Genomic DNA, 144,179 nt, shown 5'->3' with positions numbered 1-144,179 from the left:
GCCCTATGAGATTCATAGGGCAGCTGTAGTAGCTTTTGGAATTAGAGGACCTGGGTTCAAATCCTACCTCTGATTTTTGCTGTTTGTCTGACCTGGACCTCAGTTTCTTCATTTGTAAAATGATGGGGCTGGACTGGATGACCTAGGAGGTCCCTTCCAGCTCTAAATCTATGTGACCTAGAGAGAAAAAGTACCTTATCTCAGGTTGCACAGCTAGTTATTGGGAGGACCAGGATGAAAGTTGAGATCTTTTATACCTTGGCTAAACCAATCAATTAATCACAAAAATTTATTAGGTACTTACTATGTGCTGGGCGCTGTACTAACACAAGAGATATAAAGAAAAACCAAACCAGACCTTGTCCTTAAGGAGCTTACAATCTAATGGGGAAACAACACATAAATAGATAAGTATGTATAAGACACATACAGAGTAAATGGAAGAGCATCTTAGAGGATAAGGTTCTAGCAGACCAGGAAAGGCCTCCTTCAGGATTTGAGCTGAGTTTGGAAGAAAGCCAGGGCACTGTGAGAAGACAAGAAACAAACACAGACTTGCTCTGTGCTCATTGGGAGGGAGCATGGTGGACTCTTAACGCCACGTAAACCTGCAGAGGACGTCCTTCCTACATCTGACGGGAGCCAGCTTGCTTGTGTGCCTTCTACATTATTTGACTTTTGTTGTATTTTTCAAGGTCATGCTGCTGTGATTATCTTTGACGTCACCATAATGAGCGCATCATTGTTCTGATTTTGCTTCCTTCACTCTGCATCATTTTATATGGTCTTTCCTTATTTCATGGTGTTCTTCAAGTAGACCATTTCTTATGTTGCTAGTTGTTCATCCTTTGTTCCAGAGGACAAATGACACCCTAGAATGATGTGTGTGTGTATGTGTGTGTGTGTGTGTGTGTCTATGCGTGTGCATGTATACAATAGCAGGGCAGCATGAGTTCAAATTTAGCCTTAGACACTTACTAACTATGTGACCTTGGGCAACTCACTTTACCCTGTTTGCTTTGGTTTCCTCATCTGTAAAATAAATTGGAGAAGGAAATGGCAAACCATTCCAGTATCTTTGCCAAGAAAAATCCAAATGAGGTCATGGAGAGTTGGATACAGTTGAACAACAACAACAATATTCTGCGATGTCCCTAGACCATAGTTTTATCAGATATTTCCCCATCAACATGGGTTGCTTTCCATTTTTTTTGCTATTATTAATAAAGTTGCTAAGAGGTAGTATAGAATGCTGGATAGAATTGACTTCCCAGTACAAGGCCCTTCAGTACAAGGCCCTTCTCTGACTATATAGAGCCACACAGCATCTTGGATGTGTGGTCCTGAACAAGTCATTGAACTTCTTGGTGTCCCAGGCAACTCTTAGAGACTCTAAGTTGCAGAGCAGAGGCCAATTTTCATTGTTAGAGGGAATTGCCTCACTGTGTGGTCTCTATACCAGTGAGCTCAAAGTTTAGGAAAACAATAATAGAGAACATCCTGATGGAGTTACCAGTGCAGTTTGGTAGCTGAGAAAGCTCTTGACTTTTACAACATTAAGTAGCAACATCAGGTCAATGTAAGAAGACTTCATGAGCCAATTGTTACTGGAAGGCACTATGTTAGAAATAAATCAAAATGAAAAACAATTCTTCCCCTCAAGGAGCTTATGTTGTATTGGAATAAATGAAGACAGACCCAAGTGAGATAATATTTGTAAAGTGTTTAGCACAGTGCCCAACACATAGTTGGTGCTATATAATGCTAGCTATTATTATTATTATTAACTTGGGGTTTTAAAATCATTATATTAATGAAAACTCAGAAACTCAGAGGTTAGTATTTGAAGTCATCTAGTCATCTAGTCTAACTCAATGCAAGAACTGCTTCATTTTCTCTTAACAGGTGATCATCCAGTTTTTGCTTGAGTATTTCAAGTGATGGTGAAGATCACCACCGAAGAAAGCTTTCTAACTTCCTTCTATGAAGTTTTGTTCTGGTTTGAGATAATAGCAGCTGACATTAAAGTAATGACTTTTCTCTTGGTCCTTACAATAATCTTGTAGGTTCTCCTGTAGAGCACTACTTACAGATGGGGAAATTGATGTTCAGAAAGGTTAAGACCACACATCTGGGGCTTCTTCCAGTTCTGAATCAATGATCCTAAGTTGCAGAGTTGGGATTCAAATCCAATTCTTTTGACTCCAAGTCCAGCCCCTTTCCATTATACCACAGGGCTCCTCAGCATAGAATAGTCTGACAGAAGCATGGGGGAAAAGTTTTATTTTCACTCTGATTCTAGAAGATATGTTGGTATTCATTTCTAAGTCTGAAAATCAGAATCAGGATTGAAGAATCTTAATATTCTATCTAGTTATTCACATCTTTTGAAACATTATGCTCTCCTCTCCTTTCCAGATGAAGGATTAAGACATGGAGCATGTCAGTGATTAGCCTAATTTCCCCTTTTGGACAGTGTGAAGAGCCAAGATTTTCTACTTTCTATTTTCTGATGCTTTTGCTTCTCTGGAAAACAATATCTTAGGAGGCAGTTGTGATGTAGTGGAAATAGAACCAGATTTGGAGTTCAAAGATCTGGATTTGAATTCTAAGATTGTTCTTTGCTAGCTGTATGACTTTGGGCAAGTCACTTCACATTTCTGGCCTTGGTTTCCTCATGTATAAAATGGGATGGCGGACCTGAATGAGCTCTATAAGTCACATTCTAAATCCTATGTGTTTAGTAATGAGGAATGGAACCACATTCTTCTATGGAAGTCTAATGATGACGTCTCTATAGCCTCTCTGCTTCTAGTCTCATTGGTGTGGAGTCCCCAGTCAAACTGGTCAATTTGGTGTCCTCTGAGTCAGCATATCATCTTTTACTTCTGTGTCTTTGTAAAGCTAATCTATCCTCCATGCTGAAATGAACTCCCTTCTCATTTCTGCCTTTTAGAGTCTTTAGCTTCCTTTGAGGCTCAGATTGTGTATCATATTTTACATGAACCATATCTTTCTTGATCTCTATGGTCAATAAATTTGCATTCATTAAGCACCTACTATGTGCCATGCACATAGCAAGCCCTCTCTTCCTCTTCAAGTTATTTACCTAGTTTGTTGAATCTTGTACCTCAACCCTCAGTAGAGTGTAAGTTTCTTGAGGGCAGGAACTTTAAAAAAAATGCTTTGGTATCTCCAGTTCTCTGTATGGTGACTTGAACATAGAAGTTCAAGTAGCTTAAGAAGTTCAAGTTCAATAAGTATTTGTTGAATGAAAAAAGGAATGCTGTGTTAAGGATTTCCTTAATGGTGTGCTCTTGTGTATTCTAGCAGTTCCTGTTTCATGGATGGAAAAGAAAAATCTATCCAACTTGGAGGAATTTATTCTTCTGGGATTCCCAGGGACACAGAGTTTGCAGATATCCCTCTTCCTGTTGTTCTTTGTCATGTATGTGCTCACTGTAATGGGCAACATGGCCATCATCACCCTGGTATGGACCAATCAGCACCTTCAGACTCCCATGTACTTTTTCCTTTGTAATCTCTCCTTCCTGGAGATCTGGTTTACTACAGCCTGTGTCCCTAAGACCTTGGCTAACTTTGCATCTCAGAGCAAAGCCATCTCCTTCATCAGCTGTGCCACTCAAATGTACTTTGTCTTCTCCCTCGGGTGCACTGAGTATTTTCTCCTGGCTGTGATGGCATACGACCGCTATCTGGCCATCTGCTATCCTCTGAGATATAGCACCATCATGACCCACATTGTCTCAGCCCATCTTGCCTTGGGTTCCTGGGTGTGTGGCTTCTCAGCCATCGTTGTGCCCACTGTCCTTATCACTCGCCTCTCCTTTTGTGCCTCCAATGTCATCAACCATTTCTTCTGTGACATTGCCCCATGGATTGTGTTATCCTGCACTGACACACGGGTGGTAGAATTGGTGTCTTTTGGGATTGCCTTTTGTGTCATCTTGGGCTCTTGCATCATCACATTGGTCTCCTACATCTATATCATCTCCACCATTGTGAAGATCCCATCAGCCCAGGGGCGATATAAGGCCTTTTCCACATGTTCTTCCCACCTCACTGTGGTACTTATCTGGTATGGTTCAACCATTTTCTTGCATGTGAGAACCTCTGTTGAGAGCTCCCTGGACTTGACCAAGGCCATTACAGTCTTGAACACCATTGTAACCCCTGTACTCAACCCCTTTATATACACTCTTAGGAACAAAGATGTGAAAGAAGCCTTTTGGAAAACAGTCACTGGGAGGAGAAGCTACCCTAGAGTCAGGGTTTTCAGCACTCTGACTAGATAATTGGGGTTTGGGTTGTCTCCCTTGATTCAGTTGTTGCATATAGGCTTCCTATACTGTGTTTCTCTTGGTTAAAGATGATAAAAACAAAGTTTGGGGGCATGTTGACTAACTCCAGGACAGGGGTAGAATTGAGTCATGTACCAGGTAATGTAAATATCATCATCAATAACATTATTATTAACTTATTATTAACAACATTCAGTTCAATCCAACAAGCATTTATTAAGTGGTTTCTATATACTAAACACTATGCTAGTTGCTGGGCACACAAAGAAAAAAAAGGAATTAGTCCTTGCCCTTTTCTGGATCAGAATCTTCTTACTACTGGGTCTATAGACCTATAGAGTAATTTATACTTTTTCCTCCTTGATTTCTTTTTTTTTCAAATTAATAATTATTTTTTTCCTTTTCCCATCCCACCCATTGAGGAAGAAAACAACAAAAAAAGAAGGAATAAACCAAATCTTTGTAACAAATCTGCATAGTCAACCAAAAAAAAAAAAAGTCTCACCCATGGTCATATTTGAAAATATTTGTTTCATGTTGCATTCTTCATCTAGAGTTCATTACTTCTCTCTCAGGGGGTGAGTAGTAGTCTTCTAGTACTTTTTGTTTCTACAGGAAAGAAGAGGAGAGAACAGAAGCATCTGAGCACTACAGGGATTTACCCACAAGACATTCTGGCATTCCTTACTGGAAGTCATTTCCCCCCTGTTTTATAGACCTAGTATTTTAGGTGCTCAGGCCCCAAATAGCAGGGAATACATAACATAATCTTGGAGGAACATCATGGAGTGGAAAGAGGAGAAATCAAACACAGTTTTTTTCAGCACTTAGAACAAATCTTTCCTGTAGTAACTGAGCAGCAAGGCAGTGCAGTAGATAAAACTCTAGACCTGGAGTCAAGTAGAGCTGGGTTCAGATTGGGCCTCAGATACTAGCTGTATACAAGTATTTAGCTTCTGTCTACCTCAGTTTCCTTATCGATAACATGAGGATAATTTTACACTTGCCTCATAGAGTTGTTGTAAGGACAAAATGATGTCTTTATGAAGTCCTGTGTAAAACTTAAAATGCTACATAAATGTTAGCTATGATGATGGGGACAACGGCGATAATGACGATGACAACAATGATGATTTTATCCATCTTTTAAAGTTGGTTGACAAAATGCTCCCCAATCCTAACACTGTGAAAGAAAATATAGAATTGGGGTATCCTCACATTTTGCCCTTTCATTCTGGCTGCACGTTTCTAAGGATGTAATTCTTATTGGTAACAATAGTAGTCCATTCATTAGTGGGGGCACCCTCTTCACCAGCACAATTCCAGCTCCTTTTCAGCTGATGGGCTACATTTTGACAGAGTCAGTGACTCAGTAATACTTAGCTGAGCTCCTCACTACAGGCCTTTCCAATGCTGTGGACCCCATTCAATTCATGCCCCGCTGATAGCATAATTTTCAAAGACCCAGGATCACTTCCGCATTATGAGGGACTGAAGGACTTTTTGGAGTGGTATACATAATTCCTAGGATCACAGATATAGAGATGGAAGACACTTTAGAGATCACTCAGTCCAACCTCCTCATTTTTACAGTTGAGGAAACTGAGACCCAGAGAATTGGAATGACTTGTCCAAGGTCACAGGGCCATTATGCATCAGAAACAAGACTTGAACTGAGAATTTCCTTGCCGAGGCCAGCTCTCTATCCACCATGTCACATTGTTTCTCTTTTTTTATCATATTTATTAAAAACTCAAGAAAGAAGAACTAACCTCACATTTCATGGCATTAGCACAGGGGCCCTGGAGCCATGTCACACCAGTGACTCTAATACCTTCATGTTACTCCAATAAAGGAAGAAGGGAGGGGAAGTTTTTGTGAAATGTGAAGTGAGAAATAACAATCACTTCCCTCTCAGTTTTGGACTGTGGAGAAAGAGATAAGGCATTACCAGCTCATGTGCAAAGTGTCCCAAAAGTTTTAGTGTAGTTTTAGACTACTTTACAAGTAACAATGTAGCTCAACCTCATTCTTTCCTTCCAGCTCCATGGGATGTCATATTGTGACTGATAAGAGAGCAGAGGAAAGAGAATTCTTCCATTTGACTCATCTTTGGTCTTAATTCTCTTTATTATTACCTGGCTTCAAAACCTGAGCCCTTCCATTATGCCACACTGCCTCTCTGAAATCAGTTCAACAAACATTTTAAAATACTTACTATGTGTGAAAATAATACTAAAGTACTATGGGAGAAAATAATACTACATTGGTCCTCACAACAGATGCAAGAGGCCTATAGTAGAAATATCCTTACCTCTATATATCAGGAAAGGAAACTGGTTCAGAGAAGTAACATGCGTTGTCCAGGGTATCATAGCTAGGTTGACAGAAAACACTCAGACCCAAGTCTTCTGACTTCAAGTGCATTTCTAGGTATTCAATCATAGAGAAACAGCATGCATAAAAATAGTGAGCATAGTTTGATGTACCCAAGTCCTGAGCTGCCTACACAGATCACTTATCTGGGAACATTGTACCTAACTTTTTAAAAAGTGGGCCCTACAAAAGCAAGTGAACTTCACATGATCCTCTTCCATGTGCCATCTGGGCTGTAACTGGGCAGCTAGTTTAGGGTTCCTGAGCACTCATAAATAAGAACAGGGACAGGAGAGACATATAATAGGAACCTGACATTATTATTATTAACCTTTTTAAAGAATAAGCAGTGGGGGGAAAAGGAGAAAAGTTGGAGACCAGGTGCTTCTTTGCAGAAGGAGTTAGAATAATCCTCTTGCTTTTTAGCTGTCTCTATCTCCTGACACACCACACTGCCTCCTTTCCTGTCTAGATGAAATGATATAGGAGTCTTTCCAGTTGCTTTGTTCTCTCATTCTCAGGAGGCTATAGTTGTACAAGCTGATTGAATGGAAAAGTCTTTGCGTCTCCCTTCCTGCTTCCCTGACCCCCAAGTTTACATGGCTAGTCACCAGGTGATCATGGATTGAAGTGAAGCTCAAATTTGCACTCAGATATGGGATGTGAGAATGAAAGGGAAACAGCCAGTCGAAGGGAGGTATACTGACCCGATCAATGTTTCTGTCTTGAGTTATTCAGGTTCCTGCAGCATTGGATCTGATTTCCCAGAATGTTAAGTTCAACCTGAGGGTCCGCTAACCCTGAATAAGATGGGAAGAACTATTGTCCAACTCTTCTGCCACACCTTTACAAGGACAGAAGAGCACATAGACTCCATCTGGAATTGCCAGAATCTATCCCAGACCCTTGGCATGAGATCCAGTCATGGAGCCTCTTCTTTGATTCTGGGAGCACTTTAACCTTGAGAATGGTAGGCAGAGATACCCCATTCTTCAATATCTACAAAGTATGAGAATTAATTTCAGAAGTAATGAAATCATATAGGAATATTTAGAGAGTCAGAATTCCAGAAGCCCGTAGTCCTTTCATTAATAAAGTTCTCCGTGTTCTGTCCAACCATGACACGAATGATGCTTTGGAAGAAGCATTCTGGGAAGAACAAATGCTTCAACATATTCAAGATGACTTTGGCATGGACTGCATTAGATCTCTAGGATGTGTTGGTTGGTAATTTCTCATCAAATTGAGAGTGGCCAGAAAATGATGCTCTTTCATCCAGTCAATCAATCAATTATCCATCTATCTAGCATTTATTAAGCACCTGCTTATGATATGTCAGGCATAATACTGTGACCTAGAATAATTTCCAAGTAGCAGAAGCAAAGGTAGATATCTATAATGTGTGTGTGCATGCACATGTGTGTACACACAAATATGTATATAAATATGTATATATACTCATACAGAAATATATACATATATGTATATACATGTATATGCATACATACATACATTTGTATATGTATATTTTCATACTTATCTCAGAATTGTACACCCTTGTTTTCCATAAAATGATATCCATATACGCCCTTATGGGTTTTTTTGGCTTTTTTTTGAATATGACTAATTAAATGATATTTCTAAGTACTCACTGTTTTTATAAGTATTGTTGTTTGGAAAAAACTCAAACATTTCCCCATATTAATCCTCTTAATTTATAACAGGTTGCACTCTTCACATTCATTATTTGACTCAGTCAGCAAAAAAACCTGGGAGTTCGCTTAGTCATTCATTCAGTAAATAATACTCATCAGAGATGAAGATGGAGAGCATTCTAACAAGGGGAGACAGTTGGGAAAATGCCCAGAAAAGGAGAATTGGAAGAGAGTGGTATCCTGAAAACCTGGAGAGAAGAGAATATGAAGGAGATGTATGATAAGCAATGTCAAAGCTAGCAGAGAGGTTAAGAAGAATGAGGATTGAGAAAGGGCAAAGAAAAAATAATGGAAATAAAAAAATAATTATGTTAAGGAACACAATAATGAAATAAATATAGTGTGATGTAGGTGAAGTGATCATTAGAGATAAATGTATCTATTTGAACATGAGTATTCAACTAAAAACCCCTAAAACCAACCAACAAATTAGCAAATACTTCAAAAGGATAAAAGTATAAATTTTAGAATTAAGAAGTCAAATTAAAAACAGACAAATGGATAATACAAAGACATGGTTTTAAATTTGATTTGATTTGATTTCATTTGAGGCAATCCTTGGATAAAAAAGCAAGTATATTAATAATGTCCATCCAACAATTAACCCTCTCTGGCTGAAAAGCAACCATGTAACTAAAATTTTGGAAAAACAGTCACACCTCCGTGAATACATTTTAATCACTTGAAACCCGCAGTTACTGTTGGGGAAGGAGGAATGGAAACTTTTTTCAATTTGCCATTGTACACCTTCCTGAGCTAATCCCTAGGGACTCATTAGCTATCTACCAATGATAGGTAATGGCTACACACTTCTGAAGGAGGCTAAGAGGAAGCAGCATAACTGGTATGTCTCCCAGGGACATATTTAAGTAGAGAAATTGGGGGAGTCAAATGGCAGATCTAATGTGTATCCCAGTTGTGAGGCCACAGATTTGTTTTCCCCCTGGGGTATCCAGACTAGCCAGGCTCTAGAGGTACCTTGGACAGAGCTCATAATTGATTTACATTCTCATTTCCCTTAATATCCTCGGGATTTTAAATATGGTTTAACCAGACACATATCTCCAGATCTGGAATGCTCTGCACTCTGTTTAAGTATGATTTATTCAAGGTTCATAGAATTAGAATCTTAAGAGATGGAAGGTAACTTGGAGGTCATCTATTCCAACTTTCTATCCAATGCAGAAATCCTTTCTTCAATACCCTAGATAGTGCTCACGTGATTATTGCTTGACTACCTCGTTATAGGTAGTTATGGTAAAGATAGCAAAAATGTGAATTTTCATTTATTACTATAAGATAGAGGCAAGTCATCTTGAGGAAGAGACCCTGATTGGGCTAGTGGAGCAGAACAAAACTGTGCTGAGAGAACTAACCTGAGAGTTCATTAAAAAGTCTTTTCACTGACTATTCCTCATGCTTCTCTGCCTCCCCATTGATATTGTCTCCTATTTTCAGGGTATATTTCTTGTATGTACATAGTTGTTTGCATCTCATCTTTTCCATTAGAATGTGAGCTCCTCAAGGGAAGAGACTGTGCTTTTGATTTTATTTTAGAGGTAGCTAGATGCTGCAATGGATATTATGTCATGCAAATGTTATACTTGGTCTGAAGTCAGGAAGATCTGAATTCAAATATGGCCTCAGATTCTTACTAGCTTTGTTACCTCAGACAAATCAATTATATCTCTGTCTGCCTTGGTTTCCTCAGTGCTATAATGGAAATAGCTATTAGCAACTACCTAGGAATTATTGTGAGGGATCAAATGAGATAATATTTGTAAAGCACTTAACCTAATGCCTGGCACACAGTAAGTACTATCTATAAATAGTAATTCTCTTGCCTTTTCATTTGTATCCTTAGTACTTAGCACAGTACCTGGCACATTTTAAGTACTTAATAAATGTTTTTATGGATGATGATGAGAATTGAGAGCTCAGCAAGAGAAATATTTGATGCAGCTCTGTATTTACCTTTGATTGTCCAGCCTTGCTTCCATCATTTACGTTCCTCCAATACTTTAATATTGGGCTACTTCCACTTCTTAATAAATCACAAGTATTATACTTTGTGAAACATCTCTTACATATTTTGAAAAAATGCAAGGTGGACAGTGAGTTCCTTTTGGTTTTTAATAGATACCTCCCCTTTTTCTTCCTCATTAGAATTACTTGTGTTCTCAGAATTTCATTCTTAAGACTTTTCCGTGCTTCTTGGTCCATCCCTGTCTTATCCCTCTGAAGCTCTAAATTAACTTTCTTCTAATTCCTTTTCCTATGGACAGTTTTTCAAATATCTTTAAACTGTTCAAACCATAGTTCATTTTCCTCTCTTTGTGTAATTACTTTTATTAATCACACAGAAGATAATTCAGTTCAAAGCAAACACATTTAATGAAGTAGTATGGTGGTAATAGATAACAAATATCCTATTAACCTTGAACTTACTCCCATGCAAATACAGAAATGCTTATTCAGAAGAGTTGACATGAATAGGGATCAACAATGGGGTGTACACCTGCAGGCTTGAGTGGAAGAGTGCACATGCAGGTAATAGTAAGACAGTCAGATGAAGGGGCAACTCATACCTCTGGTCATGTAGAGCTGCTTAGAGCAAAGTATGCATGATGAGAAGAGTTTGAAGATAAGGGAGATTTTCCAATTCTATAGAGCACAGTGGAAGAGGGAGGGTAGAGATGGATAGAGACTTAGTAAGGGAAGGACTGAATGAGATGGGGATGTGAGTGCTGGGAATGATAGAAGGGGGAAAAGGCTTTTGTCTCAAACAAAGCAATTCATTCTCAAGGATTCAAGAAACTGGAGGTGGAAGTTTTCTAGCTATAGAACAGGGGAAATACCTCTGCATCAGAGTCTATACCATCCTGTGATGATAATGGAGACATAGATATCTATAATCCCTTTACAAACATGGAAGATCTAGGGAATAGGGGCAGTTGGATCAGGTTCCTGGGCCAATAAGTACCAGATGATCGGATAAGCTGAGGCAGCTAGGTCATGTGGTAGATAAATTGATGAACCTGATGTGAGAAAGACTTAAGTTCAAATTTAGTTCCAGATACTTATTAGCTGTGTGATCCTGAGCAAGTCACTTGGCCTCTGATTGCTTTGGTTTCCTCATCTGTAAAATGTACATAATAGTAGCATCTACCTTCCAGCATGGTTATGAGGATCAAAAGAGATAATATTTACAAAATGCTTTGCAAACTTTAAAGCCCTGTATGAATGTTACTACTGTAATAATGATAGCGATTATTAATGTTTCCTAAAGATATTAAAACAAACAAAACAACATAGGCCATACAAGAGTTCTTAACTTTGCAATAAGACTTCTTTGTTATAGGAGATCTAAAAATAAAGATTATTCCTCCAAGTCTCTGCTTTTCTAGTGGGTATCCGGGTTCTGCCTACTTTTAAGGAGTGACTATCATTCCTCTTAGTATTTCCTAGAGCATAAGCCTGATGGTCGGAAGACCCGAGTTCAAGTCTCAGCTGCCCTGTCACTTCCTTCAGGTCTGACATGCCTCACTGCCATTTGACTTACTGATGCAACCTAAGGACTTCTGGGCTTTGCCATCTGACATCCACTTAAATGTCCTTTTATGTGTTGTGAGCTTCTTGGGAATGAGGAGTGCCTAGATTTCCCCCAGCCCTCCCCTGCAACTTGGATCTCTATCATTTCTTAGCATATTACAGTGCTTAATAAATGCTTTTTGCCTTCATTCATTCATTTTCACCTATGCAAATTAAAATCTGTGTGACTTTGGGAAAATCAATTCCCATCTTGGGGCCTCACTTTACTTATCTGTATGTGGTGGGGGCTAGGTTCAATTCCAATGTTAATATTCTATGAATTTCTGAAGGGAGCATTTGAAAATATTTGAAGAGTATTCGGGGACCCATTGGACATTGCTCTTCATACAATGGTATCTCTTACAAATTGACTTACCTTGGAGGTGACAGACAACTTGTTCTTGGCTGTCTGTTCAAGGCCTTTGTCAAAACTATACTCTTACTGATATAAAAACAACATTGTCCCCCATGTACATTTAGGTTTAGGGAAAACTTAACCAACCCTCCAACTCTATGGAGAATTACTGTTTCTTTTCTGGCCACAATTAACTTTAGGCCAAAATACTAGTCCATTAATTGAAGACAAGGTGCCACTGCTTTCATCTCACTTTTTTCAAATGAAAACTTGATTATTCTTTATTAGAACCAATAGTCAGCCACATGTTCTTAGTGCTGAGAAATTAACTTCTCATGTCACCAGTCTGGAGTCTATCTTTCCCAAATAGAGACAATGTGATTTCTCCAAGTGCCATGTCTCTTCTAGTTAATCAGAGAGGTGGAATGACTGGAAGTCTGAGACTGGGTAGGAGATGCTCCCCATGTGCTTTAGGTACAATTAATCTTTTTTTAAAAAATGAATTTTCATTGAAATCTTTTGTACATCAACAGAATTTCTCTTAACAACCCTCTTTCACATCCTTCCAGAGAGTCATTCCTTATAACAAATAATTTTTTAGGAAAAAATAAAGAGAAAAAGGAAGAAAAGAAACATTTGGAAAATTGATCAATATACCCCCAAATTCTGAAAACAAATGCAATGTTTCTCACTCATGAACCTCTAACCTCTGCAAAGGAGTGGGCTGGCCATGCCTTTTCTTATTTATTTTTTGGAGTCATACTTATTCTTTGTAATATTGTGACATTTATTTTTAATGTTTTTTGCATGTTTATTCTTTTCTTTTTTTTTCTCTTTTTTTCTTTTTTTTTTGTAATGTTTAACAATCACTGCCATACAATTGCGATTTTATCCCTCCCCACCTACTCCCCACTACCCCCCTCCCTCCCCACGACTGCATACAATTCTGTATAGATTCTACATATACTTTCCTATTGAGTATATTTTCACTATAGTCATGCTATGTAGTCAGACTAAGATAAATGAAAGAAATCATATAACAAATCAGAACATGATACACAAACACATACACATACACAAACATGATCTGCTACAATATGTGAGTTACTTCCATATTTCTCTCTCTGAGTGTGGCAGGCATTTTGCCTTGAGATCCTCCATTGGGATTTTTTTTTTTTTTTGGTAAGAAGTTCTTGTGTTATTACAAAAATCTAAGTCTACCAGATGTTTATTCTTTTCATTGTCATTGTTGTAGTCACATTGTTGTTTCCTTGGCTCTGTCTCCTTTTCTACATTACATTCATTACATAGATTACATTTTTGTTATGTTTTAAAGCTTACAAAACTGAAAAATAATGACAAAATACCTTTATAAGATAGCAATTTGCTGTGAAAAGTTTTTGTTTTATATTTCTTTAATTTCAAATAAAGCCTTTTAATTCATTTTCATTATCTCTGCTCTCTTTATCTTCAGCATTTTTGGGGCCATGATTCTGTTCTTGGGTCCTGATCGGGTTTGGTACAAGCCAACTTTAAAGAAAAGAATTCTTGTCTATAGTCAGGTAAACTATACCTGATATTATTTGTCAATAATATCTTGCCTTTTAAAAGTTTACATATGTTATGTCATTTGAGGTCTTATAACAATCCAACCTGGTTGGTTATTACAGCTATTATTCTCATTTTGTGGAAGAGAAAACTGAGACTGAGAGATAGTCTCTTGCTTGAGGTCATACCAGCTAGTAAGTATCAGAGGTGGGATTTGAATCCAAATCTAGGCCTCTATTACCTTAGAAACATTTGATCCTGGATGCACTTCCTTTTTCTGGAGCCATTTGGTATGTTTAGAAAATAGCTCTGTTTCTGATATGGAGCAGAACCAGGGAAAGGCATTTAACCAATCCTTTTATTGGAATTTCTTTCACAAATAGGAGACCACCTGGGTTAGTTATCTGCTTGTTTTTTCCTGGATAAGGGTGGACTCACTTTGTCCATACTATATGGACAAAACATATGGAGCTTTGAAGCCAATTCCAGTGTTGTCAATTAGTTTTCCCTTCCTCATTCCTGCATTCCAATTAGCTACTGGCCCTCAAGTCCTAAGTTGGCCTGTAGGGCAATAGGATAGTTTAGGAAGAAGTGTAGGTAATGAGGTTTCCAAGTGAATAGGAGTAGTACTGGGCTTTATTATTACTCTCCAAATCTCATCTCATATACTTTGTACAGCCCTTTCTCAGGTCTTCCTTCCTTCAAGAGCTTCAAAGCACAGTTTCCTCTCTGGAGTATCTTAGGGGAAGGATTTATTTTACAGAGTCACTTATTCGATGAATCTCCCACAAGGAACCTCAGTGGGCATGAGGGGGATGGGCACTATGACTTCTCTTTCTTTTTTCGTCAAGGTTGGATAGAATAGAGAGCTTGGAGCTGGGAGAGAGAATGAGGCATACACAAAAGCTTCCATTCAGTTTCATATTCCTCTCTCCAATAGAGAGGCAGGTGAAGTCTCTCATGGAGTAAAGAATGTTGTGGGTTCATATTGGGAGTCCATGGAATAGAAATGGGCAAGTGAAAAGGTGGTGAGAAAGATCACTGGCAAAGCAAAGAGTAGGAGAGATTTTGAAAAGAATGTAAGGAATAATGAGGGAGAGAAATGTGGAGAGGGAGAAAGTAGTGTCTTTAGTGGCTAAAGGAGGAAAACTAGTAGGAATACTTTAGGTAGAGAGGTGAGGAAGGGAGTACTGTAGGTTGGGGATGGGAGAGAGGAGAGAATGGAAAGAGATAAGGAAAGGAATTACAATAAAGGACAGAAAAGGAGGGAGAGGTTGAAACAAAATGGAGAGGATGGAAGCTGGTATGATGGCAGAGAGGACAGGTAGGAGAGGAGGATAGAGGGGTTAACAATTAGGTGAAGATTCCAGAGGCTCAGGGAAGAATGGGATCTCTATTAGTATTTTTTTCTTCCCTCTTAAATACCTTTCCCTCAACCCTTCAACCCAGTCATTCATACACCCATCTCTGGACCTCTTCTGTTACTACCTACTCCCTTGTCTTCCATATCTGGGATTTCCCTTCAGTGCCCCATCTTTCAGTGTTACTGTCTGTGTTCCACCATCTTCACTTTGGCAACTCCAGTTCATCTCCATCTCCATTTCTTCTTTACCACTCTTCATCCCTTCCTTCCTTTGTCTAGCTTACCTCCTCCATCTCCAACCTTTTTGAACTTACTAGTGTAGGAAGTAGGGCAAAGCAACTAAAAAAGTAATTATAAACATATGATGATGCCTGAGGCTATGTAGTGTGGTGAGAAAAGACCTGAATTTTCAGTCTTCGAACGTGCTTGTCTGACTGGACAATCTCTTGGTGTTACTGGGCCTCAGTTTCCTCATCTATAGAATTATAGTCCTATCTATAGGACTAGACAATTTAAACTCCTTTTCAGGTATAAATCTCAGAATCTCTCTGCTCCTAGTTCCATCCCACCCCTTGTCCTAATCTTGACAGAATCTGTTTGCAGCCCAGGGTACCCATTTAACCCAGATAATAGGTTAGAGCAGGGGTCAGGAACCTGTGGCTTCAAGTCCACTTGTGACCTTCTAGGTCCTTGGATGTGACCTTTTCACTGAGTCCAAGCTTTACAGAATAAAACTTTTTATTAAGGGGATTTGTTCTGTGAAGTTTGGACTCAGTCAAAGGGTCACACTTGAGGACCTAGAGGGTCACATGTGGCCTCAAGGCTGCAGGTTCCCCAAGCCTGGATTAGAATCTCCCAAATAAGCTATTGCTATCCATTGCTATGGTGCTACTCTTGGACCTTGACCTTTGAAATGAAATAAGCCAATCTTGTAGCTTAACGTGAGGGATTCCTCTAAGGAGGAGGATGGCAGTAGGAGGTTTAGCCTTTTTAAAGCTTTGGTCAAGAACAGAGCTTGGAAGCTCACTTCTAGACACTTTTTCCCATTCGATACACAAGAACTTATTAGAGTGGCCAGCACATGGCATTATTCCTTGTACCGATTCAATGTAAACATGATGTTGGGAAGATGTCAGTTTGGAAGAACGACATGAATTCAATGAGGGAAGTGAGTTTGTTTCATGTCTTTTTATTCTCAAGGTTCAGTGAACTACAAGTTCAAGATGAGTTATCAGGGTGATCTGGAAGTTCCCAAACTGATATATTTCTTGTACTTGTATAATTATTTTTTGAGCACAAGTCCAAGACTTCACATCCAACCCTATCTTATTGGATTCAACACGTGGTTCTAGCCACATATTGGATGGACTTGAGAAGGAAGGCATGATGCAAATTAGGAGACCAGAATGGATCTGCAGTTTTTCATTTTGACCTTTCATCCACCAAATGATTTTCCCCTCTTTCCTGAGGAACAGAGGTAATATGAGCAATGAGACACACCTAAACTCAGGTGGATTTCCTTCTTATGGAGGACCTGAAGTGAGCAGCCACAGAGAGTCTTGAGATCCTGGTGAGTTTGGCCAAGGCCTCCCACACTTCCCGGTTCCTTAGGCAGTATATGATAGGGTTGATGAGTGGTGTCACCACTGAGTAGATTATAGACACCAGCTTGTTAAAGTCAAAGGTGCTGATGGCCCGGGGCCGGGCATACATAAATATAGTAGTAGTATAAAACACAGTGACCACTACCAAGTGGGAGGCACAAGTAGAGAAAGCTTTGTGGCGGCCTGTCCCAGATGGAATCCTAATGACAGTAGCCAGGATACAGATGTAGGAGAATGCTGTCACAAATAGGGAAGTCATGAGCACAGCCAGAGCTGCTACAAAGTCCAGAGTCTCTATAGCTTCTGTGTTTGAGCACGAGAGCTTCAACAGTGGAGAGATGTCACAGAAGAAATGGTTGAGTACATTGGGGCCACAGAAGCTCAGTTGGGAGATGAGTACAATTGACACAAAAGAAGCAAGGAAGCCACTCAGCCAGGCACTTAGGGCCAAACCCAAGCAGAGAGTTGGGTTCATGAGTGCTGGGTAGCGCAGAGGGAGACAGATGGCCAAATATCGGTCATAGGCCATGGCTGCCAGGAGGAAGCACTCAGAAGAGGCAAAGGAGAGAAAGAAAAAGAGTTGTGTGAAACATCCAGCAAAGGAGATGGTCTTCTTCTTAGTCAGGAAGTTTTCCAACATCTTGGGGATGGTGACTGAGGTGTAGAGGGCCTCTAGTACTGCTAGATTAGCCAGGAAGAAGTACATGGGAGTGTGGAGTTGCCGGTTGGCCCAGACAATTATAATAATGACCACATTCTCTATAAGGGTCATCACGTAGATGATACAGAACACCAGAAACAGCAGAGTTTGTAGGTGACTAAGGCTTGGGAAACCCAGTAAGACAAATTCTTTCACAGAGAAGGTACCATTAGTATCTTTCATATTCTTTTATTTTATATAGGTGGGTGATTGCTGAATGATAGATTTAAAGAAAAATGGACAAATGGTTATTATAGGGAGTATGGTGGAAAGTAATTTTCTATCTCCAGTGAGATGGTCACAGGGAGTGGGCATGGACTGAAGTTATAGGGAGAAGCGTTTAGTCTAGACATCAGAATGAACTTCTTGACAAGAAGAGTATCTACAACTCTAGATGGTGTATTGAACTAGGCACATTAAGGAAATATTTTTTGTTGGACATATTGAAAACTGAGGCGATACCACCTTGAACCAGAAATAAGATTGGATACCTTCTGAGGGCTTCTGATGCACACCAGTATGGTAGAAAGAGAACTGTATTAGGAGTCAAAGGTCCAGTTACTTATTTGGGCGCACAGGAGAATGTAAACAACTTTAGAGCAGCAACTGCTCTGCCTTTATACTCCCATCATATAACATACGATGTCTTCAATATGGTAGATGCTTAATAAATGTTGAATTGAATTGAACTCAATCCACCACTAAGTAGCTGAGTGATCTTGGCCAAATCACTTTGCTCTCTCAGAACCTCACTTTCCTAATTTGTATAATGAGAAGTATTAAAAATTGTCCTAATAACTTCAATCGAGGTGGCAAGTATGAAAATGCTTTTAAAAATGTGAAGCATTAGATGTATTATTACTACTGTGATTTTTTAACTCTCTATTTCAAGGGTTCTTAACCTTTTTTGGTATTAGGACCACTTTTGATAGTTTGACAAAACCTACTGATTCCTTTTCAGAATCATATTTTTAAATGTACAGAATAAAATATATAGGATTACAAAAGGAACTAATTATAAGATAAACTTCAATTTTAATCTACTTAAGCTTAAAATTTAACTATAGCTTAAAATAAAGACTTTACACTAAGACTTTTGGGACACATCATATTGAAATACAGTTATCAAAATACTTAGGTAGGGCTAAGAAACTCTACTTTCTAGTCTATTCAGAAAAAGAGGAGATAGTCAAGAATTTAATGTGAATCTCATTTCAATGCTTGGATGTTAATGTTGGAAGAAAGGTTTACACAAAATTAGCTTTTTAAAGAATGCCCAGTTAGGGAATATGAATAATATGACCACCAGCACCATAAGCAATTTTATCAGCGTTCACTATCTCCTAACCTTCTTGTTTTATCCAGGGAAGTACAAATTGTTTCCCATTCCTCGACTTCAGAGTTGTATCACATTTCCCAAGTGGACAGAGTCCACCTTAACTCCAACCAAATGCATTCAGTCCCAATTTCAACAGGGACAGGACCATTATATCCAATCTCATTGAGTAGTCACAACATATAATCCCACAGCTGCCATCTAGAATTATTGAACACATATGCACATAACCTCTCACCTTCAAGCCTCATTACCCAGGAAACTCAGTTCAGTGAAGAATTATTAAGAACTTAAGTTCAAAGGCTTTTGTGATATTTGGGGGATAAAAGGACAAAAAATAGAATAGTTCCTTCTTTGAAGGAGCTAGTGGTCTTGTGGGAATAGAGATAGGAGCTAGCAATGTCACAGATAAGTAAACACAAGATAATTTGGGGAGAAAGAGAACATTACCAGCTTGGAAAATTAGGGAAGAAAGACCACAGAGGTGATGACAGAACAGATGACCTGACCTGAGATTTGAAGGGAGAAAAGGATCCTGAGAGTCAGAGATTGGGAGGAAGTGAATTCCAGGTAGCTGGGATGACATGAGTAAATGCTTGGAGGTATAATGCTTGGAATATCAACTTTGTAGAACAGCTGGTGGCAAAGTTTGTCTGGAAGTGGTATAAATGGAAGTAATAGGAGGTAAGGTTAGGAAGATAGGTGGGAGACAGATTGTAGAAGTCCTTAAATGTGAGGCTGGGGAATTTGTGTCATTGAGACAATACAGAATTATTTAAGGCTTTTGAGGAGGGGAATAAAATGATCAACTCTGTACTTTAGAGAGATTATTTTCATAGATGTGTAGAGGATGGATTGGAAGAGGGAGGGAGACTGGATACAGACATTCTGAATTTTGAAAATATGCTTTCCTCCAATCCAGGGTGCACATACAATCATGGCTAACTTTCTTCTCTTTATCACACATTCTAGAAGGGAGTAGCCACTTCTCTCCACAACCTGTACCAAGGTTTCCATCATTTCCACCCCAGAAACCAGCTCCTCCCTTTTAGTGAGACTCAGATTCAATACATACTTTCCCCTTTGTCCATTCTCCTATCATTTGAAAGATGAAATTATTGTTAAGGCATGTCAAAAAATTATTTTGCTGCTCTGTTTTTGGGTGAAAGGCTCAGTAGATATCTGGATAATCAAAGTCTCCTATCACTACTAGTTTTGTACCTCTATGCTAGACTTATTATTTGTTTCTTGAGGTTCTCATTTGTTTCCTCCTTCTGTCCAGGTGCTCTGTAGTATACTTTGATGACAAAATCCTTTCTTTCTCCCTCCATTGATCTTCAAATGCTCTCCAAACTGCTGGTCATCATGATTTTAATTTTTTCTAACACAAATATACTTTTTTAAGATGCAATATTCTGAAGTCCCATTATTTATCCAGTTTCTTTTGAATGATACTTAGTCATCAAGAATTATATTCTAGTTACAAGTTTTATCCCATCAAGTCTCAGTAATATCTATGGGACTAACTTTGCCTCCTTGCATCAAGGCTTCTAGTTTTATTTCCTTGTAGCCTAAATTCCACTTGTATATAGACATATGAGGGTATGGGTTTTACAATGGCTTCTTTTCTAGGATTTTGTCCCCTTGAGGTATTTCAAGTGCTACTCTTCTTCCTCCATTGCAACTTCTCTCTATAGTTTTCTAGTTTTGTGGATACATACATACACCCTTTATATGTTAGGTTTGTAAGACCTCTGGTAAATACAGCCTTACTAGACTTTGTTAGGTATATTCCTTCCTTGGCTAGGAGCCCAACATCTCTATATTTTAAGCTGTTCAGAAACCCAAATCCTATGCACAGACATCTTCTTAATCAACTTTTTGCTTTCCAAAATATTGATCTTTTCATCCCTTTCTTTCAATGAGAAACAGTGGGAAAACACAACCAAGTTCTCTATGGTCTTTATTTTCTCTTCTAGACTTCATACTTTTTGGTAACACTTAAGAACTCAGATCAGTTTAATAAGCCATGAGTCAAGGGATGCTTGATGAAGCATGTTCCTAACAGTGATAAAAGACTTGGAGTGAAGAATGAGACAAATATACTTTTGGACATGGCCAATGTGAAAATTTGTTTTACTTGGTTATGCTAATTTGTTACAAGGTCCTTTCCATTGAGAGGGGGGACAGAAAAGGGAAAGTGGATTTTTGTTCATTAAGAAGAGCAAGTTTAGATAAGTTTCACCAGTATTGTTGTCTATAATTACTTCAAATTTCAACAGAATCTCCTAACTCCTTCCAATAGATTAACTGGGAGAGAGAATAGACTTGGTATTCTGGATCCTGGTAGGCAAAATTAGGGACAGTGAGTGAAAGAGAAAAACTTCAGCTCGATATAAGGAAAAACTTCTTAACACTTGTTCTTTTCTGTAGGTCTTCAAGCAAAACCTGAATGGTCACTTGCCGGGCATGTTGTAGAGAGATTTTTAATCAGATATGGGTTAAACCAGATAGCACTCAAGGTCTCTTCCATCTCTCAGATTCTGAAGTCATGGTAAAATTGTAAAACATTTTAGACATAGCATCATAGAATCATAGAATTGGGCCCTCCTCATTTGAGAGGTAAGGGAAATGAGTCCCATAGAAGCTTAGTAACTTGTTCAAGGTCACACAAGTAAGTAAGCATTATAGTCAGGTTTTGGATTCAGATCCTTTGGTTCCAGATCCAAAGGACCTGGATCGAAATCATATAACACTACACTGCCATCTAGTCCAAAAACATGTTTTAAGATGAGAGAGATGAAGATCTAGAGAGGGGAAGCTCCTTACTCATCTGAAATTGTAGCTTTGATCTAGGTTAGAGTAGGACCCTCAGAGGTGTGAGCGGTCTGAGGAGATATTGGTTTTTTCTGTGAAGCTATTCTCTGGGCATAGTCAAGGATGGATGGTGGAGGAAAAATATAATGATAAAAACATACCCTTAGGGAAGAAGCTAGTACTTACAGGGGCTTGATATCTCACAGGACTTCTGTTTAGGGGCTATAAGATTTAGTCTTTCCAGGGAAATGCTGTTTGCTGCTTAGGTAGTCCATTTATTTCTCAGTACTTCAGCTTACTGAGTTAAAAAACTGGGTAACAAAGCTAAAGATTTGTAAGAAAAAAGGTAGGGTACATTACTAATTATCTTTTCAAAGAGAAAAAGATATATTATGAATAGAGGATATCTATAGTTAAGCCACAAATATTCTTGTATCTGTGTTTTAACTTCATCTTATATTTATTTTTCAATCTTCCCCATTTCTTAGTCTACTTTTTAATTAAAGTATGATTAGAAATTCAAGAAATATGTCCAAATAAGTTTGCAAGGGGCATGAATAATTGACTACCCATATAATGAATTGTGGTTTGATGATCAACTAATTGTAGGAAATAGCCAACTCTTTGGAAATATAACATGCAATTTAATATTGGGAATTTGTGAAGATGAGACAGGATGGCACATACCTGAAGCCAGAGAAGTTAAGGCTGAGCTCATGGAGTTCTGAGCTGCAGTAGGGCTATGCCAATCGAAGGTCCACACTAAGTCTGGAGCCAATATGGTAAGCCTCCTTGAGAGGGGCCAGGGATTTCCTGATGTGGGAACTGGCAAGGGCTGGAGACAGAGTAGATCCAAGCTTCTCTGTTGAAAAGAAGTAGAATCAGCTTGTGAGTAGCGCCTCAACATCCAGCCTGGGAGAGATGGGGAGAATCATCTTTAAAAAATAGATGTGGCCAGATGTCAAATGACAGGCAGAATGGTAGAGTGGAGAAAGAGCATTACATCGAAAGAGAGAGCAGTCTTGGAGACTACTACCAGCCAGGGTCCTAATGAGCTTGGGCTAACTATTTTCCTCTTGGGATGTCAGTGTTCTCTGCAAAGGGAAGCAGTTAAATTAGATTATCTTCGAGGTCTCCAGGTCCAATGCTTGTGGCACTATACCATGCTCCAGATAATAAGGTCTTTTTAGGAAGTCAATCACCTTTGGACTTATCTTCTGTTCAATTCTACTCCACAAGAAACAACATCATAAAAAGTATACTGTAGTCTGTTTTTCAAATGGAGGAGTGAAGACAGGTAGTTGAAATGGCTGGCTCAGTGGTTGGAACCTGGATTAAAATACACCTTTGACTTCATGGAGTGAATGAGATGACAACATAGGATGGATTGTATTGAATGGTTTGGTATTATTCTTATATCAAAGGCTCCCAAAGAAGGGGGGGGGGATAGATTTTGTAGAATGTAACTTAAAGATCCTCACTAGTTAGCCTTTTCATCTTCACCACACTCTGAGATTTCATAAAACCATTTACATCGAATTCAGCTTGGAAAATAATTTGAGGCAACAAAATATATCTCATTGAGATATAAGTTTGTTTCCATGAAGTGCAAGTCATAGAGTTAACTCTTACATGACTTGGAAGTTTGTACTAAGTGACCACTGGCCCTTTCAATAACTCTGAAGTTCTTTGAAGGAAAATGGGCCAGGGTGGGGGTTGTGGGAAGCATTATGGATGGTCAAGGAAAATTAAAAAAATTGGTACCCAATTTTGAGAGAGCATGAATGGAGAATTATGTAATCAAGCCAAAAGAATCAGGAAGAATGAATATACACTTAATTCATTAGAGTTCATTCTGTAGAAAGTAGGGGTATCTCTGAAGGGTGGAAAGAGTTCATAGAATGATAATCTTAAAAGTGGAAAGGATCCAGGAAGTCATCTAGTTGAGCTACTCATTTTAAAGATGTGGAAACTGAGCCTGAGAGAGGTGTAAAAGACTTGTCCAAGTTCATATAGATAAATGGCAGAGCTGGGACTGGATCTTGGTAAATTTGAACTAGATAAAAGGAAGTATTTAAATGTTAGCTAGTAAATTGAAACTCACCATTTAAACAGTCCTATAAGCTAAAAATATAAATGAATTCCAAACAGATTTGGGAAATAACAACATAAGGAGATTTAGAGACACAGATACATTTCCAACCTTTGAAGCTGAGGTCAGGGAAGATATTCATGCCCTTTCTCAACAGTTTCCTGCTTGTCAGCATCCTAGACTGAATACTTGATCCAATCACTTAGAGGTTTGTCCTCTAGGTCTATCTTCACTCACCTTGAGGTCAAGGACATTCATGGGTGTTTTTGATGTTTCTGACTTGTGCTTTCTGAGCAGACTACATGATATCTGTGATTTACCTGGTCATGATTCGCAATCAAGAATTTTTCTCCACTATTCATAGATTTTCCAAGATGATGCTATTATATCTTAATGCAAACTGGATTCCTTCAGCCAAGGAAAGCACTAGGCTTCTGGTCATGTCCCTGTCCAAGGATCATTGGCAAAAGCATTCAGCCTCATTATTAATTCTTTTTTCTTTCTTGTCTCTGCAAAGAATTCTTATTGAGTTCATTAATGTTCTCTTTCCCTACTAACCTCTCTTGGAACCTGAGGGACTAAGATCCCAAAACTTCTCTAGGGTAAGGCTCTCAGAGCAAATTGTGTCTTTGTTACTATGAGAGCCACAGGGGAAGAGACCTGAATAAGCTAAGTCCTCAAATTCCATCCACTTTTGCCTCTCCTCACTTTTTGGGTTAATAAATAGTGTTGAAAAGGGCTCAAATCATATTTTGTGTAGACTTGGGAGCTATTATTCAGAAAGTCCTTTGGCAATTAGGACACTGACTAAGGGGATCTGAACCTTTGGGAGGAACTCCTAGAAAAATGTGTTATCTCTTGGGTCCTCAGGAAAGGAGTGAGTGGGCAAAGACTAAGGAAGATACTTGCTTTAATTCATTCAGCATTTTCTTCAGTGAATGCTGCTAAATGTGTTGGGATGAAAGAGGAAACTTAATCAGTAGCCAAGTGGTGGTACCATCTAGTTTTATTAATAATGGAAACTAACTACTGAACTTGGGAATGATATGCCCTTATAGACTTTAGAAGCCAATAAGGCAGTTGGTCATTATTAGGCAACTATTAGGTGCTACGTACCTCAAATTACCACACAGACTATGTAGCCCAACTCGTATCTATCTTTCCAGCTGTATGATGCAGACTGGCCATCAGATATCTTCCTTAACAGGTTTTTTTGGAAGGGAGGAAGGAGTAGGAAAACAAGGATTTGTTGAATACCAATTATATTCTAGGCACTATGATAATTATTGAGTTACAAATATTATCTCATTTGATCTTCGTAACAACCCTGTGAGGCAGGTGCTATTACGATCTCCATTTTACATTATATTTGGACCAATTTCTTTCCAGTGGTTGGGTATTATATTAAGGAAGTTGTGTAACTTCTCAGGACTTAATGCAGTTATTGGAATGTTGCTTGAGAATAAGAGAATTTGGGAAGCATCAGTTTTGATAGAGAATCTTATTCTAGTTTTGAATTGAATTGAGGGTTCCTTCTCAAGCAATTTGAATGTCAACAGCTATGCCACATCCACTGGAGCACTGTACAAACGTTCTGATGATGCCAGTGTCCTTTTCTCTCCAATGTATTTATAACTTCATCAAGGGGGAATGTGATCAACATTCATTCAACACATCAAGAAGTGATGTGTTCATTGTCATGATCATCAGTCTGAGCTTGGGCAAGCAATCAGCAGAATCTCCCCAGTTTCACCAGTAGATGGCACCAGAAGGCTTTTTGCTTTAACAAGTTCAGGAATTTTTCTCTTGTTTGTTGACTGCTAGTCCTAAGAGACACCAGACATGTTACTTTTTCTTGATTAACTATATTCTTCATAAAAGTATCAGCTTTATAAAAAATACAACAAATTCAGGCACAAATTATAATCAAAATAATAAGCAAATGATAAATTCATTTAAACAAATGTGCTACATTCTTAGCACAGGAGAACTAGTAGAAGCCGAGCATCTAAAATCAAAAAGAAAACACTTCCTGCATTCGAAGAACTTTCGTTGGAGAATACAACATGCATGCTGGTAATGAAATACAAAGTGTTTTTAGGAGGGAAGTAATACTAACAACAGTGAGCATCAGGGTAGACTTCACAGAGGAGGCAACAATTAAGCTAAAGCTAAAGAAAGATGAGGATATATGGAGAAAGGAGTGGGTATGAAGAAAGATAGAAATGATAAGACTTGCCAGCTGATTAGATTGATGGGTCAGGGAGAAGGAAGAGTCAGGAATGATTCTGAGGTTATCAATGAATCGTGGTGACTGGGAGGATAGTGGTGTCCTCCAGAGAAACAGAAAATTTTGGAGAACAGGTTTAGTGTAGTATATATAGTCCATTTAAGGCACTTATTTAGGGGCTCTGAGGGACCTTAGGGGCCATTAAGATCAATCCTCTGATTTTAACGTATGAGGAAAGTGAGGCCCAAAGTGGTTATGTGACTTCTCCAGGGTCACACCCTAAGTATGTGAAGTGTGATTTGAATCTAGGTCTTCCTGACTTTAAGTCTAGTGTATTAATTGCAGATAGTTTACAGTGGCTGGTCATAGTAAACTCCTAAGCAATTGCTGATTGACTGATAGCTGATATATGGGTGGAGAAGTCAAGCAGGAAGCTGGAGATTTAGGAGAGGATTTAACAAGAGAGACTATGAACTTAAGAAAAATAGAGAATTTTGATGGGGGACAGGTGAAAGATTTGGAATTTTTTTTTTGGATTGAAACTATGATTTTATCAATATTTAAGTAACTCCTGGTAAGGAAATGCCTTCCTACCGAAGCAGACAGGTATCTGCTCTTTCACTTATCATCTTATTGAATTACCTACAACCTTGGAAAGATAAGTGATTTGCCTAGACTCACAGAGGCAGTGTGTGTCAGAGGGTAGAAGCTAATAAATTTCATTCTGGACATGATTAGTTTAAGATGTCAATGGCACTTCTAGATGAAAAATTCCAGAAGGAAGCTGGAGATGCAGTACTATAGTTTAGGAGTGATTCTGAATCTGTAGATTGGGTTGTCATCTTCAATAGTAGTTTTATCCTTCAAAAGGTAGAAGAGATAAGGAGAACTGATCTGCTGCCCCTGATTCTGGCAAGCAAGTGGGAGCTATTGCTCAAATCAAAATGATGAGGACTGTGAAAGTGAAATAAGTTGACATATATCCCAGATTTTAGGAAAGCAGGTTTCAAAGTTTCCAGAAAATGAATGTAAAGGATCCCATGGTTTAAAATTCTAGAAGTAAAGTCAACTCTAGAGTGATGGGAAGCTCTGAAGAATGAAATCATGCTGGTGCATGCCTGTAATTGAGTTGTGAATTTTTGGCTGCAGTAGAGCTAATGCTCTCTGTGTATCTGCCCCAAGCATAACAGAAATATGATGAACTACTGAGACTGAGAGGCCCCCAGGCTATCTAAGGAGGGGTGAACCAGATCAGAAATGGAGCAGGCTTAAACTTCCATGCTGATCAAGGGTAGGATTGATGTTGTTTCAACCTGGATGAGATAGGGAGACCCAGTCTTAAAAATCAAACAATCCCTCAAAAAATGATTACAACAGCAGCAACAACAAATAAAGAATGGAATTGCAAAGGTACAAAGAGAAATAATTATAATGAGAAAGAAAAGTGGATTTTCCCAAGGAAATTGATGTAGATGTACAAGGAAATTGTGAATCAAATTAGATTTCTAATATATAATGTATGAATGGAAATGCGAATAACAGGATGTGTACAAAAGCCTGGAGAGATTGTATAAAAATGTATTGGAAACACTAGAGAGGAAGGAAAGCAACAAAAATGTGGGATTTTATTTCACTTGGAGAAAAGAGAAAGATCAAAGAAGAAATAGGATTAATGTTTGTTTGGCTGTATGAAAAAACGCTAACTAAGGACTAAGAGAAAGAAGAATTTCTCATTTTTTATTTTGCTTTTGTTTTTGAAGGGGAAAATAAGGAGCATTAAAAGCAGGAACATATTAGTATAGAAAAGAGTAAGGGGCAAGGGAAACTTATTTTTCACAATGGAGGTGTGTGAAAAGAACAACATATAAACATCATGGGGGCACTGTGGGAATGAACATCAAATGTAAATCTCATTCTTTTCTGAATGGATAAAGGAAGGTTGAACAGAAACAGTTTGGTATAGAAACACATCAAACTCAACAGGAAATAAACAGCAATGGGGAAGGAACAAAGGAAAAAGATAACATAGAAAGGCACTAGTCAAATGGAAAACAAACTTTCTAATGCTGAAGGAGGGATTAAAAAGGGGAAAAAGAAAAGCAAAGAACCCAGGGTACTTATTGGGCTAATTATTTTTCCTCTTGGGATGTCAGTGTTCTCTGCAAAAGGAAGCAGTTAAATTAGATTATCTTTGAGATCTATGGAATACCTTAGATTTGCTCCTAGACAGTTGGTGAATGACTGATGAATTGTGAAATGTGAATGTAATAGAATACAATTGTGCTATAAGAAATTGTGAAAGAGACAATTTCAGAAAATCCTACATGGTATGAACTGATGCTCACTGATCTCTGAAGTGAGCAGAAACAGAGGAACAAATTAGACAAGAGCACTGTAAAGAAAACAACTGTGAAAGATCTTAGAAATCTCATCAAAGCCATGATCAGTCTCGCTTTAGAGGATCTTTGATGAGTCATGCTACCCACTTTCTGGCAGAGAAGTGATGGAGAGAATGTGCAGAAAAATTTTTGGCCATGGCAACTGTTAGGATTCATTTTTTAAAGGTTTTTTCTTCTTTATTTTTCTCTATTTTTATTTGGGAGGGGATTGTCGGATGATGTTAAAAAAGAGGGTCATTGAAGCATTTTTAAAGATTCACAGAAGTGTATCTAGTTGCTAGATAGTATGGTGGATAGAGCACCAGGCCTGAAGTCAGGAAGTTCAAATCCAGCCTTAGACACTTATTAACTTTATCATCCATGGCAAGTCTCTTAAACCTCTCTTTGTCTTTCCTCAATTGTAAAATGGGGATAATGATAACACCTACCTCCCAGGGTTCTTATGAGGATCAAATAAAATAATACTTGTAAAACATGGCTTGCCACATAGTAGGTGATTTATAAATGCTAGTTAATATTATTATAACAGAAGGAAGTTCATAAAGAAGCACAGATAAGCTGAACTGACTCAAATGTAATGTAGAATTTGTAAGCTTTTTAAAGAAAAGCAAGTAATGGACTTCTGGATCACATGACAAACCAGGTGGAGGACTAGAAATTTATTCTGATTCCTACAACCTCTCATACTTTTCCAAAATAGAATTTATGTGCCAAAGTTAAAGTAACTGCAGCTGTTTCCATGGTCTAGGACACCTGGAATTTAAAAAAAAATATGAACTGACTCCTACTCAGAGCTCACTCAGCAGTCTCTCTTTCGCTTTCCTACCTACTAGTTCCTACCAGCAGTGAGACTATCCTAACTGACCCAAGGATCTAATAACATAAGCTTCCAACAAAACCCAGCCTAGCACCATAGTCTCTCCTTTTTCATTCCAGTGTCCTAGAGATTCCTGCTTCAGGCTGTGGAAGTTAAGCTCTTATTGACAACACCATGACAGCAGTATTCTGTACTTTAAAAGATATCTGCAGGAGAGCAGAGAAACTGAGGGAAAGGGCCAGGAGATGTATAGGGGTCTTGAAGCAGAACTACCCCGCCCCTCTTCCTGGATCCTCAGAGATCCAAACTTTAAATGGCAGAAATTACCCTGGGCATGGTAGAACCAAAGTGGCAGTGCTCTTAACTGCTGAACTAGAGAACAGAAAAATAAAGGAAATAGGACAGCACATTGTCTGCATGTGTGTGCATGCGCACGTGTGCATGCATGTGTGTGTGTGTGTGAGAGAGAGCGAGAGAGAGAGAGAGAGAGAGAGAAAGAGGGAGACAGAGAGAGTGAGAGAAAGAGAGAGAGAGCAGTGTGAGGTACTTCACTAAGCCTGAGGGAAAAAGCCCAACATCTTGTTGGGTCTAGTTCTGTTCCCCCAAAAGTTACTTGGGGAAGAAACCTAGGCCTGTGAACTATGAATTGATCAGTAGAGGAGGAGGCTGAGACTCTTTGAGATCCAGTTCACAGGAAAACCACCATAAGAAGGGAGAGATTTAGTAAGTGAACAATAAGAGAAAATAAAAAAAGGGGAGGGGAAAGAAAACATTAACAGCAGAAGGCAATATGATCTCTAGATATAGCAAATGAAATTTAATTTGTATGAATAAATAAATACTGCAAAAGAAAATGATCCAACTTGATGAGACAATGGGCCCTGTGGATTTAGAGAAAAATGTGGAGTCACAACATGTTGTTCCTGTGTGGTTTAGTTATATACTTTGTAAATTATATATATATATATACATACACACACACACACAATGTATATCATGTAAAAATTGTGAGCAGAATAGAAAAATTAGAATCCTCATTTGGTAAACTTTACCAAAGAAACAAAAAAGAACAATATACCAGAAATGAAAATGCACAAAAATAAAGGACAATCTGACCATAACATTATTTAAAACATGCTCAATATTCAAGCAAAATACACAGGATGTGTAGAGACAACCTAAGGTTCATAGATCTCTCTAAAGAACATGACAAGGAAAACAAAACAACTTTAGCATTATAATTAAGGAAATAATACCAGAGAACTGTCTGGAACTTCTGAATATGGAAAATGAAATACCAGTGGAACTAATTCATGGATTATCTCTAGAAAAAAAAACCCAAGACTTCTAACTCCAAGACACATAGTGGTTAAATTTAACAATTCATAAAAAGGAATTTTTATGAGAGAATCATGGTTTCATATACAATCTTCTTTTTGTTTTCTGCTGTGTGTACTGAAATATTCTTTTTTTTGGGGGGGGGTGGTAATGTTAAAAAAAATACAACCAGTAGTACCAGGTGGTTAGTACTGGATGCTAAACTCATTTTAATTTTCTGGTTCCCCTTTCAAAGTCTTTCCCCCAAAAGGAACAATATAACTTCCCCTAGCCCCACTAATTTATCAAATCAGTAAGAGGGACAAGAACAAGAATAGATCATCTTCATCTCCTTTTAATTCAATTAGCTTTAATCACAGGGGAAGCTAGATGGTATGGTAATGAGTTGCTTAGATTAGAATCAGAAAGACCTGAGTTCAAATCCAGTCATGTAACCCTGGACAAATCACTTAATCTCTCTCAGCCTCAATTTTCTCCTTTTTAAAAAAGTAGATAATGGTACCCACCTCACAGAGTTGTCATGAGGATATATATATATATATATATATATATATATATATATATATATATATATATATATATATATATATATAACACACATAAAAGACTGCAAACCTTAAAAGGCTAAAAGATCCTATCATCATCATCATTATCATCATCATCATCAGCACTACCACCACCATCATCATCAGACAATGAGTATTGGTATAATAAGTCAGTTTTCAGTCAATCCAACCATGTCAAACAATTTATCCTTTCTTCTTTTATATACATTCTCTAGATATTCCTATCTGAATTATCAAACAATATGACTTGCACAGTTATAAAAATTAGTAACAACAACATGTTTATAGCGCTTTTGGTTTTACAGATTATTTTATATATATTATCTCACCTCATTCTCACAACAACCCTGTTAAGTAGGTGCTATTATTATCTCCATTTTACAAATAAGGAAACTGAACCACAGGGAGGTTAAGTGACTTGCCCAGGACCACATAGCTAGTAATTGAGTCTGGATTCAAACTCAGGTCTTCTTGATTCCAAGTCCAGTACTCTATGCATTCCTTCACCTTACTCCTTTCTCCCAAGCAGGAATACAGTTTCCCTTTCTGTAATGAATCTCTCTTCTTCATATGGCAGGGCTCAATACTGTGCAGAGCCTAACTATAAAGTACATGGCTTGTGATCTTTTGTTTGCAAAACTTGTGTAAATCTCAGTGATTATAATCTCCTATTTCCTCATGTGGTTGAAGAAAGTCTGGTTTGAAGCCAACAGTTTCTTGGTCACACTTGGACTGGCCTGATGGGAGAGTTTGGTTTGTATTTGCAGGTGGTCTTTGCAGGCTGGGCCTGCAAAGAAGTTGTCATTGAACAATCTCAGGAAAGCAGGGTTCTTGGATTAGTGATCTTCCTTTGCTTCCCACTTTACTTTGCATTTACTTTGATTATATTTTGTATCTAGTGCTATACATGCTATTTTCCCCCTATAGAAGGTAAACTTCTTCAGGTCAAGGGTGGTTTCATTTTTGTCTTTAAAGTCTAGCACAGGGCTGGACACATGGTAAGTGCTTTAAAAGGACTTGTTGAATTGGATCAACTTGGGGGATATACCAGGGTCTCTTCTCTGTCCCTATCCAGGAGAGTACAACAGAGATCACCTCAAGGCTTCTGGGGGATGTAGCTTCTTTGTGAAAGGCCTGTCTTCCATCTGTGCAGGAATGCTGGAGAGTTGGAAGGAAATTGTGTTTCCACAAAAGTTTTCCAAGCCTTTACCAAGTCTCTGGGTCAGCTTCGGAATTGGCTTTTGACTAAAGGTGCAGCACAGATATTACAAGAGAAAGTACTGTTATAACTGCACAAGGGATAAGATGTGCTGCCCATGGATATGGAGGATGAGTCCATGGTGAAAAGTGTTCATTTCTTATCTGGCATCAAGAATAGAATAAGTGAGGGGGGATAGGGTGGAGAGGCAGGAGCACTGGAGTCAGAATTCTTAATTTCAAGTCTTAACTCTTCCACTCAGAAGCATCATCTTTAATGAGTTCAAATCTAGTCTCAGACGCTTCCTAGCTGTGTATCCTTGGGCAAGTCACTTAACCCTGTTTGCCTTAGTTTCTTCATCTCCAAAATGAGCTGGAGAAGAAAATGGCAAACCACTCTAGGATCTTTGCCAACAAAATCCCAAATGGGGTCGTGAAGAGTTGGACTGCACTGAAACCACTGAACAGCAGTAGTTCTTCCCCTTTCTCAACAACCTTTGGTGGGTCTCTTTATCTCTACAAAGCTTAGTTTTCTAAATCTTTTAAAGTAGAGATAACATTTTTTTAATGCTATCTGTCTCACAGAATTTTTGTAATAAAAGACCAAATGAAATAAAACAAAGGATAATAATGATCAACATTTCTGTAGCACTTAAAGGTTTACAAAACTCTTTTCATGTATTATCATTATATCCTCACAAAAGCCTTGTTATACTATTATTATCCCCATTTTACTTCTGAGTAAACTGAAGTTCAGAGAGTGGCTAAACAGTTTCTTCTGAGTCATACACCTGGTAGGTATCTGAAACAAGTTTTGAACCCTGGATTTCGTGACCCTACCTATAGCACTTAAAAAAGTTAATTTATTTTTTGTTTTCAATATTCAGTTCCACAAGATTTTGAGTTTCAAATTTTCTCCCCTTCTCTCTCCTCTGCCCACCCCAAGACAACCTTCATTCTGATTATCACTTCCCCCAATCTTCCCTCCCTTATATCACACCCCTCCTTTTTCTTATCCCCATCCCTTCTATTTTTTTGTAGGGCAAGATCCATTTCTATACCTCATTGCCTATATATCTTATTTCCCAGTTACATGTGAAAACAATTTTTAACATTCATTTTTAAAACTTTTAGTTCCAACTTCTCTCTTTTCCTCATTCCCCACCCATTCCCACTGAGAAGGTAAATAATTCAATATAGGTTATACATATGTAATAGTTTTGCAAAATACTTCCATAACAGTCATATTGTGAAAGACTAACTATATTTCTCTCCATCCTATCCTTCCCCTCCCCATTTATTCTATTCTCTCTTTTGACCCTATCCCTCCTCAAAAGTGTTTACTTCTAATTACCCCCTCCTCACATTTCCCCTCCCTTCTATCATCCTTCCCAACCCCACCCTCACTTATTCCCTTTCCTCCTACTTTACTGTAGTGTAAGATGGATCTTTCATACCAAATTGAGTGTGCATGTTATTCCCTCATTAAGCCAAATGTGATGAGAGTAAGATTCACTCTTTTCCTCTCACCTTCCCCCTCTTCCCCTCTATTGAAAAAGCTTTTCCTTTCCTCTTTTATGTGAGAGATAATTTGCCCTATTACATTTCTCCCTTTCTCCTCCCAATATATTCCTCTCTCACCCCTTAATTTTATTTTTTAAAAATATCATCCCCATTCAACTAACACTGTGCCCTCTGTCTATATGTACATAATCCCTTCAACTACCTTAATACTGAGGAGAAATCTCAAGACTTACAAATATGATCTTTCTATGTAAGAATGTAAACAGTTCAGCTTTAGTAAGTCCTTTATGATTTCTCTTTTCTGTTTACCTTTTCATGTTTCTCTTGATTCTTGTATTTGAAAGTCAAAATTTTCTATTCAGCTCTGGTCTTTTCAACAAGAATGCTTAGAAGTTCTCTATTTCATTGAAATTTCATTTTTTTCCCCTGAAGTATTATACTCAGTTTTGCTGGGTAGGTGATTCTTGGTTTTAATCCTAGCTCCTTTGACCTCTAGAATATCATATTCCAAGCCCTGAAATCCCTTAATGTAGAAGCTGCTAGATCTTGTGTTATCCTGATGGTATTTCCACAATACTCAAATTGTTTCTTTCTGGCTGCTTGCAATATTTTCTCCTTGATCTGGGAACTCTGGAATTTGGTTACAATATTTCTAGAAGTGTTTTATTTTTGGGATCTCTTTTGTGGGATGATTAATGGATTCTTTCAATATTGATTTTACCTTCTGGTTCTAGAATATCAGGGCAATTTTCCCTGATAATTTCTTGAAAGATGATGTCTAGACTCTTTTTATGATCATGGCTTTCAGGTTGTCCAACAATTTTAAAATTATTTCTCTTGGATCTATTTTCCAGGTCAGTTATTTTTCCAATGAGAAATTTCACATCATCTGCTATTTTTTCATTCCTTTGGTTTTGTTTTGTAATTTCTTGATTTTTTATAAAATCATTAGCTTCTATGTGCTCCATTCTAATCTTTAAGGAATTATTTTCTTCAGTCAGCTTTTGGACCTCCTTTTCCATTTGGCCAATTTTGCTTTTCAGGGCATTCCTCTCCTCGTTGGCTTTTTGGATCTTTTTTGCCATTTGGGTTAGTCTATTTTTTAAAGTGTTATTTTCTTCAGCATTTTTTGGGGTCTCCTTTAGCAAGCAGTTGACTCATTTTTCATGATTTTCTTGCATCACTCTCATTTCTCTTCCCAATTTTTGCTCTATTTCTCTTACTTGATTTTCAAAATATTTTTTGAGCTCTTCCATGGCCTGAGACCAATTCATATTTTTTCTTGGAGGCTTTAGATGTAGGAGCTTTGACTTTGCTGTCTTCTCTTTATGTATTTTGATCTTCCTTGTCACCAAAGTAGGATTCTATAGTATGATTCTTTTTCCAGTTTTTGCTAATTTCTCCAGCTATTTACTTGACTTTTGAGCTCTTTGTCGAGGTAGTTCTCTGCTTCCAGTGGGAGTAGGGGCTATACCATTAGCTGCTTGATTTCCCCCACAATTTGTGGGCCTACAGCTCCAGAAACAGTTGATGCTGCTGCCCCTGCTGCTGCTGTGGCTGCCGCAGGTTCCTCTGTCCCCTCTGCTGCCCTGGGGCTGGGGCTGAACCACTCTACTCTCTCACATAAGTCCCAGAGGTTTTTTCCACTGACCTTCTAATTTGTCCTTAGCATTTTGTGATCATGAAGTCGAAACCACCCCAGGTGCTAGAGATTCAGTCCCCCTGAGGCTTGCTCAGGTCCTGTCCATGCCAGTGTGGCCCACACTGGACTGCTCTCTTCTCCCAGACTGGCATGATAGAAGTTTCTTGTTGACATTCCAGGTTATTTTGGGCTGGAGATTGGCTTCACTCTATCATTCTGTGTGTTCTGCAGCTCCAGAATTGACTTAGAATCATTTTTTACAGGTATTTGAGTGGGTTTGGGGGGAGAGCTCTAGCAAGTCCATGCTGTTACTCCACCATCTTGGCTCTGCCCTTTTACATCTCTAAAACTTTCTCTACTTTATTACATTTTCTCATTAGCAATGAATGGCTCTAAAGCTCCGGATTTTGATCAGGAAAGCAACTTGTAATAGTATCAATAGTATGGGAAGCTTCTTACCAAGAAAGGGCGAGACTGTGATGTTGTTCTAGATCTGTACCTTCATCTATGTATGGACCTCTCTGTGTAGAAACTAACTGCACTCCTCTGATGCAGGTGATAATTTATTATCTCTGAATGTACTCTGGGACACCGAGACATTGAGTGATTTACACAAGGTTACAAGAGCATTATGTGTCAGAGACTTGAACCCAGGTCTTCTTGACTCCAAGGGTGGCCCTCTTTCTACCATGTTATACTTCTTGGTTAGCTTATTTCAGAGAAGGGACATAAAGCATTGCATTGTATTGGACCATAGTGCAATATAGGATCATAGATTTGGAGTAGGAAGGTGAACTTAAGGGGCGCCCAGACCAACCTCCTCATTTTATAGATGAAGAAACTGAGGTGAGAGAGATTAAGAATTGGGTTGAATATAGATCATGGACTTCCTTGAATGTGAGTATCACTCCTAAGATGTGGTCTCATTGACATTTCTTCAGTGTATATATACATATACATTGAAGAATAATTATACTTTTTCTATTAATGTATTTACTGTAAAAAGTTTTAATTTTTTTGATTTGTCAGTCAGTCAATAAGCATTATTAAGTACTTACTGTGTGCCTGGCTCTGTGCTAAGTGCTGGGGATAGAAAGAAAGACAAAAACATGATCCATGTCTTCAAAGAGCTTATATTCAAATCAAATAAAATATTTCATCTGTCTATCCATCCATCTATTCATCTATTTATCCATCCATCCATCCATCCATCCATCCATCCATCCATCCATCCATCCATCCATCCATCCATCTATCTATCTATCTATCTATCTATCTATCTATCTATCTATCTATCTATCTATCTATCTATCTATCTATCATCTACCTGTTTATCATCCTTGTTGTCTGATTTCTGTTGTAATTCTTTTCCTAACTAGGTGCACAATTATTCACACCATTCTGCCAGGTCTGGGGAAAATATTATATATATGTATATATATGTATATATATATATATACACACACACTTCTTTCTCTACATATACACACATATATAGACAATAATAGCTGACAGAGGTTGATTGTCATACCTTATACTTTGAACTTTACAAAGTGCTTTACATATATTGACCCACTAGGTTCTCATGATACCCTGCCCTGTGAGGTTGGCATTAGAGGTTGAGTGGCTTGTCCAGGATCACACAGGTAGTAAGCATCAAAGATGGCATTGAATGTGAGATAGTTCTTTGGATATAGGTCAAGAACTTTTTCTATTACATCATATTGCCCCTCAATATGTTAATAGAACAATTTCCATCATCATCATCATTATCACCATCATCATCATCACCATCATCATTACCGTTGCCATCATCATCATCATCATCATCATCTCATCCTCATCAGGAGACAGATATACCTTGGCTTAACATAATTACAGGACATGATCCCACATTGTCAGTAACTTTATGAAAGGGGACATCCTTGGAGACATGGACAGCTATAAAGATGGGCATCTGTGGCTTCAGACTTCAAAAGAAGCTTTTCCCCTAAAGGCATGACAAAGGGGTCATTGCTTAGCACAGTTTCTGGCACATAGTAGCCACTTAATAAATGTTTATTGATAGATTTCTTTGTTGTGACTCAACCCACTCTTTAATTCATCTCAGTGAGTCATGGTGTTTAACCCCCTTCTCTTCTCCTATCTTTGGGTGGGCAACCTGGCTCTTCACACTCAACTTCTAAGGCTCCATATTCTGAACTTTGCCATTAAGAAAACGTTTTAGTCTTTCAGGCTACCTGGGAATAACTCAGTATCCTTTCAACTCCCCTTGGAATTCATATTTTCAATGATTACTTTTAACTCCAGTTGGAGAATGAACCCTTCAATGGAAGTAATCTTTTTTCCTGTCCCAGAAGTGTGATTAAGAAGATGGCAAGAGGGGGTCTTGGGAGGCTGAGCCCTATTATCTAGAGAGATTGTCTCAGGCAGTGATGCGGGAGGCCCCTGAGTTCTTGGTTTGCTAACAAGTCAAATGCTTCGAGCCTCTTGTTGCTCATTAGTCTCAGTGACAAGTCATTCAGATATTTCTTTTGGGAAAAGGGTAAATGGACTAACCCAGAGCACTTCATTAACTGCAAAGTGAGTTGGATAGGACTTGACAAAACTTTGTTCTGGAACTTTGTCTGAATCTGCTAATTAATCAAAGTTTTTGCGAAGCCTCTGAAGAGCCAATTTATTTCAAATAAGCAATTAAATCTTCCTTTGTGGTACTGTACTGGGGATGGATCACCTATGGTGCTGAAAGTATCCAAGCAGTTGTAGATGGATTTTTAACAATGAATCTCCTTTACTGATGTACAATAATTTTAAATATAGTATATGTGCGACATGAGATTAACTTGAGAAGCTGGAAGGCAAGAGATACTTTGGTAGGGTGTAATAGATTCTGAGAGTTGGAAGGGACCTCAGTGGCCAACCCATAGCTAGCCAGGAATTTCCTTATAATATCCCCTAAGTCCAATCTCAGTGAAGGAATTCCAGTGATGGAACCTCATCAAGTACTCCCTTTCACCTTTGTCCATCTCTAATTGTTAGGGATTTTTCCCTCATGTGGCACCCAAACCTGACCCTCTGCAATTTTGGTCTATTGCTTCTAGTGCTGTCTTCCAGGGCCAGGCAGGATCAATTTGATCCATGTTCAATTAAAGCCTTTTGTATAAGGTATTTTAAGCATTTTGTTCCTTCCAAGGCTTCTCCAGACTAAACGTATGTATTTTCTTTAGTGGTCCCTCTAATATCACATTGTCCAGACCCCTAACAATCTGAGTCACCTTACTCTGTGTATTTGGTAGTCACGGTACTCTTTTAAAAATGGAGTTTGTGCTCTGAAATGAACACAATCCTCCAAATATGGTTTGACCAAAGAAAAATATAGTGGGACTATCACTACCTGCTGCCATTTAAATGCCTTTTCTCTTTTTCATTCTCTGACATTTTTTTTTCCTACTGAGCATCTTCTTTGGACCTCTGACAGGACTCAAGGCCTGCTTAGTTCAGTAGTTTATGGATTCTAAGTGCAGGCAAGGCAAATTAGCCTAGCCCCCTTTCAAAAACCTCATTAGGGAAATCCAACCATTAAATAGTCAGCTTTTTGGCTAAAAAGTTAGGTTAAGAATACAAAAATTCCTGAAACTTAGTATTTAATTCAGTAGAAAGAACTCTGATTTTGGAGTTCTAAGACCCAAGTTTGAATCCTGGTTCTACTGTGTGACTTTAGTAAGTCACTTCCTCATCCTAGGCCTTAGTTTCATTATCTGTAAAATGAGAAATGATGACCAGTGTGGGTCCTTTCTTTTTTATTATTTTTAAAAATTTTCCCCCAATTATACATAAAAACAATTTCAAAATTCTTTTTGTCTCCCAGATTTTGAATTCCAAATTCTCTCCCTTTCTCCTCCCCCGCCCCATTGAGATGGCAAGTAATTTGACATAGGTCATACATGTGTAGTGAGGCAAAATTTCTATGTAATTCATGCTGTGAAATAAAATGGCCAAAATAAATTTAAAAACCAACCCAAACCAAAAACAACTCATTGAGTGTCCTTTCAACTTAAGATCTTTGAAAGTTAATCAAAGTTTGATTGGGTGTTTTCTCCTAACAATTACACCTGAGGTCAGCTTCTTTAAGAAAATTCATGAGGTAAGAAAGAAGGCATCACTTAGAAGTGTGTCTGTAGAGTAGAAGTGGGTGTGAGTTGAGAGGGTTGTGAGATTCTGGCAAATGAGAGCAACTTGAGGGCATTGGTCACCAGGACTGGGGCAAGTTAAGACATTTATGCAACCAAGCAAAAGTTGGAAAAAATACTTAGTGTCAAGCCCAGTGTGAACATTTTATACCCTGCATCCACTGGAAGCTTTGAATCTTTTCTGTAACCCAGGTGATGACATCACAAAATCAATAGCTGCATGCCCTAGAAAGCCCCTTTTTCTGACTTCAAATCACGCACATTTATCCAAAATCACATTAAAATGATTCCACGTTCCATGCTCTCTCCCCAATATGTTGTTGTATGTCCTTCATGCTCAAAAAGGACCAATGATATCATGATGTTGGGGTCAAGGTACAGTATGTTTGATTATGGCTGATCAGTCTAATATGAAATCGGAAGACTGTGCACTGCAGGCACAAATAGTCCATTTGACCATTTAGGATGGAGATGTCTCTAGATTTCCACATGTTACATTTTCTTTGTGCTACTGCAATTCTACTTTGTTCATAGAGCACAGAGCCTTCTTTGATGAGGGCATGTCATGCTGGGTGGTCTTGTGCCAGCATCCCCCATGTCTCAGATCAATACCAAAGTTCTCTAGAAAGACCTTGAGAGTGTACTTGTACTGATTCTTCTGCCCTCCATGGGAGTGCTTGCCTTGTGTGAGTTCTCCATAAAATAGTCTTTCGGGTAAATGTATGTTTACCATTCAACCTCTGTGATCCCACTGGAGCTGTGCTTTCTTGACAATTGAGCCCAAGAAAGAACCTCGGTGTCTAGTACCTTATCTTGCCAAGTAATCTTCAGAATCTTCCTAAGGCAATTCAAATGGAAGTGGTTCAGTTTTCTGGTACTGTGCTGGCACAATGTCCGGGTTTTTCAGACACACAACAATGAAGTCAGCACCAACTATAGAACTTCAGTTTGGTAAGCAGCCTAATACCTCTTCTCTCTCACACTCATATCCTTTAATAGTAGCTGACATTTCTGTCATGATTTAAAGTTTGCAGAGCACTTTACTTACATTTTCTCATTTGAACCTCACAAAGATCCTTTGTGGTAGGCACCACAAAAAAGGATGGTGTTATCCTATCTAGATTATCTTGCCATCTATCCTTGCACTTGACCTCCAGAAACTGTGTCCTGGGAGACACCCACTTAGTTTTGGAACTCCCAGTCTGGGGCTGAGTTTCTCAATTAGTGAATGCCTTATATCTATTTGGCCTCAGTGAATCAATCAATCAATTACTCAATGAATCATTTAGCAGTTATTAAGTACCTACTATGTGCCAGAACTGTGTTAGGTAATGGCCATACAAAGGAAAAAAAAAAGAAATAGTCCTTGCTTTCAAAGAGACTTAGGTTCTATTAGGAGAGAAAACCCAAACGTGAATAAGCGTATAGAACACCCAAGGTTCATGGAGGGTACTAGCACATGAGAGGTTTGAGAAAGGCTTCCCACAGAAGGTTTTACTTGAAAAGAAGTTTTTTTTAAAAAAAAAATATATTCAAGGGTTCATTTTATTTACTATGACAAAAAAAAAACAAAAATTTCTGTGCTCATAATTAATTGAACAGAGTTTTGAAGGAAACAAGGGATTTTAAGAGGTAGAGAGTAATGAGAGTTAAAAATCTTCCCTGCCCATTAATAAGCCTCATGTGGAACCCATTAAGGGAAGCTTGATGTAGGAAGGCCCACACCTTTTGGTAATTGCTAATGAGGCACTGGGTCACAAGGGTCCTGATAACCTCTGACTCTGAATATATGCCCTGAGGTGAGGTTTTGCTTTGGGGCTTACTCATTGGAAGAAGGTTCATGTGCCAGATGAGACCCTGGGTAGCTGTTAAGAAGAACCCCTCTCCCTTTGAAAACTCAGATGTTGATACTTATGTCTCTGGTAACTATGTACATGTGTAATGGTCAGACAGCTGGAACTCTCTGTTGATCTGCGATGTATGCATCCCTTATGGTCAGACAGAAGTCCTATCTGTTGATCTTTATTTCTCTGCTTGTATTTTCTCTGTTGGTATATGTGATTAAAGAAGATTGTTGACCCCTCAAAAGTTGCTTTCCTTTTTAGAAAAGCAGACCTAAGAACCTGTGCTAGCAGGCTGTGCTGCTTGCTGCTACATGGAGGTAAAGTGGGAGTACATTCCAGGTGCCAGTCAGTGCAAAGGCTTGTGTGAAGAACAGCAATAGGTCAGTTTATCCAGAACCTGCAGTCCCAAATGGGGAACAAAATATAATAGAGTTTGGAATGGTAGATTGGGTCTAGACTAAGAAGGACTTTAAAAGTTAAGCAGATGAGCTCTTATTTAATATTAGAGGCAATAAGGAGTGACAGGATTTTCATGACTTGGGAAGGAATATAGTCAGACTTGAACTTCAGGTAAATCACTTTGGCATCCATTTCAAGGATGGATTAAAAATAGATTTGTCTCAGACCAGCCCATCTTTTATGAACTTTAATCCTATCAATGCTACAGATTGCATTTAGGAAGGGTATATCAATTGATTTTTCAATGCTTCCACTCACCAACTCTAGTTTCCCACAGCAAAATACCTTCCCTTCCCTGGCCACCACTCCTCTACATACCTTGCCTCCTACAATCTAGGTGACATAGTTGATAGTCCTGGACTTGACTCCAGGAAGTCCTGAGTTCAAATCCAGCCTCAGACACTTACTTGCTGTGTGACCTTGAATATAACAAAGACAAACCTTTGTTGACTTCAGGTTCAGCAACTGTAAAATGGAGATAATAATAACATTTATTTTCCAGGCTTATTGTGAGAATCAAATGAGATAATATTTGTAAAGTGCTGAGTATAGTGCCTGACACATAGTAGATGTTAATTAATGCTTATTCCCTTATTTTATTTTGTTAATATAACTTTTTTGAATTAAATTTTATTTTCAGTTCTAAATTCTCCCCCTCTCTTGTTTCCTCTCTCACCCACTGAGAGAACAAGGACAATACAACTCTTTACAAATACGTGTAGACATGTAAAACAAATTGACATTGGCCATGTTCCAAAAGAAAAGGAACAAAATGTTTCAATTTGCAGCCTGAATCCATTAGTTCTAGCCTTTATTATTTCTCAGATGGACTATTGTAATGATCTCTTAACAGGTTTCCTCATTTACATTTTCCCTTTCCTGAAATCCATTCTGCTCACTGTTGCAGATTCATCTTTCTAATATAATATTCTGATATTCTGTAAAGTCAAAATTCCTTAGAATGGCATTCAGGGTCCTCCACCTGCCTTTTTAATGTCTGACCTCTGGAGAAGCTAGTCTGTTCACTCACTGTACCTCAAATACAACCGGAATTTTCCTGCCTCTGTCCCAGCATTCATGTGGTTCTGTCCAGCTTAATAAACGTTTTCACCAGCTCCATTACTCTAAAGCTTATTCATCCTTCAAGATCCAGCTCAAATGTTTCATCATTTATGAAATCTCTGACAATCCCAGCTGTAAGCAATCTCTCCTCCCTCTACATTCCCATTGCATTTTGTTCTACCAACCTAATGACATTTATCCACTCTGTCCTGTAATAAAATCTTTTGTTTACTTGCCTTATACTCTCTTCCCAACTCCTGCTAGTTTGCAAACTCACTGTGGCCAGGAGCTATTTTATTTGTTCTTGTATGCTTTTCACCATCTAACATAAAAGTCTGAACAGAATAGATGCTCAGTCAAAGCTGTTGAATCAAATTGAATTTTACAGTTCATAAATTACACTAGAAAGGTTTTCTCAAAGGGAATATTTAGGGGGATTTTTAGGTGTAGTTCAAGGGCTATATCAAACAGGCAACAGAAAGTTGTGCTCTATAATCAGCATATTTGTTTTTCCTCGTTGAGGTCAACCAGTCACCAGGTCTATTATCCACACTTATGCAGTTCCCAAATCTTTCTCATTCTCTACTATACTTTATCCATATTTTCTCAATGTGACATTGCTGGTTAAATATAGTCAATGGCCACATCTGTTCAGCCTACGTTGTTGGAAACTAACAATCTCCACTACTACACAGAGGCATAATTGTTCCAGATTGTGAAGTTGGTAGATAAAGTTTGTCCTTCCCTTTTCTATGGAAATTTTTTTTTGTTTCTTGGTATCCTGTCTCTCCAACAAGTACCACTGGATATTGCAATTGCTGTAGAATGTGAAGGTGGCATCAGCAGGAACTCCTCGGCTAAGCTGAATTCAGAGGAAATGGTGGCAGGGAGAATCTTGGAATTGTTGAAAGTGTTAATCAACATCCCTAATGCAATACAGCTCATCCCTTCCTCCAGTTCAATGCTAAACCCTGCTCAAATATAGTGATACTCTAACTCATTCCTTTATCTGGGCAAAGGTCATTCAATGGGTAAATATATGACAAATGATATAATTTGACAACGTAATTATTAATGGTATATCCACATATATAAGATTTACTACAAAGGATGGTATTAGGTTACAAATCAATACCTCAGCTGGGTCCATTGGGCATATCTTGACTTGAGACTAATTAGTCTCTCCAGTATCAGAGAAAGAGTAAGAAATAAGAGCCTCTGTTTGCTAGTCTATCTGAGATGAGAGAGGGAGAAGAAAAAGGACAGGTGTTACTAATATCATCTCACTCATGGACCCATGGGCAGGGTGTTACCATAAGCATCTTTACATCTTTCCCACTACTTTCAATCCACTTGGTCCTGGGTAAAAACCTTTCTGAACCATAGACTATAGCTTGCTCTTCAGTTCCCTGAGAACTGGAAGCAAAATCACACCTTGTACTTTTTCAAACTCTAGACTAGGCAGGAGAGTCACAGGCAGTTTTTAGACAAGGAGTTCCACCCATGTTTATAGAAATCTGCCTTTTTAATCTGGTCACTTGGGCCACTCTACTCTTTTCCATCTTTCTAGGACTTATTACTTCTTACAGAAGCTGAGTGCAGAAGGCATAGTTTTTATGTCTCTAAATCTAGACAGCTAGAAGAAAGGGATATGTCAATCTACAATTGCTGTATTAGCATAATTGTTTGCAGTAGTATGTAGGTAGTTTTCTATTGTATCCATTTCCCTGGAGACTGACTGATCTGATTCAGAGGGTTTCAATATAAAAATAGAGGAGGAAGAGAAAGAAGCCAAGATGTAACAGCTAAATGATATTATAAAGGGCAGGACATATAATGCAGTCAGAAAAATTAAAGCAAAAGTCATAGGATGACCAATTAGAGCTGAAAGAGACTTCAGAAGTCAACTAGTCCAGCCCTCTTGTTTCATAGATGAGGAAAGTGAGACCCAGGGTGGTTAAATGACTTATCCAAAATCTTTAATACATAAGAAATAGTGATGAGAAACAAAGGTTGCATTAATCAATGCTTGTAGACTCAGATGTCTATGCATAGATTACAGATAGTAAGAAAACTGAATTAGAGATTTTAATATGGGGAAGTAAATATGACCTAAGTATATTTTAAGTTCTTGTTAAAAACAAAGCACCTGATATAATCTTGGTGGTAGTTTGACTTGGGAAACTAATCAGTAGTTTGGACTCCAATTTGACCAGTGCAAAGGAACTGATGAGTGGAGTTCGTAGGAAGGAACTTTATAGGCCACTCTCCTCATTTTTTAGATCAGGAGATTGGAGTCCAAAGAAGTTGAGTGATTTGTCCAAAGTCATTGTAGGTGGTAAGCATCAGAGGAAGGATTTGAACCCAGGCCCCCAGACTCTAAAGTCAAAGGTTTTTCTGCTTTACTATACTGGCAGTGTCTATGCTATCTTACAGTTTATGATAAGTAAGGAGGGGAATTATAGGAATAGTATGACAAGTGCCCTACATGTTAGAAGAACAGATTTAAAAAATAATAAAAATGGGATCATGTGGCCTAAGACTCTAAAGGGGGGATGGGAAGTTCTCAAGAGGGAACTTCTGATGATGGAGTGACAGAATTTTACTGAAGAAGTGTTTGGGGGATGTGTATGTCTAAAGTATCCTTATTTATTAACAGGGAGATTATGAATGAACTCAGATTAAGAAAGAATCATGATAAGAGTGCTGAGGTGTCATAGAAGCTAAGGGGAATAGACAGTAAACAGAAAGAGTGGATGGTTAAACATTTTGAATAATTAAACAAGGTGAAAGAGTATGAAGGCTGAGAAAAAAATATTGGGTTTAGTGTTTTAGGGACCAGTGATAACTTTTAGAGATGAGTTTCAGGTGAGTAGTGGAGTAGGAAGCCAGACTCCAAGAGACTGAGAAATATCTGGTGAAAAAGCAGAGGCTTGAAGGAGAGAACTTTTTTGGTAGTTTAGCATTAAATGGGAAAAAGATAATGGGTCAGCCTGAGGGTCAAGTGAAATTTTTTTAATGGTAGAAGAGATCTATGAGTGTTGGTAAGCTGTAGGAAGATGGAAAATAGGGAGATATTGAAGATAAAAGGCATAAACATGTATGATAAGCATAAAAGAGATATAAAGATAGAAAAGTATATATAAATATAAAGGCATATATGCACATATAGTATAAAAGATAAAAGAATGATCAAAGAGTCAAATATAACAAAAAGACAGGAAGTAGTGAGATTGAGGGCACAAGCAGAGGAGTTAAACTTGTCAAGGAGAAAGGCCACCTCAGATACTCAAGTAAAGGAGCAAGAGTTTGGTTGACAGTGTAGAAGGCTTACAGAAAACAAGAGAGCTCATGACAGGTAACTGTGATGTTCTTGGTAAAATAGGAAGTGAAATAATCTATTGAGAGAGAGGGGAAGGGGTGGATGTAGGGAGTCTGAGGAAAGATTTGAAACAGCCACTATTGGGATCATGTTAGGGAATCCATCATGGAATAAGATCAGTGAGGTACAGTTGGGATTAGTTAACTTGAATTTGTCATGGAACTAGTTGACATGGCTTTTTAGTTATATGATAGAAATAGAGAAGGCAAGTGGCAGGGGTTACCCAAGATTGATGAATGATAGGAACATAAAAGAGAAAGAGGTTAAAACATGAATAGTAGATACTTGAATTTGTCAACTGTCATTGGATCAAGACCGTAAAAAGAGAAAAGTGAGTTTAGGGCAGAAATGATGAACTGGGAGAACAAGTTAAGTATGGTGCTACTAGATATTATGGTGAGGAAGATACATAGAAGGAATGAGACATGGGGAGAGATATTAGTATTAAAGAGAAGAGTTGATCAGAGGAGTTCCAAAATCAATTTGATGAACCTACTGGGAATTGAAACTTGGTTTAGAAACTTTGATCGTCTATACTTTTCCCTAGAGAATATGGATTTACCCATAGGTACCTTGATAAGAGGATACAAGACAATTGTAATGAACTGAGATTACCCTAAGAAGAATTGGTTTGTTTTAACCACCCCTTCACTCCTCTTAGGGGATGAGTTTTAGTGAATAGAGCTGCTCCCAAGATAATTTGACTGATTTAGATTTTTAAAAAAATAATATTTTATTCTTCCCCAATTACATGTTAAAAATAATTTTTAACATTCATTTTTTCTTTAAAGTTTGCATTCCAAATTCCCTCTCTGAGATGGTAAGCAATATGATGTAGGTTATACATGTGCAATCATGCAAAACATTTCCATATTAGTCATTTTGTGGAAGAAAACTGGCTCAGACTCTCGTGTGATCAAGATTTGTCGGAAGACCCAGCCCTTTGTTCTAGCCTATAAAAGTGTACTGATGGACCCTGTCAGCCCTGCTCTCTCCCTCCCCCTTTTTGGCTTCTTGATCCTTTTTTCTTTATCCCTTTCCTTGTAGTGTAGAAAGTAGGTGGGGTAAGGAAGAGAATTTCTCCTTTCCAACAGTCATTAATTTTTGCCTTGGAGCAGAAGCACCTGGGCAATGCATATGCTCTCCTATGGTGCTCAGTCTGTCAATAAACATTAACTAAGTGCTTGCTGTGTGCCAGGCACTGTGCTAAGCACTGAATTTATAAAGGCAAATGATTTTGCCTGCCCTCAAGGAGTTTAGAGTCTAAGAGATGATATACTGAGAATGGACTTACTCAGCAGCCAGTGCTGTGGTGGAGAGTCAAGAGTTATTTCAAAAGCACATGGCAGTATGTTAAAGTAGGGGTTATGAGGGTACCTCTGCACTAGAGTAGATGGTCCCAAAGGTTGTGTTTTTCCAAGAGTATTGAGGACATAACTTGGTGTGGTATTAGGTAAATTAGGAAGTGCTACTTAAATGCTGGTTATTACTATTGCAGAAATGAATGAAAAGCATTTATGATATGCAGGCTCTGTGCTATGTTGTTATTATGTTCATCCTTTCTTTTCTTTTCTTTTTTTTTCTTACATATAATTTATTTATTTATTTTTAATTTAATTTTTCATTTTTAATGCAGTTTATAACTGATAAAACAATTCAAACTTTTGGTCAGGTGATACTTATTTTTAAAGCATTTACAATATGGACCACAAAAGATTTTTTTTCAAATATTAACCAATTGAGACACAAATAATATTTATGTTGCTAACTTCACAAGCTCTTGACCTAATTGTCTCCACAGTATTACTAAGAATTAAAGGATCCTAACTTAATGTTGTTGGTCTAAAGTCCTATGCCTAATAGCTTAATTTTATACTTAACCTCGGATGTTCCCCTACCAATAATCTATAATTTAATAGATCTGTTATTAAGCTTACAAACCTTTTGACTATAGGAAATAGCCACCAAGAGTAGGGACATTGCAAGGATACAATATCTCCCCATCTTCATGTCAGTTCCAGGCAGGAGTCGACTGTCAACTTGCATTCAGTGAGGCTTAGAGTCTACTAGGTGTCAGTGGAGAAACTGAGTCAGGAGAATCCTACCTCAGCCCAGGCTAAACAGCCGCTCACCCTCCCTTCCCATGAGATCACCTTTTGCAGTTCATACCAGCATCTCACAGGTTTATTGGCATTATGGATTGGAGGCTCAGACCACCTTCCTTGCTATCTATACCTGGAGTTATACTCAGAAGAATAGTCACTTAATAGTCCCATAGCATCTAAAAATGGCAAGTTCCAATAACCAGGTTTCAAATATGATTATAATTTCACTTTGGCTAAGCAACATCTTTTGAGGCAAGTCCCAAGTGGCTTACATGCCTTTCTATACATGTTCTTGTTCCTGATTAAATAGCAATCATAAAATCAAATTTGCCATTAAACCTTAACTTTTCCATCAATGCCAAATTTTACCTGGGGTTACCTTCCTCTAGGAAATTTAGACTAAAGTTCTTTTCCCCAAACTAAAGATGTCGTTGATTTATTTTCAGTAACTAATTCAGTCAATTGTTTTAATACTAATTGCTTTTACCTCACTTTGTAACATGTCCAATTTTTCTCCCCATCACTCCCCTCCTCCCCGCCTGCTTCCTAATATCTTGCATTCTGATTACTCCTTCCCTCAATGTACCCTCCCTTCTATCACACCCCACCCTTCTCTTATCCCCATCTTCTCTCTTTTCTTGTAGAGCAAGATAAATTTCTATACCCCATTCCCTGTATTTCTTATTTCCAGATTATATGCAATAAAAATTCTCAACATTCGTTGCTAAAAAATTTGAATTCCAACTTCCAACACTTTGAATTCCAACTTCTCTCTCTCCCCTCCCTCCCCAACCCTACTGAGAAGGCAAGCAATTCAATACAGACTAAATATGTGTTGTGTTGCAAAAGACTTCCATAATAATCATGTTGTGTAATACTAATTAAATTGCCCTCTGTCCTACTCTATTCCCCCTTATTTTTCCCCCCACAAATGACCTTGTCCCTTCTCAAAAGTGTTTATTTCTAGTAGCTCCCTTCTCCCATTTGCCCTCTCTTCCATCATTCCCCTCACCCCACTTGTCACCTCTTCTTCTTCTTTCCTGTGGTGTGATACATTGAACAAGATTTTTCTTATCTCTTATGAGTTATAGCCTGGCCCATTCCATTTCTCCCTTTCTCTTGCTGGTATTTTCCTCCTTCACTCCTTAATTTTTACTTTATTTTATTTTTTGTATGTATATCATCTCTTCTGATTCAACACACCCTGTACTCTCTGTCTGTATATGTGTGTGTGTGTGTGTATGTGTATGTATAATCTCTCCATTTACCCAAATACTGAGAAAAGATTCAAGAGTTATAAATATTTTCTTTCCATGTAATAGTAGAAACAGCTCAGCTTTAGAGAGTCTTTTATGACTTTTCTTTCCTGTTTACCTTCTTATGCTTCTCTTGATTCTTGTGTTTGAAAGTCAAATTTTCTATACAGATCTGGTCTTTTCCCTAATATGAATGGTTGAAAGTCCTCTATATCATTGAATGACCATTTACTCCCTTGAAGTGTTATACTCAGATTTGTTGGGTAGGTGATTCTTGGTTTCAATCCCAGTTCATTTGACCTCTGGAATATCACGTTCCAAGCCCTTCTATCCCTTAATGTTGAATCTGCCAGATCCTATATTATCCTGATTGTATTTCCACAGTACTCAAATTGTTTCTTTCTAGCTGCTTGCAATATTTTCTCCTTGATCTGGGAACTCTGAAATTTGGCCACAATATTCCTAAGGGTTTCTCTCTTTGGGTCTCTTTCAGGAGGTGATCAGTGGATTCTTTCAATATTTATTTTGCCCTCTGGTTCTAGAATATTAGGGCAGTTTTCCTTGATAATTTCATGGAAGATAATGTCTAGGATCTTTTTTTGATCATGGCTTTCAGGTAGCCCCATAATTTTTAAATTGTTTCTCCTGGATCTATTTTCCAGGTCAGTTGTTTTTCCAATGAGATGTTTCACATTATCTTCTGTTTTTTCAAACTTTTGGTTTTGTTTACTAACTGCTTGATTTATCTCATAGTCATTCATTTCCCTGAACTCAATTCTCTCTTTCAACGAATTATTTTGTTAAGTGAGCTTTTGATACTTTTCCTCCATTTGGCTAATTCTGCTTTTTAAAACCTCCTTTTACTCATTGGCTTTTTGGACCTCTTTTTCCAATTGAGTTAGGCTCTTTTTAAAGCTGTTATTTTCCTCAGCATTTTTTTGGTTCTCCTTTAGTAAGCTGCTAACTTGTTTTTCAAGTTCTTCTATTGCCTGAGCCCAGTTTAAGTTTCCTTTAGAGGCCCTGCAGGCAGAAGCCTTGACTTCCTCTGACAGTATACCTTGTTCTTCTTCATCCAAAAGAATGGGGGGAGATACCTGTTTCCCAAGAAAGTAACCTTCTACGGTCTTATTCCCCCCCCCCCCTTTTTTGGGCATTTTCCCAGTCAGTTACTTGACTTCTGAGTTTCCTCTTCACAACCACCTTGTCTCCAGTTCTGCCACACCAGCACAGGGGACTGAGATTCATATGAGCTGCTCCAAACCCTCAGGGACTTTAGGCAGAGGCAGGGCTGCTATTCAGTGTGAGATTAAGATCAGCTGCTCACGTGGGGGCAGGGCCTCCACACAGGGCTCAGTTCCCTCTAGGGCTTTACAGTGAGACCTTCAGCAATGGATGGGGGCTACTGCCTGCTTTGGGAGCCCCCATCCACTGCTGCCTCCATTGCTGCCACCTGAGGAGGCCTGAGTTATGAGGACACCCTGCTCCCTTCTTGGCCAGCTGAAAAGACCCTCTCACTGACCTTTGGCGCTTGTGGGTTGAGGGATCTGCGCTGCCCCTGGAGATTCTGTCCCTGAAGCCTGCTTGGTTCTGCTCCTCCCAGTGCCTTGTGGCCAAGGCTGGGCTGGGCTCTGCTCTGTGTTTGGTGTGACAGACCTTTCCTGTTGGTCTTTTAGGTCACTCTGGTCTAGAAATCTCCTCCACTCCATTGTTCTGTGACTTTTGCTGCTCTAGAATTTGTTGAGAGTTCTTCTTTACAGGTATTTTATGGGCTGTGGGGTAAGAGCTAGTGTATGTGCATCTTTCTGCTCCACCATCTTGGCTCCACCCCGCCCCCATCCTTCATTTTCAAAGAAGACCATGACATCAGAAAAATGATGACATGACTTGCACTTGACTTTGTTTTGAGTGAGTGAGGGTTGGTATGTGCACTGGATACAAATACAAAAAGCAAGACAGTTCTTTATCTCAAGGAACTTGCATTAAAATAGAGGAAGACAACTTACATAGGGAAATAGTGACCAGAGAGGGGTACTTTGTCTGGGAAGTCACAAAGATGCTGAGTGGAGCCATTGGACTAATTGATTGTTAGTGTTGACTTGATTATTGTTCCCAGAGCTAGGGGTAGAACTGGGGTAGGGTTGAAGTGGTGGGAGGAGAGGGAAAGATCTACCCAGCAGTGGAATGACATGAAGATGGTGAGAGGGTGTCCTGAAAGCTGTGGCTTGGGCTAGATGTGGATAACTCTCACTGACCAGAAGGTCAGTGCTGCTGTCACTGCTGCTGCTACTTCTCCTCTTCCTCCTCCTCCTCCTCCTCCTATCCCTATGCTTCTGGAGAGAGTCCTGCCAATGGTCTAATAGGTCAATTCTTGTTTCTTTCATGGACTCTACCATAGGTCTGTTGCAGTAAAGCTGCAGGGCTTGAAGTCTGCTATAGCAATAGTCAACTCTGAGTATACTTGAAAGTTATTCTGCTCCAGGACTTCCTCCTGGAAACCCTTCAACCTTCAGCTTAAAGCATCTCTAGGGAAGACATCATATTTAGGTGATTTCCATCATTGCTCACTGTGCCAAGAATATTCACAGGTGTTAAGGGGACTATGAGCTCTGAGTTTTCAAGGGAATTCTCCTTCCAGGACAAAGTTTCTATTTTACTATTTGGGGTGACCAAGTGGTAGGTTTCCATGAAGTGAAATCATTCAAAACAAGATCCCATGAGCTTAATGCAATTTTAGGGATTTTTTTTTTAGTGTAGGGAGAGTTTAAATGTCAATAGTTCATGGTCACAGGATTAGAGATAAAGAACTGAAAGGACTTTAGAGGTCATTTAGTCTAACGTCCCTTTATTTTTACAAATTAGGAAACTGAGACTCAGAGAGGTGACATGACTTGCCCAAGGTCACTTATCTATAACATAATAAGTAGGAAAGCTGGGATTAGAACTCAAGTCTTCTCATCCAGTGAAGGAGGATTGTGCAAAGTCATCAGTCTCACTTTCTCCTCTGGAACCATCTGGGATCAGTGGCAAGATATAGACAGGATGACTAGAGATGATCCTGGGTGCAGAGGGAGATCTTGGCCTTTTTAAACTAGGGTCTTTCCCAGATATCAGTTTGACTGAGGCAACACTCATTCAGTGAAAAAGGCTAAGTAAGAAATGAAGCAGCAAATAGCCTCTTTAGCTAGTTAAAAACAATCATCTGGGAGGAGCAGACTCTCAGAGTTTCTGACCAAAACAGAAACAATTGCTATTTACATTCACTCTGAGCCAATCAAGGACCTCTTGGGGGCTCTGTTGGAGGAACAGTTTAGCTGTGATGACAGTTGGAATCATTCACCTTTATTACCAATGAGTATGGGAGGTCAGGGTGAACCAAAAGAGCTGGAGATAAAAACCTTCTGCTAGGTGAAGCCTTCTTGGATGTCTAGAATACACTGAAAAAAAGCTTCTTTCTTTTATTTTCCAAATATATATTCATTCATTATTCTATCCATTTATTTATTCATGGTTCATTAACTAATTTGTTCATTTATGCATGTATATTTGTACATACACATATATGTATTTGAACACATATGTATATGTGCATTTATGTCTGTGTCAATGCATTTATACTCAGGGTCATTTTGAAAGAGAGTTACACAGTTCTGAGACAAAAATTAATAAAATGCTAGTAGAATAATAACAATGCCTGACAATTTTAGAGTACTTTATATTGTGAAAAGTGCTTCCACAAGTGCAATTTCGTTCAACCCTCAGAACAACGTTGAGTAACAGAGAAAGCAGAGATTACTGTTATCTTCAAAAGAAGTTCATGAACTTGACAAAATGCTATGAAGGTTTTTGATGACTGCCCTACATATCAGTCTCCTGTGATATTTCCATATTATCATCATCAATCTAGAAGACTTTGGGAGAATGGTGAGTTCCCAAGAGTGACTTAGCTGAAGTGACTTAGCTGAAGAGAAAGTGAATACCTTGATTAATACTTCTTTTTACTCCAGGGAAGTTGAAGCTAATTTGTGAGAAACCCTTAGTATATTCTATAATAGAATATACTTCCTGCTAAATTCCTACTTTGTCCTTAGGGTTCAGTCATCACCTTCTACTGAGGTAATGATGTTTTTCTTGGTGGCTTGAGAGTTGCTATCACTATGGGCACAGGAATTCTGGTCCGTTCAATGTTAGGAATGAAAACGAAGCATGTTTGTGGTTGATTGCATATCAGAGATGATTTGTAGGCACTATTTGCCTCTTGGTTGACAGAAAGAATATTTAAGTGGGCATAGTGCCGCTAATAGTTTGACATGCAGATGTCAAACCAATTGATTTCTGAGGATATATTCTCTATTATGTTAGAGAGCACAAGTGAACATTCAGGGGAGTCTGTGGGAACCTGTTAAGGACTTAGTTTCAAGGTCTGGTGCTCCTTCATGTGCCACTTCATTTTTGTCTCATGTAACCTTAATTGCTGTCTCTCTGGGACAGGGAGCCAGGAGTTTGTGGCATGTAGACACTCCGGATACAGATATTATCTGCATGTAAGTTTTTGGTTGGGCCCTATGTTACTCTGAGCATAGCACGCAGAAAATATCAAAAAAGGGATAATGACGTGTGGCAGATTACATAAAGACATATCTGAACCTTAATAACTGAGCTTAATATACTATCTTTGGGGGGAGAGGGGGTATGTGAGTACGTGATGCATTTTATAAATATTCATAGCTACATAGACATACCACATGAACTGAATGCTCTTCTGGAGCGTCATCTTCTGGGAAGAGGGGGTCAATATTTAGGGCTACATAAAAGAACAGCAAAGAGGAACACAAGGGAATACCAGACCACCACAGCTGCACAACGACAATGTTCCCAGAGATTTACTTACAATTGTCCATTCCCACACTTCTTTACTTGAGAGATTATATGATGTTCAAAATCACACATCTTGCTAGTGGTAGAGTTGGGACAGGAACATAGATCTCTTGACTCTACTTAATTCAGCAGTTTTAAAATTATTTGGTACCTTTAATACTCTCAAAAATTATTGAGAGAAGCAAAATAGACTTTTGAGGAGGGACAGGATTAAAAGAAAAAGAGACAGAGAGATACAAAAAGACAGAGAAAGAAAAAGAAGAAAATAGGATGGAAGGAAATATATAGTAACCATGCCTGTGAATATGAATGGGATGAGCTCACCCACAAACAGAAGTGGGTAGCAGAATGTATTAGAAACCAGAATGCAACAATATGTGGTTTAGAAGAAACATACTTGAAATAGAAAGACATGTACAAAGTTAAAATAAAGGGCTGGAGCAGAATTTATTATACTTCAGATGAAGTAAAAAGGCAAGGGTAGCAATCATGATCTTGGACAAAGAAAAAGCAAATGGACCTAATTAAAAGAAGTGATCAGGGAAACTATATTTTGCTAAAAGGTACCATAGGCACTGAAGTAATATAAAAAAAAATTAAGAGCAAGTGTCTCTGAAAAATACTTCATTTTTCATATATATACTCAGACTAGAAATGAGTCAAATTTATAAAAACAAGATCCATTCCCCAATTAATAAGTGGTCAAAGGATATAAACAGGTAGGTTTCAGAATAAGAAATCAAAGCTATCTATAGTTATATGAAAAAATGTTCTAACGTACTGATTAGAGAAATGCAAATTGAAACAACTCTGAGATACTATCACACAGCTATTAGAAATGACAAATGCTGGAGGGGATGAGGGAAAATAGGCACACTAATGAACTGCTAGTGGAGGCATCCGACTATTCTGGAGAACAATTGAAACTATGCTCAAAGGTCTATAAAATTGTGCATACCTTTTGACCTAGCAAAACCACTACTGGGTCTGTATTCCAAAGAGATCAAAGGAAAAGGACCTATGTGCATGAAAATATTTATAATAGCTCTTTTGTTGTGGCAAAGAATTGAAAATCAAGGAACTGCTCATCAATTGGGGAATAGCCAAATATGTTGTGTTGTATGATTGTGATGGGGTATTGCTGTACTGTAGGAAATGACACAGAAGAACAGTATATCAGTAAAACAGTAAGCATGGGAAATGGAAGTGGTTTTAGAGGAAAAAAAACACGTGACAAGACATATGTGAACTGATGCAAAATGAAGTCAGAAGAACCGAAGATCATTGTGCACAGTAAACAGCAATGATGTTATGATGATGGACTGTGAAAGACTAGTCTACTCTGATGGGTACAATGATCCAAGACAATTCCAAGGGACTCAATTAAAAAAAATTATCCACCTCCAAAGGGAGAATCGATGAACTCTGAGTATAAATTGAAGTATGATTTTCTCACTTTATTTTTCTTCCTTTTTTTGAAACATGGCTAACATAGAAGTATGTTTTGCATGAATTCACATGAATAATTGATATATCACTTGTTTTCTCAGTGGGTAAGGGATGGGGCTGAAGGTAAGGAGAGAATTTGGAGATTAAAATTGAAAAAGAATGTTAAAAATAATAAATTAAAATATCAAGAAATGGAAATGAGATATTAAGGCACTAACCTTTCAAAAATTATTGAGGACCCCAAAGAGCTTTTGTTATGTGGGTTATATCTTGATATTACCACGTTAAAAATTAAAATATCAGTATTATGATGAAAGTCGCTTTGACATCATGGACTTCCTGAAAGTGTTCCAGGGGTCCTTGGTCCATCCTTTCTGAACCTCTGATCTAGTTTATTCCATGCTGTACATAGTACAGCATGGAGCTGAATATGCTTCAAATGTGCTATATAAGAGTAAAGAAATCAGTAAAGGCAACTCAAAACTGTAGTATAGTTTAGAAAATAGAATTTTTTATGATACAGTAATAACTGACAATCTTAAAGTTCAAGGAAACAAGGAATAGTGATCAAGGGAAGAATATCTTCTGGATTCAACTGCAGAATTGCTAAAATGATTCTTAAGGCAATTTCTTCTGCATTCATTTGTATGTGAATGAGGCATCTTGCTCTCCCTCACAATCTCAGTCATACCTGGAAGGCATCCCTTCCGTCACCTCTGATTCTTAGAATCCTTAGTTTTCTTCAAAGCTTGAATCAATAATACTGCCTGTATGAGGCCCTCCCTGATCCTCTAGCTGCTAGTGCCCTCATCCCAATTATCTTCAATTTATTTTGTATATACTTAATTTGTACAAATTTAGATGGGGACAAGTTTTTGTCCTTGATAGAATGTAAACCCTTTGACACTTACTAGCTGTGTGACTCTGGTCAAGTCACTTATCCTTGTTTGCCTCAGTTTCCTCATCTGTAAAATGAGCTGAGAAAGGAATTAGCAAAACACTCTAATATCTCTGCTGAGAAAATCCCAGTGGGGTCACAAAGAGTCAGATGCAACTGAAATGACTGAACAACAGCAACAAATCCTTTGGAGGCAGAGACTGTTTCATTTTTATCTCTGCATCTCCAACATCCCACAAAATGATTGACAAAATGTTAAATAAAATCATGTTTATGCACTGATTGTCAGCTATTCTTTGCCAAATGACTCAGATAAAAGCAGCTGTTTCTGAAGTTCTACATGTAACTTTTATAAGCATAAGAAGAAAATAAAGTGAAAGATATTACTAAGAAATGGAAAGAACTTTGTTGTCAGCTGATGTCTATTTCTAGGGTCCTTATCCTAATCCTAAATGCCATTGATATGGCACTTCAAAGATGGCAAGGTTGTACTTGTATTATCTCACTGATCCTCACAACTACCAGTATTACTGTTTCTTCCATTTTGCAGATGAGCAAGCTGTAAGTCAAAGAGGTTAAGTGACTGGTTTATAGCCCCCAAATCAGTAAATATTAGACATGCCATTCAATCCATGTCTTTCTTACTCCAATTTAAAAGGCATATTTGATTCGTGTGTAATTGGATTTAAGTGAGGCAGAGTTGCACAGAGAGCCTCACTCTCTCCTCCAGAGTCATCATAGTCCAGTGTGCAGGATAGAATCAAGATGACTGGCCATGGCTCATGATGCGGTGGATGACCTTGGCGTCTTTGGTGCTCCACATTGCCTGCTTCAGCTGCCTTCATGGCCATTGGAACAAATTGTTCTCATCTGCCCATTCCACTAGGGTAAGTTTTTATATGCTTGGGGTAGACACCCCCTTAACTCATCAATGGACTTGAGACCCTTTGATTACCCTCAACCCAGTTTGGCCCATCTGCTGAAACGGTTTACCAGGGTATGGCTGCTGTGCATGCTGCAGGTTCTTGGAGCCACAGGTGAGAGGTGGGTGAAACAGGTGGACACCAAAGGTGGAAAGAGCCCTGAAAAGGGTTTGGCAGCCATTACACCAAAGGTACTGGTCCTTTCTGAACACACCCTACACCCCAAATTCCATTAGTTAATGTATTTCTAAATTTCTTTATCTGTCTATCTCTCTCCCTCTCCTTCTCCCCAACATCTCTCTGTCTCTCTGTCTCTGTTGCTCTCTCTCTCTCTCTCTCTCCCTCTCCCTCTTTCCCCCCCTCCCCCGCTCTGTCTTTCTGTCTCTGTTTCTCCATCTTTGTCTCTCCTCTCCTCTTTCTGACCTCTCACTGATTCTCCCTATCTAACTTGGAGTGGATGTCCAGCTGTTCACCTCCATAGTGGATCAGCCAGAAGTTTCACCTTCTCTGTTGGCCATTTAGTCCCTTCTTAGGCAGCCTAATGGTTGTGGCTCCCAGGAGCTCACCATAGCCATATCGGTGCCAGACTTGGTGTGAACTCAACATCAGTTTTAGCCCAACTGTAGCTCAGTCCTCTAGCTTCAATCTCCCTTAGTAGTAGGGACTGCAGGTATGAACCACCAAGTCTGGTTCATGCTTCTAATTTAAGATATGAAAGATAATGCTTGTATGAAGAAAGTTATCTGAATAACATTTTTATTTCTATAAAATGACAGATTTTAAATATGTAAAGATACTTTAAAATATAAATTTCTGCATATTTTTGTTTTCTATTAAAGATTCCACAAAGCAGCACTTCTGGAAAATTTATACATCTTCATATAAAATTTATAAAGAAGATTGATCAGAAGAGTCTCTGATAAATATTATTCACCCCTATTGACAGACAAGAGCCTCCATCTGTCATCCATAAAAACAAGTTTTTAAATGACTCCTCTTTTATTGCTCTTTTCTGAGAAGTTCACTTTTATGTAACTTACTTATATCTCCAAGATGTTGTGGAAGTGGGATATGACCACATCTGAGACATAAAAGGGTTTTATTAACTAGCATTTAGTCCACCTCCCTCATTCATGGATAAAGGGTCTGTAGAGGTGAAGTGTATAGTCACTATATCTCTCAGGAAATTCTGGACAGAGCCTAGCTGATGAGGCTTGGGATATAATGAATGCCAGGCCAGGGCTCTTTCCATTTAATTACCAGAGAGGGAACGTGTCGAAGGGGGAAAAGTGCTTGATATAGAGCCCCAGGACCTAGGTTTGAAATTTGGTTCCTCTGTTCTACTATTTGTGTGACATTGGGCAAGTCACAGCTTTTCTGGGATTGTTACATCATTTGTAAAATAGAATGGCATTAAGTTCTTATCTGACAATCCTACTAGCCTAACAAACGTGGGGCAGGACAAGAGGGGAGGGGACTATTCCAGAAGACTGATGCTGTTGCACAGGGACTACAGCCAAGGAAGGGACATAGTACCAATAGGGAACAATGTGGGGGCACCCCTTCATTGCTCCAAGGACAACCTGCCCATTCTGACCCTGTACCCTAAGTCACTTAGAGCTCAAATTAATATAGAATTTTAGATAAAGAGCTGAGGTGGCACTAAGAAAGAAACTGGCCCATCACTCATGGAGCAAGGCAGGTAGTCTGGACCACTTAAATCAGAGTATTTTCTGAATTGCATCATAAAGAATGAGGGACAGAAACCCAGGAAAATTTCCTGACTATATCACAGAAAGCAAGTAGCTGAGGAAGGGGGCAGTTGGAGCTTAGTACACATGCACACATTTTTTTAAAGTTTTGAGTTCCAAATTGTATCTCTCTTCCCCTGTATTTAAAATTATTTTTAAAATTAAGGTTTTCTTTAAGTGGGTCAACCTGGTATTATCCTTTTAATGGTCTTAGACAACAAAAGAGGATTTTAGTGCTTCTATTTTTTTCCATCTAAGAATACTGTTTCTTATCATGATCCAATTCACTTCCTTGACAGGACCTCCATGTTCCCAGCTAGGGAATACTTGTAAATTCACCTATTAAAGCCATTACCATTATCACCAATTCTAGGTGCAAAAGATTTTTTCTCATGAATGCCCTAAAACATACATGGTAATTTGTTAAATACCATGTATCTTATGGAGTCAGAGTGGTAAAATGGACTGAACCTGGGAAAGCTATTTCAATTCCCCTCAACCTCAGCTATGGGCACCTACGTGGCACAGTGGATAGAGTACTAGGCCTGGAGCCCAAGATCTGAGTTCAAATCTGGCCTCAGACATTTACTAGCTGTGTGACCCTGGGCAAGTCACTTAACCCTGTTTGCCTCAGTTTCCTTATCTGTAAAATGAGCTGGAGAAGGAAATGGCAAAATCACATCAAGAAAACCCCGGATGAGGTCATGAAGAGTCAGACACAACAGCAACAATAAAACTTCAGCCTTTTGTAAAATGAGGATTAAAAAAGACTCAATTTTTGCTTCTCAGGATTGCTGTGGGAATCAAATGAGATAAGGTCCATAAACGTGCTTTTGAAGAATAAAATGCTTTTCTTTTGCCTACACTGGAATATATAGAGTGGTGTAGTCCTGGGAGAGAACATCAGGGTTATCTATTACAACTCTTATTTAACAGTTGAGGAAACTGAGGCCTAGAGAAATGATGTGGCTTTCCTTTAGTCACGTAAGTAGGAAGCAGCAGAGCTGACACTTGAACCCAGATCCTCTCTCTCCCTCTCCCTCTCCCTCCCTCCCTCTCTCTCCCTCTCTCTCCCTCTCTCTCTCTCTCATACATACATACATACACACACACACACACACACACAAACACAAACACATACACACAGAGTTGAAGATCTCAGTACTGCCCTTGCCTCCTCTTCTTACCATCCATGTGACTTTCAACAGGTGATTCAAATTCTCTAGCTTTAGTTCCCTCATCTGTAAAAAGGGGATAATAATAAAGTGTTTCATATTATTGCTAACAAAAAAACCAAAGGATACAATGTATGTTCTTTAAAGGCAGAGACTTTGTTCAATGTATTTTTGTTCTGCCTTCAATTTCTAACTTTGATCCTGGCACACAATAGGCACTCTTTAAAAAGGTTTATTCAGTAGGTAAGGGAATGAATGGGAAAGATTCTTTGAAAACTGTAAGCATCTGCAAATACCACCACGACTAGGAGCACGTAGCCTGAGAGCTGGAAGGCACTTAAAAGCCAGCTAACTGAATTCCCTCATTTTGCAGATGAGGAAACTGAGGCCCATAGTAGTTGAGTTGACCATGGTCACACACTTAATTAGTGCCAAAGCCATAATTTGAACAAAGATCTTCTAATTCCAAATCTAACATTCCCTCCACTGCACTCTTTCTCTTCCTCCCTCTTTTCCTTACTCTCCTCTACCTTTTCTTCATCTTTCTCTTCTTTTTTCTTTTTTTCCTTCTCCTTCTCCTAGAAATTGTTCACCTGAGCCAAGTAGGCCCAGAAAACTGGCATGAAGTACTTTCTCAGTTGAGGGGAGCAGGGTGAGGGAGATGGGAGACACAGACACTTGTGTGAGATTGGACTGAAAGAGGTCATCTCATGGTGAAAGGAGAAGCAAGGTGGGATAGGAGAGTAGCTCATTCCCATCATGGATGGTAGTTTCTGATCATAACTAATTATCCTTGCTAACTTGGTGCTAGACTCAGTGTTGGCTAATTGATGAAGGACTCTGAGCACTGTATACCATGATATTTTGGCTTCACAACCACCCAGTGAAGTGGGAAATATAGATATTATGACCCCCAGTTCAGAAATAGGGAAAGTGAGGCTGTTAGAAGTTAATGTGTCACACAGCATAGCAGCTTTTTTTTTGTGCTGGCAAAGAACTGCAGACTGAGGGGATGGCCATAAATTGGGGAATGACTGAACAAGTTGTGGTATATGAATATTGTATTATAAGAAATGATGACTCAGCAGATTTCAGAAAAAACCTGGACTCACAGGAATTTGTGCTGAGTGAAGTGAGCAGAACCAGGAGAACATTGTACAGAGCAATAGCAACATTGTATGATTATCAACTATGATTGACTTAGCTCTTCTCAGTAATACAGTGATCTAAGACAATTCCAAAAGACTCATGATGGAAAATGCTATCTACATCCAGAGAAAGAATTAGTGAGTCTGAATATAGATTGAAGCATCCTACTTTCACATTTTGTTTGTTTTTTCTTTCTTGGGGTTTTCCCCTTTTCTTCTGATTCTTCTTTCACAACACGACTAATGTGGAAATATGTTTAACATGATTGTACATGTTTAACCTATATCAGATGGCTTGCTGTCTTGGGGAGAGGGAGGGAGAAAAATTTGAAGCTCAAAATCTTATAAAAATGAATGGTGAAAACTATCTTTACATGTAATTGGAAAAAAATATTAGTAAGTACAAAAAAGATCATACAGCTGCTAAGTGTGAGAGATAGGATTCAAACTCAGGTTATCTGGAAGAGGTACAAGAACTCTCTGAGTCCTCTTTAACCCTAGGAGACAGAGTCCATCTTCTGTGTCATCCTCTGCACCGTCTTCTTCAGGGCAACCTTCACCTCTGTGTTCCTCAGACAATAGATAATGGGGTTGAGAAGTGGGGTGAGTACAGTATAGACTACTGACACTAACTTATTATAGTCAAAAGAGTAGATGGCCCGGGGCCGGGCATAGATGAAGAGTGAAGCTGAGTAAAAGATGATCACTACCGCTAAGTGAGAGACACAAGTGGAGAAGGCCTTCTGTTGGCCTGAGACAGAGGGGATCTTCAGGACAGTGGAGATGATGGAGACATAGGAGAAGATGGTAACTAGGAGGGGAACGATCAGGATGAGCAATGCCAGGAGAAAATCGATGAGCTCAGCCATGGACATGTCAGTGCAGGCCAGATTCAGCAGTGGGGATACATCACAGAAGAAATGATTCATGATATTGGGTCCACAGTAGCCAAGGCGTGAGATGAAAAAAACTTTTCCCAGGGATATGGTAAAACCACTGAACCACGAACTGGTGGCCAGACGGAGACAGAGACCAGGGCCCATTATGGCTGGGTAGCGGAGTGGATTGCAGATAGCTACATAGCGATCATATGCCATGACACCAAGGAGTGCACACTCAGTGCAGGCCAGTCCTAGAAAGAAGTAGAGTTGGGCCATACAGCCCATGAAGGAGATACGCCCAAATTCAGGTGCCAGGAAGGTAAACAGCATTTTGGGCACAGTGACAGAGATGTACCATACCTCTAGGAAGGACAAGTTACTGAGGAAGAGGTACATAGGTTTGTGGAGAGAAGGGTTGACTCTAATCAGAGTGATGATAATGATATTTTCAATGACAGTCAGAGAGTAGACCAGCAGGAACAACAGAAAGAGGGACAGGTGGAGCCCCACGGAGCCAGGGAAGCCCAGGAGGATAAACTCAGTTACCTGCGTGTAGTTGTCCCATGTAAACATGACTGCCATGGAAATTTTCAATCTAAAAAAGGACCAAAGACAGTGAAAGCTAAATAAGTGGAATATCAAGAAAAAAGGAACAGTAATGACATCTCCCTGGCCCCCTGAAACCATGGGATTGGTACCATGTATAATCTGGCTCCCACTTGCGTTACCTCTTTCTCTTGGAATTGGAGAGCTGCTTTCGAGACCTACAGAACAACAGTGCTTCACACCTTTTGCTAGTAGAATAGAAACTTCTTGAGGGCAAGGGCTGTTTTATTTTTTAATTTATTCTTTCTAGCATCTAATCATGCTGCTGCTGTTGATAGGTGCTTATTAGATCTTTGCATAATTGAATTGAGAATGCTCTGGACAGAGAGTACTAATTGTCAACTGCTATTGTATTTCATGCATTCTGGCCTTCATGCCTTTCCTCAAACCTTTTCACAAACTTTCAAACACTTGAATCCCCCCTTCCTCCAGGCAATAATTGCAATTTTACCCTTACCCATTTGAGGCAGCTAAGTGGTACTGTGATAGAACACTGAATCTGTAGTCAGGAAGTCTGAGTTAAAATTGGACCTCAGACAATTACTAGATGCATGACCCTGCAAAAGTCACTTAACCTCTGTCTGTCTCAGTTTCCTTATCTATAAAAGAAATAGTATCTACCTCCCAGGGTTGTTTTGAGGATCAAATGTTTGTCATGTACTTTGTGAAAGTCTTAAAAGCTTCAGTTCTCCCTTACATCATGCAAAAATTATAGTCTGTGTGCTATTGTCTTAGACTTTCAGACTTTGATAGCATATATGTCTTGATTTATCACATATATATCTTGATTTATTCTGGAACCATACAATTGTAGACTTGGAAGAGACCTCGTAGGTCATCAAGTACAATCTATAACTGAACATTAATATCTCTCTGATAACTGTGACAAGTGGTTTTCTAGTCTCTAATTGAAGACCTCCAGCTCTGGACATAATCCAGTGTGTCAATCATAGTTTACCATTATTCTGAATTAGCCTCTGTCAACATTTAAACTCATGGATCTTCTTGAGTTTAAGCACAAAATAAGGAATTCTGAGCATCTGACTGCCGCAGGATGGAGGCTACTACTAGTACTCTATGAGGGCAGTAGCCTTATCTTATCTTGATTCTTCCCCACCACCCTGATCATGTACTGGACTTATCACAATATAGGTGCTTAATAAATGTTTTCAAATCAAATGAATAAATTTTATTATCCCTGTTCCCTTTGTCCACTAATTTTGCTCAAGTCCTCTTCATTCCCTTCCTACTTTCCTCTTCTTTTTGTATTAATAAATATTGAATGGAAGAAGGAATAGTGTTTTGTAATGAAGGATAGATTAAGGGTAGCTTCTTTAGGGACTCAGAGGAATTTTAAGGTCATTGAATGGCTCTTGCTCACATCTGTATACAAATGCATTTTGAAAGAACTTCTGTTTTTCCAGAAACTGTTACTGCTGAATGTGGGGCTAAAAGTAGGGTCTTGTATTTGGCTCTAGTACATGGGCAGAAGTTCCTCAGGAAGTTAACCCTCAGAAACCATTAGGATTCCTGATGCCCCAAGGTAATTTCACAAAGGGACTATTAAAGTAGGTAGTGGAATTTTATCTAGCAGACCCAGACCTACCACTACTCTCTCTTGTCATCTTCATTCCATATTACTCAATGGGACCTCTCCCTTCCCTTCCCTCTCAGCTTAGGGAAGAATAATTAAATCAACGCTGTCAGGGGTAGATTAATTACCCCATGACTTTTGTTTGCCACCCTTATGCCTTTCCAGACCTGAAACATTGTAAATACTTAATAAATGCTTTTTCATTCATTCATTCATTCATTCATTCATTCATTCATTCATTCATTCATTCATTCATTCATTCATTCTGTAATGAGCTAAATACTCATGGATATAGAAGAATTTAAGTTATCCTGCCTGAAGACCTGGGGATGAGCTGAATATCTTGGGACCTGTTTCTGCTGCCCTCCTAATTTTGATTAAAACATGATTTTATTCAAGTAAAGAACTGAAAGGCATGTCTGCATTTGTGGGGTTAGAAAACATCTTGAAATCTGAAACATACCCAATCTGCCTAATCTCTTGGCAGAACACCTGGCTTCTGATAAACAGTCACCTCATGGTACTTTGCCGCTATCCAACAGCCTGAAGCCAAAGGTCACAGAGCATATTGCCAGATTCATTTGTGAAGGGGAGATAAGAAGAATGAGAGCAGTCCCTTCGGGGTTATTGTTTTTAAAATGAATTTAGAAAATGAAATATTTCAGCTTATATCCACCAGTAGCACTTCATTGCTGTAGGGAAGGTGCAGAAACAATTGAGAAAAACACACTGAAATGCAGAGAACTTGCTATGATAACTTTAGTGCCAAGGATCAGTGGTTTCAGTTGCAGTAAGAGGCTAGAGGTGAAAGAGCATCCAACCAACGCGCTGGAAACCTTGCTTTATGTATGTTAGCATTACAAGGGTAACGTATTTCATGTAACATTCAGCTTGTCCATCTGTGATTCTTCATAATTGCTATATGACCTCTGGAAAGTTCACAGGTCCATTGATTTGTTTATGAAAAAGCACAGGACTTGGGACCAAGAGCTGGGTTCTAATGTCTCTCTTGCTTTTTACCTATGTACCAAGGGTAAGTCACTCAATCTCCCTGAGCCTCAGTGTCCTCAACTGGGATAAGGGATATAGGATAATAACAGCAAGGAAATGGGATAACAACAGTTATGGGCACTTCTTACAGGATTTTTTTTGTTTTATTTTTAGGATCAAAAGAAACAATGAATGGAAAAGTGCTTTATAAACCTCTAAGTGCCTATATAAATGTTGACTATTCTGCTTATTTCTGGTGTGGTCATTTATTAGCTGGGTGATCTTTTGCATCACCTAGCTTTTGGGGCATTGGTTTCTTCCTCTCTAAAATGGGGGCAATAATCCTTGCTCTGCCTTCCTTATAGGACTCTTTGGAAAGCAGACAAAATAATGGGTATGAAAATGCTCTGGAAACTGGGAAATGTGGAAATGAAAGAGGTAGCCACACACTAGGAAGTATTATCTAGAAAGGTCGCAGACTATCAGGAGATAGTTAACATCATAGAACCGCAGAATGTGAGAGCTTCAAGGTATCTCTGAGATCTGTCGACCATGCCGGAGAACCACGGTCACACTGTCGGAGAACTGTAAGGGACTTCAAAGCAAAATAGTATAACTCATATCTGGACACAATTTACTCTATAGCATCCTCTATCAGGAAGTCACCATCCTTTGCCTGAAGACCTTCAGGGACGGGAGATGATCTCTCGTTCCACTTTTAGACACTTCCAGTTTTAATAACTGGCCAATGTAACCCGCTACATCTTGGTAATGATAATTATAATTTCCTCATACTTATATAGTACTTTAAGGTTTGCAAGTGATTTACAAATATTATCTCATTTGATCCTCATAGCACCTCTGCAAGGCAGGGGGTATTATCATCCTCATTTTACAGAAGAGGAAACGTCTCTGTCTGTCCGTCCGTCTGTCTGTCTCTCTTGGTATCAGTCAACCAACTATGCTATGACACAGTATTTTGGCCAATGTATATAATAAATACAGAAGAAAATGCAGAATATTGGACTTTCCAAGTTTCTGTTAAGATAGCTGACAGGACATTAGGAGAGACAAAGACAAGATATCTTGGGGAATTTAACCCAATGCTACCTACCAATGCATATTGGTAAGAATAGTAAGAGTGGCATTTCCATAGTAATTTTAAGTTTGCAAAGCATTTTACACACTTTACATATGTTGTTTACTCCTTAGAACAGTCCTGTAAGTCATATTTCTTTTGTTATTTCCTTTTTCCAGATAAGGAAAGTGAGACCAAGAGAGGTTAAGTGGCTTGCCCATGGACACATGACTAATAAATGTCTGAGGCAGAATTTGGACTCAGGTCTTCCTGACTCAAGTCCAGTGCTCTACCTGCTATACTACCCAGACACGTCGTGTTAAAATGCTGGTACTTTTTCTTTATAGAGGACAATGTAAAATATGACCTCAGCTGAGAGAAGGAATTCAAAGATTATTTGTTCTCTGTTTCTTTCAAGTCCTCAGTTTCCCCAGTTATGAAATGAGTCAGCAATATTGAATCATGAGAAGTCTGGCATGGTAAGGAGATACTAATTCTATCTCTCATTCTTCTTTTCTCCCTTGCCACCATTGATGGGGACCAAGGTGGTCCATCTGCCAAGCTACATGGAGACATGTTGCTCACACTTTCTCCACACTGGCTCATGGTTCTAGTGATTGTATCATAATATACACGTTTTCTAGCTCTAGAAAAAAACTTGGGAAGTATTGGGAAGGGAGAGACTGAAGTAGCACATGAGAATATGTCACTGTCTTGCTCCTTTTGTCTCTTACCTTCCTCTTTCCATCCTGTTGCCCCTGAAATGCCTTTTCCATCTCTTGAAGTTCATGCTAGGAGGGTGGCTGCAGGAAGGCCTCAGTGGCTATGTGCCTCTGTATGGCTTACCACTGAGAACAATGAGGCCAGAGAGTAAGAGGCTCCCTCTTCAATACACAGGGAGGGACATGACTAGCACCTCCCCAATGCCACAAAGTTGGGAAAGAGACAAGAACCTCAGTGAATGGCTTTGAGTACCATTGTGAGAGAGACTCAATTGCCATTAAGTTCCATTATAGTAAATGACAATAAGACAGCAAAAAATGCATTTACGTAGTGCCTCATGTTTACCAAGCACTTCAGAAGCAGTGTCTGATTTGACTTTCGTTTGACTACACCATTGTTGGTATTACTCTCTTTATTTTATTCACAGGTAAACTGAGGTTCCACTTTGACCAAAGTACCATAGCGATTAAGCTAGTGATAGGATTGATCATGAACTCAGAGCTTTTTGTCTTTTCAATGTATTGTTCTTTTCTTGAACAGTAATCCTCAGATTATTATGGAGACAGTCTCTCAAAACCTTGACCATACTGCATGGAGTACTTGTCTTTAGTCAGTCATTTAAACTCAGCCTCAGTTTCCCATCTATAAAATGAGGATAATAATAACTTTAGTATATAACTCACAGGATTACTGTGAAATTAAAATTAGATAATGTATATTAATCATTTTGCCAACCTTAAAGTGCTACATAAATATTATCCTCTATTATTATGTAAATAACTATTATTATTATTATAGAGATGCCAATTAATGTCATTAATATCACTATTATTGCCTTCATGGCCTCTCCTATCTTTAATTTTCAAGATAACTCAACTATTTTCAATGACTCACATAGGCATTAATATTAGTAATATATGATCAATAATAACTGAATATATTACTGCTGATCATCTCCATTGATGAGTTAGTGAAGCACATTATCATATTTGTCAAATTAAGTATCCACTCATGTCCCCTGTCTGCCCCCAATAGATGGAGATATAAACTAGAAATTATAAGGGAACAGGAATGAGCTTTAAAAGCTCCCAAATAAGAGATGGGGTGAGAAAGGATCAGGTTACATGTCATAAAGACCACTCCACAAAGAGACATTCTAGAGGGATTTCTGGCTCACAGTGCAAAGGAGCTCTCCTGAATGTTTGATTTTCTAAGAAGATAGGGTTTAGTCACTGCATAATGGAATCGAAAGGAGACATCTCTTTTTAGTCAAAAGGGTTTCCTAAAAGGTTCAGGGTCCTTTCTAAGTCATTTCAAACCAAGAAGATGTCAGCAGATCTCTTCCTAAAACATAGCTGTTTTCAGTATTAAGAGACATGTTGGGCATTCCAGTTACTTACATGAGTGATGCAGAAAGAGAAGCTTTGTGATCAGTCCATAGTGTTTCTGTGTTCTAAGCATTTTCTAAGCAATTTCTAAGCATTTCATTTAGAGAGAGGGTTAAGAGGGGGTAAGAGAATGAGAGAGAGAGAGAAAAGAGAGAGACAGATCGAACCCTCAAAATACTGAAAAAAAATTACAGAAACTTATTTATTCACTCCTCAAATTAAAAAAAAAGGGAAGAAGAGAAAAGAACAGTTTTGCTGAGAAAATGTACATGAGAAAGAAAGCATAGATGGAGGAGGAGAGTCCTTAGTTACAAAATTCCCTCCCCTTAAGCTGGGGAGGAAAATGAGAGTTCCTTCACTTTCCCTTAGTCTTGAAGGCTAATTTATAGAGGGCAGTCTTAGTCACTCATATTTCTTGCCTTCCCAAAGGTGCTGAATGGGAGGAACGCAGGCATGGGTTTAGGGAGAGAATGTTGGAGGAAGACCCTAGAGACCTTCACACCTCTGTCTAGGAACTTACAATTCCTATGTTGCCTTATGGGTCAAAATGGAAGATGGATAAAAGAACCCCAAATTATAAACACAGCCCATATGAAAATGACCTTTGAAAATAATCCCCAATGGTTGGAGAAACTTAGGTGTGTTCCAAATACAGTGTGATGATGGAATGTGTCCCATGACCTGCTGAAAATGTAGGTTTCTGGAAGGCAGGTGAGGAATGTAAACAGATATTCTTGAGACAAGAGGGGAATAAAACTTCTATATTGGAAACCTGCTTGTAACTGCTCTTCCCTGGATACTTTCCTTAGTCATCAGCAAATACTTCCGTCACACCTATATGGCTCAAATGCTCTGTTCATTTTCTACTTAAGAAGTAAGGTGCCACCTCCATCAGAAAAGTCTTTCCTGATCTCTTTATTTGTTAGAGGGGCCGCTAAGTGGTGCAGTGGATAAAATGCTAGGCCTGGAATCAAGAAGACCTGAGTTCAAAGCTGGCTTTGGACATGATCTGTGCCATCCTGGGCAAGGCACTTAACCCTGTTTGCCTCAGTTTCCTCATCTGTAAAATGAGATGGAAAAGAAAATGTCAAACCACTTCATTATCTTTGTCAAGAAAATTCCAAAAGGGGTCACAAAGAGTCGGAAATGACTGAAAACAGGTAAACAATAAACTTGCTAGGGTATTTTTCTCTCTTCAAATCATCTTGAATTTACCTGCCTGTATAAATTCATCAATCAAGCAACAAGCATTTATCAAGTGCCTAGTATGTGCTAGATAGACACTGGGGAAACAAATAATAAATGTTATAGTTCTTGCCCCCAAGGAGCTTATATTCTACACACACACACACACACACACACACACACACACACACACACACACACACGCACACACACCTCAAAGCAATTTTTTTAATAGAATGGACAATATTTTCTGTTGGGGGCAGGGAGTGAAGAATCAGACTAGACTTTGTTTCTAGTGAACTGTAAGCTCCCTCAGGGCTGATTTTTTTTTGCTCTTTTTGTCTGGCATAGTGCCTTGCACATAGTAGGTGCTTAATAAATGCTTGCATTGAACTGAAATATAGAAAAGGACAGATAGAAAACAACATCTCTCCTAGGCCCAGACTTACTTAGCTGAGTTCTAGTCATACATTTTCCAACAAACCTGCCCTTTCTGATTTCTGAACCTTGGTCACCTTGTTTTCTCCTTTCTATTTTTTGTCTCCTAGACCTTCTAGTTTTCCTAGACACTGTGGTCTCTAGAATGCTGCTCCCCTAAATTCTTCTCCTTGATCTATTTGCTTGTGACATTGTGTATGAGTAAACTGCTTCCTGACTCACTTCTAGGTCCTGACCCTCACTGGACCAGATAGGTCCCATTCCCCTGAGATACTTTACCTGATGTCATTAAAATTCAGGGCAGCCCATGGATGTTGAGGTTTAGTGGGAATATGGCTGGGGGAGGGACCAGTCTGATCAGGCATAGAACACTAATAAGCCCCTCAGAAGTAGCTTGAGATCAGATTCTTGCCTGCTAAGCACTTTCTCCTTCTGCATCTGTTCAGGTTTTTGGGTTAGTCATGGTCCCATACCTCCTGAAGCTTATAATCTATCAGGATGGTCTAACTCACACAAGTAGCTCAAATATAAAACAACACATGATCAATGCATAAGAAGATACAGTGATATCTGAGGTCTGCCCAAGGTGGGAAAGGTTACTACTAACCTAGGGCTGGGGAGGCTTCCTATAGGAGGTAGCATTTGAATTGAGCTTTGGTGTGACCTAGTCAAAAGGATGCTGGTATTGGAGTTAGGAGAACTGGGTTAAAGTCCCAGGTCTGCCAGTAAGTAGCTATGTGACCATAGACAAGTCATTTAAGCTCATCTGGTTCCTCATCTGACATGACGAGATTGAATTAGATAACTTCTAAATCTCCTTTCAACAGTGACATTCTTTGAGTTGTTGAGTGAGCATGGATTGAACATCTGGAAGTGACTGAAGGGCCCTTCTGATATAAGGAACAACTTGAGAAGTCATGGAAATGAGACAAGATGTGTGCAGGGGGGAGTGAATCACCTAGTTTGGCCAGATGATAGAGTAACTTAAGAATAGCACCAGATGGAGATGAAGTACCAAAATGGTGGATTCACAATAAAGGTCAATGGAATTAAATTAAGGTGTTTGCTCAAGCATAATCCCTTCTCTTTCTATTTCAATAGAAAGAGAAGAATATTGTCTCTTGGCCTTGAAAGTCCCCGCTATCTCCTTGCACCTGTGATGATAGTGACTAGATTTTCAAAACTCCGAAGCAGAGGGGAAAACCACAGCTTGTGTGGTTCCTCTGCTTGGGGCCCCTAATCCCCATCATTCTTGCTGAGCAAGTAAGCAGGCTGTTTCCCTGCCCTACCTCTTTCCTCTCAATGACACTTTGCCCTCTCTTTAGGAGGCCTTCTTTTAAAAAGGGAAGTGGGCACATAGTAGTAGGGCCTACATCACTATGACCTACTTTTAGTTTTGCTAGTTTCCACTGCAGGCTATGGAACTATACTAAGAACTCCTTCTTTCTCCCAATTCCTTTCAGCTGTGATGAGTACAATCCTCCAATGTTAGAGCTGGAAGTAACCTGAGACTATCTAGTTAAAAGCTCATAGGTTTGTAGACATAAGGCTGATGAGAACTACAAAGATCATCTAATCATAAAACTATAGATTCCTATGATATTCAGAACTGAAAGGAACCTCATAGGACATTCAGCCCAAACTTTACCTGAATAAGAATTCTCTCCAGTATACTGCTGACATGTGATCATCAGACTGTTCTTTGAAGGATTCTAGTTGTGAGGGAATCTACAACCTCCCAGGGGTTTTTCCTGGTCAGGGATGGGCAACTTGCAACTTCAAGGGAAGTTTGGATTCAGTCAAATGGCTGCACTTGAGGACCTAGAGGACCACATGTGACCTCTAAGCTACAGGTTCTCCACCCCTGTCCTATCCTATTCCACTTTTGGATGGTTCTAAATGTTAGGAAGTTTTCCTTATTTTAAACCTAAATCTGCCTGTTAATTATTCCTAGTTCTGCTCTATGGGGCTAAGCATAACAATCTAATTTCTCTTCTACCAGATAGCTAGCTCTTCAAATACTTACAAATAGATATCATTTCCCTGTCCCATTCCTCTCTGCCCTAAGTATTCTTTTTTTTTCTCTTTCTATTCAAGCATTTTTTTCTCTTGGTTACATGTCTCTATTTCCTTTTGCTTTTGTGTCAGGCTCTTCAAACACTTAACGATCCATGAACACTCACTATCCATGTTTTTCCTAAAATATAGTTCCCAGAACTGCTCTTGATGTATAGTAACATTTTCTGTTCCCTAGTTCTGGAGATTAGCACAGACCAAGGACACAGTAGCTACTGTATCACCTTATTGGTTCTTATTGAATTTGTCTGTCAATAAAGCACTTTTTAAATATGAATTCAAGTTAGTCTTGTCCCATTTTACTGGTAGAGCAACTGAAGCCAAGAGAGGTGAAGTGATTTGTTCAAAGACAGAAGTAGTAATAAGTAGAAAACAGACTAAAATCTGGATCTTTTAACTTCAAATTTAGTGTTCTTCCTGTTAGCCAGGGTCAGCAGCTAGGTGGCCCAATGGGTAGTGCATTGGGATTGGAGTTAGGAAGACATCTTCATGAGTTCAAATTCAGCCTCAGACACTTACTAACTGTGTGATCCTGAGCAAGTCACTTTGGCTCATCTGTGAAATTCGCTGGAAAAGGAAGGGGCAAACCACTCTTGTATGTTTGCCCAGGAAACTCCAAATGGGGTCATGAAGAGTTGGACACAACAGAAATGATTGAACAACAGCTGCTAGCCAGGGGTTCTTAACCTAAATTTTTTTCATCAAAAAATACATTGGCAGTCTGGTGATGCCAATGAATCCTCATAATAGTGTTTTTAAATGCATAAAATAAAATACACAGGACTACAAAAGAAACAATTTACATTGAAATGTAGTTATTAACATAATAAAAAAGAAAAAAAAAGTTTCACAGATCCTAGGTTAAGGAACCTTGGGTCTAGACCAAACTGCTGTCTCCTTCAATCCTATTAGTTTTTAGATGAGGAAGATGAGATTCATAGAGATTATTTTCATCTCCCAGAATGCTGGAAAGGAAATTTAGGAAATGTCTTGCTTTGTTTTACAGATGAAGGACTTGAAGTCTTGAGAGGTTTGTCTAAGGTCATGTAGTTAATGATGGAACTCTAAGCAGACAACTGTTCTTCAGAATTTTATTAAGAAAATTTTTCTTGATGCATGTTGCTTTTCATATCACCATAATTTTCCCCAAAGTCCCTCCTTTTCCACCCTCTCAGAGAACCATTCCATGTAACAGAGATTTTTATGATAATATTTTATTTCCACAATTATATGTTAAAACAATTTTAACTTCTTTTTAAAGTTTTGAGTTCCAAATTCTCTCTTTCCTTCTCCCCCCAATATAATACAGGTCACACATATGCAATCATGCAAAATATTTCCATATTAGTCATTTTGTACAAGAAGACTTGAACAAGAAAAATCTGTATTCAGATAATATCAGTTCTTTCTCTGGAGGTGGATAACACATTTCATCATGAATCTTTTGGGATTTTCTTGGATCATTATTTTGCTGAGAATAGCTGTCATTCACAGTTCTTCATCGTATGATATTGCTGTTATTATGCATAATGTCCTCCTGGTTCTGCTCACTTCACTTTGCATTGGTTCTTGTAAGTCCAGGATTTTTTTTCTGAAATCATCCTGCTTGTCATTTCTTACAGCACAATAATGTATCATTATGATCATACAGTGCAACTCATTCAGCCATTACCCAGTTAATGGATATCCCATTGATTTCCAATTCTTAGCCACCACAAAAAGAGCTGCTATAACTATTTTTTTTTACAAGTATCTCTTTGGGATATAGATCTAGTAGTAGTATTGCTGAATCAAAGAGTATACAATTTTGTAGCCCTTTGGGCATAGTTCCAAATTGCTCTCCAGAATTGTTGAATTAATTCACAACTCCACCAACAGTGTATTAGTGTACCAGTTTTCTCACTTCCTCTTCAAAATTTTTCATTTTCCTTTTTTGTCATGGTAGCTCAACTGATAGGTTGACAAACAATAATTTTTAAAGGAAAAAAAGAGGAAGGGGAAGAAAGCAGCAACAGTTTTTGTTGTTCATTCCATTAGCACATATTATCTTTTTCTTCTCATTTTTTAATATAGTTCATATCTATCAAAGAGTTTTAGGATGAGACAATTTCCTGTTATTATTTTTATGTTTAATATTCCACAAATCAAATATTATGCAGGGAGATTCAATGGTTGCCTTTTTTGGGGAAATAAATAGATGTACTGGGATATCAGGTCCTCAAGGATAGCCTTTCGGTAAATTTTGTAACGAATGACTTTGTCTTGTATCTTCGTTATAATATCTCAGCATAGGAGACTGGAAAGGAGTTGTCATCCAGATAGGAGAATTGGGAGGAAAGAGTACCCAGGAGAAGAGGCTGATCAACAGCATCAGCCTGCAAAAAAAGTCAAGAAGAATGATGACTAAGAAGAGACCATCAGATTTGGCAATTAAGAGATCATTGGTAACTTTGGGGAATGTACTTTCCCTTGAGTGAAGAAGTCAGAAACTTAATGTTGCAGAGAGTTTAGAAAAGAGTGAAAGGAAAAGAATGGGAGGCAATGGATATAGAGGTCCTTCTCAAGGAATCTGAGAAAGTCATGAAATGTAGTATGAACCTTAGCTAATGTGCATTCTGGGGTTTTTAGGGGTCATGTTTGTAGTCAACAGTGAAGAAACCAGCAGACAATAAGATACTGAAGATAAGAAAGGAGGGTGAGGTGGGGATAATCTACTGAATAATGCAAGAGAAGATAGAATCCAGAGTGTATGTAGAAGAGATCATTTTAGTGAGTATAAGATTCACCTCTTTATTAGAGATTCGATTAAGGTAGGAGATAGTAGGAGGATTATGTGAAGTCATTAAATGAGAGAAGGGGGAGCTTGGAGAAAATGGCCTTGGTTTACTTGGTAAAGTATGAAATGAGATCTTCAGTTGAAAGGATAGGGGAAGGGAGTGCTTTGGGACATGAAGAAAAGACAGAAGGCTAGGAAAATAACCACGGTAGTAAGTTTACATGACTTCATCCAGTTTTGTTCAGTGTCTGTGAATAGAACTGAAAGAGGTGGGTTGAAGGAGAAATTCAGAGTTGGGTTTAGATGATATGTGAGTCATGTGTGGGTGATTACGGGCAATAATTTTGGTTGTAAGAACGCTATGGTTTCAAAAGTTTGCTGAATTCTCAAGGATATTTTGAACTTTGTATTTTTTTATATTAATTTTATTTATTTTTAATGTTCTACAATCACTACCATATAACTTAGATTTTTTTCCCCTCTACCTGTCCCATACCTCCCTCCCCCCTCCCTCCCCAAGATGGCATGCAATTCTGTGTAGGATCTACACATATATTCCTACTAAATATCTTTTCACTATAGTCATGCTGTGTAGAAGAACTAAAATGAATGGGAGAAATCATATAACAAACCAAAACGTAATACACACAAAAAAGTGATCTGCTACATTCTGTGATTGACTTCCATAGTTCTTTCTCTGGACATGGAGGGCATTTTGCCTTAGAAGACCATTGGGATTTTTTTTTAAGTCCTTGCATTGCTATGAAGTTCCAAGTCTCCCAGAAAAACTCTCCCACACTGTGGTCATGACTGTGCACGAAGTTCTCCTGGTTCTGCACCTTTTACTCAACATCAGGTCATATAAGTCTTTCCAGGCCTCTCTGAAGCCTTCTTGTTCATCATTTCTTATAGTGCAATAGTATTCCATTACATTCATATTCCATAATTTATTCAAGCAATTTCCCAATTGATGGGTATCACCTTGATTTCCAGTTTTTGGCACTACAAAGAGTGCTGCTATAAATATTTTTGTACATGTGGGACCTTTTCCCATTTTTATGATCTCTTGGGGATACAGTTCTAGAAGCAATATTACTGGGTCAAAGGGTATGCACATTTTTTGTAGCCCTTTGGACATAGTTCCAAACCACTCTCCAGAATGGTTGGATGAGCTCACAGCTCCACCAGCAATGAATTAGTGTTCCAACTCTCCCTATCCTCTCCAACATTTACCATTTTTCTGTTCTGTCATGTTTGCCAATCTTATAGGTGTGATGTGGTACCTCAGAGTTGTTTTGATTTGCATCTCTCTAATCAATAGTGATTTAGAGCATTTTGTCATATGATTATAGATAGCTTTAATTTCTTCCTCTGAAAATTGCCTGTTCATATCCTTTGACCATTTATCAATTGGGGAATGATTTGTATTGCTGTACATTTGACTCAGTTCTCTATATATTCTAGAAATGAGGCCTTTATCCCTGAGATTAGCTGTAAAAATTCTTTCCCAATATACTGCATTCCTCCAAATTTTATTTTTTATTTTTTAAAATTTATTTATTTAATTTTAACATTCATTTTCACAAAATTTTGGGTTCCAAATTTTCTCCCCATTTCTCCCCTCCCCCACCCCAAAATGTTGAGCATTCTAATTTCCCCTATCACCAGTCTGCCCTCTCTTCTAACATCCCTCCCTTCCCTTGTCCCCATCTTCTCTTTTATCCTGTAGGGCCAGATAACTTTCTATACCCCATTAACTGTATTTCTTATTTCCTAGTAGTAAGAACAACACTCGATAGTTGTTCCTGAAACTTTGACTTCCAACTGCTCTTCATCCCCCTCCCCACCCCCCCATTCCCTTTGGGAAGTAAGCAATTCAATATAGGCCATATTTCTGTAGTTTTGCAAATGACTTCCATAATAGTTGTGTTGTGTAAGACTAACTATATTTCCCCCCATCCTATCCCGCCCCCCATTGTTTCTATTCTCTCTTTTGATCCGGTCCCTCCCCAAGAGTGTTGACTTCAAATTGCTCCCTCCTCCCATTGCCCTCCCTTCCACCATCCCCCCCCCCGCTTATCCCCTTCTCCCCCACTTTCCTGTATTGTAAGATAGGTTTTCATACCAAAATGAGTGTACATTTTATTCCTTCCTTTAGTTGAATGTGATGAGAGTAAACTTCATGTTTTTCTCTCACCTCCCTTCTTTTCCCCTCCACTAAAAAGTCTTTTGCTTGCCTCTTTTATGAGAGATAATTTAGCCCATTCCATCTCTCCCTTTCTCCTCCCAATATATTTCTCACTGCTTAATTTCATTTTTTAAGATATGATCCCATCCTATTCAATTCACTCTGTGTTCTCTCTCTCTCTCTCTCTCTCTCTCTCTCTCTCTCTCTCTCTCTCTCTCTCTCTGTGTAATCCCACCAACTACCCAGATACTGAAAAGTTTCAAGAGTTACAAATATTGTCATTCCGTGTAGGAATGTAAACAGTTCAACTTTAGTAAGTCTCTTATGGCTTCTCTTTGCTGTTTACCTTTTTATGCTTCTCTTCATTCTTGTGTTTGAAAGTCAAATTTTCTTTTCAACTCTGGTCTTTTCATCAAGAATGCTTGAAAGAATGCTCAATTTCATTGAAAGACCACTTTTCCCCTGAAGTATTATATTCAGTTTTGCTGGGTAGGTGATTCTTGGTTTTAGTCCTAGTTCCTTTGACTTCTGGAATAGCCTATTCCATGCCCTTCAATCCCTTAATGTAGAAGCTGCTAGATCTTGTGTTATCCTGATTGTATTTCCACAATACTTGAATTGTTTCTTTCTAGCTGCTTGCAATATTTTCTCCTTGACCTGGGAACTCTGGAATTTGGCCACAATGTTCCTAGGAGTTTCTCTTTTTGGATCTCTTTCAAGAGGGGATCAGTGGATTCTTTCAGTATTTATTTTGCCGTCTGGTTCTAGAATCTCAGGGCAGTTTTCCTTGATAATTTCATGAAAGATGATGTCTAGGCTCTTTTTTTTGATCATGGCTCTCAGGTAGTCCCATAATTTTTAAATTGTCTCTCCTGGATCTATGTTCTAGGTCAGTTGTTTTTCCAATGAGATATTTCACATTATCTTCCATTTTTTCATTCTTTTGGCTTTGCTTTGTGATTTCTTGGTTTCTATAAAGTCATTAGCCTCCATCTGTTCCATTCTAATTTTTAAAGAACTATTTTCTTCATTGAGCTTTTGGACCTCCTTTTCTATTTGGATAATTCTGCTTTTGAAAGCATTCTTCTCCTCATTGGCTTTTTGAACCTCTTTGCCAATTGAGTTAGCCTATTTTTCAAGGTGTTATTTTCTTCAGCATTGTTTTGGGTATCCTTTAGCAAGGTGTTGACCTGCTTTTCATGCTTTACCTGCATGTCTCTCATTTCTCTTCCCAGTTTTTCCTCCACCTCTCTTACTTGATTTTCAAAATCCTTTTTGAGCTCTTCCATGGCCTGAGCCCACTGAATATTTATTTTGGATGTTTGGGATACAGAAGCCTTGACTTCTATGTCTTTCCCTGATGGTAAGCATTGTTCTTCCTCATCTGAAAGGATGGGAGGAGATATCTGTTCACCAAGAAAGTAACCTTCTATGGTCTTATTTTTTTTCCCTTTTCTGGGCATTTTCCCAGTCAATTACTTGACCTCTGAATTTCCTCTCCACATCCACCTGGCTTCCAGATCTGCCTAGCCAGTGCTTGGGGTCTGAGATTCAAATGCTGCTTCCCAGCCTTAGGGCTTTGGGTAGGGGCAGGGCTGCTATTCAGTGTGAGATTAAGTTCAGGTGCTCAGGTCGGGGCAGGGCTGCCTCACGGGGCTCAGTTCCCTCAGGGAGTTTATGCAGAGACCTTCAACAATGGATCCGGGCTCCTGCCTTCTTTGGGAGCCCCTGTCTGCTGCTGCCTCTGCTGCTGCCTCCCGAGGGGGCCTGAGTTATGGAGACACCCCTCTCCCCTCTCGGTGAGCCAAAAAGACTCTCTCACTGACTTTCGTTGCCTGTGGGTGGAGGGACCTGCAGTGCTGCTGGAGATGCTGTTCCTGATGGCTGCTCGGATTTGCTCCTCTTGGTGCCACTCAGCCAAGGCAGGGCTGGGCTCTGCTCTGGGTGTGGTGAGCGACAGACCTTTAGGGTCAGTTTTTCAGGTCTCTCTGGAACAGAAATCTCCTCCACTCTGTTGTTCTGTGGCTTCTGCTGCTCCAGATTTTGTTGGGAGTTCTTCTTTTAATGTATTTTATGGGCTGTGGGTTTGGAGCTAACATATGTGTATCTTTCTACTCTGCCATCTTGGCTTCTCCCCCCATAAACTGCTTTTAGTTATATTTGACAAATTCAGTGACATATTCCTGTTGTTAGTCTTTTCTATTCCTTTGGAATTAAAGTTTATTTGTTCTAACAGCATTTCTATACATTCTAATCTATTTATTATATCTTATGAAATACCTATGAATCATCTTTTTTTCTTTTCTGAGAAGCTGATAATCTTTCTGTAAATGTCTTAGAGTGATGAATTCCACATTTCATGAACATTGTGAACTTTTTTGTTTGGACACTTTCCACATTCATTTATTTATACGTTATTATACTAAAGTTACATATTAAGACTGGTATAAAAGAAATGTTAACTATTCTAAATGTTCATTATTCTTTAACTTCAAGATGCTAGTGAGTCATGCACAGCTTTGGCTTTCTTCTTGATAGACTTATGGTCAATGTGTCTTGCCTGGAAAGAACCAGGATACTTGTGAGTATTGCCATAAAGCATTGATTCAATTTGACCTTGTATTGTGATTTCAAAAGGGGTTCGGATTCGTCCAATTATGTATGATTAAGGAAATTTATGGTTCAGATTCGCACCTACAATAAGACACATTTGAGAAGAAGAAGCTGGATATTTTATTGATTTACAGAAAAGGCAAATGCATGAACAGTTTAGAGCTACAGCAGAAATAATTAATATAGCCTAGTATTAATATAATTATAGCAATATTAACATAGATATAAGAGGAAATAGAAAAACATCACCAATTCGAGGAGTACCAACACCTGAATTACATCAGCCGGGGAATCCCGGGATACAGCGTTCAGGGTCCGAATTGGGAGGAAAGAGGTCCCAGGCAGAGTGTCCTCTCCATGGGTGAGATTCCGAGGACTTGCACTAAGCGAGGGGAGTTTATAGGGACCTAGACAAAGAAGGCTTTTTGCCAACGGCTCCACACACTGTTCCAAGCTGGTCAGGCACATGGCCATGGGAATGCAGGTGTTTGTTCGTCAAGGACGTATCATATGGGGGCCACAAGATATAAGTTAATTAATCATATACTGGGAGGACTAGCCAGATCCTCCAAGTATTATCTATGTGTTCCGGGAGTGGCTAGTTCCCAAAACATTAAGGCATGGCCAACTCGTGCATGTTATGTTCCTTGAGAGGTCACCAAAAGGACAGAGTGAACTTACTTTATTCAAGGGATATGAAATATTCCTTCAGACCTCCACATTCAAGTTGAAAGCCTAATTTGCAACTCATTAAGGATTTTAAACTAATTGAGTCCAACTATAATTTTGGTAACTAGAGAGATGGAAAATTAAGATGTCAGGAGGCTGTGAGCTCCTTAAGAACAAGGACTTTTTTAAACTTCTCTGTGTCTCTAGAACTTAGAACTGGCACATAATTGGCATTTAATAAATATTTTTTGACATTGTGTCGCTGGAGAAAGTTTCCATGAGATAAATGTTTAATGTGTTGTCCAGTAGAACCATTTAACTTGAAATCACCCAGTGTTCATCAGATGATAAATATACTGTGTTAGTATCAGTCCCCTTTGACTTGGAAGCTATACTCATTCTATTCAGAACTTGACAATGACTTTAAAAGTAGCTAGAACCATGTCAGGCTTAAATGATTTTCTTGCAAGATCCCATGTTTTATATCAATTTTTCTTGATAATATTGTGTTGGTTGCATCTTTTAAATACAGAACAGTTTTGCATGTGATCATTAAATATTCATGCCATCATTTATTAACAATATTATTTAACCCTAAATTTATTAACATTAACATGGTGCCCACATTAAAATAGATTTTACTTTTTGGTTTATTGTGTATAATGAAAGTACAGGAAGATAAAAGCTGCTCAGATGATGAAGAGGGACTTTCTATATATCTACAGTAGGTGACTAAGCCATGAGTGTAGAACTGAATCAAAATCTTTGTGCTACTCAATAAAGGTAAAGAAATATTACAGTGCTATCAGGATTATTCAATAATTATCAAATCAACATTGAATTGCTCTTTGCATCCCAGGGACATTTTGGTAAATTCGTTTTACTCCTCAAACAATATATCACTTTCTTTTATTTTTGAGTAATAGAAATTGCAAATACTTTCTGTAAAGTACATAAACACCCAACTGGTCTATTTTTCAGGCATCAGTGCTGCTCTTGTATTCAGTAATTATAAGTATAAGTAAATTATAAGTATTCAGTAATACTTATGTGATGCTTTCAGTTAAAGAAGATGGAATCAAGTTTTTGGGACAAGAGACACTGGTAAAATGTTTTTTTAAGAAATTCATGCACTCTTGTGAGGCATCTGAGCCAGTAATTAAAGCATATTACCCAACTCTCCTATTTTCAGTATTTTTCCCAGAGAAGTTAGAGTTTTAGTCACCTCCTTTGATGTAACTTCTGCTGTTCATTAAATGTTCACAGTACACAAGCTTTCTGTTTAATGTTTGATCCGAATTATGATTTTGTTGTGAGGGACTTCTTTTAACTATATGGATAGCCAGAATTTTTTTTTATATGCTCATTCATAGGTTCTCTTTCTGCTCTACTTTCTCTTTGCTTTTTATGCTTCTATGACATAGTTTTTGAGGGTAAATTATTTTTTCTTTGTTCTGCTTTGACTATTCTTATTGCATTAAATTTTTTGTCTTTCATTTTAAATTATTGATGAAGACTATCAAAGGCTTATGCTATGCCTCATTTTCTGGATTGCATTCTACATTTTTCTTTCTCTGGTCTTTAATCAGGTGATATAATATTCAAGTTTTCTACTACATATAAGTTAGATATTAATGTCATCTCCCAATGCCTTTGTTCAGGTTTTCCCAAGTTGCTTCTCTGACAGTAGTGTTTGACTTTCATCCCTAGAAGTAATCCTGTATAACTTGAATGTGATCAGCCACGGCGATGGCTGCAGGATATTCTGTCATTTGCAGGTCATGAAATGATTTTACACTCTGTCAAATAAGTGTGGGAATGCATTCATTTCATGATGATTATAGTAGATAGAAATGCTCAAAATATTCCTTTTTTGGTATAGGTCAAATGTTAGTTGGATTTGTGTCATTAAACTTAAAAAGAACTCTTTACCATTGCATTCCAAATGTGTTAATATCTGTCTGACACCATTTGAAACCAAGATATTTTTGCCTTCTGTTTCATCATTAGGTATCACTTCTGGAGTTAGTATTAAGTAAAGATTTTCCATTTTCCATCCAGGTTCTTTAGTTTTTCCCTTTTTTAACTTTAAGAAACTCCTTGGTTCCTGTTCTTGTTCTATTTATATGAATTAGAAATGAAGTTACTTCTGTAATTGCCCTATGTTGATATGAAATGTGAAACTTAGAGCTTGATAAAAAAATATACATATATAGTTGGTAAAAATTGTATGAAGCTTTTGTCTATCAGTGGGAACAGCCATTTCTTTTGTTATAATATACTCTGGTATGTAATAAAAGCATTCAAATCTTCAATACATTTCACGCACACTCATGGTTTACTCAACAGAGTGGTCAATATCATATTTATCAAAATATCTCTGCAAAGTCAGGTATTGGTATTTCTCATTTGTTTGGGTGTATCTTACCTTCTTTGGACACTTAAACAAGAAAGAATATCACTTACTTTCATGTCTTCCACATTATGCTGATTATCATGATGGTTTCCAGTAGGACACCATACCATTTCATTCATTTAGATTCACAAGAACAGTTAAAGCAATAAAGGCAAGAACCAGAACTCAATCATCTTTCAAGGTTTCTTATGGTTCTTCACAACTACTACAGAGGTCCTGGGTCTTGGAGGACCTGCTATCAATTACTCTGTCTGATTTTTATATACTTTGATATTTTTCTTTCCCAAGACCTAAAATGGATTGGACTTAAAAGAGATTATTGTTGTTGTTATTGTTTCACTATCATCTTCTTTAATGGCAATCGGAAGGAATTGGCCTCAGGACAAATTGCTATCCTACTAGCGTTCTTTTTGTTGTTGAATATTCTACAGATATTTACACAGATAGATAGAATGCTTCTGTACCTGAATAAAATTTTTAGGCCATCATAAGCTCATCTGTTTCCATCAACAGATATGCCCAACCATCACTTTTTCCATGCTATTTTGCTGATTTAATGTTGGCTGAGCTCACTTAGTTGTCTCAAATTTGAGTTTTTTTCTTGGAGCTTAGCCATTTTTTGGAGGGTCCATCAGGAGATTAACAAATAGTATATTACCTGGCACACAGTAAGTATTTAATAAATGTTCATTGACTCTCTGATTATTTGTTCTCATTAATCAGCTTTTATGATTGCTTTGTAAAATGATATCTGTTTCAAAAGTATGTCCATAGTTTTTTAACCTGTTCTTCCTATTCTCTAAAAATGTCTGTCAATCTCCTTCTTTCTTATTCATCTTATTGTAGTTGTCTTAGAATAATAGACTCTATATTTGGTTAATATTGTATAAATTTTCTTTAGGATAGTTTCCATGTCTATTACTGTCCATTTGCAGTCCTGATATTATATGAAAATTTGCTTATATTTGGGTATTAATTATTTAAAATATATTTTCCTAGTCTACTTTGATTTCAGGATGCCTGTTTCTCATATTTGGAGACTTCCATCTCTCTACTGTTTTTATATTTGATGTGTCTTGCCTGGAAGAAACAAAATTATTTACAGATGTTGCCTTCAACTATGGGTTCAGTGTGACCTTGCATTCATCTTAAGTCTCCTTTCCTTGTTATATGTCAGAGATCTTATAGTGAAGTCCAAATGACTTTTAAAGATCATTTGAAAAAAAATTCCACAAGGTAAAAATCTTTTTCTGTGTTTCTCCTCACACCCCTGATATTGGAGCCATATGACTTTATGGCTTCCATATACATTAAGTGGTTAATAATATGTATTCATTTCATTTCTTTACTTTGGAAGCCATACTGAGGTCTGTTTAGGAGAGATGATAGTGGATTTAAGCAGAACCACAATAGGCTTAAACCATCTCCCTGAAAAAATATCACATTTTATACTAATTATTCTTGACATTTTTGTGTTAGTGCAATAGCTTTCTTAATGGACATAATACTCTATTGTTCTCAATCTATTTGGATATATTTTATGTATTTACAGCATATGAATAAGTCATGAATGAGGAACTGAATCAAAAACTTTGTGGTAATCAACAAAGGAAGTATAAATATTGTAGCTGCTTTTGAATTGCTTGCTTAATAATTACTGAATTTAATTATTTTTCATACTGGTGGAACTTTTTGGCATACCTTTTCCCTCCTCATCCAATATATTGTATTATTTTAAATACTTATTGTTTATAATGGTACAATGTGTATCATACATGGTACTATATGTGATGACATTATTGATAACATAATAACAACATAATATAATAATTTTCTCTTGTTTTCTTCATAACACCTAGGATGATACTCATACACAACAGACATTGAGAATGTCTCAAGATAAAATTCTCAGAAATGTGCATTTTCTTGTAGAATTACAGTGCTAAGAACATTGTAGACACAAAAATTTATTAATGAATGGTCAAAATATGAAAATCATAGAGGGTAAAGATAAGGTCTTAATGAATGTTTCGTAAGTATTAATTGGCAAAACTTGGATTTAAACACGGTTCTTTGGTTCCAATTCAGTATTTTTTTCTATTGATAGTACATTCTGTGGCTAATATATTTGGGCCACTAATGGTTCTTTCTATTTTTGAATGTGTTGATGGGTAGATACAACTTGTGTCAACAGTGTCTGGTATTGGGTGGATTGTAGTTTTCTGGTTAGATATGAAAAAGAAATGATATTGACTTAGTATATAGGATACGGTTCCCCAAAGGAAGTAAAGATGAATGACCACATATCAATGCCCTTGTATTTAGGATTGATGCTTTGATTAAGTCTTATTAAGGGATAGATGACCTATAAAAGAACTATATAGTTCATATCGAATCACCATATTGAGAATGGGAAAGGAACTTGGAGATCATCTGACCTATTACTCTCATTTTGCAAATGTGGAAGCTAAGGTCTATTGTGAAATGATTCCCTCACAGGTAGTATATGTTAGAACAAAGATATAATTAGTAGTTTTAATTGTACAATTGTGTGAATCTGTGAATAAGAGAGGGAACAAAAGATGGGGTTTTAGTAGAATCAAGAGCGAAGGATTAGATAATTAATTTTGTTGTATCATGATTATCGTGGAAAAAATACTACCCTGGTTATAGATCTGATTCAAGTTGCGTGCCTTTGTTTTTTGGCCATCATTTTATAAAACATGTTGCAAATAATGTTCCTGAGGTAGTTATGCTTGTTCAGAAAGATCTGTGGAGAGGAGAGCTCATAAGAATGGAATCTGTGTGTAACTGTTTAACCTCCTGTCAGTGGGTTATCAGTGTCTGGAGGAAACCCACAATAACAGGGCCTCTTTACTCATATATGGTGCTATTTGAGGCTGATAACCCCATTGGCTGCTTGGCTGCACTAATGACAGATGAAACCCTCTGATAACTTCTGCAAAGGTAATTGGGGTTTCCAATGGTCTCCAATGTGAAGTCGTTGTTAGTATTTGTATCTATACATTTGTTTCCCAGAATATAATTTTCACTCATCACCCCAATGAAGTCTGTTGGAATCTTAAAGAGTACATAGAGATCAGGTGGGCCATGAAAGTGGTTCTCTATATGCTGGGACTTGGGCCTCTCCTTTCTCTCTGTGCGGTTCATGTTGGTAAGTGTCTCCTTTATGGAGCTTGTTGTCTATACTTCTTAAATGCCCTTTTTGCGTATTTTTATATTTTATAGTTATTTGTATATGGGGTCCATCCTCTTACAATATGGGAGATTCAGTTAGAGTAGGGGAGTGTGTCTTTTTTATTGTATATCATTCTCAGACCCCCATCTCTCCACCTAATATTATCATACGGTAAATAATTTATGCTTGATGAATTGAACGGAATCCCCTGGTTCCAGCTCTATTTTCGAGTATTCTTGTGATCCAAAGGATGCCTTGTAGCTATCTAGACTTCATTTAAAGCAATCTCTGAATACATCCTGCATTTTCTTTCTCCTGGGTCTTTGATCTTAAAGTCCCTTCCCAAGAAATTGATACCAAGGTTTTGCTGATCTTGTTTTGCATTGCTTCATATGTATTTTCTTATATTTTTTTGTATTCTTGTCACTTCTATAGTGACAAAACTTTCCTCACGTTAATATACTACTCCTTATTCAACTTCTCACCTACTCTTGGACATAAAAGTTATTTGTCTTTCACCATTAAAAATAAACTCTTAGTATATATAAATATATACATTTTTTATGATATCTTTAGAATAAAATACCACATTGGTTTCTATGATCATAAACTTTTACAGCTGAAATGGACGCTTAGACATTGTCTGGTATAAGCACTTTACAGATAAAGAAGCCAAGGCCCAGGGGAATTAAATGACTTGTCCAAGGTCTTGCAGGTAGTGATGGAGGTAAGATTTGAAGTTAGGTCTTTTGACGGCAAATAGAATATTTATTATATTATATAGCTTTGCAGTCCCAATTGTACACATTCACACTGTGCTCTAAAGAGTTAATATTAATCTACAGTCCCACCAACAACATTATAGATTATCTGTATTCAGATAGCCCCAAATACATTGGATTTTATTTTTATGTTTTAATTTGTTCTTTTGGTTAGATTGATGAAATATAACATTTTACCAAAGTCTTATTCCAGTGTTTCATGGTGGCTTGGGGGTGAGTCTATGTTCTTGAAGCTTGTGCTAATGGATTTCACTCTGACAAATCTTACCAAACTACAAAGACCCTTAGTGTGGGCTTGATGGTAGACAATATGTACTCTGATTATCTGAGGATCAGAATAACTAAGTTCTGAGTACATTTTTTTCCATAACAGCAACTTATGAAGATTGCCTCAGTATTGAAAAGTTGTGTTCTTTTTCAGTGAAATGAAAACCTACTCCAACAAAATCCTTGATTCTTTAAGTACTAATATATAAAGGGACATCTTAGGATTGTCTTAATTTTTTAATGTTTATTAGAGAATTTAAACATCTTTATTAACAATTGGTACTTCATTTAAATGATAACATATTTATATCCCTTGATCATTTCTTCCCTTTGTAGGGTATGGGAATGGGAGAGTGTTGCCAGGCCTTTAAATATTTTTCCAGACCATCAAATGTCTTCCCAATCTTTTCTTTCACCTTATTTTAAATATTTGCTTTTTGTCATGGAAATTACATGTCTTTCTAAAAATCAAATGTAGTCATTTTGTTATCAAGAATTTTTTCTTTTGTTCAATGATAAACATTTTCTCCATAGTGAAATCAAATACATCATTTTTTCTTCTTTATGTGTTATTGTTTTGTATTTAGATCACTAGTTGAGTTTGAATTTGTTGTAATCTAATTGTGAAATATAGATTTAAACCCATATTTTACCATAAGGCTACCCAATTTTCGCCTAATTTCATTCTCCATTATATTGTCATCATGAATTTATCAAACACTAGTCTCCCATGTTAAAGTCTATTGATCTACTTTCTATTTCATTGTGCTAGTTCTCTATTTTTTGCTCTGTCTAAGGAAATTTAAAAAAAAAAATGCTGTTTTATGATAACATTTAGAAATCTGGTCAAGAGAATACTCCTTCAACAATATTCTTCAGATCTCTTCTTAACATCCTTTCCTTTCTAATTTTTCTTTTGAATTTAGTGGTGATTTTGTCCATTGAATGAAATTGCCTATTGGTATTTTAATTGATATTCCATTAAATTTATAAATTAACTTGGTGAGTGTTAACATGTTTTCCCCTATATTTGCTTGACCTGACTATTCCCTCCTTTGTTAAATTCTTTTTAACACAATTGCGTGGGAACTGTTTTGGTAGAAATATTGCATATCTCTTGATTAGCTAATGAGCAAATATTAGATAAATTTTGTTGTTTTTGCAAATGGTAATACTCTAGAGATTTTTCATGGATTTTTAAAAATGGAAATCCAGAGGATTTTACATTAATAAATGGCTTATATATAAATTAATTTTTTCCTGAATGTCTTGAGTTTTCTCATTATAGAATCATGTTATTTTAAAGTGTATATTTTATCACCACAGTCCATGTTTATTGCTTTAATTTCCTCTCATTCCTATGCTGATATAACTTTGACTACTTCTTTTAATATGGATGATAATATTATGGATCACCGTACTTAATTTTAGTACAATGCTTCTCATTTTAAAAAAATTTTAGCTCATGCTTTCAAATGCACAATTCTTATCATATAAAAGAGATCTCTTTCTTTTCTTATTTTTTAAATGAACATCATATTTTATCAAGGACTTTTGGTGCATCTAACAACATTTTCATGTCGACTCTTTTTCTTCTGCTTGATAATTTGTCATGTTGTTCATTTGTCTGATTTTAAATAAAGTCTTACCTAGTATTGCACAATGTTTGGGATATAATAAGCACTTAATAGATGTTTTTTGACTGACTGACTCTTACATTACTCTTTGCCATAATTAGTATTTTGAGGGGATTGGGTATAACTTTATATTATTTATAAGCATTTTATTTAATATTGTTGCATGGTTCAGGGATCAAAATCATATTCACCTCAAAAAGAATTAGGTTGTCCATTGTCATTTTCTATTTCTCAAATGTCTCTTTTGCATAAATGTTATGTGCCCTTCCAGTATGACACAGTGTTCTATATTTTTCTTGAAGTATATGTGTTCAAATATAAGGTATACATACCACTTTCTACCTACGTGACCTTTGGCAGCTCATTTTTTTTTTTTATTGTGTAGTAAAGTGCCTGGCATGTAGTAAGGGCTTGTTATTCAATAATTTCCAGTCATATTCAATTCTTCATGACTATATTTAGGGTTTAGTTGGCAAAGATGCTGGAGTGATTTGCCATTTCCTTCTCCAGCTTATTTTACAGATGAGGAAACTGAGGCAAACAGGGTTAAATGATTTGCTCAGAGTCACACAGCTTCTAAATATCTGAGGTTGGATTTGAACTCAGGTCTTTCTGACTTCAGACCTGGCACTCTATCCACTGTACCCCCTAACTGCCTCAAGTTAGAGCTTACCAAGTGCTTACTTAGTGATTGAGTATGAATATAATGCATTTGTAGATCTGTCTGGTCCTGGAGCATTTTCATAGAATTGATCTTAAATGGCCCAGTATTTCTTCTTCTGAGGCCTAATTATGTTTTCTGTTTCTTGTTTTATAAATTTTAAAAACAACCTGTAAATGATCAATCATTTCTTTTGTATTCTGAAATTTATTAGTGGAAAAAGGTAGAAATCTTTGATAACTTTAAAAAAAGGACTTTTGCCCTTGTGTTCACAACTTTCTCATTCCCAAACTTGGCAATATTGACTTTATTTAATTTTGATTAGATTTTCTTACAAGATCTTGGTGTTATTTACCACTTCAATTGTTTTCTTGGTTTAAATTATATTAGTCTCAGGTTTTATCTGAGGTAGAAGCAGCTAAGTGGCACAATGTATAGAACGTTGAATTTGGCATTAGACACTTATTAGTTGTGTGACCCTGGATAAGTCATTTAACATTCTACCAGCCTCAGTTACTCCATTTGTAAAATGAAAATAACAATAGCCTTAGCAGCCAGGGTTATAGTGAGATTATACTTGGAAAGTACTTTGCAAATCTTAAAGTGACATATGAAGGTTAGCTATTATGATTATTATTTTCTTCTTCTCTTTTCCTCTTGTTGCTTTGTTCCTTTCTTAATTTTTTAAAATGAAAAATCAAGTTTCTATTAAAAAAACTATATAGGATTCTCTGCTGTAAAATCACCTCTTAAGTGTTGCTTAGATTTCATCTCACAGATTTGGAAATGTAGTAATCTATTTTCATTGTCTTTGAATTAATCTCCCACATTTATAATTTATTTTTTCACACAGGCATTATTATTTAATAGTTCTTTTAGTTTTTCTTTTACTAGTTTTTTTCTTTTACTCATGATATCATTTGTCACTAGTTTTATTGATTAAGATTTATAAAACTAGAATACAAAATCTGTTTTTCTATATTTACCTATGTCTTCTTCATGACCAAGGACATTAATTATTTCTGTGCATGTTTTATGTATCCTTGAAAAATGTATATTTGCTTTTTTCACTTTAAATTCCCTCCACGTATCTATCAGATCTGTTTTAAAAAAATATTCTTTCAAGTTCTGTAATTTCTCCCATTTTTCCTTATTCTTGTAGTGATGTGCTGGTGTCCCACTAATATTACTTTGGGTATACTTAGTCTTGTGTTTGAGGTTGTCACTGGTTAATGTCACTATAGAATTATTAGTTGCATACATTAATACTCCAGTGGATCTGTAATCTCATCTCTATGGGCATTCCCTCCATTTGTGGGCACTATGTGCATTCCCTTTGCATTTGTGATGCAGATCATAACAACCTATCCTACAAAACTCATCTGTGCCATAGATGATATTTCCAACCCAACATCCAATGTCTTTAAATCTCTTGACATCATAAGGATGCTAAAAGAATACATGAACTATTCTCCTTTCCTGAGTATATGATTGCCTCATTTTCTTTTTTAATGGCCCATTTCTTTAATCACATCCTTTATATCACTATTTTGCATAATTTTTGCAATATTTTGCAGGAATTAGAAGACCTGGCTTATGACTTCTGTGAAATGGAGCAAAATTAGTATCTCTGTGAATCTCACTTTATAAAATAAGATGGCTGAACTAGCTGACCCTTTAAGGGGTCTTCCAGTTCTAAATCTATGATCCCATGATAACTCCATAATTTTCATTGCTCTTAAAGTAAGACTCAACTTTAATTAGTAGGAGGTAATATTATTCTGTGATTTATGACACATAACATTATCCAAAAAAATGAGGTCGAATTGATAGGTCAAATTAGCGGTATGACTCAATTGTTATTAGTATCCAGAGGGCCATCAAACAAGGTCATTTCTCTTCTTACATCTTGCAAGCATCTTGTTTAGCTAGAAACTTGATTAAAATAATATAGTGTAATTTTCCAAAGGCATTATCACTTGATTTTCTTCTCTGGCATGAAGGATCCTGATGATTGTTTATCTTGAATGTATGTCTAAGACGTACAGTTATTTATCCAACTACATGTCACAGTCTTGACAGTTATTTATCTACGTAGTTTTTCTTGTGTGTATGGTAGAATTAAACTTTTGAGCTGTCAACTTGCTCAATGTAATTCTCAAACAGGAATTTCTGAAAGACCCTGTCATTATACAAAATTCCTCTTTGACTTAGGCTCTGTATTAGATCTCTTCTGTGACAGTGGTGAATGTCTGTAGCAAATACAGATCTTCCTATTTTTTGATTCATTTAGTATTAATAATAACAAGGTCATTTTTATACATCTTTCGAGAGACCTTGTATATTCATTTAGCTTTCAGAAACATTGTTGATTAATTGCTTAATTCTATTCAGTAATTGGGAGAAAAGGTAAGGTTGAGGCGGGCACTAGGCAAGGCCTCTGTGCCAAACTTTTGAAATATAAACAGAAAAAAATGAGGATAATTCTTGTAGTTCCTGCATACAAGTTCATAGACTCCAGATTAAGAACATCTGCAGGCTAACTAACTAACTAAACTGCTCTCTTCCAACAAGATTTTTCCACGAATATGTCAAATTTATGTATTATTCCTTGAAAAATATAAAAGCAGAAGTAATTGTCTTTTGTGACCCTCTGATAATTCATAGCAAGTGAGGCATAAGACAGGGCAACATATGCTCACTTAAATTGTGAGTCTTACACTCAAGGGTTTCACATGATTCTTAGAGGAGAAAACGTAAAAGAGAATTCAGTTGGCAATTGTAGGACAGGTAACAAGGTCAGAAGATCATGATGGAGTACTGCAGGGTGGAGAAGCAAGTCACATGGAAAGGTTTGGATGACCTTAGCAGGCAGTGGCAGGACAGATGGCAAAGTCTGAGGTTCCTTCACTCAATTGGAAGGAATAGAGTTGTTGACTCCAATCTCATCCAAGTTCTGTGACCAGTCAAGTAGCCCTATAGAAAGTAGAAGGCAATAAGTAAAAATGCCCCCAATAGGGATGAGCCTTCCCAGTGTCTGGCCAATCCAGATGGGTTCTGTGATGACCAGGAGCCAGAACAGGGGTAGGGGGAGAAAACAAAGGCGCTGCTGGGGTGGCTGGTCTTCCTATAACCTAGACCATCCTGAATGTGTTACAGGAAGTCTTGGAGTTAAGGCAGGGTGAGTCCCTTCCCCTAACGAACTAAGATTGTCCAGAGAAGCAAATGCTATATATATATATATATATATATATATATATATATATATATATATATATATACACGTATATATATATACGTATATATATATACGTATATATATATAAATTATATATGTATATATTATACATATATACACACACTTTTCATATATGTGTTTGTATATCTACATATACCTGTACCTATATACATACACACACACACACATATACATAGAGATAATCTGGCATAGTGGATAAAAAGCTAGCTTTGGAATCAGGATAGACCTAGGTACAAATTTTGTCTTGGATACTTTTGACTGTTTGACCCTGAGCAAATCTCTTAACTTTTCATTGCCCCAGCCATCCCCTTAGGGTTATAAGTTTTAAAGAAGGTGTTGACCTGCTTTTGTAGAAAATGTTTCCTCATGGTTATCATTCAGTCATTTCAGTCTGTGTCTGATACTTCATGACCCCATTTGGGTTTTTTTGTGACAAAGACATTGGAGCAATTTGCTGTTTCCTTCTCCAGCTCATTTTACAAATGAAGAAACTGAGGCAAAGAGGGTTATATATATGACTTGCCCAGGGTTATACAATCAGTAAGCATCTGAGGCTAGATTTGAATTCAGGAAGAATTGTTCTGACTTCTGTGTTGGCACTCTATAGACCGCACCACTTAGCTGCCCTGTTTCCTCATTAGATATTCTCCATTATCAATGAATCCTAGTCTTATCCATCTCAAATTCAGTGACAGTTGAGATAGGTCTTGATGGGAGTCCGACATTCCAAAGCAGAAGAGATAAGGAATAAGAGTTTTCCTGGCATGGGGAATATACTGTTCAAAGGAATGGAGATGGGAGATGGAGTTGTGTCCCTGGAACCGTAAGTAGTCTAGTTTGGCTAGAAGTCCATGAAAGGGAATGTTTTAGAGCCATATTGGGAAGGGATTTAAGTGCCAGAGATATTTACATTTTTTAAATTTTATCCCAGAAAATATAACACATAATAGAATGGATGATGACTCATTGGGGATGTTGTTGAGAAAATTCTTGCTCATGTATTTTAGAACACATGGCATCTGAAGTCTATTCTAATTCTGAGATTCTATGATTTTATGAAGTGAAGGGAGGGAAAGGACAGGAAGAAAAGATAAGAGGAGATTACATCATATTAGAAGGAGGAGGAGGCAATAGGGTCACAGCAAAAAAGGACAGGGAGACAAAGTGGACTAGACAGCAGAGGTTCTCGTGACTGGGTCACAGTTCTAGCTACCCCTTCCTTTTACTGTTGCATGTGTGTTAGAAGTTCTAGGAGGTAGCATGCTAAATTTGATGGAATATTAGGGGAATACTTATGTGGTTGTCTGGCTCTTTTATGAAAGGATGACCTCAGAATCCTAGAGCCTGAGGCTTAATCCTTTTCACCACCTTAACCTGCCCTCATCTGTAGAAATCTAACTTGGTCCCCTTCATTCCCTTCCCTGCTCTGGCCTGGACCTGGAGCCTGGATTTCCATTAAAGCCTTTTTTGGAGCTAAGGCAGCTGTTGATCTCACCATATGCACCTTTTTCACTGGTACTCTGAGTTAGACCTGCTCCTTGACAGTGGTACGGTTTTACAACTATGGTGAACATATATTGCCTTGCATTATGCTTCACTTGCTGTTACTAATCAGTCTCACCAAAGAAAATGACTTCTGCTTTTGCATATTTTAAAGAATATTGAATGACTTGGACATATTCATGGAAGAAATATTGTTGGAAGAAAGCAGTTTAAATGGCATTTTGTTTGCATGGAGTTGTTCTTAACCTAGGGTCTGTGAACTTGCTTTTTAAAAATATTTGTTTTATGTCTATAAAAACATTATTCTGAGAAGACATTCATAGGCTTCTCCAGATTTCCATTAAACAAATAAAAATAATAAAACCCTTAGCACATAAATTCATAGTTATGTTATCTATTATACATATATATTACACATACACACATATACATATAAAATACTTTTGAAGTTAATCTATCCCACTGACTACCTTTTCTATCCTGCCACTGAACAAATTGAAAAGCTCAATACAAAGCTTTATAGTCCTGCAAAACAAATTCTTACATTAGGCATGTTTGAAAATGTTTCTTTCTGCATTTAAAGCTCCTCGCTTCTCTGTCTAGAGGTGAGTGACATTTTAAGGATCATTCTTTTGAACTCTTGCTTTATCATGCATTGCTATGGTCCTGATAAGTTGAGCTGGTCTATAATGCTATCATATAAATTGTTTTAAGGGTGCTCATTTCACTCTGCCTCATTTCACAGAGATCTTCCCAGTTTCTTCTGAAATTTATAACTCTGGAAATATTTCCAAATGCCTTCCAGAATGATTGAATCAATTTACAGTTCCATCAATAATGTACCAGTGTGCCTGTTTTCCTACAGCCCCTTCAGTATTTGTCATTTTACTCTCTTGTTATCTGCCATTCTGATGGGTCTGGAATTGCTTTGTTTTGAATTTCTCCAATTATTAGGTACTTAGAACACTTTTTTCTTATGGTTATTGATAGTTTGAATCTTTTCACTTGAAAATTTCCTATTCTTGATATTACCATGTTGACTCTTGATGACCAGCACATCCCTTTCTAAATGATTGTGAAATATCCCCTAGTAATATTGACTAGAACTTTGCCGGGAGTTGAAGTCAAGTTCATTGGTTTTATCATCTGAAGATTTGACCTTGTTCCCTTTTTGGAAATGTACTACAGCACTTGCCCATCTCAAGTACTGTGTTCTTCATGATTTTTCAAAGATCATTGATATTTGCTTACTTATCATCTCTGCCAAAAATCATAGAAAAAGTCATTGGTAAAAGTCATTGATAAAATTTAATTGTCATTAATAATATTATTCAAAAAGCATCCCAGAATGACAACCAGTTGATTAGGCTTATATAGAAGGTTTATATAGAAATACTACATATTTGAGAGATTCCACAAAATAAAAGAAATAGACTATGGCCCAATAATTATCATGGGGCAGAAGTCAATGACCTGGAACACAGTATATTGTGAAATAATTTTTGACCAAAAACAATATTTCTACATATTGGTCACTTCTCCCTCAATATGTTTTCTGGATCTCTCTTAGTGTCTTTAAATTCCAGCTTCAGTTCCTTACATGATTTAAAAAAATCTACATGCTCTTTTATTTTCTCAGCATTTATGATCACGATTAATTATTGGTTCAATTCTTTGAGTGCCTTTCTTATTCATTTAAGGATGTCTCTCGATATCTTACATCATCCTATTTCCTTCTGCATTGTTATTGCTGCTTTATCTGTCTCACTCTGTGGTACTTTTATTTTGTTGTTTTAGTGCCCTTCATTTGCTTATTTTCTTTCTTAGTGACTTTCAATGATTATTTTTAGTTCTAATTTATTTTTCTTCTATTTGACTTTAAAAAAAAACACAGAAAAGGAGGTGACTGACTCCTGTAGCTTCTAAACCTAATTTTGTGTCTGCTGGCAATTCATTTAAAAAATATGTTAACTGAGGTTTGGAGAAGTTGTCACTTCTTCTAGGTTATACAGTTAATGAGGCAGAACACTAATCTCCCGACTCTAAGCTCAAGTCTTTCTTTCCTTTTTTTCATATTCCCCTCCCTGCATTTTATCACATGAAGAGCTGATGCTGGTTTGCGGTCATGGCTCTGTTTTATTAGAAGTATTATAAGCTGGTAGCATCAAAGGGGAGATTTCCAGAAAAGATGATTTTACATCAGATTTTTCATGCTATGGATATTCTATTTTAATTAATATTTGTTTATTTCCAAAAGGAGAAGCTAAGATGGAATTGAAATTGGCATTCAGGCCAAACCCCTGTGATGGAGTAGTGCTGGTTAAACACCAAGAGTCATGGGGTTTTGTGTGTAATGAAGTCTGGACTTTGGCAGAGGCCTCTGTGATCTGTCGGCAGTTGGGCTGTGGGAGTGCAATCGGAGCTCCGAAGTATGTTCCCTTGCCTGGAGAGAGTCTTCAGCCATGGCTCCATGGAGTTTCCTGTAAAGGCAATGAGTCAACTTTCTGGGAATGTCATCTTGGGGAATGGAGTCAGAAAAATTGTTCCTACGAATGGGTTGTTGTAGTTCTTTGCTCAAGTAAGTCAGCATGTTATTCATTTTTGTAAGAAGAAAACCTCCTTGGGTAAAAAAGAAATTCAATCTAGTTGTTTTTGGGTTATCTATCTATCTATCTATCTATCTATCTATCTATCTATCTATCTATCTATCTATCTATCTATCTATCATTATCATCTATCTATCTATTTATCTATCTATCATCTATCACCAAGCCATTTTTACCACTTGGTTGTGGCACATGGGAAAATTCAGTAAGGATTATAGTAAAGAAAAAGAAATGGAAAGCTCTAAGATCCACTTTCTCAATAATCAGACTCCAACATTCCTTCCCTTGATCACAGTGAATGCAGATCAGATCAGAGTAGGAGTAAGAATAGGGATGAAAAGAATAGACTCAGAAATTGTAATGCTGAACAAGCAGAGGACATGTGAGGTAGAACCTTGTACTGAGCAAGTATTTGTTGAATGACTAAATAAATGAAGAAAACAATGAACAAATCAATGAGTCAAGTATGACCTTTGACCCCATTTTAATTGACCTTTGTCATTAAGCCTTCACTCCCCCATCTCTATACACAAAGACAGAAACCACAGTACTAAATCAATTTGCACAGTGCTGTTTGGGGTATGTCAGCACCAGCTACTGCCTAAAAGTGACCCATTGTTCAACCACTCAACTAGGTTCTCTTCAGAGTTTTTAAACAACATTCCAATGGCAACCACTTGATGGATGCTGAAGATGTTAGCATAAGAGATTCTGTGACAACTGGGTTCCTATTTGGTTGCAGGTCAATGCAGAGCATCAAATTATTCATATGAGAGCATGGTTTTAGACTAGACAATTGTTCTGTGCTGTATGCTCTTTCTTACCTGGACTGGTGCTTTTACAGATGGAACCTTTCGGGAAATCAGACTGCTGAAGGGGAACAGTCCTTGTGCTGGACTTCCAGAGATAAGAAATGAAAACGGAATAGATAGATTGTGTGGCCTCCACATGGAAGAGGCAACTGTATTTTGCCAGGAGCTGAAATGTGGCCCAGCTGTTCAAGCTCCCAGACAAGGTTTGGGTGAAACCCAGAAATACATGACTTGTAATGGGACAGAGCCAACAATTCGAAATTGTAGGTTGAATAATAAGTTTCGGAGTGGCTGCCAACTCCAGCTAGATGCTGAAGTGATCTGTGCTGGTAAGTTCAACCACTTATTCTCAGTGATTGTGTTCCCTCTCCTTCCATTTTGGAATATTGTTCTAGCAGTGTATGTCATTTAAGAAGGACAGAATAAATAAGAGGTAGGCAATAATAGAATAGCTTTTTATATTAAGATTATATTCTCATATTAAGAAATCTTGTTGTTAGCCCTTTGTTTCTGAAAAGGACCAGTGACATCGTGAGGGTGGTATCTTGACTTGTGGGTGAATTGGATTTAAGCGAGTCAACCTCACTGTCTCCTCCAGAGTCATCCAGTCCAGTGACAAGACAAAAGTTAAGATGATTTCCCTGTTAGGAAATCTATGAACCTAATCAAGGGAAACATGGTGACACATTTGAGTGAGGATCAATGGAGAGAAGATAGGAGGTGACATTGTGCACTGCAGACCACCTGAACAGAAAGTAGAAATAGATGCAGACTTTAGGAAGCAGGTCACATGCTTGGCACACAGAAGCATGAGATATAAACACATATATGTATGTATGTACATATGTTAATGAAAGATTTCACTTTCTTCAATATCTGTTTAAATTTTCTCTCTTCTTAAGGCAGATGAACTATACATTTTCTATTTGCCTTAATGATACAGTTATTTAGTTATTCAAAAGATGGAGACAGTGACAAAGGAAATGGCTATTACAGATCCAGTTCTGATCAACAAAGGTTAATTAGCTATGTTCAGTGGTTTCAAATTGCCAAGATCAGATGAACTTGATTCTACTCTATTTTGGGGTAGTTTTTTAAAAAAATTTATTTATTTAACTTTTAACATTCATTTTCACAAAATTTTGGGTTCCAAATTTTCTCCCCTTTTGTCCCCTCCCCCCACCCCAAAACACCGAGCATTCTAATTACCCTTATCACCAATCTGCTCTCTCTTTTATCATCCCTCTCTGCCCTTGTCTCCGTCTTCTCTTTTGTCCTATAAGGCCAAATAACTTTCTATACCCCTTTACCTGTAGTTCTTATTTCCTTGTGGCAAGAGCAGTACTCGACAGTTGTTCCTAAAACTTTGAGTTCCAACTTCTCTTCCTCCCTCCCTCCCCACCCCTTCCCTTTGGAAGGCAAGCAATTCAATATAGGCCAAATATGTGTAGTTTTGCAAATGACTTCCATAATAGTCGTGTTGTATAAGACTAACTATATTTCCCTCCTCTTATCCTGTCCCCCATTACTTCTATTCTCTCTTTTGATCCTGTCCCTCCCCATGAGTGTTGACCTCAAATTGCTCCCTCCTCCCCATGCCCTCCCTTCCATCCTCCCCCCCACCCTGCTTATCCCCTTAACCTCCACTTTCCTGTATTGTAAGATAGATTTTCATACCAAAATGAGTGTGCATTTTATTCCTTCCTTTAGTGGAATGTGATGAGAGTAAACTTCATGTTTTTCTCTTACCTCCCCTCTTTTTCCCTCCATTAATAAGTCTTTTGCTTGCCTCTTTTATGAGAGATAGTTTGCCCCATCCCATTTCTCCCTTTCTCCTCCCAATATATTTCTCTCTCATTGCTTGATTTCATTTTTTTAAGATATGATCCCATCCTCTTCAATTCACTCTGTGCACTCTGTCTCTATGTGTGTGTGCATGTGCGTGTGCATGTGTGTGTGTGTAATCCCACCTAGTACCCAGAAACTGAATAGTTTCAAGAGTTACAAATATTGTCTTTCCATATAGGAATGTAAACAGTTCAACTTTAGTAAGTCCCTTATGACTTCTCTTTGCTGTTCACGTTTTCATGGTTCTCTTCATTCTTGTGTTTGAAAGTCAAATTTTCTTTTCAGCTCTGGTCTTTTCATCAAGAATGCTTGAAAATCCTCTATTTCATTGAAAGACCATTTTTTGCCCTGAAGTATTATACTCAGTTTTGCTGGGTAGGTGATTCTTGGTTTTAGTCCTAGTTCCTTTGACTTCTGAAATATCCTATTCCATGCCCTTCGATCCCTTAATGTAGAGGCTGCTAGATCTTGTGTTATCCTGATTGTATTTCCACAATACTTGAATTGTTTCTTTCTAGCTGCTTGCAATATTTTCTCCTTGAGCTGGGAACTCTGGAATTTGGCCACAACGTTCCTAGGAGTTTCTCTTTTTGGATCTCTTTCATGCAGTGTTCTGTGGATTCCTTGAATATTTATTTTGCCCTCTGGTTCTAGAATCTCAGGGCAGTTTTCCTTGATAATTTCATGAAAGATGATGTCTAGGCTCTTTTTCTGATCATGGCTTTCAGGTAGTCCCACAATTTTTAAATTGTCTCTCCTGAATCTATTTTCCAGGTCAGTTGTTTTTCCAATGAGATATTTCACATTATGTTCCATTTTTTCATTCTTTTGGTTTTGTTTTGTGATTTCTTGGTTTCTCATAAAGTCATTGGCTTCCATCTGTTCCATTCTAATTTTGAAAGAACTATTTTCTTCAGTGAGCTTTTGAACCTCCTTTTCCATTTGGCTAATTCTGCTTTTGAAAGCATTCTTCTCCTCATTGGCTTTTTGAACCTCTTTTGCCAATTGAGTTAGCCTATTTTCAAGGTGTTATTTTCTTCAGCATTTTTTTGGGTCTCCTTTAGCAGGGTGCTGACCTGCTGTTCATGCTTTACCTGCATGTCTCTCATTTGTCTTCCCAGTTTTTCCTCCACCTCTCTAACTTGATTTTCAAAATCCTTTTTGAGCTCTTCCATGGCCTGAGCCCATTGGGTGGGCTGGGATACAGAAGCCTTGATTTCTGTGTCTTTCCCTGATGGTAAGCATTGTTCTTCCTCATCAGAAAGGAAGGGAAGAAATACCTGTTCACCAAGAAAGTAACCTTCTATAGTCTTATTTCTTTCCCCTTTTCTGGGCATTTTCCCAACTAGTGACTTGACTTCTGAATATTCTCTTCACACCCACCTCACCTCCTGATCCTCCCAGCCAGTGCTTGGGGTCTGAGATTCAAATGCAGCTTCCCAGCCTCAGGGCTTCTGTAGGGGCGGGGCTGCTATTCAGTGTGAGATCAAGTTCAGGTGCTCAGGTAGGGGCAGGGCCTCCTCATGGGCTCAGTTCCCTCAAGGGGTTTATGCAGAGACCTTCAACAGTGGATCTGGGCTCCTGCCTGCTTGGGGAGCCCCATTCTGCTCCCGCCTCTGCTGCTGCCTCCCAAGGGGGCCCGAGCCACGGGGGCACCCCACTCCCCTGTCAGCCACCCAAAAAGACTCTCTCACTGACCCTTGTCACCTGGGGGTGGAGGGACCTGCGTGGGTGGAGGGACCCGCGTGGCAGGCCGCTGGAGATTCCATCCCTGAAGCCTTCTTGGATCTGCTCCTCTTGGTGCCGCGTGGCCGTGGCCATGGCAGGGCTGGGCTGGGCTCCAGGTCCGGGGCGTGACGGACCTTTCGAATCAAGTCTGTCTAGAACAGAAATCTCTTATGCTCCATTGTTCAGTGGCTTCTGCTGCTCCAGAATTTGTTGCTCCAGAATCTTTTTTACAGATATTTTATGGGTTGTGGGTTTGGAGCTAGCGTATCTGCGTCTTTCTATTCTGCCATCTTGGCTCTGCCCCCTTGGGGTAGTTCTAATTGTTTCTCTTTATATCCAGCTGAGATCTATTTTCTGTATCTTCCACTCATTGCTCCTCATTCTGCTGCCAGAATCAAGGAGAAGGCAAATCCTTTCCTTCTAAGGCTCTTCAAATATTGGAAGATTACTTTTTATCTTCCACAGGGATGGGGTCCCTATTTCCTTCTAGTAGTCACCATATTTTCAAACAATAGAAATTTCTGGTTCCCTCACCACTTTTGCCATCTTTCTCTGAATTGTTCCTATTTGTTAAATGATACATTTGGAAGAACGCACAACAAAGATTAAAGTAATTCTGTCTTCCTCACATTCCCCTGACACACTTAGCATGTCACCTTTCTCCCTCTCGTTCTATTTTCTTTTATGCTTTGAGTATAAGCTTTATTGTCCTTTTACAGTATATAGTGCTGAATGACAGCACCTAAAAAAAGGCTCAATATTCCCATAGTGCCTTGCACTTGTCAGGTTTGTTGAATTGAATTGAAAAAGGGAAGGAAATAAACATTTCTATAGCAGCTCCTATGTTACAGTCATTGTGCTAAGAGCTTTTATTTTTTTTAATCAAATATTATCTCATTTGCTCCTCACAATAACTCTGCCAGGTAGTAGCTGTTATCTTCATTTTATAATTGAGGAAACTAAGGCAAATAAAAGTTAAGTGACTTGCCCAAGGTCACATAGACAATTGTTGTATAAAATCAGATTTGAACTTGTCTTCCTTACTCCACATCCAGCACTCCCACCTAGCTGCCTAGACATTGCACCTAGACCAGAAGTTCCCAAACTTATTTGACCTACCACCCCTCTTTAAAAAAATTTTTCAGTGCCCCCTTGGAAAGCTTCTTTCCTTAACCTTTTAATGGTTTTTAAAAAAATTATATAATTTCAAAAATACGAAATATATATTTTTTAAAATGATGAATCTTAATAATTTATTGATAATGTGTGTTTTTTTCTACATTGAAAGTCTGATGATGCAATATTGCATCATAACCCTATAGTATGTATTGTAAACAAGTCATTACATGCACATATTCCTGCTGATGCATGATAGACTTCCCAACAATGCTGGGCATACTCCCCTGCCAACATTTGCCTATTAAGACCTGTAGGCAAACTTGAAGTCTGATGGGTTATAATTTGCATTTTGTGTGTTTGTTTGGAAAATAATGTAATCACTACGACTTTAACTCTGTCACACAACAGATGAAACATGTAGGAAAGGTTTTCCAAATTTCTGACCTTTTTTCCCTATGCTTCCACTGTCCCCTTATTTTTATCCAAGTACCCCCTGTGGGGTTGATAGAATCCACTTTGGTAATCTATAAACTTAGACAATACATGGCTGGGGATGAAAAACACCATTTAGAAACAACTACAAGGCAGATCAGTTTCCTTATTAATGTGCTGCTTCTATGTCCAGAACACACAGAAGTCCGGCTCGTTGGAGGTGAACATCCCTGTGCAGGGCGCCTGGAGGTGAGACGAGGCCTGAAGTGGGGTACAATCTGCGACTCGGACCTTGACCTTGAAACAGCCCACGTGGTCTGCCGGGAATTAAGGTGTGGAGCAGCTGTTTCCATCCCAGGAGGAGCACATTTTGGAGAGGGCTCTGGCCACATATGGAGGGAAATCTTGCAGTGTGTAGGGAATGAGTCCCTGCTGTTTCACTGTCCTCAAAAGTCACCCCAGAAGGAGCTGTGCACACACAACCAAGATGCTGGGATCAGGTGCTCAGGTGAGGAGACTCGAGAGTTCTCGGTTTGTAACTGCACTTTGCCACCACACAAACTTCTTTAGTATGCCATTTAACTGGGGATGGGTAGTATAGTGGACAGTGTGTGGCATCTGAACCATATTAGAAATGTAATCCGTTGCTGAAGTTCAATTAGCTGTTGGCATCTCTTGCCACTGGTGGCCAAGATCCCTTCATGAACCACCCCTATCCCCGTTTTGTTTCTGCAGAATATAGGCTGGTGAATGGCAGCAACAGATGTTCAGGGAGAGTGGAACTCCAGATATCTGGAGTCTGGGCCCCTCTGTGTGCCACTCATTGGGATCTGCAGGATGCCAATGTCCTCTGCCATCAGCTTGATTGTGGCCATGCCATAGCAGCCCTGGGAGGAGGCTACTTTGGGAAAGGAAGTGGTTTGATCTTGCCTGATGAATTTCACTGTACAGGGACAGAGCCCCACTTATGGAACTGCCCAGTGAGCACATTGGGGGCATCTAAGTGTGCCCTGGGCAATGTGGCTGGGGCCATCTGCTCAGGTGAGTGCCAAGGCAGATACAGAGAGACAGATGGGATTGCTGACAGGGGAAATTGACTAAGCTTCTTAGGGAATGAGATCAGTAAATTGGCTTCTATAGGAAAATGAAGAAGTAGTGATGAGTGGTCCAAAAAGCATTGGATTTGCAGTCAGAAGACAGGGTTTGATTTTTTTTTTCTTTATTAACTATGTGACCATGGGCAAATCTTCCTCGATCAATGAGATTAAGAGTTGGAAGGACCATCTCATCCAAAATATCCTAGACAAACATTATAGCTTAGCGACAACAAACCCCTGTTTGTATATCTCTAAAGGGAAGAAGGACATACTCCTTCATAGGATAATCCATCCTTTTTAGGATAGTTCTAATTGTTAAAAAGTCTATTCTTTTCTTTTAAATTTGTACCCATAATTCTCTCACCATTACTCCTAGTTCTGCCCTCTTCCTGCAAAGAGAGGGAAACAATTTGCAGAACAACTAGGTACCAATAAGAAATATGCAGTGTTAATAAGAGGTAATATACTCATACACATGATTGACTGTTGTCCTTTGTTCTCGAACAGAACCAAAATGACATCACCATGAGAAAGTGAAGTGTCAGCTTGTCTGACTGTGGCTGATCAGACCAATATGAGCTCGGAATGCTCTACCACAGACTGGGCACAGATAGTCCATGTGAATGTTTGGGGTGGCTACTCCAAATTTGTGCATCCTGTGTTTCCTTTATGCTGTCTCAATTCTGCTTTGCTTATAGAGCACAGCACCTTTTCTGATGTGGGCACGCCATGCTGAGTGGTCCTGTGCCAGTGTCTTGAATGTTGCATAGTCAAATCCAAAGTTCTTGAGAGAGACCTTGAGACACATATACATACACAAACATACATATCCCTATTAGAATGTGACTTTCTTGCTGGCTGAGATTGTTTTCTTCTTTTTTATATCCTTAGCACTTAGCACAGTGCTTGCCACTTAGTCAGCTCTTAATAAATGCTTGTTAACTGAAAAAGAGGAATCTGGAGACTTTTCCCGTAAGATAGTCTTTTAAATACTTGAAAATAACTGCCATGTCTCCCTTGAGCCTTCCTTTCTGCAGGCTAACCATCTTTCTTTAACTTCTTCAACTGAGTCTCATAGGGTATGAATTCTAGTATCTTTGCCATCCTGTTTGTCCTTCTCTTTAGGCTCGTCAGCTAATCAATGTTCTTTCTAATAGGTGTCACCCAGAACTGAATGCTCCAGACATAGGGGATAACGGCTGAGTACAGTGTGATTATGATTTCCTTATTCTTCGAGGCTAGGTCTCTCTGAATGCAGCCTAAAGTCATGACATAAAAATATCTGGCTCTCCGATTACATCCTTGAGTCATTCTGAATTTGTAGTTCACTTAGAATCATATCTCTCCCCTCTCCCAATTTTTAACATTTTTTATTTAAAGTTATGAATTGCAAATTCTATCCTTCCCTCTCTCACTTTTCTCCTTCTTCCTTCCCCTCTCTCTCCCTGAGACAGTAAGCAATCAGATATAGGCAATATATGTGCAAATATGTAAAACATTTCCATATTAGCAATTTTGTGCAAAATGACTTGAATAAAAGAAAAAAAAGAAAATGAAAAATAGCATGCCTCAGTCTGTGTTCAATCAATGTCAGTTCTTTCCCTGGAGGTGGATAGTATACTTCATCATTAGTCCTTTGGGATTGTCTTGGATCATCGTATTGCTGAGAAAAGCTAAGTCATTCACAGATTTTCACTGAACAATATTGCTGTTACTGTGTACAATATTTTCCTGTTTTTTTTTCACTTCACTATACATCAGTTCATGTAAGTCTTTCCAGATTTTTCTGAAATCATTCTGCTTGTCATTTCTTTTAGCAAAAAATATTCCATTACAATACTATAGCTTGTTTAACCATTCTCTAATTGATGGGCATTCCTTTGATTTCTAATTCTTAGCCACCATATAAATATTTTTGTACAAATAGGTCCTTCCTTTTTTTTTGGATGTCTTTGGGATATAAATCTAGCAGTGGTACTGCTGGATCAAAAGGGTATGCACAATTTTATAGCCTTTTAGATTTAGTTCCAAATTGCTGTCCAAAATGGTTGAATCATTTCACAACTCCACCAACAGTGCATTAGTGTTCCAGTTTTCCTACATTCCCTCCAATATCTAACATTTTCCTTTTCTGTCATATTAGTCATTTTGATAAGCATGAGGTGGAGCCTCAGAGTTGTTTTAATTTGCATTTCTCTGATTAATAGTGATTTAGAGTATTTTTTCCCTTATGACTAAAGATAGTTTCCATTTCTTCATCTGAAAACTACCTGTTCATGTTTCTTGGCCATTTATCAATTGGGGAATGACTTGTAGTTTTACAAATGTAACTCAACTGTCTATATATTCGAGAAATGAGGTCTTTGTCAGAGACACTTGTTACAAATCCCCCCCCCCACCAGTTTTTTGCTTTCCTTATAATTTTGGTTGTATTCGTTTCATTTGTGCAAAAACTTTTTAATTTTATGTAATCAAAGTGATCTGTTTTACATTTTATAATGCTCTCTATGTCTTCTTTGGTCCTAAATTCTTCTCTTATCCATAAATCTGACAGATAAACTATTCCATGCCCTCTTAATTTGCTTACATCCTTATGTACTGTAAATCATGTACCCCTCTTGACCTTGGCACACATGTGAGATGTTGATCTACAACTAGTTTCTGCCATACTGTTTTCTAGTTTTCCGAGCAGTTTTTGTCAATTTCTGTGCAATTATTCTTCCCCATTCTTGTGTTTATGGGATCAAGTTTTTGAATCCAGGTCTAATTCTTTACATGTATCAGAAGGAACCAAAAACTTGTACACTACATTTGTATCCCACACTTTGTTCACAAATCGTCAATATCAGCTATTCCCTTAGATTCTGGTTGTTTCTTCTCCCCTTATTAGAACATTAGAATTATGACATTATACAGCTCTTTCCAGTTACTCAAATATATATATATATGTTTTAGGTTTTTCTCAACTCTTGTGTTTATATTTCAAAGTTGCTATTCAGCCTTGGTCTTTGCATAAGAATTATTTGAAAGTCCTCTGCTCCATTAAAGATCTACCATTTCCTCCCCATAGAGTTATACTTCACTTTAGAGGGTAAGTTATTCTTGATTGTAAGTCTATCTTTTTTGTAATATTGTTTTTCAAGTCTTCCTCTCTTTTATATCTGTCAGATCTTGTGTAATCTTGACCATAGTTCCTTAGCATATGAATCACTTCTTTCTGGATACTTGTGTGTGTGTGTGTGTTGGTAGGAGCCCTGGATTTTGGCTATGGCATTTCTGGGATTTTCCCTTGGTTTCATTTAGCAGATGATTAATGCATTCTTTTCATCTTTACTTTTCCACTGGTTCTAACAGTTCTGGGCAGTTTTTGATGTAAGATTTCTTGAAGTACAGTCCAGCCTTTTTTTTTTTTTTTAAATAATGGTTTTGAGGAAGTTCAGTGATTTTTAAATGATCTCTCCTTGACTTCCTTTTCCATATCAATTATTGTGACATGCATTTTATAGCTTCTGCTATTTTTCAATATTTTGTTTTTATTCTGATATTTCTTGCTGTCTCATGAAGTCACTCATTTCTGTTTGGTCCATTTTAGTTTTTAGATTGTCCATTATTTGCATAAGATTTACCTCTTTTTCTACTATGCTATTTATTCTCCCTCTAATTATTTATTTAATTTTAAATTTCTTAATTCTTTTCTTCTAGGTATCATAGCATGTCCTTATGGAAAATGTTATTTATTTTGAGTTTCTGCTTTTAGTTACTTTGTTCTTTTTGAAGATCTCTAGATTTGGTACTGGTTTTTATTTTCTTTGATGTATTTGTCTCTCCAGCTTTGCTTCTTGAACTGGGGCTTTGTGCCAGGGGCCAGGCTCTGTTTCTTGCTGTACTTTTGGGTGGGATGATCAGCCCTCATGGTCTTTCCCTGGGTTCTTGTGTTGAACTCTATCTCCTAGGATTAGGTTCTTCTGGATTTTGAGATTCAGAACACTAGATCTTCAGGACCTTCTGTGGCATCTCAGGACAGAATATTAATGACCTCACAGTCCATGAGTCTTGGGTGTCTAGGTTTGAGGCTTGAAGTACTGAGCTGATTTTTGCCTGATGCTTGTCCCTGAGACTTCCACAGTCCCCACCCTGGGGCTTTCAGGGAGCCTGGGACTTTCTCATGGGGAGCCCTCCACTCTTTTTGCTTCTGGACACAGAGCCTTGGAAGCTACCTAGGTCCCTAGTCAGTCTCGGGTTGGGTTTGTAGGCTATACTGTGCTGGCTTTGACTTTTTTGATAGTCTTCTTTTCTGTTTACTTTGGGCTTCTGGCTGACGTCTTATGCAGTTCTGGAATGGGAAAAATTACATTAGTTTTTCATTGAATTTCTTGATTATTATGTAGTCATGTGAATTTCAGGGTTTTGCTGGAGTAAGGATATGGGACTGGGATGGTCTGCCTGTTGTTCAAGCAGCATCTTGACTAGATGTTACTCCCTGCCTCCATCCTCATCCCCTCATCCCAGTGCTCTTTCAACGACCTGGACTACATTTGGTTATTCTAGTTCTTGTCTAATCAAGTTCATTGACACTGAGGTCAAGACTCCTTAGATAGCCTGTGACTGTATAAGTACCACAAAAAGGAGAAATTATCCAAAGGAGCTTGTCCTTTAATGTGATCTTTGTTTCTTCTCTTTTATCTCCAATTAATTTCGCTCTCATCTACTACCTGTTGCATTCCCAACCTCATGATCCTAGGCAGACACAGTACCTTCAGTCAAAACAAGTTAATTTGCTTCTTATTTCCCAGGGGTGTATCTACATTCCACTCAAACAACAAATGGAAACTCTTTTAAATATTTGCTTCATTCTTTCCCCTCTCCCTGAACTTAGATACTCTCCGTCTGAGGGATGGACAGAGCCATTGTGATGGGAGAGTGGAGATTTTTCTGCATGGAGTTTGGGGCCCAGTCCTGAGTGATGATTGGGATCTTAATAATGCCCAGGTGTTGTGTAGGCAGCTCCGATGTGGAATGGCAGAGAGAGTCTATACCTCTCTTACCTCAGGCCCAAGGGTGGGTCCTGTGAGTTTGAGCAGGATGAAGTGCATGGGCAATGAGACCCAACTTAGCCAGTGTAACATTTCCGCATCTGCCTTGGCTTCAGTGGGGATCACTCAGGAAGCTGGTGTCATCTGCTCAGGTGAGTACCTGCCCAGTCCTTCAGAATCCTTCCTCGTCTCTCATTCTCATGCTTAATGACAGACCTTGTCCCTCAGGGAGCAGAAGGATCCGCCTGGTGAATGGCACTGGCCGCTGTGCTGGGAGAGTGGAAATCTACCACAATGGCACCTGGGGTACAGTGTGTGATGATTCCTGGGACCTCTCTGATGCCAATGTGGTCTGCAGACAGCTGGGCTGTGGTGTAGGCCTTAGTGCCATGGGATCCGCTCACTATGGGGCAGGGGCTGGGCCCATCTGGCTGGATGAACTGAGCTGCTCTGGAAGTGAGTCTGAGCTCTGGCATTGCCCATTCCAAGGCTGGGGCCAACATGACTGCAGACATAAGGAAGATGCTGGCATTCTCTGCTCAGGTCAGTCCTTTGGCTCTGACTAGGGTCACTTCATCTTCAGCTATTCCATTCCTTCTTTGACTACTCCTTTCAAGGACTGAATAGGTCTCCCTTCTATCAACATCACAAGAAGAGAGTACTTCCCTGGGGTGGGACTCAGGCATGGGGAATTTAGGATCTAAACAAGACTAGAAATACCTTGTTTCAAGCTGAGTTTTCCCATCATCAACCAGGTTTACTTAAGATAGAATATTTCCCTTGAACCTACTATGTATCTTCTTAAGAAGTCTGTCTGGAAAGTTTTTAGATGAATGAAATATTTATTTCTTAGTATTCCTAGAGACATTGAAAAATAGATTTTTTTGTATGCTTCCACAGTCCCTTTTTCCTGTAGTCTTTACTCAAGGGATGGAGACATTAATGTGAAGATTTTATAGGTCTTATCTCCTGAGGACTTCTCCTTATCCCTATGCTAAAGGCTTCTGATTCTGACTTGTTCATATTCAGAAGAATGGTTTCACATACCCCAAGAGGGCAGAAGCATGGAGCAAGGGAAAGGTTATTGAATTTGGAGTCATTGGACCTGAGTTCAAAACCTGGGATGGTCATTTAGCAGCTGAATGAGCTTGGGCAATTCATTTAATTTCTTTCAACCTCAGTTTTCTCATCTATAAAAAATGAGAGAATTGGAGTAGCTGACCTCTAAGGGTTTTCCCAGGTCTAGATAAAATATCTTGTGAACAGAATTTTTAACACAACTTTACTACTATAAATGGACATTTTGCCAATCATCACCATCCAAAAATTATCCTACAAATTTTTCCTGTATGGACACCTTGCAAAATATATTACTAGATGAAGTTCCTGCTTTCCAATAACCTTAGTCTTAACACATTTTAACTACTTGAAGGAATTTAACTTGTAACTGATGGTTCAATAGCCTACAGTTGATCCAATCACTTGTTTTTGTAATCTCAATACATAGTTCAAACTTACAGGATATTCAAAGAAAATTACATAAGAAAATATCCACTTGAAAACTCTGTTAGTCACTACTTCATTTCCAAACCATAGACTGAATCACAAATGGAAGCCATTGGATTAAAGGATTAGAAACTGGAAGCCGGGATGTGCTAGTAAATGTTTAATCAAAAAAATAAAAAATTGAAAATGCAGATATGAGACACTTTTAAGTTTAATTTGTATTATTAACATTTTCCCATCACTTTTAAAAGTCTAGACATTAAAGACAACAATATATCAAGCTCTGACTTGTAGTGTTTGTTGATTTCTGAGTGTAAATGCTCACTTTGAACATTTTACCAATTGGTTTTCAAATCAATTCAAGCTGGCTTTGGTACCTTCTTGGGCTAGAAGAGAACATAGAGTTCATTTAGTTTGAAGTTTCCTCATCTGAGGTCTGAGAATTTGTTTTTAAAAAATACTTTCTTAACTGTATTCTAGTGCAATTGCCTCCCCTATGAATTCTATGCATTTAATTTTGTGCATTTAAAAACATTACTCTGAGAAGTCTGTAGGCTTCATGAGACAGTCCCAAATGGGCATGTGGCACAAAAGTTCATCTGATCTAATTACTAATCCCCTCTTTTACCGGATATGAATGCTGACATCCAGTAAGTTTAAGTGACTTTCCAAAAACTTCACAGATGAGCAAATCTTGGTAGGACATTCTAGTATATCAAAAATCAATTAACTCTTTTTGAGAGTTACAATGGAGCAATAGGCCAACAGAAGTGTAAAATCCTGAGTGGGCAACTTGAATCACAAACACACCACATTTCATGCATGTACAGGTGCTTGAGGAAGGAAGGGTATGATGAGGATGGTGGGAGGGGAGGGAATTGTCTTTAAAATTTTATGTCAGCAATTTTTAGGATCATATTTTTGGAGTCAGATGAGACTTGTAGAAGTCTATTCTAAACTCACCATGTTGCAGATGAGGAAACTGAACCATGGAGAGATTGTGACCTTTCTGAGGTTACAAAGAGAGTAGCAGGGCTAGGATTTCTGCTCTATAACTCCAAATCCCCAATTCCACTCTCATGCGCTCTTCCATTTTTCAAATCATTGAGAACTGGGGAAATTGAAATATTTCAAAGAAGTAGAAAATAGAGAGTTCCCTAGAACACCCAGGAAGCATCTAATATATTTTCCAGATTAGTTTTTATCAAGTTGAAAACCATGGTAAAGAATGCCAGAGATATCTTTTAGAGAATGTGGACAATGTTGTTGGATGCTTGATCTTTTCAAGGGATGGTAGAGTTGGAAGCAACTTTAGAGATCGCCAAGTCTGACTCACTTATTTTACAGATGAGGCAACCAGGGCCCAGAGTAGTCAGCTGTTTTTCCCAAGACTTCATAGTCAACAAACATGAGAGCACAAGTGTGACTTGACTCTGGTCTTCTTATTTTTATTTTTTTTTTACATTCTGGTTTCTGAAAGGCTACTGTTTTTTCCATTATGCCATTAAAAATCAAATTAACTTGAAACCAAAGAATACTAAGACTGGGAAATAGCAAATCATTGAGTTAGTGGGAGAGTTATTTGCCCCAGAGATTGACAGGATGGGCAGTCTGGTATGCTGGATAGAGTACTCAATTTGATGTCAGTAAGATCTGGGTTTGAATTCTACCTCAGATGCTGACTGGCTGTAACACTCTGGGTAAGTCATTAAACCTTTTTGGGCCTCAGGTTCCTCATGTATAAAAGGAGATGGTTGGACTCCATAGGTTCTAATCCTTCTTTCAGCTCAAAATCTATCATCTATGCTATTTATGACCATCATAAAATGTCAGCATTACATCTCTGCATTCCTCTGTCTCCTGTCAAATTCTCCATTGGGGACAGATTGGTGTTTGGGCATTTTCTCTTGGTAACTTCTATAGTTTCTTCCTTCACTGAGCTTGACTTTTGAATAAGACAAGCAGTCTCGTTTTGTTGTTGTTCAGAGATACCTGACTGCGACCCCATTTGGGTTACTCTTGGCAAAGATACTGTAGCAGTTTGCCATTTCCTTCTCCAGATCATTTTACAGATGAGGAAACTGAGGCAAACAGGGTTAAGTAACTTGCCCAAGGTCTCACATCTAGGAGGTATTTGAGGTCACATTGCAACTCATGAAAGCAGTCTTCCTGATGCCAGGCCTGGTCCATTGGGCCACCTAGCTTCAGTGTGGTTTAGCACTTACTTGGGAGTCAGGAGACTTGGGTTCTGGTCCTAACATTACTATTAATGAGTTGTGGGATTTGGGGTTTTAGTTCTCACTTTTTTTTAAAAAAAGATGCTTTTCATAGTTGATGAAGTTTTTTCTGGCTTTCTAACCAGTACAGGACTGATTTATATTTTTCTCCTAGACTTTACAGCTATGAGGTTGGTCAGTGAGGCCCACAACTGTGCAGGGTGGATGGAAGTTTTCTACAATGGAACATGGGGAACTGTGTGTAGCAATTCCCTGAAGGAACTTTCCCTGGCAGTTATATGCAAGCAATTGGAATGTGGAAAACAGGGCTGGCTGGAGAATAAACAAATGGCTCCCAGAGGCTCAGAAGTTAGATGGCTGGACAAAATTGAATGCCGCAGCCTGTATACTAACTCTTTGTGGCAGTGTCCATCAGCCTCCTGGCATCCACACTCATGTTCCCGAGGAGATGAAGCCTGGATCACGTGTGATGGTCTGATTTCTTATCTCTTTGAATTCTAATGCTGGCAGCTTAGGTTGCCACTCAATTTCTGATTTCCTTTGTATACCTGTAAAATTACTGAAACTGACCTGTCATAGGTCATAGAATAGTGTAGAAAGGCACCGGAGATCTGATACTCCATTCCTGTACAGGAATCTCTTTCCTCAAATTCCTGACAAATGGTCATCCAGCTCATCGTGCTTGGAGGCTTTTAATGATCGTAAATTCCCTGCCATTGCAGTCCATTCCATATTGGGTAATGCTAACTGTTAGAGAGTTTCTTATACTATTGAGGCAAACCCTGCTTCTCAGAAACTGTCCTTCTCAGAAACTCAGAAACCCATTCTCCCACTGTTGTCTTTTGACATTAAACAATATAAAGCCAATTCCTCTGCCACAATATAGCCTTTGAATGTTTGAAATCTCATGTCCTTTCTTCTCCAGGCTTAGAATGCTTTCCAGTCCCCTCATTATACTGATCACCTCTCACAAGATAGTCTCCATCTTCTTAATGATCTTCCTAAAACGTGGAGCCCAGAACACAATACATCAAATATGGTTTGACCGTGGCACATAGAGTGAGGATGTTCACTTTTATTCTGTCAAAGATGATGTGTCTCTGTGACTGTGGTCTAAGCTCAAGACTGAATTACCTCTTTTTTTGTTCCATGGTCTCAGATGCTAATCAGCTTTGGAGACTATAGTTAAGAAATCCTGTTTTTTAGCATAGCATTCATTCTTTCAACACTGTAATATCATTTCTTCTGATATTTCCCAATATTTTATCCCTATAGGATGGACAAAGAAAATCTCAAAGGAACCAAGTGCGAGGCTTAACTGTTCAGCAGACCAGGATTGCATAGGTATCTGTTTGGTCACTTTTTACTATGTGTCACTATTAGGAAGCCAGGTCTGTTTGCCTCTCTCAGTGACTCCTAGTGACTGCATTTTCAGGGACGAACAGGCTGCGTGTCAGGGATGGAGAGGACAGCTGTTCTGGGCGAGTGGAGGTCTGGCATGATGGCTCCTGGGGAACAGTGTGTGATGATTCCTGGGACCTGGAAGATGCCGAGGTTGTGTGTAGGCAGCTGGGCTGTGGTTCAGCTGTATCAGCTTTGGGAGAGGCTGCCTTTGGACCAGGGACAGGGTCTGTTTGGCTGGATGAGGTTCAGTGTAAGGGGACTGAACTGTCTCTATGGGATTGTCCTGCAGAACCTTGGGGACGCAGTGACTGTGGTCACAAGGAAGATGCAGCTGTGAATTGCTCTGGTGAGTGATGGGCCCTGAGCAGAGTATAGGCTGTGTAGAGGAAAACTATCCCAGTGTGGTTGTGGGGATCATTAACCATGTTCAGGACTATGAACTCTAAGGCAAAAAATACAAATAAGAAATAACTTGACTTGTGTCATTAGTGACAGTTTGGATGATGTAGAAGAATATAGCAGCTATATTACAGCAGCTTTCCACATGATTTCCCACTTTCTTTTTTCCTTTAAGTTAATTTCCTTTTCTCTGCAGGTAAGAGAGTGAAGACAGTGCTACTGCCTGGACAAGGTGAGTCTTCTCCCCTTTATAGCTCCAAGTTTCCTATTTCTTCTGCCCTTAAAGCAGATGTTGGAGCATGAGCCAGAAGACCTGCATTCCACTTCCTACTCCAACATCTGTACTTCAGTTTCCTTATCTCTGCAATGAAAATCAGAATTCTTGCACAATTTCTCAGGGTTGTTGCTATTGGTGGTGGTGGGGAGTGGTGTGTGGGGAAAATCATAAATGACTTTAAATGTGAGTGTAATATAAATTTGAGCTAGTATTGTCAAGAGCTAGTATTGTCAATTCTGAATTGGTGACCCAGCAGGGCAAGAATGTCCTGGGAACATCTGCAGGAAGTACGCTTTGCAACATTGACTTCCTTACAGAGAGTGGGAAAACTATGGAGGTTGTATACGTCTGTGAGGGTGAGAAGGAGGAACAAACTCAACTCATGGATTTTTGGAATCTCTGCTCCTGTTAAGGTTTCCTGTCACCAGCCCAAGAAGGGGATAACCTACTAAGGATTATTTGTTTTGTCCTTGGAACATTTCTCTGCTTTGTTTTAATATTGCTGGGGGCTCAGATGTGGAACAAGAAAGGATTCTGCCAGGGTAAGTGGCTAGAGGACTTAGTATCAGAGAGAGTCAATTAGCTAAAAAAGGGCTTCTAATGAAGAAATGTCTGGAGTATTTGAGATGTTGCTCTCCATTGTTTTATGTGAGAATAGCCTTCTGTTGTGTCAGTACTACTGCTTGGAGCCTTTGATCAAGGCTGTGAAGCATTTAAAAATGACCTCATTGGCCCTCTCCAGCCTATGATTATTCCTCTTATGAATAGTTATGATTGGGGGGCGGAGCCAAGATGGCGAAGTAGAAAGACGCACATACACATAGCTCCGAACCCACAAACCACAGAACGGCAGAGGGGACTAACCCAGGGCGAGTTCTGCACCCAGAGACCACGGAGTGTTGGAGCGGGGGAGATTTCTGTTCCAGAGAGACCTGCGGGCCTCTCTCGGGGGGACCTTCGCGCTGGGGACTGGGCTCCGGGGCTGGAGGAGGAGAGCAGCCCTGCTGCGGCAGCGACACCGTGGGAAAGAGATCCGAGAGGGCTGCGGAACTGAGTCTCCAGTGGCCGCGCGGGTCCCCACACCCACAGAGGGACCTGCAAACCTCTCGCGAAGGTTCCGTCGCGCCGGGCCCGGACCTGTGGCGGCAACGGCGGCTGTGGCTCCAAGAGACAAAGTTCTGGGAGGGATCCGGAGGCGGGATCTTCAGCAGCTGCTCGGGCCCCCCACCAACAGGTGACTGGCGGGGGTAGGTGAGAGAGTCTCTTTGGCGGGTTGAGAGGGGAGTGAGGTGCCCCCGTGGCTAGGGCCCCCCCAGGAGGCGGGGGCTGGGGGGCGGCTGCGGACGGGGGCTCCCCGGGCGGGCGGGAGCCTGGATCCATTGTGGAAGGTCTGTGCATAAACCTCCTGAGGGAATTGAGCCAGAGAGGCGGCCCTGCCCCTGACCTCAGCACCTGAACTTAATTCTCACACTGAATAGCAGCCCTGCCCCCGCCAAAAATCCTAAGGCAGGAAGCAACATTTGAATCTCAGTCCCCAAACGCTGTCTGGGAGGACCAGGAGGTGAGGTGGGTGTGAGGAGAACATTCAGAGGTCAGGCCACTAGGTGGAGACAATGCCAAGAAAAGGGAAAAGAAATAAAACTATTGAAGGGTACTTAATCAGAGAAAAAAACTTCCTCCCTTCCTTTCTGATGGGGAGGAACAAGGCTTGCCATCAGGCAAAGACACAGAAATCGAGGATCCTGTGTCCCAGCCCACCCAATGGGCTCGGGCCATGGAAGAGCTCAAGAGGAATTTTGAAAATCAAGTTAGAGAGATGGAGGAAAGACTGGGAAGGGAAATGAGAGGGATAAGGGAGAAGCATGAAAAACAGATCAGCTCCCTGCTAAAGGAGAACCAAAAAAATCTTGAAGAAATTGGCACCTTGAGAACTAGCCTAACTCAGCTGGCAAGGGAGGTACAAGGGGCCAATGAGGAGAAGAATGCTTTCAAAAGCAGAATTAACCAAATGGAAAAGGAGATTCAAAAGCTTACTGAAGAAAATAGATCTCTCAAATCTGGAATGGTACAGATGGAAGCTTTGGACTTTTTGAGAAAGACAGATATCTCAGAACATACCGCGCAGATTCGAAATATGGAAGATAACGTGAAATATCTTATTGGAAAAACAACTGACCTGGAAAATAGAATCAGGAGAGACAATGTAAAAATTCTGGGACTACCTGAAAACCATGATCAAAAGAAGAGCCTAGACATCATCCTCCACGAAATTATCAAGGAAAACTGCCCTGAGATTCTAGAACCAGAAGGCAAAATAAATATTCAAGGAATCCGCAGAACACTGCATGAAAGAGATCCAAAAAGAGAAACTCCTAGGAGCATTGTGGCCAAATTCCAGAATTCCCAGGTGAAGGAGAAAATATTGCAAGCAGCTAGAAAGAAACAATTCAAGTATTGTGGAAATACAATCAGGATAGTACAAGATCTGGCACCTTCTACATTGAGGGATAGAAGGGAATGGAATAGGATATTCCAGAAGTCAAAGGAACTAGGACTGAAGCCAAGAATCACCTACCCAGCAAAACTGAGTATAATACTTCAGGAGAAAAAATGGTCTTTCAATGAAATAGAAGACTTTCAAATTTTCCTGATGAAAAGACCAGAGCTGGAAAGAAAATTTGACTTTCTAACACAAGAATGAAGAGAACTATTAAAAGGCGAACAGCAAAGAGAAATCATAAGGGACTTACTAAAGTTGAACTGTTTACATTCCTACATGGAAAGACAATATTTATAACTCCTGAAACATTTCAGTATCTGAGCACTGAGTGGGAGTACACACACACACACATGCACACACGCACACATACGTAGAGACAGAGTGCACAGAGTGAATTGAAGAGGATGGGATCATATACTAAAAAAAAAAAAATGAAATCAAGCAGTGAGAGAGAAATATTGGGAGGAGAAAGGGAGAAGTTATATGGGGCAAATTATCTCTCATAAAAGAGGCAAGCAAAAGACTTATTAGTGGTGGGATAAAGAGGGGAGGCAAGAGAAAAACATGAGATCTACTCTCATCACATTCCACTAAAGGAAAGAATATAATGCACACTCATTCTGATAGGAAAACCTATCTCATAATACAGGAGAGTGGGGGACAGGGGCACAAGCAGGAAGGGGGGGAGGATAGAGGGGAGGGCATGGGGAGGAGAATGCAATACGAGGTCGACACTCATGGGGAGGGAAAGGACCATAAGAAAATAGAAGTAATGGGGGACAAGACAGGATGGAGGGAAATATAGTTAGTGTTATACAACACAACTAGTATGGAAATCATTTGCAAAACTAAACAGATATGGCCTATATTGAACTGCCTGTCTTCCAAGGGGAAGGGGTAGAGAGGGAGGGAGCTAAAGAAGTTGGAACTCAAAGTGTTAGGACCAAATGTAACGTTCTTACCACTGGGTAACGAGAAACACAGGTTAAGGGGTCAAGAAAGCTATCTGGCCCTACAGGACAAAAGAGAAGACAGAGACAAGGGTAGGGAGGGAGGATAGAGGAGAGAGCAGATAGGTCACAGGGGCAATTAGAAAACTTGGGTCTGGGGGGGGAGGGGGAAAAAAGGGGAGAAAATTTGTAACCCAAATTTGTGTGAAAATAAATGTTAAAAAAAAAATAAAAATAAAAACATAATGAGCATCTTTTAAAAAAAAAAAAGGATTACTATTTCTGCCTTTCTGTAAAAAAAAAAAAATGAATAGTTATGATTGCCTTAGAAGTCTATGAAGGCATGGATTCTATTTTTTGCTCCATGACCGGTATTTGGAGAATACACTTACTCTTTTGATCCCCCATTATGCCTTCTTTGCCTTGACAATATTTGCTTTAAAGTGAGTCCAGAAGGATCACCTATTATTTTGGTACATGTGGATATCAGTGAGTGTCTTGCTAAGTGCCATGGGCGTGGTATGTTTTTATCACCTTCTTTCATGACTCTTCTTGGGAGAGTAGCCATTTAGGCCTAGTTTATCACTGTGTCCATTGGGCTGGTTGAGTGTGACTTTCCCTTGTCTTGATGAGATCCCCTTTGTCTTCTATATTCCATTGGTCTCAGCAGTTTAAGGCCATTTGTAGTGTGGTACTACATTGGATTCAATTCTACAAGCACGTATCATGTGCCTAATGCATATCAAGACATGTTCTAGCTACTGGGATGAGTTGGTAGAACAAAAACGTAGTTGAAGAAAGTCTCTGTTCTCAAAAAGTTTACATTCTATTGGGGAGACACTATAATCTTCAATCAACAGAATTGTAGCTACTGTGAACAGCCAGCATCAGTCAGTCAACAGGCATTTATTATTATTTTCAATAGTCAGTACTTATATATGGTACTTTTAGACTTGCAAAATACTTTAGCATTTATTTAATTTGATAATGATGATAATAATAATATTAACAACAGCTAGCAATTATATAGTACTTGCTATGTGCCTGGCACTGTGGTAAGCACTTTACAATTACTTTCTTCTTTGATCTTCTCCATAACTCTGGGGAGTAGGCGCTATTATTATCCTAATTTTACAGATGAGGAAACTGAGAAAGAAGATAAGTGACTGAGAAAGAAGGTAAGAGTCATACAGATAGGAAGGATCTGAGGTCAGATTTGAATTCAGGTCTTCCTGACTCCAGGAAGAAGTTTGGGGCATAAACATAGGTAAAGTGGAGCAAAATTATCTCTATTTGCAAGTAACATTACATCTTACATAGAGAATTTCAGACATTCAATAGTAATAAAAAATAATAGATTCACAAAAGTACTAAGATAAAAAACACATTCACAAATCCAATACCTTTCTAAAAATATTAATAAAATCCAAAATGAATGGAAGGAAAAAATCAATTCTGCTTGAAATTTCCACAAAATATTTGGGTTTCAACCAATCAAAAACATTTGAGATTTATTTAAGTACAACTCTGAATCCATTTTTACAGAAATAGAATAAGACTTTAATTACTGGAAAAATACATAGGATTCATTGTTGGCCATTTCAATGTGCTAATGATTACTTTTATGAATGTATAGACATATTGTTAGGGTGGTATATATATATATATATATATATATATATATAGGTATATGTATATATACATATGTATATGTTATATATGTATGTATGTCTGACATTATCTTCAGATATTGTGGAACACATATTTCATGTGTTCTGCATGGTCTCAATGAGTAGAGCTTTCTTTCAGAGTAGTCTACTCCATTAGGTGTAGTTCCTGGAGAGCACTGAGAGGGGGAGCTTGAGAGCCAGACATAGCCAAAAGCTTTGCTAGTCAAATTTGAGGCTAATTCTCCTCAGCGTCTGCTAACTTTAGCAATATAAAAGGCTCCTGGTAGTTCCTGGTTTTTTCTTGTTATCTAGATACAGGCAGATGAGCAGACCAGAAGTCTCTACTCTCTGAGATAGCAAAGACAAGACATGCCTTCTCAGGGTAATCCCAGATTGATCTCAAAGGGAGGCACAAAAACTCATACAGCAGGTAAAGAAGGAAAGAGTTTTAACATAATATATGTGGAGAATACCTTGGATCACAAGATCTTATTCAATTATACATCTTCACATGCAGTCAATCAGTGGTTGAGAGAACTGTCTAGACTAGAGACATGTCTATCATGCCCATCAGAGGGGAATCTAATGATGGTTTTACTTTTGCTACTGTTGTTTAATTATTTCAGTTGTGTGCCACTCTTTCTGAGCCCATTTGGGTCTTCTTGGCAAAGATATGGGAATGACTTGCCATTTCCTTCTTCAGTTCATTTTACAGATGAGGAAACTGAGGCAAAGAGGTTTAAGTGACTTGCCCAAGGTCACACATCTACTAAGTTTCTGAGGTCAAATCTGAACTCAGGAAAAGGAGTCTTTTTGACTCCAGGTCTGGCACTCTAACTACTGCACCACAGAGCTGGACAAAGAGTACTGAGAAGTTGTTTCAGCTTTGCTACCTAAGTGTTTACTTCTCTTTATTTACATTTCTGTACTCATTGTCTTTCTGTTTTTGGCAGCTACCTCCCATAGATTATGAATGCATGGCAAGTGTTCAGATGGCCTTATTTACTTTCTGTCTGCCATATTCCTCATGGCAGTAAAGAATACAAGTCACTACTACCTGTCTCTGGGTTGTGAACACCATTAATAGTAAATATTGGTTCTCTAATATCAATTACATGAGATGACTCAGTTTTACTAGTTGGGGCCTTATGTTATCATAAGTGGCAAATGACATTATTGTAAACCTTCATCATGAGTTTGATATCAAGACAATTCTATTAAGTGGTAATAACCAATTACCAATAAAGACCAGAATTTTAATTCTTCTAGTTTCTTTTTTTTCTTTTTTTTTTATTTAACTTTTAACATTCATTTTCACAAAATTTTGGGTTACAAATTTTCTCCCCTTTTATCCCCTCCCCCCCAAACACCAAGCATTCTAATTGCCCCTGTGACCAATCTACTCTCTCTTCTATCATCCCTCTCTGCCCTCCGTCTTCTCTTTTGTCCTGTAGGGCCAGATAGCTTTCTATACCCCTTTACCTGTATTTCTTATTTCCTAGTGGTAAGAACATTACAGCTGATCCTAACACTTTGAGTTCCAACTTCTTTACCTCCCTCCCTCTCCACCCCTTCCCTTTGGAAGGCAAGCAATTCAATATAGGCCAAATCTGTGTAGTTTTGCAAATGACTTCCATAATAGTTGTGTTGTATAGGACAAACTATATTTCCCTCCATCCTATCCTGTCCCCCATTACTTCTATTCTCTTTTGATCCTATCCCTCCCCATGAGTGTTGACCTCGAATTGCATTCTCCTCCCCATGCCCTCCCTTCTGTCATTCCCCCCACCCTGCTTGTCCCCTTGTCCCCCACTTTCCTGTATTGTGAGATAGGTTTTCCTACCAAAATGAGTGTGCATTTTATTCTTTCCTTTAGTGGAATGTGATGAGAGCAGACTTCATGTTTTTCTCTCATCTCCCCTCTTTATCCCTCCACTAATAAGTCTTTTGCTTGCCTCTTTTATGAGAGATAATTTGCCCCATTCAATTTCTCCCTTTCTCCTCCCAATATATTTCTCTCTCACTGCTTGATTTCATTTTTTTTAAGATATGATCCCATCCTCTTCAATTCACTCTGTGTACTCTGCCTCTATGTATGTGTGAGTGTGTGCATGTGTGTGTGTGTACTCCCACCCAGTACCCAGATACTGAAATGTTTCAAGAGTTACAAATATTGTCTTTCCATGTAGACAGTTCAACTTTAGTAAGTCCCTTATGCCTTCTCTTTGCTGTTCACCTTTTCATGGTTCTCTTCATTCTTGTGTTTGAAAGTCAAATTTTCTTTTCAGCTCTGGTCTTTTCATCAAGAATGCTTGAAAATCCTCTATTTCATTGAAAGACCATTTTTTGCCCTGAAGTATTATACTCAGTTTTGCTGGGTAGGTGATTCTTGGTTTTAGTCCTAGTTCCTTTGACTTCTGAAATATCCTATTCCATGCCCTTCGATCCCTTAATGTAGAGGCTGCTAGATCTTGTGTTATCCTGATTGTATTTCCACAATACTTGAATTGTTTCTTTCTAGCTGCTTGCAATATTTTCTCCTTGAGCTGGGAACTCTGGAATTTGACCACAACGTTCCTAGGAGTTTCTCTTTTTGGATCTCTTTCAGGCGGTGTTCTGTGGATTCCTTGAATATTTATTTTGCCCTCTGGTTCTAGAATATCAGGGCAGTTTTCCTTGATAATTTCATGGAAGATGATGTCTAGGCTCTTCTTTTGATCATGGCTTTCAGGTAGTCCCAAAATTTTTAAATTGTCTCTCCTGAATCTATTTTCCAGGTCAGTTGTTTTTCCAATGAGATATTTCACATTATCTTCCATTTTTCCATTCTTCTCTCTTTGTTCTGTGATATCATGCTTTCTCGCAAAGTCCTTAGCCTCCATCTGTGCCATTCTAGTTTTGAAAGAACTATTTTCTCCAGTGAGCTTTTGAATCTCCTTTTCCATTTGGCTAATTCTGCTTTTGAAAGCATTCTTTTCCTCATTGGCTTTTTGAGCCTCTTTTGCCAATTGAGTTAGGCTAGTTTTCAAGGTGTTAATTTCTTCAACATTTTTTTGGGTCTCCTTTAGCAGGGAGCTGATCTGCTTTTCATGCTTTTCTTTCGTCTCTCTCATTTTTCTTCCCAGTTTTTCCTCCACCTCTCTAACTTGATTTTCAAAATTCTTTTTGAGCTCTTCCATGGCCTGAGCCCATTGGGTGGGCTGGGACACAGAAGCCTTGATTTCTGTGTCTTTGCCTCATGGTAAGCATTGTTCTTCCTCATCAGAAAGGAAGGGAGGAAATGCTTGTTCTCCAAGAAAGTAGCCTTCAATAGTCTTATTTCTTTTCCCTTTTCTGGGCATTTTCCCAGCCAGTGACTTGACCTCTGAATATTCTCCTCACACCCACTTTGCCTCCTGATCCTCCCAGCCAGCGTTTGGGGACTGAGATTCAAATGCTGCTTCCTGCCTTAGGACTTTTGGTGGGGGCAGGGCTGCTATTCAGTATGAGATTATGTTCAGGTGGTCAGGTCGGGGCAGAGCCGCCTCTCAGGCTCAGTTCCCTCAGGGGGTTTATGCACAGACCTTCCACAATGGATTCAGCCTCCCACCCTCTTGGGGAGCCCCGGTCTGCAGCCGCCTCTCAGCTTCTACCTCCTGGGGGGGGGCCGAATCATGGGGGCACCCCACTCCCCTCTTGACCTGCAAAAGAGACTCTCTCACCGACCCCCGTCACCTGTGGGCGGAGGGACTTGTGCGGCCCCTGGAGATCCCATCCCTGAAGCCTGCTCGGATCTGTTTCTCTTAGTGCCTTGGCCACAGCAGGTCTGGGCTGGGCTGGGCTCCGCGTCTGCAGCACAACGGACTTTTTGTGAGAGGTTTCCAGGTCCCTCTGTGGGTGGAGGGACCCGTGTGGCCGCTGGAGATCCCGTCCCTGAAGCCTGCTCGGATCTTTCCCTCTTGGTGCCGCGGCCGCGGCAAGGCTGCCCTCAGCTCCCAGTCCCAGCGCTCAGTCCGCAGCGTGAAGGACCCCCCGCGAGAGGTTTGCAGGTCCCTCCGGAACAGAAATCTCCCTCACTCCAATATTCCATGGCCTCTGGGTGCAGAATTCGCCGTGAGTTACTCCCCTGTAGCCGTTCTGTGGGTTGTGGGTTTCGGAGCTATGTGTATGTGCATCTTTCTACTCCGCCATCTTGGCTCTGCCCCCTTTTTTCCAGTTTCTTAAGGAAAGTAATGGCCAGGAACAATTTTGCTATGGTATATAACTGAGTGCTACAATCTGTGTGTGGCACAGTACACTTTCATCTAGGGTCCTCTTTCTAGTGTGTTTCTTCATAGGAACACAATAGTATCATATCCTAAGATGACTAGTAATTGAGTTTACTGAAGTAAAATTCTTCAACATAATCTCTAAGCAGATGTCTCCTCCAAGGTATTGTAGACTGGCTACAATTACTCAGCAAATATATCTGGGAGTGGCTTTATGTTACTTGTAGTGTCTAGCATGGTCCTAGGTGGCATTGTCCATTAAATGCTGGGGCTGGAGTCAGGATGATGTGAGTTCAAATCTTGCCTCAGACGCTAGCTATGTGACCTGGGCAAGATACTTTAATATATTTACCTCAGTTTTCTCAACTGTAAAATAAAGATAACAACACCAGCTACCTTGAAGACTTGCTGAGAGGGTGAAGTGAGATAAAATTTGTAAATCACTTAGCACCATGCCTGCAATATAGTAGGTGTTATACATATGCTTATTCCTTTCTCTTTACTATTTTCATTTTAGAGAATTTTTGTCTGTGTTGCAGAACCACTTTCAATAATCTTTGAAAAACCTAGAAAAGTGCAGAAGGCACTAAAGCATCAGTAAATGGACAAATGTCTATTTTTAAAAGCACAGATTCCAAGCTAGTAAGTGCGATTCATTTTAGAATGGAATGTAAAAGAATATGTTGCCTGATCACTAAGTGACTGCTTAGGTTGACTAAGAAAAAGTCATGAGAAATGAACTATTTTCTTTTCTGGAAAAATGGTTGGCTGACATAATTCCCCATATTTGTAGTTATTTTGATTATATTCTTTTCTCATCAGAATATGTAAACTGTATTGTTTTCAGTTCTTGATACCATACTTTAAGAAATAGCACACTGATGAACTAAAATGAATCTGGAAAGAGCGTGATCAGGATCGGAAAAAAAGAGTTGAAAACTATGCCATATGAAGGATGAATGAAAGAACTGGGTTGTTTATCCTGGAGAAGAGAGGAATTATTAGAAACATAACTGCCTTCAAATATTTGAAGGATGATACTATAAAAAGAGGATTAGATCTATTCTTTTTGGTTCAGAAGAAATATAGGACTGATCAGGGAAATTGAAGGGAAGTGGATTCCAGTGCAACACACTGGAAAACTTTCCACCAGTGGAATTAGCCAACAGTAAAATGAATTACTTTATAGAGGAATGAATTCTGTTATTACAAGTGAACAAGTAATACTGATTATGTAGTGTCTACTATGTGCAGAGACTGTGCCAAGCACTTTGCAAATATTGTTTATACGATCCTCTTAACAGTCCCAGGAGTTAGGTTTTATTATTGTCATCCCTATTTTACAGTTGAGAAAACTGAGGTTTGTCTCAGTTTGCCTCAGGGATTAAGTAACTTGTTTAAGTTCTCACAGCTAACAAGTGTCTGATTCTGGACATGGAATCACTTCTTTCTGACTCTAAGTACAGTGCTTTTTTCACTGTCCCATATAGTTGCCTTGTAAACAAATGAAAGTTGGGTGGCTATCTATAATGACAATCACAGCAGCATACCTGAGGACTGCTGCTGTGAATAGTTTTAAGGGTCTCATTGTATAGTATAATGAACTCTCTATTTATTCAGCAATAAACTAAACATTGTTTAGCAAAGTAAAGCATAACATTCATAACAACATCCTTAAGCAAAATATACCATGTAATACATATATGTATCTTAGAATACTCAGTATGTCATGTGGTACAAAGAATATGTCATTACATCCCCAAAGTCAGGGAGTGCCCCAAAGTCAGGGAGTGCCCCAAAGTCAGGATGTAATATGTCATTACATCCCCTAAAGTCTTCCCTAGCACAACACATCCTTAAGGGGTAGCAGAAAATACCAGATCATTCATCCCTACGTCACTGTAAGAACAATTTCCTTAATCAATACGCAGTGTCCAAGTAAAGTCCTCTCTCATCTTGACTTAAGGCTGACTTCCAAACCCCATGGTTCCTCTTTTATGGGCTGACTGCTCCCAACTCTTGCCTGGATTCACATGCAGGCAGCCCTCTGCTCCTGCTCCTTGTCTCAGCTCACAGGGACTGCTCCACTCCAAACTTTTGCTGCTTCTACCTGACAACAGGTTCCATGGGCCTCTGCCCAGAGCTTCTGTTTCTAGAAAAGCAAAGCTTAACAGGGTTATAACAATATTTATACACATTACCAGCATCATCATTTCAATTCACTCATAAAGACCAACAGACAGGGCTTCTCTCTGAGAAATTAATGCAGATCAACAGATAGGACTTCTGTCTGAGAAATTAACAGAGACCAATAGATAGCACTTCTGCCTGAAAAGTTGATACATATCAACAGAGAGGGTTTCTGTCTGAGGAATTAACACAGATCAACAGAGTGCTGACATCACAAACATTCTTTCTTTTAGACCTCCTCACAAGCAAGTTTCCCTAGCATAGAATTCTCTAGACTGCTCACAGATTCCTTGACACACAAAATGTTAAAAACGGGTGGGGAGCCTGCAGCCTCAAGGCCACATGAAGCTCTCTAGGTCCTCAAATGTGGCCCTTTGACAAACAGCCACATTAGAGAACCTATTGGGCCATATATGGCCTTGAGGCTGCAAGTTCCCCCCCACTGGTTAAGAACTTTTCTTCTTTGGGTAGTAGATTGCACCATGTGAACCTGTGGTCCCTTCTGACATTTATGTTTCTAGATATACTAAAATTTTTTTCAACCAGTTGTAGATGAATATAGTCCATCTCATTAGATATAAAAAATTTCATGTAGAGTAGGGTCATAGCATGTCATGAGACATTGTTGACTTATTCTTGTATTAAACAGCTGGGATTGACTTAATCTAAAGAAAAATGATTTGTATTGATGTGAGAAATAACCTTGGTTTGACAAGTCAATGAACCCAGAACAGAGTAATTATGGAAATGATTTTTAAATAAAATTAATATATGGTGAAGGTTAATCCATTTTAGATGTTTGATGGAGATCATTCCCCAAACCATGAGATCTTTAACATATTCACTCATGTTTTCTCTTTCCAGTTTCCAGGACAAGTCAGAATCCTTTCACTGATGGCATCTATGAGGACCTTGCAGTGGAGGAGAAATATGAAGAGGTAGAAGAGAAAGATATTACTCTGTCAGGAGAAGAGTATGATGATATTGAAGAAAGTGAGAAATATCTGACTGAGAAAGAAGATGATGGAGAGGAGGAAGAGGAGAAGGAGAAAGCTATCACTTCCTCAGGTCTTCATATTTCAGCCTTTATTTCAATTTTCCTTTCTTGCACGTATAAGGAAATTTTGATACCTGCTTAGATCCATAGATGGTGGGGAAAACATGGACTCGCTCTTTTAGCATTCAAAACTTTCCCTGTCAACTATTTTGAGGTTACCCTCTCCCTAGAAACCTTTTAGTAAAGGATGAATTTGAAGTTTTTTAAAATGATAGCATACCTGTTCATATTTACATCCTTTTCTCATTATTGCATGAAAACCACCTTTCTTATTTCCAATGCAACATTTTATAATTGACTTTTTTGCCTTAGATGACACTATCTTCTACTAATTTTAGCTTTTAAGTTGATAGCTTTTCTCCTTAGGTTTTCTATCATCATCCCTTTCTTGTCCTAGACTGCTCCAAGAAAGGAAACCCAGACAACCTGGTCCAAGAAAGTCTATGTCACATACACCTCTTTAAAATGAGATAGCCTGAGGACTTAATCAGCAATTCTCATAACTTATTATTATCCTTATTACTTCATATCAATCACAACACTCCAGCAACAATGTTGAAAGAACCTACAAGTGGCACTGATCTTGTGTGGGAGTCTTCCTACATGAGAGAGTGGAAGTCATTCCTAATGACTAAGGAAATAGGATCACCCCACACTATATCTTCTTCACCAAACCCAATATTTAATTGGGGATGCTACAAAGCATCAATTTTCAATGAATCCCACCAACATAGTCTTTGATGCCAAATGTCTGATTGATCACAGATTTGATGGTGCAGTTTTAGGGTCAGATATGAAACAAAGACTTTTCATGGTGATGAATGATGCAGGCAAACTCAGGTTCTAAATGTAGTACAAAGGAGAGATAAAAAAAATTTCTATCCAGAAGAAGTATCTTCTATGATCTTGACAAGGATGACAGAAATTACTGAAACTTCCCTTAGGAAGACTGCTACAAATTGCTATCATCACAATACCTGTATATTTCAATGATTCTCAACACCAGGCCACCAAATATGCTGGAACCATCACTGCTCTAAATGTGTTACTCAATGAGCTAACTGCTACTGCTGCTGCTTCTGGCTTGGACAAAAATGTGGGTGCTGAAGAAATGTGCTGATCTTGGACCTTGAAAATGGCACTTTAAATGTATTCATTCCTATCATTGAAGCTGGCATCTTTGAAGTGAAGACCACAGCTGGGGATACCCATTTGAATGGGAAAGACTTTGACAACTTCATAGTTAATCATTCCATTGCTGAGTTTAAGCAAAAGCACAAGAAGGATCTCAGTGAGAACAAGAGAATTGTCCACTGACTGAGTGCCACTTATGAACATGTAAATTATATCCTGTTTTCTAGTACCCAGGCCTAAAATGAGACTTATTCCCTTTATGAAAGGATAGAATTCTATGCCTCTATCACCCATGCCTACTTTGAAGAGCTGAATGCTAACCTTTTCCATGAGACATTGGATCTAGTGGAAAGGACCCTAAGATGCCAAACTTGATAAATCATAGGTTCATTACATAGGGTGGGTAGTTCCACTCATATCCCCAAGATTAAGAAACTTCTACAGAACTTGTTCAATGATAAGGAGCTCAACAATAGTATCAATCCTGATGAAACTATTGTCCCTGGTACAGTTGTCTAGGCTGCCATCTTATTTGGAGTTTAATCTGAGAATGTGCAGGACTTGCTGCTTTTGGATGTTTTATTTGGTTATTGAAACTAGCGGTGGAGTTATGGCAGTTCTGATCAAATTCAATACCAGCCTCTCTACCAAGCAGACACAAACATTACCACCTAGTTAGTCAACCAGCCTGATGTTCTTACTCAGATTTATGAAGGTGAGAGAGGCAATGATAAAGCATAACAATATGCTTGGCAAGTTTGAATTCAGGAATCTCCCTTATCTCGAGTTCAAGGGGTATTCCTCAAATGCAAAAGGTATCCTTAATGTGTCTTCTGAGGATAAGCTCATGGACAAAAAAAGGTAAATGACAAAGGTCACTTGAAAGAAGATGAGTATATATTTCAAGAAGCTGAGAAATATAAGACTGAAGATGTATGTGTTCATCCTTCATTGCCGAAGAAGACAATGCCATCAGAGAAATGATGACATGACTTGCAATTGACTTTGTTGTTGAGTGAGGGAGGGCTGTGCAGGTCACCAGCCTCACTTCTCCTCCAGAGCCATCTGAATCTAGTGACCAGATGTTCACCAGGAAGACTGGAGATGACCCAAGATGAGGCAATTGGGGTTAAGTGACTTGTCCAAGGTCACACAGCTAGTGAGTGTCAAGTGTCTGAGGTGAGATTTGAACTCAGGTCCTCCTGGCCCCTGCACTGGTGCTCTATCCACTGCAGCAACTAGCTAAGGCTGAAGTTAAGAAGCAGAGAGACAAGGTGCCTTTCTAGAATTCACTTGAATCTTATACTTTCCAAATGAAGGCTACAGTAAAGGATGAGAAACTTCAAGGCAGAACTAATAATGAAGACAAGCAGATGATCCTTGACAAATGTGATGAAACAATCAACTGGCTAGATAAGGACCAGACTGCTGAGAAGGAAGAATTTGACCATCAGTGGAAGGAATTGGAGAAACTTCAGCAACCCCATTATTACTAAGCTTTCCCAGAGTTCAAGGGGGCATGCTTGGTGTGTTCCCAAGTGGTAGAGTAGTCCCATCAAGATGTATTTTTTCTGGCCCCAACATTGTAGAGATCAGCAGTATACATCAGAAGAAAGAGCATTCTGCACAGCTTTCCAAAAATTGTTTTGCATCCTGTACCAAGGCTTCACTAGAATGTCCTTTTGCTATAGTCCGCTCTCTTTTGATGATCTCATCAGTAATTTCTGACACTGGAAGTCACAGGGAGGAGCAAGTATGGGTTAACAAAACTGGAAAAGGATATAGAAGAAGGGAAATAGGGCAGAGTAAAAAGAGAAGGGTAGGAGGAAAGGATATAGGTGTCACAGAAATGGAATGGAGAAATGGACGAGTCAATTATAGAAGGGAAGGAAAGAAAAATCAATAAAGACAGAAAAAAGAATAAAAGAATTAAGAACTGAGAGAAAGAAAAGAGGGAAATGGGAAAAGGAAAGGAAGTGAATGAAGAACAAAAGCATTAACATGCAATTTCAGAAACTATGAGATCATGGAGAAAAACAACTTGGAGCAGAGGGATTGACTGGAAGGAAAATAAAAGGAAATTTATGCAATATACATGCTATATATGTGTGTATGCATGGATGTATATATGCAAACACATACATGCATATATGTGTGTATGTATATACATATGTTACATATAATAATATGCATATATTTGTAAAACAAATCGTGTGATAAAGGCTAATTTCTCTGGTCTAGCAATATTAAAAATCATAAAATCATGTTTGATTTGGTATACTTGGAGATAAAGGCCAAAAAAATGTGGGATATTCACACTCAGATTTTTCTACTGCAAATCTAGCCTTCTTTCCACTGTGCCAATTTCCTGAAAAGCTTTTCAAAGCAAATTCTTTTCTTATTCTAGAAGAGTTTTATTTTTTCCCTGGTGTGATACCAGTGTTTGATTGGAACCAAGGGAAATTATTGACTACATGGAGTAATAGATGGAGTTTCCTCTTTTTAGTTACTCTCATTTTGAAGAGTACCATAGAGTAATCAATCTCATTCTAAAATTTTAGGCTTGGCACATCATCTTATGGACACCAATGAACATGTTGTGGAAGAAAGTGAACAATCTTTGCCTCCTGAATATGATGATGTTGAGCTGGATATTTTAGAGATGTCGCTGTACCAGGAGAATTTTAAATAAAACATCTTATGAGATTAGAAATATATTCCCATCCTCTCTCGAATCTGGCACTTTGGGGAACATTGACATTTTTTATGTTTCTAATTTTACTAAATGTCTTTACCAGCCATAGTGTTTTTTCCTTTCATGACTGGTCCTTGGATTTGTTATCAAATGATTCCTGAATTGTCTAATTATTGCCATCATGGGAACTAAAAAGGATTGGCAATTGGCCTGACTTTGCTCTTGGAGACATTTTAAGTCCTCAAACAGTGTTCCATACACAACATGTCCAATCCTCTTATTTTACTGATTAAAAAAAGTTGAAACCCAGAAAAATTAAGTAATATGTCAACAATCAAATTGCTAGGGATTATCTGAGGTGGAGTTTGAACCCAGATATTCCTGACTTCAAGTCTCATATTCCATCCACCATCCCATGTTTCTTGATGATGACTGAGATGAATAATATTTTAACCAAATATAGTAAATACACCATGCAATGCTCTGGGTATTCAGTAGAATGTTAGATTCTAGAGAACAGAGACTATTTCACTTTTGCCTTTGTATCCCCTGACCCTGGCACATCATCTTGCATGTAGCAGCTTCTTAATAAATAGCTATTAAAAGAATTAATTTCTCTTATCTTTAGTGGAGTGTAAACATAACAATAAGAAAGTTTGGTTTCAATGAAAGGGATAATGGAATCAGTGAGAACACCTGAAACCTATTTAGAAACAAGATCTTGTTTACAAGCCAATTTAAAAAAAATAGCATTTTACTTTTTTCCAATTATATGTAAAGATAGTTTTCAATATTCATCTTTGTAAGATTTTGAGCTGCGATTTTTTCTCCCTCCCTGCCCTCCCACTCCCCTCCCCAAGACAGTAGTCTGGTATAGGTTATAAATTAGTCATGTTGTGAAAGAAGAATCAGAACTAAAGGGAAAAACCATGATAAAACCCCCCACAAAAACAAGTGAAAATAGTATACTTTGTTCTGCATTCAGACTCCATAGCCCTTTCTCTGGATGTAGATAGCATTTTCTGTCATGAGTCCTTTGGAATCATATTAGATCATTGCATTGCTGAGAAGAGCTAACTCTATTGAAGCTGATCATCACACAATGTGCTGTTATTGTGTAGAATGTTCTCCTGGTTCTGCTCACTTCAGTCACCATCAGTTCATGTAAGTCTTTCCATGCTTTTCTGAAATTTTCCTGCTCATCATTTCTTAAAGAACAATAGCATTCCATTCCTTTCATATACCAGAGCTTGTTCAGTCATTCCCCAATTAATGAGCATGCCTTCAATTTCTAATTCTCTGCAGCAAAAAAGAACTGCTACAAATATTTTTGTACCTATGGGTCCTTTTCCCTTTATTATGATCTCTTTTGGATATAGATCTAGTACTGGTGTCGCTGGATCAAAGGACAGGTAAAATTTTTGTAGCCCTTTGGACGTAGTTCCTAATTGTTCTCCAGGATGGTTGGATCAGTTCACAACTCCACCAACAATGCATTAATATTCAAATTTTCCCACATCCTCACCAACATTTATCTTTTTTTTGGTCATATAATCTAATCTGACGGGTGTGAAGTAGGTCCTTGGAGTTGTTTTAATTTTCATTTCTCTAATTAATAGTGATTTAGAGTATTTTTTCATATGGCATTTGCTATGTTGTATCTAAATTGTTATTTTCATTGATTTAATACATTGTTGATTTCTCTTTCACCCAGATTTGATTTAATAAATTGACTTTTTAAAAATTTAGATACAATTTATTTATTTTCAGTTCTTAGCATTCACTTCCACAAGAATTTGAATTCAAAAATTTTTCCCATCTCTCCCCACCCTCCACTGCAGGACAGCATGCACCTCATCCACCCCTTTCTCCAGTCTATCCTCCCTATTATTACTCACCCTTCTTCCATTCCCCTTCCCCTCTATTTTCCTGTAGGGCAGAATAGATTTCTATACTCCATTGCCTGTATAGCTTAATTTCCAGTGGCATGTTAAAACAATTTTTAACACTTATTCTTAAAGCTTAGAGTTCCATATTTTCTCCCTCCCTCCCCACTCACACTCATTGAGAAACAAGCAATTCAATATAGGTCATACATATATAACAGTGCAAAGCACTTCCCATAGTTATGTTGTAAAAGACTAACTATATTTCCCTCTATCCTCTCCTGCCCTTCATTTATTCCATTCACTCCCTTGACCTGTCCTCCCACAATAGTGTTTGCTTCTGATTATCCCTTTCCCCAATTTGCTGTCTCTTCTATTATCTTCCCTCTCCTATCCCATTCCCCTTTGTCTGCCTGCAGGGTAAAATAGATTTCCATATCCAATTGAGTGTGTGTTATTCCCTCCTTAAGCCAAATCCCATGAGAATAAGGCTCAATTATTTCCTTTCATATCCCCCCTCTTCCCCTCCATTGTAAAAGCTCTTTCTTCCCTCTTTTATGTGAGATGATTTGTTGTATTCTACTTCTCCCTTTCTCTTACTCCTAGTAGATTTCACTCAACAGTAAATTTTATTTTTTAGGTATTCTCCCTTCATATTCAGTTCACCCTGTGCCCTCTGTCTATGTATATATACATACATACATACACATAATACACCCATGCACATATACATATCTTCACATATATAATATACATATACCTGTTCTGGACATGTTGAGTTTGCAATTTCTAAAGTCAGGAGAGAGGTTAGGATGAGATGAGAAGATCTGACAATGTGGTACAGAGAAAGAATCTCACCTCAGACACTTGGCACTCACTTAGCTGTGTGACCTTGTGCAAGTCACTTAACCCCAATTGCCTCACCCTGGGTCATCCCCAGTGATCCTGATGAATCTCTGGTCACTGGATTCAGATGGCTCTGGAGGAGAAATAAGGCTGGTGACCTGCACAGCCCTCCCTCACTCGAAACAAAGTCATGTGCAAGTCATGTCATTATTTATCTGATGGCGTGGTCTTCTTCTGGCAATGAAAGATGTCCACATACACACACACACACACACACACACACACACATACGTATATACTCATACCCACCCTACATAACAAATATTCCCTCTGACTACCCTAATACTGAAAAAGGTCTGATGAGTTATAAGTAACATCTTTCCATGTAGGAATGTAAACAGTTCAACTTTAATGAGTTCCTTAAGGCTTCTCTTTCGTCTTTACCTTTTCATGTTTCTCTTGATTCTTGTATTTGAAAGTCAAATTTTCTATACAGCTCTGATCTTTTCAACAAGGTTGCTTGGAAGTTCTCTATTTCATTGAAATTCGATTTTTTCTCCTGAAATATTATACTCAGTTTGTTGGATAGGTGATTCTTGGTTTTAATCCTATCTCCTTTGACCTCTGGAATATCATATTCTAAGACCTTTGATCCCTTAGTGTAGAAGTTGCTAAATCCTGTGTTATCCTGATTGTATTTCCACAATACTTGAATTATTTCTTTCTGCATGCTTGTAACATTTTCTCCCTGACCTGGGAACTCTGGAATTTGTCTACAATATTCCTAAGAGTTTTCTTTTTGGTATCTCTTTTAGGAGGTGATTGGTGAATTCTTTCTATTCCTATTTTGCCCTCTGGTTCTAGAATATCAGGGAATTTGTCCTTGATAATTTTTTGGAAGATGATATCTAGGTTCTTTTTTGGATCATGATTTTCAAGTAAACCAAAGATTTTAAAATTATCTCTCCTGGATCTATTTTCCAGGTCAGTTGTTTTTCCAATGAGATAGTTCACATTGTCTTCATTTTTTCATTCTTTTGGTTTTGTTTTGTAATTTCTTGGTTTCTCATAAAGTCATTAGCTTCCATCTGCTCCATTCTAATTTTTAAAGAACTATTTTCTTCAGTGAGCTTTTGAACCTCCTTTTCCATTTGGCTAATTCTGATTTTTAAAGCATTCTTCTCTTCATTGGCTTTTTGGACCTCTTTTGCCGTTTGGGTTAGTCTATTTTTAAAGGTGGCATTTTCTTTTTTTATTTCTTTTTTAAAAATTTATTTTTAGATTTTGACATTCATTTCCACAAAATTTTGAGTTCCAATTTTTCTGCCCATCTCTCCCCTTCCTCCTCTCCATAATACCTTGCATTCTGATTACTCTTTCCCTCAATGTACCCTCCCTTCTGTCACACCCCACACTTCTCTTATCTCCATCTTCTCTCTTTTCTTGTAGGGCAAGATAAATTTCTATACCCCATTACCTGTGTTTCTTTTTTCCCTGTTTTGTGCAATAGTAATTCTCAACATTCGTTTCTAATACTTTGAATTTCAACTTCTCTCCCTCCCTACTTCTCTACCCATCCCCACTGAGAAAGCAAACAATTCAATACAGGCCATATATGCATAGTTTTGCAAAAGGCTTCCATAATAATCATGTTGTGTAATCCTAACTATATTGCCCTCTATCCTATCCTGTCCCCCCACTTTTTTATTCTCTCATTTGACCTTGTCCCTTCCCAAAAGTGATTACTTCTAGTTACTCCCTTTTCCTATTTTCCCTCCCTTCTATCATCCCCCTCACCCTACTTGTCCCCTCTTCCCTTACTTTCCTGTAGTGTAAGATAGATTTTCATACCAAACTTACTGAGCATGTTATTCCCTTCTTAAGCCATATGTGAAGAGAGTAAACTTCACTTTTCCTCTTGCATCTTCTCCCTTTTCTCTTCCATTGGATGATATTTTTCTTATCTCTTTTCTGAGTTTTAGCCTGGCCCATTCCATTTCTCCCTTTCTCCTCCCAGTATTTTCCTCCCTCACCCCTTAATTTTTATTTCATAACTTTTTTTCTGTGGATATCATCTCTTCTGATTCAACACAGCCTATACTCTCTGTCTATGTGTGTGTGTGTGTGTGTGTGTGTGTGTGTGTGTGTGTGTGTGTGTATGTATGTATGTACAATCCCTCCACCTACCCAAACACTGAGAAAAGTCTCAAGAGTTACAAATATTCTCTTTCCATGTAGGAAGGTAAACAGTTCAGCTTTAGAAAGTCTTTTATGATTTCTCTTTCCTATTTGCCTTTTCAAGCTTCTCTTGATTCTTGTGTTTGAAAGTCAAATTTTCTATACAGTTCTGGTCTTTTCAACATGAATGCTTGAAAGTCCTCTAGATCATTGAGTGACCATTTATTCCCTTGAAGTTTTTCTGGGTAGCTGATTTTTGATTTCAGTCCCAGTTCCTTTGACTTCTAGAATATCCTATTCCAAGCCCTTCAATCCCTTAATGTTGAAGCTGCCAGATCCTGTGTTATCCTGATTGTATTTCTACAATACTTGAATTGTTTCTTTCTAGCTGCTTGCAGTATTTTCTCCTTGACATGGGAACTCTGAAATTTGGCCACAATATTCCTAGGAGTTTCTCTTTGGGTCTCTTTCAGGAGGTGATCAGTGGATTCTTTAAATATTTGTTTTGCCCTCTGGTTCTAGAATATCAGGGCATTTTTCCTTGATAATTTCATGGAAGATAATGTCTAGGCTCTTTTTTTTTGATCATGGCTTTCAGGTAGTCCCATAATTTTTAAATTGTCCCTCCTGGATCTGTTTTCTAGGTCAGTTGTTTTTCCTATGAGATGTTTCACATTATCTTCTATTTTTTCAGTCTTTTGGTTTTGTTTTCTAATTGTTTGGTTTATCTCATAGTCATTAACTTCCCTGAAATCAATTCTCTTTTTTAAAGAACTATTTTGTTCAGTGAGCTTTTGAATCTCCTTTTCCATTTGGTCAATTCTGATTTCTGAAGCCTTATTCTCATTGACTTTTTGGACCTCTTTTTCCAGTTGAGTTAGCCTCTTTTTAAAGGTGCTATTTTCCTCAGCTTTTTTTCTCGGCCAGCTGAAAAAACCCTCTCACTGACCTTTGGCGCCTGTGGATTGAGGGATCTGCAAACTGCTCCTACTTCATCTGGGGATTCCACCCCTGAGGTCAGCTTGTGTCTTCCTCCCAGAGCCATGCAGCGTGGCCAAGGCTGGGCTGGGCTCTGCTCTCTTCCAGTCTGACAGATGTTTTCAGTCAGCCTCCTCTACTCTGTTGTGGCTTCTGCTGCTCTAGAATTTGTTGAGAGTCTTTCTTTACAGATATTTTATGGGCTGTGGGGGAACAGTTAGGATTTGTGCCTCATTCTACTCCACCATCTTGGCTCCACCCCCCTATAAATTTTCATATCTTTTAAAAAAAGTTTTTCCTTGAACTTTATTCTGTCCCTTTCCCAATCTTACCATTTTCCTTTGTAGGAAGCAGATGAGTGACTAGAAACGCCTGTGATCTATCTAATGTTTTTTCCTGGGGAAGAATTTCATGAATTTAAAGATTTTCTTTGATCTTACAATTAGTTGCACATAATTTTCTCTCCCTTAGCTTAAGAGGAAAGACCTCCCCATGTCAGTTTCTACTGAAACACACAGGGATAATTTCAACTTCATCCATACTAGACAATCAAGGATATTATTATTATCACTGATAATAATAATAAAGTAACTGAGATTTTTGTAGTGCGTTAAGATTTGCAAGGCATTTTTGCACATATGATCTCATTGGATCCTCACGATAACCCTCTGAAGTAAGTGTTAATCTTATCCCCAGTTACAGATGAAGAAGATGAGACTAGAGAGATTAAGTGAGCTGCCTAGGTCCACACAGCTGCTAAGTTTCTGAGGCAGGAATTGAACTCATATCTTCCTGATTCCAAGTCAAAACAAGTGTGGCATGTACATGTAAAAGATGAAGCATGAATACATGGAAAGCCAGACTTAAAAGATTTTTCCGTCCCCAGAGTTAGCAGAGTACCTGACACATAGTAGGAGCTTAATACCTGCTTATTGATTGAAAGAATACATAAATTGGGAGGAGGCAAATATTCATTCTATGTTCTGACTCTCTTCCCTTAGATGCTTCCTAGCTTACAATATCCTTTCAATAGTGTGGCACCCACAGCTACATACAATACTCTGGATGTGGTCTCTATGCTGCATTTTAGGATGGACATGTTGGTCCATTTTCTTTCCATCCCTAAAACACTTCCTGGTGCTTCAAGAAACACATCATTTCTTGTTCCCTGTCAAGTGTTGTGTATATAGTAGGGAACTAATGAATACTTATCAAATTGCTTTAGATAGAGTTATCTGTATGTTATACAGGCTGTCTGCTTTCTCTGTGCTATATATGTGGCTCAAACAATTCAAGAGAAAAAGTTGGTGTCTGTACAATTAGTTTTTGGTGTAAAATATAGTACTTTTGTGGTGTCACTAATGTTATTTCACTCTGTCAGAAACAGAGTCCTTTGCTGAAACTCACCAGGTATTGGAATTTCTTGCCATTTGTGGGCACAATGTCTCCATGTAAATCCTTATTTTGTCTCTCCAGAGTACAGATTGGTGAATGGCAGCAACAGATGTTCAAGGAGAGTGGAAGTCTAGGCAAAGAGAATCTGGGCCCAGTTCTGTGCTAGTCATTGGGATTTACAAGATGCCACTGTCCTCTGCTATCAGTTCAACTGTGGCCAAACTGTGGAAACTCCAAAAGCAGGCTATTTTGGGGAAGGAACCAGCATGATCTTGCCTGATGGATTTCATTGCACAGGGACAAAACTTTACTCATGGAGCATCTTTGGGTGCCCTGGGAAATGTGGCTGGGACCATCTGCTCAGATGAGACTTCTTAGGCAAGAAGATACTAGCATGAGTGAACAAGTTCATATAGGGAAATGCAGAGGAAGTATGCATGGGAGAAAGGGCATTATATTTACAGTCAGAAGACCTGAGTTGGAATTGTGTCTCCATTATCTGTACGACCATGGTTCAGTCACTTGTCTTTTCAGAGCTTCAGATACTTCATCTGAAAAATGAGAGGTTTGGCCTACATGATAATTAAAGTCTAAAGCCCAAAATTCCTCTATACCAGGGTTGGGGAACCTGTGGCCTCCAGGTCACATATGGCCTTCTAGGTCCTTAAGTGAGGCCCTTTGATAGAATCCAAAGAAATGATTGGTTGGATCAGCTCACAGCTCCACTAACAGTGAATTAGTGTTCCAACTCTTCTACATCTTCTCCAACACTTATCTTCCTGTTTTGTCATGTTAGCCAAACTGAGAGGTGTGATATGGTATCTCAGAGTTGTTTTGATTTGCATTTCTCTAATCAATAGTGACCATTTCATAGAGAAATTTGTTCATTGTCCTATAATATCCAAAACAGTTCAAGACATAGGAACTATGAAATATAAAAACATATAAAAATACGAAATATAGAAAATATGAAATGGTCTCAGGTCATGGAAGAGTTCAAAAAGGATTTTGAAAATCAAAATGCTCTAAATCACTATTGGGGTAAGATTATTTGCTTTGCAGAAGGCATCATAAAGTTTGATCATTGTTTATATGAATTTGGAGATCACTAGAAAAATATGTTTTCATATTGCTTTCTGGATGAATTATCTTTTAGAGTCACATAACAATTTTATCCTCTGAGGAGACTTGGTAATTCCCTGATAAGAGTCTCTCACTTCTGTATCACAGGTTTCTATAGTTAAGATGTTCTTAAACTTTTTGGTCCATGGACATCTTTGGCAGTTTGGGGAAACCTTTGGGCACTGCCTCAGAACAATGCTATAAAATAAAATACACAAGATTAGAGTGAAGACCAATTCTTTTGAAATTCAGTTGTCAGAATATTTGTAAAAATTATGGACCAACTGAAATTTATTCGTAGACCCCATGACCCTCATTAAGAAATCTGTTGTGGGCGCATGCCAATTCTAGGACACTTTTTCCAGTTGCATACTTCTCAAATTGGTGTCAGGACCTCTCAGAGTCCATTGATGAAGATTCACAGCAGTTATATGAGTCAGATAGTGCTATTGAAAGCAACAGACCCTTTTTATTGGGAATGTGTAAGGAAAGGTCATGTAACTTAATTGGAGACGTGAAAACCATCTGAGAGAGGGGAATTAACTTGCTCAGGGCTATGTATCTAGTAAATGTCTGAAGTAGGAAACTCAACCAGGTATCCTGACTTTAAGTCCCAAACTGTATTCAACATGCAATATCTCCTCTCTGTAGGAACCAAGCTGCCTCTGTCCAGTTCTACTACACTCGCTAGAGTCAGAATAAAACAGATCAACAAATTGAAAAAAAGAGACAATTTGTCTATACATAAGGAAAACTTTTTTGGCAGACAAGAAGAGAATCTCAGGAAGCTCGTGGAAATTCTATCTCTGGTGGAGGAATATTAAAATAGGATGAGCAATTATCTAGCTTAGATTATATCTGCATGTGTATATATATATACATATATACATTCACAAAAATAGTGCATACATATAGTGCATACATACATACACATGTTTATACATACATATACATAATATACATACACATGCAGAGATATGTGTGCTGGAGTCAGCTTGAAGTAGCTTATGAGGATAGTTAATCTTCACTGTGAGCATTTACGTCTTGGAAATGAGTAAATGCTACAAATCGGAGCTTCACTTATTATTCTGTTGATTGTCTAGACTTTAGAAAGTCATAGAGGCAGCTAGGTGCTGCATTAAATAGAGCACTGACCCTGGAGTCAGGAGGACCTGAGTCCAAATCTGGTCCAAGCCACTTGACACTTTATAGCTGTGTCACTTAACTCTGACGGCCTCGCCTTCCCCACTCCAGATATAAAAAAGTGATGGAGAAAATGTTAATTTTACAGATTAAACTTAAAAATGTGTTATGTGTATATTTTCTGGAGAGCTGATTGTTAAATATTCACCAGCATACCCTGTACACATGAGCATAAATGAATATGCATCAATGTATAATACATATAAACTTTTATATGCATGAATATATGTATGTATATGTTGGTCTACATTCATTCTCTATCTCTCTCTGTCTCTCCCTTTCCCCCACTCTACTATGCTAGGAACTATGATGCTTTTGGAATATTTTACCTTTATATTCTCACTTCAGATTCTAGACTGAATACAAATTCTTTCCCTGAGGTCATCTATGAGGATTTCACATACTGAATTGGGGAAAGAGGATGAAGAAATAGAAGAGAATCATAGCAGTTTGCTGGAAGGATGATATGATGCTTAGGAAGGTGAGGTCTACATAATTCAGGAGAAGGAAAGGAAGAAGACTCTCTTTCTCAGATCTTCACATTCAGTCCTGATTTCCATTTCCATTTTCCTATTCTGTAGTTGTCCAGAAGGTTTGCCTCCAGTTTGCAGATATAGAGAGAAATGGAAAGCAAGGGACTCATTATTTTTAATAGGCAAAACTACCTTGTCAGCAGTTTTGAGGAGTTCCTTGGTGAAAATTCATATTCAGCTACTTACGTTAAAAATGCTATGGTAGAATAAATTTGAGAGTGCTTTTTTTTTTGTACAATGATACAGTCGTTCATATATTCACCTATTTCTTACTGCTGCATGTAATTTATCTTCTTTTCTTTACTCAAAACAAATTCTGATAAAATTTCAGATTTTTTTTTTTACCACAGAATAGGTTACCTTTTGCTCATAGCTTCTCCCCCTCTATTTCTTATAGCTTTTTTTGAGGGGAGCATTATTGGGGTGATTTCCAATATAATTTTCCTGTATGAAACCTCCCCAGGAAAGGAAATCCTGGTAACCTGAAACTAGGAAACTTTTATCTTTTCTTTGTTAAATCAGGTTGGTATGAAGCCTAGGACAGCAGTCATGACACCTAGCTTATGGTCTTGGTTCTTCCAGGAAGTAATTGTGTGACTTTGGGCTAATTATTTTGGAATTTTTCTGGAACTAAATTTCCTCCTCCATATTTTACATATATATGTATACACACACACACACACACACATATATATAATATATACTTATACTTCGTAATTTCTAAGTTCCTCATTGTATGTATAGTTCTAAGGTTCTATGCTAATATTTGCTTCTCTATCTGACCCTATATCTCCCTCATCTTCTCCAAGGAGGGTGAACAATGTGGTTAGATCTTTTGGGATGCTGTTACTACTTAAGGGGGCAAAGAAAATGGCTCCTATGTTCCCAAACCTCCAGGCTCTCCTCACTTTTAAACTCTTCACCTTTTTATGTTCTGTGTCAAAGATTGCCTTCTGATCTTCCCATCAGATCTCTCTGACACTAACATATCAGAGTGGTGAGTAAAGTTTGGAAAAGGGCACTGATGGTAGAACATATATAAATATAAACATATACATACATGTTTATATAAATATAAACACATGTACATATTTATATAAATAGAAACACATGTATATGTTTATATAAAATAAATATATACATATATTAAAAATATCCAGATAAAGAGAGAGTGTAGGGAAATGAGAACAGCATGAAGAAAGGAAGACAGTTTTACAGAAGGATAGGAGAAAGGGATGTAAAGGCTAAGGAGAAGTGACTAGGCACAGAGAGGAGAAAGAAGGACACTGAGATAAGCAGAGGAAAAGGAGAGAAAAGGAAAAGACTAGGGAAGAGGTATAAAATTTCTTGTAACTTTGAATCTATGATGGATAAAAGCATGAGAGGCATGAATGTGGCAGAAATTGAATCACATATGAGGACAAAAGTGAGGAGGTTTGTTCTACAAGATGTACAACTCAAGACATACAGAGGCATAGGCTTTTCCTCCTTCACCTAGCCTTCTCTGAACCCATGTGGGCAGAGCAATCAAGTGGAGGCTGCACACTTGGGGACATGTGTGACGAGGGCATATGCATAGCCAGGACAACTCGAATTTTGAAAGCTACAGAATTGCCAATGTCCTCCAGGAGATATACTAGTCTTTATTGCTGTCCAATGGGCACAACTTTTCTACTTTCTGGTCATTTCTTCTGCGTGTCTTGTCTATGCCATCTATGCTTGCCTTATCTCCTGGTTTTGTGATTGGTAAATTGCTTTCTGCTACCATCTGCTGGACTCCAGCCATTCAGCTTCTAGGGAATATTTATATTTATAGGTTTACCTGCTATTTTTTTTACATGCCATTTATTTGGATGTCGTGACTAGAAAGTCTTCCTGGCAGGCAAGACTGAAGCCATTTCAGAGTATAGACAGAGCTATGAGGTGCCACACCCAGCGAGATAGTTAAGAAACAAGTCAGCAGAATGTTTCAGTAAAATTTAGTCTTTTCTTTTGACTGCCTTTCTGTTGGTGCTGATTTGTGGCTCATGGCACTGGATAACTTTCTAGCACGGTTAAAACATTCTTTTTAAACTAATTTAAGTCCTGATTATGAATCTGCAACTCCCAAACCCATTTT

At 38.4% G+C, this 144,179-nt stretch overlaps 4 protein-coding genes across 4 annotated transcripts; 2 read left to right on the top strand and 2 right to left on the bottom strand.

The window, feature by feature from the left end:
• The first annotated feature begins 3,347 nt into the window (after positions 1-3,347).
• On the top strand, positions 3,348-4,316 carry LOC140515337 (olfactory receptor 287-like). Its single transcript, XM_072626030.1, has one exon. The coding sequence runs from the start codon at positions 3,348-3,350 to the stop codon at positions 4,314-4,316; it is 969 nt and encodes a 322-aa protein (XP_072482131.1).
• Positions 4,317-16,776: 12,460 nt separating this feature from the next.
• LOC140515280 (olfactory receptor 6B9-like) lies at positions 16,777-17,757 on the bottom strand. The gene has a single exon (XM_072625935.1). The coding sequence runs from the start codon at positions 17,755-17,757 to the stop codon at positions 16,777-16,779; it is 981 nt and encodes a 326-aa protein (XP_072482036.1).
• Positions 17,758-62,546: 44,789 nt separating this feature from the next.
• LOC140524988 (olfactory receptor 6B1-like) lies at positions 62,547-63,503 on the bottom strand. The gene has a single exon (XM_072639931.1). The coding sequence runs from the start codon at positions 63,501-63,503 to the stop codon at positions 62,547-62,549; it is 957 nt and encodes a 318-aa protein (XP_072496032.1).
• A 23,166-nt stretch (positions 63,504-86,669) lies between these two features.
• Positions 86,670-131,937, top strand: SCART1 (scavenger receptor family member expressed on T cells 1). The gene is made up of 14 exons (XM_072628451.1): positions 86,670-86,845; positions 97,236-97,556; positions 98,429-98,725; positions 103,717-104,031; positions 104,259-104,576; positions 109,497-109,805; positions 109,882-110,196; positions 113,551-113,868; positions 114,672-114,740; positions 114,832-115,146; positions 115,396-115,431; positions 115,890-116,018; positions 127,898-128,101; positions 131,786-131,937. The coding sequence occupies exons 1-14, from the start codon at positions 86,782-86,784 to the stop codon at positions 131,914-131,916; spliced, it is 3,141 nt and encodes a 1,046-aa protein (XP_072484552.1). The 5' UTR covers positions 86,670-86,781; the 3' UTR covers positions 131,917-131,937.
• Positions 131,938-144,179: the final 12,242 nt, after the last annotated feature.

The sequence above is a fragment of the Notamacropus eugenii genome, chromosome 1 (genome assembly GCF_028372415.1).
Source record: "Notamacropus eugenii isolate mMacEug1 chromosome 1, mMacEug1.pri_v2, whole genome shotgun sequence".
NCBI lineage: Eukaryota > Metazoa > Chordata > Mammalia > Diprotodontia > Macropodidae > Notamacropus > Notamacropus eugenii.
The sequence above is the reverse complement of the archived record's forward strand: the minus strand, read 5'-3'. Positions and strand labels throughout refer to the sequence as shown.

Excerpts from the sequence above, each read along its gene's own strand:
- LOC140515337 (XM_072626030.1), top strand. The coding sequence starts at position 3,348 with ATGGAAAAGAAAAATCTATCCAACTTGGAGGAATTTATTCTTCTGGGA.
- LOC140515280 (XM_072625935.1), bottom strand. The coding sequence starts at position 17,757 with ATGAAAGATACTAATGGTACCTTCTCTGTGAAAGAATTTGTCTTACTG.
- LOC140524988 (XM_072639931.1), bottom strand. The coding sequence starts at position 63,503 with ATGTTTACATGGGACAACTACACGCAGGTAACTGAGTTTATCCTCCTG.
- SCART1 (XM_072628451.1), top strand. The coding sequence starts at position 86,782 with ATGAAAGTGGTTCTCTATATGCTGGGACTTGGGCCTCTCCTTTCTCTC. Across the intron at positions 104,032-104,258 it reads TGCTGGGATCAGGTGCTCAG|AATATAGGCTGGTGAATGGC; the intron begins GTGAGGAGACTC and ends TTGTTTCTGCAG. Across the intron at positions 114,741-114,831 it reads AGCAGACCAGGATTGCATAG|GGACGAACAGGCTGCGTGTC; the intron begins GTATCTGTTTGG and ends CTGCATTTTCAG.